This window comes from Neovison vison, chromosome 3 (assembly GCF_020171115.1).
Source record: "Neovison vison isolate M4711 chromosome 3, ASM_NN_V1, whole genome shotgun sequence".
Classification (NCBI taxonomy): Eukaryota; Metazoa; Chordata; class Mammalia; order Carnivora; family Mustelidae; genus Neogale; species Neogale vison.
Window position 1 is genome coordinate 219801166 of NC_058093.1, and position 143846 is coordinate 219945011.

The 143846-nt window shown below is 41.8% G+C and overlaps 2 protein-coding genes and 1 pseudogene across 8 annotated transcripts; 2 read left to right on the forward strand and 1 right to left on the reverse strand.

Moving 5' to 3' along the window:
• Positions 1–22753: 22753 nt before the first annotated feature.
• HSCB (HscB mitochondrial iron-sulfur cluster cochaperone) lies at positions 22754–40536 on the reverse strand. Of its 6 annotated transcripts, none has more exons than XM_044244004.1 (6): positions 40168–40536; positions 38610–38706; positions 38167–38256; positions 37417–37561; positions 33004–33051; positions 22754–22912 (listed from the first exon to the last, which is right to left on the reverse strand). In XM_044244004.1, exons 1-6 carry the CDS (start codon positions 40533–40535, stop codon positions 22821–22823), a joined length of 840 nt encoding a protein of 279 aa, XP_044099939.1. In that variant the 5' UTR covers position 40536; the 3' UTR covers positions 22754–22820. The 6 variants fall into 6 exon arrangements, with proteins under 6 accessions (XP_044099939.1, XP_044099944.1, XP_044099940.1 ...); XM_044244009.1 differs by lacking the exon at positions 40168–40536 and adding an exon at positions 40014–40038; XM_044244006.1 differs by lacking the exon at positions 22754–22912 and adding an exon at positions 30047–30525.
• A 5-nt stretch (positions 40537–40541) lies between these two features.
• On the forward strand, positions 40542–88489 carry CHEK2 (checkpoint kinase 2). 2 transcript variants are annotated; one of them, XM_044244002.1, is made up of 15 exons: positions 40542–40721; positions 43657–43981; positions 59169–59293; positions 59413–59560; positions 62744–62834; positions 69565–69673; positions 72220–72273; positions 75897–75958; positions 77723–77822; positions 79424–79510; positions 81088–81251; positions 81451–81566; positions 82587–82672; positions 87328–87408; positions 88240–88489. In XM_044244002.1, exons 2-15 carry the CDS (start codon positions 43663–43665, stop codon positions 88327–88329), a joined length of 1632 nt encoding a protein of 543 aa, XP_044099937.1. In that variant the 5' UTR covers positions 40542–40721; positions 43657–43662; the 3' UTR covers positions 88330–88489. The 2 variants fall into 2 exon arrangements, with proteins under 2 accessions (XP_044099937.1, XP_044099938.1); XM_044244003.1 differs by lacking the exon at positions 40542–40721 and adding an exon at positions 40888–41146.
• On the forward strand, positions 67221–67374 carry LOC122903759 (annotated as a pseudogene).
• Positions 88490–143846: the final 55357 nt, after the last annotated feature.

Below are 143846 nucleotides of genomic sequence, written 5' to 3' on the forward strand. Positions count from 1 at the left end.
AATAAAACCACTTTTTTGCACCAAAGAAATGTCAAGAATTCTTTCTTGGCCTTTGGCTCCAAACCCCAACACTTTCCTATAGCACCAAGCACTGGTCCTACCACTTTTTCCATCCCAGAGAATGACACTATCATCCAGTCTGGGTGCTCACACCAAAGTCAATGACCTTTAGCCAAGCCGCCCCCCCCCCCCCCCCCCCCCCGCAAAAGACACCTATAATGGAACAAAGATTTCTGGCTGTTTACAGTGAGGAAGTATCTCAGTAAGGAAGTATCTCAGTAAGGAGGTGTTAGAAAAAGCTTGTAATGGGATTTGGGACTGTCTTAGGTGATTTGGGGCAGGGTTCAAGAAGGCAGGGCTTTGTTCTGGAATTAATATTGTCAGGAAGTAGGGATAATTCTGTGACTGGGTAACTTAGTCGATCTTTTCTAGAAGGTAGGAAGAATGAAGGGAAGCTAAACCTGTAATTGGTAAAGAGGCGAAGTCCTTATTAGACAGGGGGATGTTTGGACAATTTTGTGGTTTGCACAATGTTCACATTTTCATCTGTGTTTAAACATGATTATGAAGAGGTCTTGTTTTTATCTTGATCCATCAAAGTCACTGTCTCAGGCCTTGTTTGAGGTTAATATTTTGTGGACTTGTTTAACAAGAAGACACCAAAGCTGGGGCGCCTGCTCAGTGGGTTAAAGCCTCTGCCTTCGGCTCAGGTCATGATCCCAGAGTCCTGAGATCGAGCCCCACGTAGAGCTTTCTGCTCAGTGGGGAGCCTGCTTCTGCCAGCTTCTCTGCCTACTTGTGATCTCTGTCTGTCAAATAAATAAATGAAATCTAAAAAAATAAAAATATTTTAAAAAAGACACCAAAGCTAATCTGATAGCTAGTACCAGGCTAGTTGTCAGAAGATGCTTTTCTCTTTCTAACCAAAAACCTAAGCATCATCATTAATGCTTCTTTTTTTTTTACCCCCATATTTAATCAATCAGCAAGTCCTATGTGCTTTACTTGTGAAATGCTTCCAGATTCTCTTGATCTTTCTCCCTTTTTTCATTGAACTCAGTATGGTTTAAGAAAAAAAAATGAAAGAACCTCTTTCGCCTAATGTAATATAGTGGATTTAAGATTTAAGTTTTAAGATTTAAGATTTAAGTTTTCTTAGTGGCATTTACAATCCAGTTTTGCCTCCAGAAGGCAACACCCTACTTACTTCAGCTGGGTATAAAAGATAGTCTCCTGGGTCATTTCTACAAAGGACCACCTTATTCTTCCCCTGAAAAAAATATCCTTCCAGATGATGTTATAGATAAATATAAATTTAAGTATATATTGATGAGGGGCGCCTGGGTGGCTCAATCATTAACTGTCTGCCTTCGGCTCAGATCATGATACCAGCATTCTGGGATCAAGCCCCACATTGGGCTCCCTGCTCAGCTGGGAGCCTGCTTCTCCCTCTAAAGCTCTCCTGTGGCTTGTGTTCCCTCTCTCGCTATCTCTTTCTGTCACAAATAAATAAAATCTTTAAAAAAATGATATAAATGTATGTTAATAAAAAGGGAGTGTCAGGGAGGAATAATTTTCCTCTGACCTTGAAGACCTTGAAGTCCCTCTAGCTTGATGAGGAAACAGAAGCCTGGCTGAGGACAAAGCGAAAGCTGAAACCCTGCAACTTTCCCCCACCCCCACTCCTGGGTGGGACATATGTAACATTCTTTAGGAATCTCCCACCTATCTTACTGTTAATACCTTGCTAATAAGGGAAAAATGACTTTGACAATGGCAAGACCTTTGGTATCCGGTATCTTGGAGGTTCTCTTTAGCATATGAAAGCTCTGTTGAAACCTCCCTTTTTCCTTACCTCCCCCAACCCCATAGTATATAACCTGCCACCCCTCACAACCTTGGGTCCTGTCCCCGTGCTTTAATAAACCACCATTTTGCACCAAAGATATCTCAAGAACTCTTTCTTGGTCATCAGCTCTGGACCTCACCCCACCAAAACTCACTTATATTGTAAAATTTCATCAGACTGAGAATCAAATTGACATGAGACAGATTAACAAGAGAAAATCAAATTTAATTTTGTGCATACAGGAAATCCACATAGACAAAAGAAATTCCAAACATAATCAACAAGAGGCTTACATGAGCTAAGGAGAGGGGTAGGAGTCAAAAATACAAAGAGGGGGACGCCTGGGTGGCTCAGTTGGTTGGACGATTGCCTTCGGCTCAGGTCATGATCCCGGGGTCCCGGGATCCAGTCCCGCATCCGGCTCCCAGCTCCACAGGGAGTCTGCTTCTCTCTCTGACCTTCTCCTCACTCATGCTCTCTCTCACTGTCTCTCTCTCAAATAAATAAATAAAGTCTTAAAATAAAATTAAAAAAAAAATACAAAGAGGAAGACCATTAACAGGAAAGTGAGAGTTGCTTTTATAAAACAAAGGTTGCATTATTTTGAATGTTAAGTTTCTTTGGTAAAGAGGAATCCCTGTTAATGGTTCAGTTCCTGGTAAAGCAGGCAGTTGAGGGGGTGGTAAGAGCTTTTCTTGAATCTGCTGGGTTTTAATTGTTTTTAACTCAAAATAATGTTCATGCAAAAGTGGCCTGTCTTGTGGCAGCCTGCCATCGGCCCTTACAGTTCTCATACTCTACATCATTCTGAAACTCCTCTCCACCTAATTATATTTGTTGAATGTCTCCCCAAATTCATTCTTTTTTTTTTTTTTTTAAGATTTTATTTATTTATTTGACAGAGGGAGCACACAAGTAGGCAAAGCAGCAGGCAGAGGGAGAGGGAGAAGCAGGCTCTCTGCTGAGCAGGAAGCCCAATGCAGGACTCGATCCCAGGACTCTGGGATCATGACCTGAGCCGAAGGCAGGCACTTAACCAACTGAGCCACCCAGGGGCCCCCAAATTCATTCTGTAGTTCACAATTCTGTACTAGGTTGTATATCTCTTATCAGGCAATGTACTAGAATTATTTATTTATTTAAATATTTTATTTATTTTGGGGGGAAGAGCAAACAAGCAAGCAAGAACAGAGGGGAGGGAAAGTTTGAGAGGGAGAAGCAGACTCCCCACTGACTAGGGAACCTGATGTGCGGTTCTATCCCAGAACGCTGGAATCATGACCTGAGCCAAAGGCAGACGCTTAACTAACTGAACCACCCAGGCACCCTAGAATAATTAAGTACTGTTTGCCCATGCTCTTTACCCAAATTCAGTTCCTCACTATAACACCGTGAATTGGATGGACCCATAAGAAAATTGAGGCTAGTTTTAGTCCCTAGTTCCATATTTATAACTGAAGGCGTTCAGTCCCAGGTCTGAGACACTAAATCTTGTCCTAAACTGCTAGGCTTTACTTTATCCCATTGAATTTCCTGGCAGAGGGTGCTTTGGAAGAATAAAGGAAAAGCCTTACTAGAGTTTGTCTGAGAGACTGACTTCTTTTGTTTTCAGACCCTGGAAGCAAAAGACTGAAGATTATTGTACATTGTCCCCTACAGAAACCTGAGAAGAGCAGGTGTAGAATCTAATGGTGGCCACCCAGAGCATCTCTTCTTTTCAGTAGGGTAGACCTGCCTCTAGGTAACTTCCAGTTATCCTTTCAGGCAGTTACTGGATCAGACATATAGACATTTTTTTTTTAAGATTTTTATTTATTTATTTGACAGAGAGAACACAAGCAGGGGCAGCGACAGGCAGAGGGAGAGGGAGAAGCAGGCTCCCTGCTGAGTGGAGAGCCCGACATGGCGCTCACTCCCAGGACCGTGGGATCATGACTGAGCCAAAAGCAGACACTCCAGCCACCCAGGCACCCCAGACCTTGAGACAATACCCTCCTGACCCTGTTTTCTTGATGACTAATCTTATCTGTTATATTTTTAGAAAAAACAATAATATTTTTGGTTCTAAAACTAACAGTCTAGGGCCATCTGTGTGGCTCAGATGGTTAAATGTCTACCTTTGGCTAGAGTCATGATCACAGGGTCCTGGGATCAAGCCCCACATCAGGCTTCTGGCTCAGTGGGGAGTCTGCTCCTTCTCCCTCTGCCTCTTCCCCTTTTGCCTCTCCCCCTGCTCATTCTCTTTCTCTCTCTCTCAAATGAATGAAATAAAATATTTAAGAAAAAAAAAAACTAACACAGTCTAGTAGAAAATAATTGGAGGTGGTTCTAAAATACACAGAAGAAAAAAAAAAGCCTTCATACCATCCCACAGGAAGGTCCATTATATGAATAGCCTTCTTAATGTTGTTTTGGAATGTTGGTGAGGTTCGAAGCCAACCGCCAAGAAAGAATTGTTGAGACCTCTTTGGTGCAAAAAAGGTGATATAATTAAAGCACAGAGACAGTACCCATGGGCAGAGCGGCTGCACTGGGCTTGTGAGGAATGGCTGACCATATACTTGGGCTTTGGGCACCTCCCCCCACCAGGATTTAGAGAGGTGTCCAAAAGAACTTTGAGATGCTAGAGAAGAAGCCTGGGATACTGCAGGCCTGACTATTGTCAAGCTAAGGTTGTTTTCTCTGGAGCAAAGGATTAACGTTAAGATAGATGGGAGTATCCTGGAAGAAAGTCACACGAACTCCACCCCGGGGTGGGGGGTGGGGTGGGTAGTTGCAAGGTGTCAGCGTGTCCTTTGTCCTCAGCTTGCCTTTTGCTCCCTCACCACTTCTAGTCTTTTTTTCTTACTTGTGTGGGTATATGTGTGCACGCAAGAGCTATCTTGTGCAATTACAGACCCCAATGGTTATTTCTCATTGCTCTTTCTTGAGGCTTTGACAACTAATTTCTATAAGGTAACCATATTGCAACTGCCAGTTCCGAAGAGCCACCATAGCAAGTGAATGCCTAGAAGGCCACACCTCATACCTTCTGTGTCCTTGATGGTGGGCTGAACATCCCAAACCCCAGCCGTGATCACTCCCTGTCTGCCTGTTCTCTTACATCCCTGTAAAACTCTAGGTGTCCGACTTGCAGGCAGAGGCCATTTATTAAGGCTTGAGTCAACCACCTCTACCAAAGTAAATTTATCTCTCCTTTCCCAACCCTTTTCTTTTGAGTGATCGGGCTTCACTTGTTACAAATTTATCGGAGTTGGTTTAGCAAAAGTGTTGGCAAACCCAACCAGGAGCTATGCTTTTGATTTGTCCAGCCCTTCTGGGATTCCCTGGGATGGAGCAGTCGGCTGGGCATTGCGCCAAGGCTCACTAGTTCATTTTCTGAGCTAGTGGCTATAATAGGTCATTTGGTAAATGTGCACATGTACATCTGTGTGCTAGTGTATACTGATGAGGGAGCAGGAGGCAAGCTGAGGGCAAAGCACAAGTTACCACCCAGCAACACCCCCTCCCTCAGGTGGAATCTGTGGATCATTCCTCAGGTACTCCTGGCTGCCCTAAAGCTAAGGGAAAGGAGAAACAAATGGTTACCTTATAGAAATTATGGTCCTGTAGACAGGATTCTCCCTCATTTTACAAAATGTCTTAGTGAGATATATATATTTTATATATATATATATATATATATATATATATATATATATGCGCCATATATACATGGCATTCTTATTAATAACCTAACTTCCAGAAGGAAACTCTCAGCTGAATGCTTTACTAGAGGGAGGAACAACCTTAACCTGACATGGCAAGGCCTCCAATATCTCTTAGCTTTTTCTCCCTAGCATACAGAAATTCTTTTAAAAACCTCCCTTTGGGGGCATCGGGGTGGTTCAGTAGGTTAAAGCCTCTGCCTTTGGCTCAGGTCATGATCTCAGGGTCCTGGAATCGAGCTCTGAGTCAGGCTCTCTGCTCAGCGGGGAACCTGCTTCCCTTCCTCTCTCTCTGCCTGCCTCTCTGCCTACTTGTGATCTCTGTCTGTCAAATGAATAAATAAAATCTTTGAAAACAAAAACAAAAACAAAAAATCCTCCCTTTTTCCTTACCCCCAGCTCCCAAGTATATAATCAGCCAGTGCAGCAGCCCTTTCTGCCCACGCGTCCTGTCCCCGTACTTTAATAAAACCATCATTTTGCGCCAAAGACGTCTCAAGAATTCTTTCTTGGCCATCAGTTCAGGACCTCACCCAACCAAACCTCACCTTATTCCAAAACATCACATAACACATACAGATCTCCACATTTTCTCATTTTACTCTTATAACTGGACCCCATGTATATGTATTTTTCTATATAAAGGTGATAAAACTAAAACTAAGAGAGGATAAGTAATTTGTCTACCTAATTAATCACCATCGGTTAATAGAATTTAGCAAGAGGGGGACCTGAGTTGCTCGCTCAGTTAAGCCTCTTCCTTCTGCTCACATCATGATCTCAGGGTCCTGGGATTGAGCCCCAAGGTGGGCTCCTTGTGCAGCGAGGAGTCTGCTTCTCCCTCTCCCTCTGTTCTGTCTCTCCCTCTCAAATAAATAAATCTTTTTTAAAAATTTTGTTTGACAGAGAGAAAGCAGGAGAGCACAGGCAAGGGGAGCAGCCGGCAGAGGGAGAGGGAGAAGCAGTTCCCCCACTGAGCAGGGAGCCCAGTGCAGGGCTTGATTCCAGGACTCCAAGATCATGAACTGAGCCAAAGGCAGACATTTAACCAACTGAGCCACCCAGGTGCCCCTCAAATAAATAAATAAATAAATAAGCAAGAAACAACCTTCTTAGGATATAAATACAAAAGTATTAACCTTCATCCCCTCTGGAAGAAAAGACGTAAACCAAAACATTGATGGCAATGACTCATGAGAGGTGGGGTTATCAGAACTTATACTCTAAGGCTGTAAATTTCAGGCTTTTGTTCTTTTCCAAGGAATACGTGATATTTTATAGTCAAAGGATAAGTGTTTTTGGTTCTTTTTTTTTTTTTTTTAATTTTATTTTGGGGGGCTCCTGGGTGGCCCAGCTGGTTAAGCATCTGTCTGGTCAGTTATTTGTGTTACCCCTCTGCCCCCACTGCCCACCAAATTCAAATGTTGAAATCCTAATCCCAATTGTATTGGTATTAGAAGGTGGAGCCTACGGGATTCATGAATAGGATTAACGCCTTTATGGAAGACTCAAGATAACTCCCTTGGCACTTACACCAGGTGAAGACACAGGGAAGCGAAGGCCCTCTTTGAAGGAGAAAATGGGTTGTGTGCAAACCAGTCATGGGAAATCATAAAAAATGGAATTGGGAGGTTTTGGCAGGAGCTCTCATGCCTTACCATTCACAGTCAATTACAGACCCAACAGGAATAGAGGGACTTGGGGTGCACTTGGCACTTTTTATTTTGAAGGTTGTTACCAGACACAGGTTCTGCTGGCACCTTACTCTCAGATTTCTCAGTCTCCAGAACCATGAGAAACAAGTCTCGGTTATTTATAGCATTTGTTATATAAAGCCTGACCAGACTAAGACACAGGGTTAAAGAAGATGAGAAGCAATTAACACTAGCTGCAAGCATTTCCTGACCACTAACTATAGCAGACACTGTGCTAAGTGTTCTACTGTTTGTCAGTTTCACCAAAACTCAATATTTTGGCGTCAGTAGCCCTCCTTTGCAGAATAAGAGGCTGAGATGTCTCAAGGTCTCAGTTACTATTGATGGTTTTAGATTTGTGTGATTCCAAAGCCAGGATCACAATCATGGCTTTCCACAGCAAATGGAAATATTCTTTGCTGCTGAGCGCCCCCAGAATGCATATTTGAGGGAAGATCCCTCTATGAGTCAGGGTTCTCCAGAAAAACAGAACCGATAAGATATATACATAAGAGGAAATCTATTATGGGAACTGAGTCACATGCTTATGGAGACTGAGAAGTCCCAAGTCACTTCTGTTTGTGAGCTGGAGAACCCTGAAAGCTGGTGATATAATTCAGCTGGGTCCTAAGGCATGTGAATTAGGGAGTTGATGGTGGAAATCTCCACTGAGTCTGAAAGCCTGAGAACCAGGAGCACGTTTTTGTTCACGGGCAGAAGATGGATATCACAGCTCGAGCAGAGCCAGTTCCCCCTTCCTCTGCCTTTTTGTTCAGTCTGGGTCCTCCCTGGATTGCATGATACCCACTCACTCTGGAGGGCCATCGGCTTTACTCAGGTCACCCATTCAAATGCTAATCTCTTCTGGAAACACCCTCGCAGACATATTCAGAAACAGTGTTTTAGCAGCTACCTGGGTTTAGTTTAGCCTAGTCAACTTGACACATAAAATGAACCATCACAATCCCTAAGGAATTAAATAACTTAAAAATGGCAGGACCCTCCCTTATCGAGGATGGGGTAAACACTGCACGGTCAGATGTTGCCACTAACATTCCAAACGTGTGGCACCTTCTCAGAAGCAGCATTTATTCATTAATGTTTAGATCATAAAAGTATGGAAATACTGTGGCTAGAGGTATGAAAAAACTGCATATGAAGATAATAAAGGGCTATAATATGTATATAGGAAATACTGTGTCAGGTCATGGGTGTTTTTCATGATTCTTTTCTTTTTTTTTTTTTTAAAGATTTTATTTATTTATTTGACAGAGAGAGATCACAAGTAGGCAGAGAGAGAGAGGGGAAAGCAGGCTCTCCGCTCAGCGGAGAGCCCGATGCGGGACTCAATCCCAGGACGCTGGGATCACGACCTGAGCCGAAGGCAGCGGCCTAACCCACTGAGCCACCCAGGCACCCCTCGTGATTCTTTTCTTTAAGATTTTATTTATTTATTTGTCACAATGAGAGAGAGGGAGAGCACAAGCCCGGAGAGTGGCAGGCAAAGAGAGAAGCAGGCTCCCTGCTGAGCAAGGAGCCTGATGTAGAACTCAATCACCATGACAGGAGCTGAAGGCAGGCCCTTAACTGACTGAACCACCCAGGCGTCCCTTTCATGATTATTTTATTTTATTTTACTTTCCTAAGATTTTATTTATTTGACAGAGGGAGAGAGATCACAAGTAGGCAAAGAGGCAGGCAGAGAGAGAGGAGGGGAAGCTGGCTCCCTGCTGAGCAGAGGACCCTGGGATCATGACCTGAGCTGAAGGCAGAAGCTCAACCCACTGAGCCACCCAGGCGCCCCTTCATGATTATTTTAAAGCAAATCCCAGAATCATATCTTATCTGTGAATGTTTTGGTGTTGATCTCTAACAAGTGCTTAAGAAAAAAAAAAAAAAACCACATGCTATTATCACACCTAACAAAATTAATAATTTTTTTAAAAGATTTTATTTATTGGGGCGCCTGGGTGGCTCAGTGGGTTAAGCCGCTGCCTTCGGCCCAGGTCATGATCCCAGGGTTCTGGGATCGAGTCCCGCATCAGGCTCTCCGCTCAGCGGAGAGCCTGCTTTCCTCTCTCTCTCTCTCTCTGCCTGCCTCTCTGCCTACTTGTGATCTCTCTCTGTCAAATAAATAAATAAAATCTTAAAAAAAAAAAAAAAAGATTTTATTTATTTATTTGTCAGAGAGAAAGATGAGAAAGCACAAGCAGTGGGAACAGCTGGCAGAGGGAGAAGCAGACTCCCTACTTAGCAAGGTGCCCAATGTGGGACTCCATCCCAGGACCTGGGATCATGACCTGAGCCAAAGGCAGACACTTAACTGACTAAGCCACCCAGGTGCCACCAAAATTAATAATTTTTTAAAATCACCTAATCAGTAATCACATTTTCCAAAATATCCCTAAAAGGGTTTTTTTTTTTAAATTATTATTTTTTTAAAAGATTTTATTTATTTGACAAAGAGAGATCACAAGTAGGCAGAGAGGCAGGCAGAGAGAGAGGAAGGGAAGCAGGCCCCCTGCTGAGCAGAAAACTCGATGCGGGACTCGATCCCAGGATCCTGGGATCATGACCTGAGCCGAAGGCAGCGGCTTAACCCACTGAGCCACCCAGGCGCCCCTTAAAAGGTTTTTTTATAGTTGATTTGATGGCATCATAATTCAGCAGTGCGTTATGTTTCCTTGTCTCTCCAGTCTCCTTTAGTCTAGGTCCCCTGTCTGCTTTTTTCTTTGTTAATTATTAGTTGACCAGCTGTGTCGTGTGGACATTGGCATGGTTGTGGTGAGCACTGGTAGTGGTGATGAGGCATCTACACGTGGCTTCTTAGGTCAACATCAACAAGGGAACCTAGAGCAGAAGAGAAGGGACGTGGCAGATACTATTAAACCTATGTGATAAGCACACTCCCAGCGTGTGGCAGCTTCCTCACCTAAGCAAGTAGGACTGTCCAAAACTGAGAATATCAGTATCTCCATGACCCCATAGTCTCCGTGATCTCTTTCTTGCTGGAATATCCTAGCTAGTCTCCCTACTCAACTCTTGCTCCTCCAGCTTGTTAACTATGGCACAGACAGAGGTTATTCGTCCAACATGCCATCCTGATGTGTTCCTCCCCTGCTCTAAAACCTTCCATGACTCCCTATTGGTCTTCATGGAGGCTTAGCCTCCTTACCAGACTCCAGTTCCTTCAGGATCCCTCCCCTTCCTACCTTCCAGCTTTATCTCTTCCCACTCCCCACCTGATGTCTGCATCCAGCAGTTTGGATTTTCTTCTGTTTTCTATTGAATTTCTCTCAGCTCTTCTCACTCACCTCCAAATTCTTGTGTACATTTGTGATTCTCTCTGGTAACACTTGCCATCTTTTGCATCCAAACAGACCTTTCTAGTATATTAAATGTTTGTGGTGCTTTTGGAGCCAGAAGAGGGAATGAAATGACACATGGTCTTATGTTAAACTCTTGAAGTACCTTATGGAATGTATTCTGCCAAGAGTAGGCTTGAAAACATGAAATTAGGGATTTTCACACAGCTCTTTGGGGTTAATGTCAATGAGAATGCCTACAAATTTCCTTGATTTCCTTGATGCCCATGACTGGGGCAGAACAAATAAGCAATCGGTCTGAGCAGTGAAGCACCTCCCTTGTTTCCACATTGTCCCAAGGAACAATGGGCTATTGTACACATTCTTAGTTATTCATTTAATTTGTTTTTCACAGTTCTCACATGTGTTTAAAAACAAACAAACAAACGGGGGGGGGGGGCGCCTGGGTGGCTCAGTTGGTTAAGCGTCTGCCTTTGGCTCAGGTCATGATCCCAGGGTCAGGGATGGAGCCCCACTTCCGGCTCCCTGCTCAGCGGGAAGCCTTCTTCTACCTCTCCCTCTGCCTGTGGCTCTGCCTACTTCTGCTCTCTCTCTCTTTTTGTCCAATAAATAAAAAAATCTTTAAAATACAAACAACAACAACAAAAAACCCCTTGGGTTTGTTAGTAAAGTTTTACCCAGAGATGTTTTGCCTGCATAACACTGTGATGTGGTCTACAATTTTCTTTGTATTATTTCTGCACGGTGTGATAGAACATGTGTTTTGGCTTTGGTCCACCGTAGGGCCGGTATGCCCCTCCCTTACCACATACACACTCCTGGGGTAGCAAGGAGATTTAATCAAAGGCAACTCCTTTGGGTGCCTGGCTGGCTCTGTCAGTAGAGCATGTGACTTACGATCTTGATCTCAGGGTCATGAGTTCAAGCCTCACATTGGGTGTCAAGCCCACTTAAAAAAAAAAAAAAAAGCAACTCCTACAAGTGCTTCAGCTATCTTTCACTCTTCTGAACGCTAGAGGTTTCTGCTCATTAACATAATTGACATTAGAATGAGTTTTTCCATTGATACTATGAGTGATGTTTAAAATGTATGGATTAAGCTTTGCACAGTGGCAGGCAGTTTTGTAGCCAATGAGGTTTATCTGAGGCATGATTATTGCTAATTAAAATGTATGGATTAAAAAAACTAAAAACTAAAAATAAATAAAAATAAAATATGTGGATTAACTAGAATTGGTTTAGAGGTGTCTTTACCCTGGCATTAGTAAAGTATAAAAATCTCATGAACCCTTCACCTTCCATACTCAAGACAGCATCCCAGATTTGATTCTTTTTTTTTTTTTTTTTAAGATTTTTAAAGTTTTTTTTAAAACATTTTATTTATTTTTTTGACAGAGAGACAGCAAGAGAGGGAACGCAAGCAAGAGGAGTGGCAGAGGGAGACGTCTCCATCTCAGGACTGTGGGATCATGACCTGAGCCAAAGTCAGACACTTAACCCACTGAGCCACCCAGGTGCACCTGGAAGGATGTTCTAAATTCTTGGACTCTCCTGAACAGTAAATGTGTCTTTGTTATTCTTGAGCATCTTGGATCACTCCTGAGTTTATGCTAATGAATGAGATTACTCCAGATGGGGGCTGGTCACTAGAAAGACCCAACTCTGTGATTAGAAAATGGGGACTTTGAGCCAGCCCAGCCACCAGCAAAGGGAGGGAGGCTGCAGATGGAATTTAACCACATGGCCAATATTCAATCAATGATATTACAAATAACCCCCGAAAACAACTTTGGACACTAAAGCTCAGTAGAGCTTCTTGGTTGGTGAACACACTGATGTGCCTGGGAGGGTGACATGCCCTAGGTTTCCATAGGGTGAGGTCTTAGAGAAGCTCTGTTTAGTATCCTCCCAGATCTTGTGCTATGTGTCTCTTAATTTGTATCCTTCATATAACTGTAGTCACAAATATAACTGTTTTGAGTTATGTGAACCATTCTAGTGAACTGTTGATTCTAAGAGGGGCCACGGGAACCTCTTGAATTCATAGCCTGTCTGTCATAAATATGGACGACCTGAGGACCCCACTTGAGGCTGACATCTGAAATAAGGGCAATCTTGTTGGACTTAAACCTGTGCCTTTAAGCCCACGAAGTTAGTGACAAACACCTTATAAGTAATAGATGCTTGCTACCTTGTTCTCGATCTCCTGCTCACTCACGGAACAGAAAAGCACTCTTTCTCTAGCTCATTGTGTTGGCCACCTCTCCATACATCCCATGCCTTTCTCACCTGCCACCCCGCTTCTGGGATCTGTAAGTAATAGATCCTGTGACTTGACTTCCTTTGTGTGTGTGTGCATTGAAACTGTGCGTTCAATCATGACAACCGCATGGTTTTCACTTCCCCAAACTGGGAGCTCAGATGTTGAGAAAGCTACTTACTGATCCTCTGTGGATGGTTTGTGTCCCCTCATTCACCAGGTCATAAATCTGCGTTTTCTTAATTTAGTACACTGGCTCTAGCTTCTCAACACATTTTCCAATCCCGAAACAATGTCATACAGACATGAGGATGATGTGTAGATCAATGGGATAGAATTAAGAATTCAGAAATATACCCATACATTTATGATCAACTGATTCTCAACAGGGATGCCAAGACAATTCAATAGGGGGAAAGAACAAACTTTTCAATAATGATGTCAGAGTAATTGGATAGCCACATGCAAAAGAATGAGGTTAGATCCCTGCCTAACACCATATACAAAAACAAACTCAAAATGGAGTATGGACATAAATGTAAGAGCTAAAAATATAAAACTCTTAGAAGAAAATGCAAGGGTAGTTATTTGTAACCTTGGGTTAGGTAATACTTTCTTAGCTGCAACACCAAAAACAGAGTAACAAAAAAGAAGGTAGGTAAATTGACCTCATCAACATTAAATACTTTTGTGGTTCAAAGGACATCATCAAGAAAGTGAGAAGATAACTCACAAAATAGGAGAAAATATTTCCAAGCTATCTATCCAATAAAGGAATTGTATTACCGGGGCTCCTGGGTGGCTCAGTGGGTTAAGCCGCTGCCTTCAGCTCAGGTCATGATCTCAGGGTCCTGGGATCGAGTCCCGCATCGGGCTCTCTGCTCAGCAGGGAGCCTGCTTCCTCCTCTCTCTCTCTGCCTGCCTCTCTGCCTACTTGTGATCTCTCTCTGTCAAATAAATAAATAAAATCTTTAAAAAAAAAAAAAAAAAAAGGAATTGTATTACCATAGCTGAAAAATTAACTCGATAATAAAAAGACAACCCAGTTTTTTTTTTTTTAAGATTTTATTTATTTATTTGACAGACAGAGATCACAAGTAGGCAGAGAGGCAGGCAGAGAGAGGAGGAAGCAGGCTCCCTGCCGAGCAGAGAGCCCAATGCGGGACTCGATCCCAGGACCCTGAGATCATGACCCGAGCTGAAGGCAGCAGCTTATCCCACTGAGCCACCCAGGCGCCCCAACAACCCAGTTTTTAAAAGGGTAAAGGATAAGAACAGACATTACTTCAGAAAAGATTGATAAATGGCTAGTAAATATGAGATAATATGTGCAACATCATGAGTCAGAAATGCAAATGAAGACTACAGTGATTAGTAGCAAATGAAGATACAGTGACACAGTCAGTTAAGCACCTGACTCTTGATTTGGGCACAGGTCAACATCTCTGGGTCCAGTACAGAGACTGGCCTCCTTCTCTTTCTCCCTCTCTATTTTCCCTGCCCCCATCACTTGCTCACACTCTCTCTCCCCCATCTCAAAAAAAAAAATGCAAAACTACAGTGAGATATCACTTTGCCACCTACTAGAACGGCTAAAATTAAAAAGACAGTATCAAGTGTTGCCAAGGATATGGAGAAATTGGAAACTTTATATACTGTGATAAGAATATCAGTAGTACAAGCACTTTTGAAAACAGTTTGGCAGTTTATCAACAGATTGAACATACAGGAACCATATGACCCAGCAATTCTACTCCTAGGCATAGATCCAAGAAATATGAAAATATATGTCCACACAGAAATGCGTACATACATACATTTATTTATTTATTTAAAGTTTTTTTTTTTTTTAAAGATTTTTATTTATTTATTTGTCAGATAAGAGAGAGAGCACAAGCAAGGGGAATAGCAGGCAGAGGGAGAAGCAGGCTTCTTGCTTCCTGGTATCTAGTCCCCTGATGTGAGACTAGATCCCAGGGCCCTGGAATCATGACCCAAGCTTCAGGCAGTTGCTTAATGGACCGGGCCACCCAGACGTCCCTAAAGATTTTATTTTATTTATTTATTTTTTTAAAGATTTTATTTATTTATTTGTCAGAGATAGTGAGCACAGGCAGACAGAGAGGCAGGCCGAGGCAGAGGGAGAAGCAGGCTCCCCGCCGAGCAAGGAGCCCGATGTGGGACTCCATCCCAGGACCCTGGGATCCCGACCCGAGCCGAAGGCAGCCACCCAACCAACTGAGCCACCCAGGCGTCCCCTTAAAGATTTTATTTTTAAGTAATCTCTACAACACCCAATGTGGGGCTCAAAGCTACAATCCTGAGATCAAAAGTCACATGCTTCACTGACTGAGCCAGCCATGTGCCTCCAAAATGTGTACCATTTATGCTAAAGGCAAGAAGCCAGTCACAAAAGACAAAAACATTGTATGGTTTTGTTTGTAAGAAATGTCCAGCCTAGCAAATCTACCTACAGGTTAATACAGGTTACAGGTTAATATTTGCCTAGGGCAAGAGGTGGGGAGGATAGAGAGTGACTCCTAAGGGCACAAGATTCCTTTTTGAGATGACAAAAATGTCCTAAAATTAGATCCTGGTGATGGTTGCATAGCTCTGTAAATAGGTTTAAAACCACTAAACTGTATACACTTCAGACAGATGAACTCTATGGTACATAAATTAAATCTCAATACAACTTGTAGAAAGCAAATCTGGTAGCAAGGTTACGGTAGAGCAGCTAACTTTGACCTGCCTAGTATTCTTGGTGGTTTCTGATACCTCCCAACAGGAACCCAATAGCCATGGATGGGCAAGGTGGCTTAGGTCCACGTGCGTACAAAACACCCAGCCTGCTAGTGGTGTATGCCATCCTTCTTTCTAACATATGCCGGCAGGTTCTAGTGGTATGTGCCATTTTTTTTTTCCTAATGCTGGAGGGGGGGTTGGTAATTATTGTGAATAAGAGATACATAGGGGTTATAGTGAGCTTTCCTCTACTTCTCTGAGAATTTGAAACTAAGGAAGCCAGACAGAATATAAAACATCATAATGATGAAAGCACACATATATAAAAACAGCAGAGAGAGTGAGCCAACACTTACATATAACTGGTAGTTAGGACCACATTTTCTTTCTTCCTTTTTTCTTATTGTGGTAAAATATACATTAAATGGGGCATCAGGCTGGCTCAGTCAGTAGAGCTTGGGACTCTTGATCTCAGGGTTATAAGTTTGAGCCCTATGTTGAGTATAGAGATTACTTAAAAATAATACATTAAAAAATATAATACATAGAACTTACCATTTTAACCATTTAAAAATATTTTATTTACTTAACAGAGAGAGAGCACATGTTGGGGGGGGAGGCGAAAGGGAGAAGCAGGCTCCCTGCTGAGCAACGAGCTGGACGCAGAGCTCAATCTCAGGACCCTGGGGTCATGGCCTGAGCCCAAGGCAGACGCTCACCCAACTGAGCCACCCATGTACTCCAGTGGCTCTTCAACCACATAGGGTTGGTGCCTTCAGCTCAGGTCGTGATCCCAGGGTACTGGGATAGAGACCCGCATTGGGGGCCCTGCTTGAGGGGATCCTGCTTCTCCCTCTCCTCCCACTCGTGCTCTCTCTTGCTCTCTCCCTTTCCAATAAATAAATAACATCTTAAAAAAAGAAAGAGAGAGAAAGAAAGAAAGAAAATCCACATATGAGTCCTGACTTCCCAAAAACTTAACTACTAATAACCAACTATTGACAGAGGCCTTACCAATAATACAAATAGTTGATTAACACATATTTTAATGCTGTACGTATTATACATGTGTTCTTACAGTCAAGTAAGCTAGAGAGAAGAAAATGTTATTAAGAAAATTATGAGGAAGGGCACCTGGGTGGCTCAGTGGGTTAAAGCCTCTGCTTTCGGCTCAGGTCATGATCCTGGGGTCCTGGGATCGAGTCCTGCATCAGGCTCTTTGCTCAGCAGGGAGCTTGCTTTTCTGTCTCTCTCTGCCTGCCTCTCTGCCTACGTGTGATCTCTGTCTGTCAAATAAATAAATAAAATCTTAAAAAAAAAAAAGAAAATCATGAGGAAGAGAAAATACATTACGGTACTGAACTATATCGAAAAATTTCTGTGTATAAGTGGACCCGCAGTCCTGAAACCTGTGTTGTTCAAGGTCAACTGTACTGCTCCTCCTGATCTGGCTATCTATCTCTCAAGCTCCTCTCTGGCCATCTCTCTCTCAAGCTCCTCTCTGGCCCAGGGCAAGAGGATTCTTCTTCACTTGCATGCCACATCTGTTTATCTACCTGAAAATGCCAAATGCCTACAGGAAGCATCCATAACTCTGCCCCTAACCCCGGGTTGAAGCCAAGGTCCCTTCCTCTCTGCTCCCATCTCCTTCCGTGCTTCTATTACTATTTGCTGAGTACAGTGGCCTTCTTTATATACTCATCACTCCTGATGTCCCATTTACATGTCCTCATCGTTGAGGGTGGTGCTATGGCCATTCATGTCTTACAGGCAAGAAGACCGAAACTCAGACACTAAACTGCTCAATGTCACACAGTGAGTTAGAGGAAGCACTAGATGGGAAGCCCAGTTCTGTCTGATTGTGTGAAAACTGGATGTCACAAATATAATTTGTAACCTGATTTCTTCTTTCCTTAGTCCACTGGGTGAGTGCTCCTTCCTTCCTTCCATTCCCTTCCTTCCTTCTTTCCTTCCTCTTTCTTTCTTTTGCTTTCGTTCTTTCTTTCTTTTGACACTTTACTCTCTCACCACCTCCTCTGCAAAGCCTATCCTGTTCCTTCCTTTACCCCAGCTGAGTTAGGTATCTTGCTTGGGGCTTCCATAGTCCTGACAGCCCCAGGGAAATATCCTTTTAAAATCTCAATTCTAACGTCTCTCTTGAAAAAAATCACGAGACTGTCAACACAGTCTCCATGGCAACAATAAGAGTCTAGTACTATCTCCTCCGTAGCTTGAGATGGGGCACCTACTCCATTTCCTTGAAGACCTCACCCCATCCCCATACATCACTCCTGCCCCCATCATCCATGTGCTGTTTCCTGTCTGAAGCCCTTAACCATTGGGAGTCTGATGATGTGTTTCTGATGATTCTTTTGCCCCTTGGACTTCTTGCCCCTTGCGACTCCTGGAAATGAAAAATGGTGTGTTGTAATTTTTCATCTGGCCACTTCTGATATATTCAACATGTCACATAAAGTGACAGAACCAAAGCAATTCTTAGTCAAAGTAAAGCTTTGCATCCAAGGCATTGGTCACCTGCTGTTGAACACACTAGGGGGCATGACTGCTATCTTGACTCAGAGCAAAACAGCATCTTCCTCTTGGCTTGGTGGCAGCCACACAGACAGGAAAAAGCCAGTCAGCAATGGAGGTGCCTTTCTCTCTAGGGGTAGATGATTGGTTGTATAATTCCCTCTGCTATAATGGGAATCCTGCCTTGGCTTCTGTGCAGGAAAAAGTTAACATGGCAGTCCTGAGTTTGCATATCCTTAGAAAAGCCCGAGAACAAGCTTAGCCCTTGACTGGGAATCTGGATTTGGGGAGAGTTTCCTTATTCCCAGAATTGATAAGACTGGCCCATCATGCCTAAATTGTTTGTAGGAACAATATAGTGTATGCTGAATACCTGTTTTCCTTCTGGGAGTCTGGAATTCTGGCACACGCTAGGGAGAGAATACGTGTGACCAGTGTCCAAGAACTAGTCTGGGCATCCTTTCACTGTAATACATCATATCATGAGTAGGAGTCAAGTGATATTTCCTAGAGAGTCACTGCATCTAGGTCTTGGGGACATCTGACACAGCTTCTGACTGTCCCGATTCTATTCCCGCTCTTCCCCGAAACCTTCTTACCTCGTTACTACACCTGGGAGTGATCCCTCCCTGTTCACAGTGAAACTGTATGTGCAGACCTTGGAAATAGGGACTTGCATCAAATCTGGCCTCTGTTTTGCAAGACGCAAGCCCTGGGAAATGGCCCCTAGTTACAAATTGTCTAATCTTCTTGACTGGGACTTAATTTGATAGGTTCAGCCTCCCTAAGAATGTAGGCTTAGTTGGACCTGGGTTTGAATCCTAGCTCTTGACTCTTATCTTCTGGGAGCTTGTTTCTTCATCTGTACAATGAAATTAAATTGGGTTTAATTTGATGGGTTCAGGCAAAGTAATACACATAGTAACTATGGGGCAAATGGGAACTTCTTTTTCCGGATTTTTTTTTTTTCATTTTTTAGGAAATCTGTGCACCCAGTGTGGAGCTCAAACTCACAACCCTGAGACCAGGACTCACAGGCTCCACCAACTGAGCCAGCCAGTCTCCCCAGCAAATGGGAACATTTATTATTATTTTGATGATTGGTATAAAATCCCTCTCCCCAAATAGACAGGAAGCTTCTAATTGCTCTCTACATCTCTCCCAGGGCTGAACTCTTGTTTACACAGAGTAGGGGCTGGAAACTCTGCTGAAAGGGTCATGTTTACTCTGCTGTGAAAGACATGACTTTGTTGCCAAAGTAAAAATAATATAAGTCATCATTATAATTTTTTTTAAAGATTTTATTTATTTATTTGACAGACAGAGATCATAAGTAGGCAGAAAGGCAGGGAGAGAGGGAGGAGGAAGCAGGCTCCCCACAGAGCAGAGAGCCGTATTCGGGGCTCAATCCCAGAACCCTGAGATCATGACCCTGAGATCATGACCCGAGCTGAAGGCAGAGGCTTTAACCCATTGAGCCACCCAGGTGCCCCCATCATTATAATTTTAAAAATCACATTTGAGTGCTTACTATGTGCTATGCATTGGACCAAGACTTTGCTTAATTGATTTCATTTAATCCTTCAATAACCCTGTAAAATACGTTCTGTTATCACCATGTTGAAGATGAGCGAATGAAGCTTAGCATAATTGTGGCCTCACACTCATAGGGGGCAGAGCTCGGATTCAAATCCAGGTGTATCACTCAGGTCAGGCCCACAGAATAAAATACAATGGACTGGGTGACTTCACAACAGCAGTCAATTTTCTTATGGTGTGGAGGCTGGAAATCCAAGATCAATATGCCAGCATGGTCAGTTTCTTTTCTTTTCTTTCTTTTCCTTCCTTCCTTTCTTTCTTTTTTCAATTATTTATTTATTTATTTATTTGTCAGAGAGAGAGAGAGAGAGAGACAGAGGGAGACAGAGAGAGCAAGAGCAGGGGGAGTGGCAGGCAGAGAAGCAGCCTCCCCACTGAGCAAGGAGCCTGAATTGGGGAAATCCCAGGACCCCAGAATCATGACCTGAGCTGAAGGCAGCCGCTCTGACCTACTGAGTCACCCAGGCACCCAAGGTCAGTTTCAGTTTTTGGTTAGAAGTCACTTCCTGGTTATCTCCTGTCCCCCAACCCCCGTGCATGAGTGTAGGGAGAAAGTGAGGGGGCTCCCTGGTATCTTTTCTCATAAGGACACAAATCCCGCCTGATGAGAGTCTTACCCTTATGACCTCGTTTAACCTTAATTAATTCCTTAAAAGGCACGACCTTCAAATATAGCTACACTGTGGGTTAGGGCTTCACCATATGAATTTTCCAGGTGGAGGCGGTGCACATCCAATCCGTAACAACGGATCTGTCTAACAAAAGAGTCTGCAAAGAAATAATCACAAATTAGTCAAAACCTCTTATTTGTTTTTGTTCTCTTAAAGATTTTTTTTTAGGGCGCCTGAGTGGCTCAGTGGGTTAAAGCCTCTGCCTTCAGCTCAGGTCATGATCCCAGGGTCCTGGGATCGAGCCCCGCATTGGGCTCTCTGCTCAGCAGGGAGCCTGCTTCCCCCTCTCTCTCTGCCTGCTTCTCTACCTGCTTGTCATCTCTGTCTGTCAAATAAATAAATAAAATCTTTTAAAAAAAAAAGTTTTTTTTTTAATTTATTTGAGAGAGAGAGAATGAGAGAACATGAGAGGGGTGAATTCAGGGGGAGAAGCAGACTCCATGATGAGCAGGGAGCCCAATGTGGGACTTGATTCCGGGACTCCAGGATCATGATCTGAGCAGAAGGAAGTCGCTTAACCAATTGAGGCATCCAGGCACCTCTGTTCCTTTTCTTGTCCCCCCCCTTTTTAAAAATGATTTTATTTATTTATTTGACAGAGTGCACAAGCAAGGGGAGGGGCAGGCAAAGGGAGAGGGAGAAGCCGGCTCCCCGCTGAGCAGGGAGCCCAATGTGGGGCTTGGTTCCAGGATATTGGGATCATGACCCAAGCCAAAGGCAGACACAACCTACTACCTCTTAGTTGTTCTGATAAATTTTTTCTATATTGGGAAGGATGCTGGGGTGGGGTGAGTGCTTAATTTGCTTCACTTGGTCAGAAGTTTTAATTCAGGGGCGCCTAGCTGGCTGGCTCATTCGGAGGACCATGCGACTCTTGATCATGAGTTCCAGCCCCATACTGGGTGTAATAAATAAATAAAATAAATAAACTTAAAAAACAAAACCAAAAACAAACCTTTAGTCCAAATAGGGCTGCCAACTTTCCAGAAGTCTAGGAGCCTACCTCCCCATAGGGCATTTCACGGGGAATACTTACAAAGGCTCCTGAATTTAGAAGTCCCACTGAACTTGGGCTTTACCCTAACAGGGAAAGAATTTGGAAGAGTGAAGGAAAAAAAGACAAAAAACAAAAGTAGTTACACTGACTCAGAGATAAAGTCTTTTTATTTATCCCATAAATCAGAACTAGGCCCCGTGGCCCCGTGGCCTTTCCAGCTGATGGCGATAGGTAGGGGAAACATTTCTTTGAAGTTCCTCCAAAAATGTTTATCTGATTTCTTTTAATGGTCAGATTGTTTTGGTCCCCACCATCTTTCTGTAGAATAAAGATAGTCTGCAGAAGTATTTCAGTTCTTACTGCTTTGCAGAGGCACCCAATTTAATCACGACATATTTGCTTGCATTGTAATTGTTCACTTGAAGACTCCCTGTGTGTTTTTAGACCAGGAACCCATTCTCCTTGTAAAATGTAAGAGGGCTGCTGATTATACTAATATTCCCAAATACCATGAAGCCAGACAGTTGCTGTGGTTAATTTGCCTTCAGAAGATCCATAAATCCTAAAATGATAACAAACTGAGTAGAACAGAATCAGAATTCACAAGATATAAATTCTTAGACAAGGCTGAGGGAGGACGCAAAGGGACTGCAGTAGTTTTAAGCTCTAGGAGTTGAACCTTAGTTCAGAGCTCTGATTTTTCCATTGTAAACAAGCAATGCTCTCCAAGCGTTGTTATTTCTTGAAATTTCTTTCTTTTTTTAAGCTTTTTTTTTTTTTTTTTTGTGTAATCTCTGTACCCATCTTGGCCCCACAGGATTAACTCTTGATAATTATCTACATTTTGAAATGCAGGCCTGAGAGATCCTTAGGCAGCTTTGCATGGTTACCAAACTGAATGCTCTGAAGATTAGACTAACAAGGGCACTAGTGAAGGGCCTGCCATTAGAAAGAAGATACGGTTCTAGGGCAGAGGTTGGGAATCCCTGGGTCAAATCTAGCTCACTGCCTGTTTTGTAAACAAAGTGCTACTATGACAGTCGAGCAGTTATTAAAGAGGCAGGACAGGCCACAAAGTCTAATCATTTACTATCTGGTCTTTGCAGCAAAGGTTAGCCAATCCTTTCTCCAGAGCCCTAGGTTGGCCCCATCCCCACTTCTTTTACTGGTCTAGATGGGGAGCATGCTGTATCAAGTATGACACAACTGACTGGCCAAGCTCCGGGTACTCTGTTTCCTCTCACGTGATAAACTCCCATCCCTTAATGCTTGAGCTACAGGTTTAACTAAAATGGTAAAATTAGTAAAAACTAAAATGGTGAATGCATCCCTAGTCTCAATGAACAGAAGCCAGGAAAGAAATATACAAGAACTTTATTTTTGAAACTTTTTAATTTTTTTTATTTTTTTTTATTTTTGAAACTTTTAAACTAGTAATCATTAGAAGGGAATCTTCTTTAACTTGATCTTTTCTTCTACATTTGAAAAGTATCTCATCTTTGTTAACATTTCCTTGGCTTTTTCCAAATCATCTGAAATAAACAGAGACATTAAGGTGAAGCTTCATTTCAAGCAAGAATAAAAATAACTCTGTTGACCAAGGTAGCCAGTCTGAGTCACAGTTTTAATATGAAAACTGTGAGATCTGTATTTGCATTTGTCGGTACATTTATCTATGTCTGGTACATATATATATTTCCCTATCTCCCGACGGTATTACCAAATTAATTTATAAAATCCCTTATAAGAGGGACGCCTGGGTGGCTCAGTTGGTTGGACGACTGCCTTCGGCTCAGGGCGTGATCCTGCAGTCCCGGGATCGAGTCCCACATCGGGCTCCCAGCTCCATGGGGAGTCTGCTTCTCCCTCTGACCTTCTCCTCGCTCATGCTCTCTCTCACTGTCTCTCTCTCTCAAATAAATAAATAAAATCTTTAAAAAAAAAAAAAATCCCTTATAAGAGTTGCATCCTTCCTGCGACCCAGCAATTGCACTAGTGGGTATTTACCCCAAAGATACAAATGTAGTGATCTGAAGGGGCACCTGCACCCAAATGTTTATAGTAGCAATGTCCACAGTAGCCAAACTATGGAAAGAGCCCAGATGTCCATTGACAGATGAATGGATAAAGAAGATATGGTGTGTGTATATATGTATACACACACACACACACACACACAGGAACATTATGTAGCCATCAAAAAAAATAATCTTGTCATTTGGAACAACATGGATGGAACTGGAGGGTATTATTCTAAGTGAAATAAGTCAATCATAAAGACAATTATTGTATGATCTCACTGATATGTGGTATTTAAAAAACAAGGCAGAGTACCATAGGGGAAGAAAGGAAAAAATGAAACAAAATGAAACCAGAGAGGGAGACAAACCATAAAACTCTTAATCTCAAGAAACAAACTGAGGGTTGCTGGAGCGGAAGGGGGTGGGAGGGATGGGGTGGCTGGGTGATGGACATTGGGGAGGATGTGTGCTATGGTGAGAGCTGTGAATTGTGTAAGACTGATGAATCACAGACCTGTACCCCTGAAAAAAATAATACACTATATGTTAATTACTTGAATTAAATAAGTAAAAATTTAAAAAAAGAAATAAGTTCTTACATAAATTTAGTCTTCCTAAAACTTCCAGAAATACAGGAATCAACTCAAATATTTTTCATTGTCACATAACTTGTATAAATCTTTGGTAAATAAGACTAGTTTGGCATTGTTGGTTTAATAAACTAGGTATGCTTCCAGAGTTGTTAACTTTAAATTATAATGCAAACATACATTTTATTTATTTATTATTTTAAAAGATTTTATTTCTTTATTTGACAGAGAGATAGAGATAGAGAGCCAGAGAGCACAAGAGGGGGAATGCAGAGGGAGAGGGAGAAGCAGGCTTCCTGCTGAGGGCAGTCCATCACAGGACACTGGGATCACAACCTGAGTCTGAGGCAGACACTTAAATGAGCTACCCAGGTGTGCCTATAGCTTTTTTTTTTTTTTAATGAACTTTATTTTTTAATTTTTTTTTTTTTTTTTTAATTTGACAGACAGAGATCACAAGCAGGCAGAGAGGCAGGCAGAGAGAGAGACAGGAGGAAGCAGGCTCCCTGCTGAGCAGAGAGCCGGATGCGGGACTCGATCCCAGGACCCTGAGATCATGACCTGAGCCGAAGGCAGTCGCTTAACCCACTGAGCCACCCAGGCGCCCCTATTTTTTAATTTTTAAAAAAGATTTTATTATTATTTTTAAAGATTTTATTTATTTATTTGACAGAGAGAGAGACCACCAAGTAGACAGAGAGGCAGGCAGAAAGAGAGAGGAAGAAGCAGGCTCCCCGCTGAGCAGAGAGCCCGACGTGGGGCTCGATCCCAGAACCCTGGGATCATGACCTGAGCCGAAGGCAGAGGCTTTAACCCACTGAGCCACCCAGGCGCCCCTTTATTATTATTTTTTAAGTGATCTCTAAACCCAACGTGCAGCTTGAATTCACAGCTCTGAGATCAATACTCATACACTCCACTCACTGAGCCAGCCTCACCTCTTGAACTTTAATCTCAATAGTGTACTGACAAAACCAGAGTTTGTTTTTCTCGGTAAAATTAAAAGTTTTGGGATGTCTGGGTGGCTCAGTCAGTTAAGCATTTGCCTTCGGCTCAAATCATGATCCCAGGATCCTGGGATCAAGTCCACATCAGGCTCCTAGCTCAGCGGGGAGCCTCTTCTGCCTGCTGCTTCCCCTCTCCTGGGTGGCTCAGTGGGTTAAGCCTCTGCCTTTGGCTCAGGTCATGATCTCAAGGTCCTGGGATTGAGCCCCGCATCGGGCTCTCTGCTCAGGGGGGAGCCTGCTTCCTTCCCTCCACCCCCTACCTGCCTCTCTGCCTACTTGTGATCTATCAAATAAATAAATAAAAATAAAATCTTTAAAAAAATGTTAAAAAAAATACAAGGTTTTTTTGATTATTGGTCTAGTCTTAATAAAAGACTGAGAGATTTTTCTTTACCTTTTAATCTGCCTAGGTAGCATATATTGTGTCTTATCAAAATAATTTCCTGTGCTTCATGTTGTCTTTATCATGTCCTTTGTTACTTAAGAGAACAAAGTCTTCTCACTATTCAGAGGTAAGGTTCTTTATTTTTCATTTGCCTTTGCCTTTGAATTTTTATCACCACTTTGGTTAAATGGATAACTAAGTATTGTTTTACAATGACCTGTGATCCCATGTAATTAAATATTTAAAGCATTTAACAATTTGGACAACTTCCCAAAATTGAATTCTAAATAAAGTCTTCCTGACCTCAAACTAACTGAATTTTCTGAGAGGATCACTGGAAAACCTCAAAGGATTTGTTTTCTCACCTTCTAAAAGGAGAGATGTTAAACTAATTAGGTTTATTTGATTATTATTCCCATTACATGGGAACCACTGTCAAAGAAGAGATATTTAACCTTCTCTAGGTTATATTTGTATGGGCAGAATGTTACTATTTTAGAAATTTTATAAAGTTCCTAGAAATTTGTCAATAGTCTCACTATAATATGTCCAGGTATAATATTTAGTTATTATGTTAAAATGTTCTATGTCACAGGGGCGCCTGGGTGGCTCAGTGGGTTAAGCCACTGCCTTCGGCTCAGGTCATGATCTCAGGGTCCTAGGATCAAGGCCCGCATCGGGCTCTCTGCTCAGCAGGGAGCCTGCTTCCTCCTCTCTCTCTGCCTGCCTCTCTGCCTGCCTCTCTGCCTGCTTGTGATCTCTCTCTGTCAAATAAATAAATAAAATCTTAAAAAAAAAAAAAAAGTTCTATGTCACAGAAGCAAGCAAATTTCCCTGTCGACTGTATTATTTTTATAACAAACTCTCATCAGATCTTTAACTGTGGTGGTTTTATAGATAGTTGTGGTTTTACACTGATGCTTTCCTAAAAGCTCTGGCAACAAGCTGTAAGCCAGATGGTGTCTTTAACAAAAGGGTACTGTCTCAGAGACCTGTACCAGGTACAGGCTTCTGATGGCATTGCTTCAATAACCTCGAGATCAAAACAATAAATTAAATTAGGATTTCCAAAACTCCAATGAAAAAGCCAATAGGTTCATGACTTAACAATCTAGTAAGTCGTGCTTTTTTTTTTTTTTAAAGATTGAATTTATTCAATCTTGTGATCTACTTGTGATCTCTGTCTGTCAAGTAAATAAATAAATAAATAAATAAATAAAATCTTTAAAAAAAAGTATATACACACACATATATATGTAAGTTTTTATTTAAATTCCAGTTAACATACAGTGTAATATTAGTTTCAGGTGTACAATTTAGTGATTCAACATTTCCACACATAACTCATGCTCATCACAGGCCCTCCTTAATACCCATCACCTGTTTAACCCATCTCCTTAGTTACTTCCCCTCTAGTAACCATCGGTTTGTTCTTTATTGTGAGACTCTATTTCTTGGTTGCCTCTCTTTTTTTTCCCCCTATGATTGTTTTGTTTGTTTTAAAAGATTTATGTGTTTATTTTATTTTATTTTTTTAAAGATTTTATTTATTTATTTGACAGAGAGGGAGATTACAAGTAGGCAGAGAGGCAGGCAGAGAGAGAGGAGGAAGCAGGCTCCCTGCTGTGCAGAGAGCCCGATGCGGGACTTGATCCCAGGACCTTGAGATCATGATCTGAGCCGAAGTCAGCGGCTTAACCCACTGAGCCACCCAGGCGCCCCTGTGTTTATTTTAGAGAGAGACTGAGAGAGAGCACAAGTGAGAGGGGCAGAGAGAGGGAGAGAAAATCCCAAGCCAACTCCACGCTGAGTGCCAAGCCCAAGGGGGCTCTATCTCATGACCCTGCAATTGTGATCTGAGCTGAAACCAAGAATTGGAAGCTTAACTGACTGCACCATTCAGGCAACCCCGTTTGTTTTCTTTCTTTTTTTTTAGAATTTTTACTTATTTGACAGAGAGAGAGAGACAGTGAGAGAGGAAATACAAGCAGGGGGAGTGGGAGAGAGAGAAGCAGGCTTCTTGCTGAGCAAGGAGCCCGATGCGGGGATTGATCCCAGACCCCAGGATCTGAGGACCTCGGACCCCATGACCTGAGCCAAAGGCAGACGCTTAATGACTGAGCCACGCAGGCGTCCCATGTTTGTTTTGTTTCTTAAATGCAAACTGGTGCAGCCACTCTGGAAAACATCTGGAGGTTCCTCAAAAAGTTAAAAATAGAACTACCTTAGGGCGCCTGGGTGGCTCAGTGGGTTAAGCCTCTGCCTTCAGCTCAGGTCATGATCTCAGGGTTCTGGGATCGAGTCCCACGTCGGGCTCTCTGCTCGGCAGGGAGCCTGCTTCCTCCTCTCTCTCTCTCTCTTCCTGCCTCTCTGCCTACTTGTGATCTGTCTGTCAAATAAATAAAATTTAAAAAATCTTAAAAAAAAAATAGAACTACCTTACAATTCAGCAATTGCACTACTAGGTATTTGCCCAAAGAATACAAAAATACTGATTTGAAGGAATACATGCACCCTGGTGTTTACAGCAGCATCATCTACATTAGCAAATTATGGAAAGAGCCCAAGTGTCCACTGACAGATGAATGGATAGAGAAGATGTGGTATATATATGTATACATACAATGGAATATTACTCAGCCATAAAAGAGAATGAAATCTTGCCACGTGCAATGATGTGGATGGAGCTAGAGTATAATACTAAGTGAAATAAGTTAGAGAAAGACAAGTGCCATATGACTTCACTCATAGGGAATTTAAGAAATATATTTTACTTGTGTAAACAAAATGAAAATATTTATCTTTTCTCCTTCCACAATTCCTCAAAAATACTCTAAAACTATTATTGAACATTCTTATTTTCATGGCAATGTAACTATTTGCATAGGCTCAGCAAGAAGCTGTCCTCTTTGTGATAGGACATGATTTAAAACATTGATTATATGACCAAGGCTTTGACTGGAATGTCACATTTGAAAATGATGTATAAAATCAGACAGAACAGACAATTTTAAGGAAGTAAGGTTGACTTCATGGGGCCAAAGCTTACAAAGCCCTTTCGGAAAAACAGGGTTGACACCTGGCTTATAGGGTTCTCAGCATTATAGGTGAATAAAGAAGGTTACTTCCCTGCAGGCCTAGGAAATTTAGGATGTTTGGGGGGAACCTCAAGAATAGAGGAATTCGGGACACCTGGGTGGCTCAGTTGGTTGAGCAGCTGCCTTTGGCTCAGGTCATGATCCCAGCATCCTGAGAGAGTCCCACATCGGGCTCCTTGCTCGGCAGGGAGCCTGCTTCTCCCTCTGCCTCTGCCTGCCTCTCTGTCTGCCTGTGCTCGCTCTCTCTCCCTCTCTCTCTGACAAATAAATAAATAAAATCTTAAAAAAAAAAAAAAAAAAGAGAATAGAGGAATTCACCCAAATCTGTAGGTATTACAGGTGACATCTGATGGCAAATTCTTCGTTTGACTTCCTAGCATTGAGATGCTTTTTTTTTTTTTCCCTTAAAGATTTTATTTATTTGGCGCCTGGGTGGCTCAGTGGGTTAAGCTGCTGCCTTCGGCTCAGGTCATGATCTCAGGGTCCTGGGATCGAGTCCCGCATCAGGCTCTCTGCTCAGCAGGGAGCCTGCTTCCTCCTCTCTCTCTCTGCCTGCCTCTCTGCCTACTTGTGATCTCTCTCTGTCAAATAAATAAATAAAATCTTAAAAAGAAAAAAGATTTTATTTATTTGACAGAGAGAGAGAGAGAGAGAGATCACAAGTAGGCACAGAGGCAGGCAGAGAGAGAGGGGAAAGCAGGCTCCCGGAAGAGAGCCCAATTCGGGGCTTGATCCCAGGACCCTGAGACCATGACCTGAGCCAAAGGCAGAGGCATAGCCCACTACGCCACCCAGGTGCCCCTTGTTTTTTTTTAAAAGTGGGCTCCCATGCCCAGTGCAAGGCTTGAACTCATGACCGTTAGATCAAGACCTGAGCTGAAATCAAGAGTGAGATGCTTAACTGACTGAACCACTCAGGCGCCCCTCATTGAGGGGCTTTTAAAGTTCAATCTGAGATTCCTTATAAAAACTTCCATAAAGAAAACTTAAGGGTGCCTGGGTGGCACAGTCGTTGGGCGGCTGCTTTCGGCTCAGGTCATGATCCCAGTGTCTTGTAACTGAGGCCCACACTGGGCTCCCTGTTCAGTGGGAAGCCTGCTTCTCCCTCTCCTGCTCTCCCTGCTTGTGTTCCCTCTCTGTCAAATAAGTCAGTAAAATCTTGAAAAAAAAAAGAAAACTTAAAAAGGTCTGTATTGTTGATTACTATTCTTGTTGCATTCATGTAAATAATTAGGCCAACTTTAATGCAACTAAAGTTATTTTGGTCACAAAACTATTCTTACCTTGATTACCTTTGATAGAAATTTTATGACAGTGGAAAAGTATACCACACCCAGAATCTAGTCTTGAGGTTTTATTATCTTCCTATAAACCAAGCCGGATCCTGCCATCTTAGACATTTTGTCAGCCTTCAGCAAATTCTTACTTCTAGTTTCCTTCAGCATCTGGCTACAACTCTCCAAGTGCTGTTTCCCATTTTCCTCCTCTCCTGAGAAAGAACGGTATGATCACTGAGATCTAAAACCTAATCCTTTTTGGGACTCAGGTTCTCTTGTGGTCACCCTTTCCTCTGGGATCTGAAAACACCTTGTAAGCTAAGCCCCGACAATTTGATATAAGCATCAAAGAACTCATCACTACAAATCATGTGCTGGCAACCTTTGTGCCTGGACTTGCTGCCACTTGGGCTACCCCAAAAGCCACCAGAAAACCTGTGTCTTCCATGCTCTGCCCTCAGAAATAGCCATGGCTGTGACACTGACGTCTATGCCATCACTACCAACATTCAGACTATAAAACAAGAAATCTATCAGATTGCCACTGCTGTCCTCACACCACCATGTAAAGATGCTTAAGGGGTCAGTGTCTTCTCAAGTGACTGCCTGGCCTCTGGACTCAGAAACTGGGTTTATAGTCTGTTCCCACCATTAGCCTTTGTTTTCTTTTTGTTTCCATAGAGATGCTCCTCATTAAATGCCTGATTGCTCACGTCATCCACCAAATATCCTCTTCTACCAAGTCTCAACAGATGGTTCAGCTCGTCCTTAATAAACAAAGGGCAATCAAATGAGAAATGGACTTAGATTGTTCAGAGGAAAGAAAAATGTCTCTTCTTCCTGTCTCTTACTGTTTGTTGCAGCTAACATCAGAAGGTAGGACTCCTGTCTCCCAGTGTCTGAGGGAGGGTAGAAGCCTAATTTTGATAAGCCCCAGTTAGCAAACCCAGATTTGGTTGGACCAAATCCCACCACCTTCCCTTTTTTATAATTTTCCAATTCCCAGACTCTACCGAGATCATGCTCATCCCACTCCCTACTCCTTCATTCTCCCTTTATTTTTTTTAAGATTTTATTTATTTATTTGAGAGAAAGAGGGTGAGGGGAAAAAGAGAGCATGAGCGGGGGGAGGGGCAGAGGAAGAGGGAGCAGCAGACTCCCTGATTCGGGGCTCAATCACAGAATCCTGGGATCATGACCTGACCTGAAGACAGAAACTTAACCAACTGAGCCAAGCAGGTGCTCTTCATTCTTTCTTTAAAATGCCTAGTAACCTCTGTATAAATCGGGAATTCAGTTCACACCAGACTCTTCCCTACTGCAATAGTTGTTACTGATTGAAATATACCCTTACCACTCTAAGTAGTACCTGGCTTTACCTTTACAGCCTAGAAGCATCTCTTCGAGTCCCTGCTGTTAATTCTTCAGGTATATTCTCAGAAGTGGAATTGTTAGCTCTTACAGTGATCCTGTTTTTAATTCCTTGAGTAAATACCATAGTGTTTTCCATAGTGGCTGCACTATTTTACATTCCCGCCAATAGTGCACAAGGGTTTCAGCTTTTCCAGACCCACAGCAATACTTGTTATTTTCTGAGTTTTCTACTACTAGCCACCCTAGTCGGTGTATGTTGTTGTGATTTTGATTTTCATTGGCCTAATGATTAGTAATGTTGCATATCTTTCCATGTGCTTATTGACCATTTGTATATCTTCACTGCATGTTCTATTTCTTTTATTTTTACTTTTTTAAATTTATTTACTTGACAGAGATCACAAGTAGGAGAGAGGCAGGCAGAGAGAGAGGAGGAAGCAGGCTCCCCACCAAGCAGACAGCCCGATGTGGGGCTTGATCCCAGGACCCTAGGATCATGACCTGAGCCAAAGGCAGAGGCTTTAAAGCACTGAGCCACCCAGGCGCCCCTGCATGTTCTATTTCTTAAGCTGGGTGGTGGCAACAAGGGTATTTCTTCTGTTTTTATTCCTTAAATTCTACTTAAATATTATTTATTCTTCTTAAAATCTACAAAAAAAAAAAAATCTACAAAAGTGTGGTAGGAGATGGGGGTGAACCCTGGTGGAACATGGAGTAGCCAGTGGCTTGGGTTCGTGGATTTCAGGCAGTCATATCAGGCTGTTAATCTGTATTTCCCTGACATCTTTTTAGAGGCCCTCCCTCTGCCTGTGTGTCAGAACAGACTTCTACAGCCCATGCAAGCTGGACAGCACACTGTGTAACCCTGTCCCCTCAGTACTAGCTGACTGGACTCGAGTGGACATCTGGCTCAAGCTGGACCAAGCACATCCCCCCTCTTGGGAATCTAGAGTTGGGTCCAGGGAACTCCAGTCAGATGGTCAAAGTCCTTGTACTTATTAGGTAATGGACCTAGGCGAACTAAGAAGTCACCCAGTGCGGGAGGCCACTTTGGAGCACTGTACACTAATGAGGAAGTGGATGGAACTGGTTTATAGTGAGAAGAGGATAGAATGAAACTGAGAAGCATCGAGTCCCGGTCCACAGCTTGGTTCCAGACTGCTTTCTGGCTCCTAGGCTTTGTCCCAGAAGAGCTCTTATCCCACTGTATACTATAATCCTCACAGGGACTTTTTCTTTGGATTTGGGGAGCTAGTCCTAATTCCTTATAATAACCTCCTTTTTATCTGGGCTAGCCTGAGTGGCCTTTTGCTTCCTGCAGTCAAATGATCCTTCAGCCAAAGGGCCAATTACTCCTGTATTTGAGGGGTGGCACAAGTCTGGGATGGAGAAAAAGACTGTTCTTACTTCAAAATAGCCAGAAATAGACTGAATCTCTTCCAGCTGAAGCCAGGAGCAATGGGACCAGGAAGTTTGGGCACAGCTCTGCCACGGGCTTCTCTTTCTGGGCTTTGCAGAGGAAAGGGGCGTGCAGGCTTTGCCAGATGTCAACTGTGCAGCCTTGCCCTCAGGATCTGCTTGTGTTGGCTTCAGCCTACATCCCGTACCTTAACTTCTCCTACTTGCTAACGGGAGACAGAAGTACTTTCATCTCCTCTTTCACTGGCATATCATGGTTTTTGGCACAACTTATTTCTCCAGCAAGGCTGTGAATCCTTGAAGGGAGAAATGTCCACTTGCCTATATTTTATAGCTCCCTATGTACTTATTATAGGATGAGTATATAACAGTTACTTATTCAATCGATGGTTACACCTCAGTGCTTACAGTTTCTTTCCATATTTAAGAAAGTCAAGAAATGAAGAAAGTACCTTGTTCAAAAGCTCTGCTCACATTGTCAGTCAGTTCTTTCTGTTTAGCTGAAAGAGAAAATCACTATCTTAATTTTTCTATTTATACAGACTTGAGATGTGAAGATAACACTTTTTTTAAAAAAATATTTTATTTATTTCTTTGTCAGAGAGAAAGCACAAGCAGACAAAGAGGCAGGCAGAGGCAGAGAGAGAAGCAAGCTCCCTGCTGGACAAGGAGCCCGATGCAGGGCTCGATCCCACGACCCCAGGATCATGACCTGAGCCTAAGGCAGTGGCTTAACTGACTGAGCCACCCAGGCATTCCTTGAAGATAACACTTTATAGCTGGTTTCAGCACAACACAATAGCGAGCTTAGGTGAGGCCTCATAAGCCCTGTGTCCACATGTCCCAAGATGGCAGCTCTGTTTTAATTTATTTGCTTTTATTTGAAAGAGAGAGAGAGAGAGAGGATGCACGCATGTGCCCAGGGGAGGAGCAGAGGGAGAGAGAGGGAATCTCAAAAAGGCTCCCTACTGAGTGCAAAGCCTGACTTCAGGCTCAGTCCTACAACCCTGAGATCATGACATGAGCTGAAACCAAGAGTCATGCACTCAACAGACTGAGCCACCCAGGCTCCCTGGCAGCTTCTGTTTAGGGCAGTGTTGTTTTTCTGCTCTGTAACGTCTGAGGGGGCAGTCACTAAGGCTTGTAAAATGGCTATACTATCATTTAAAAAAAAAAAAAAAAAAGATAAGGAAATGCTTTGATTATCTCCACCAAGCAGTATGAATTTTTTAGCTTATAGGTAGAAAATTAGCAAGCTGGGATTGCCTGTGGGCAGGGCATCAACAGTGTTTCAAATAACCACTTGCAACTTACACAGCCTTCCAGGAAAATGAAACATTTAGATCCTATTGTACCCTAAGAGAGAAGATGCCAGATAATGTAAAGGAGCAGCTACCTCGTGTTTCTGCTGTATCTTCATCAGGAAATGAAGAATTTTACTGTAAGTGTGTTTTCCAGATATAAAAAGTACCCATCACTTCTAGGTCGCTTGCTTTCAAAGCACTTTCAAATACATTATAACTCCATTGTAGGTGGAGGTGTTGGGAGATGTTGGGAGACGGCCCTGCTCATGTGGTTGGTTGAGTGGAGGAGCTGGGAGCAGACCCTATCTATAGACTCCTAGACAGTGGTGAGAAACTAGCAACATGGTGTTGACAAAACAACACTGGATGAGGAGTCTAGAGGCTCAGAAGTTCTGCCCAGATCTAACCAGCTCTATGCCTTGAATATTTGCTTACTTAAGGTCTTAGCACATGCCTATATGGGAGGAAACTGAGGAATTAATCTAAATGAAGGTCAGTGACCTGTCCAAAACCAGACATTCACTATGGGGCTAGAATAACCCCCACCAGTGACTGAGCACCTGCTAAGGGTCAGGCACTGTGTTATGTGTTTTACATGTTTTATTTGATTTAACTTAATCCTTGCAACAACCAGTACTAATGTTATCTCCATTTTACTGATGAGGAAACTGAGGCTCAGAGGGGTGAAGTCGTTTGCTCAAGGTCACATGCAAAGTCAATGGCAGTGTTGACACTGCACTCAAGACCCCCTCACAGCAGATCATGTTCCTCTGTCTTCCAAAGCTGTGCAGAGGATTTTTGACTGTGAACCTTGAGGTCTTCATCCAACACCACCCAGTCCTAAGGCTGTTGATACATCCCTAATTGATAGACTAACCCCCAAACCCCATTTTACTGATTTTAGCTTCCTTTTTCATTATTTACTCAGTTTATTTACTGAGCCCGCGTTATATACACCACGTACATGGGCTGAGCAGAAAGTCTCTGCTTCTATGGATTTTCAGTCTAAAGAGGGAGGGAGGTTAACATTGGTCAAATAATCTCATGTGAAACAGTAAGGTTATAACTGTGATTAGTCCTATAAGGGAGAGGTACCCACTGCCAAAATGTTATCAATAAAGAGGTTCTCTGAGGAAGTGATGACTGCCCCCAGTTCGGGTAGAGGAAGAGTTCACTAGAGGAAGGAGAAGAGGGTTTTAAGCAGAACAGCATGTGCAATGGCCCTAGGGTAGAAAGGTGCTTGGAAGAGATGAAGAACTAGAAATGGCCTGTGTGGCTAGAGTGGAGGTGCAAATGGGAGGAAGCAGAGTTCAGACTATACAGGGCCTTGTAAGCCATACTAAAGACTTTGGTCTTTAACTTGAGAGCCGTGAGAAGCCACTTAAAGTTTTTTTTTCCCAAGATTTTATTTATTTATTTGATAGACAGAGTAGACGGAGAGGCAGGCAGAGAGAGAGACAGAGGGAAGCAGGCTCCCTGCTGAGCAGAGAGCCCGATGCGGGGCTCGATCCCAGGACCCCGAGATCATGACCTGAGCCGAAGGCAGCGGCTTAACTCACTGAGCAACCCAGGCGCCCCGAAGCCACTTAAAGTTTTAAACCAACTTTAAAACTTAAAGGTTACCTAGGATAACCTAGGTAAAGATTAAAACCCAGGTAAAGATTAGATTTGGGTTTCAAAAGCTCTCATTAGTGACAGTGTAGGAATATATACGAAGGAAGGTATAGCTAGACCACCGTGGAGCTATTATAGCTGTCCAGGTGAGAAAGAACAGCAGCTTGGAACAGGGTGCTTGTGGTGCAGACAGACAGATTTAGGACACATTTAGAAGGTCAGCATTTCAGGATTTGGTGATGACTGCCTATGGGGGTAAGGGAGGACAAGTTTTTAAAAACACCCCCTCGGGGCGCCTGGGTGGCTCAGTGGTTTAAGCCTCTGCCTTCAGCTCAGGTCATGATCTCAGGGTCCTGGGATCGAGCCCCACATCGGGCTCTCTGCTCAGCGGGGAGCCTGCGTCCCCCTCTCTCTGCCTGCCTTCTGCCTACTTGTGATCGCTCTCTGTCTATCAAATAAATAGATAAAAAAATCTTTAAAAAAAAAAAGAAACACCCCCTCAGGGGCGCCTGGGTGGCTCAGTGGGTTAAGCATCTGCCTTCAGCTTGGGTCATGATCTCAGGGCCCTGGGACTGAGCCCCGCATCAGGCTCTCTGCTCAGCAGGGAACCTGCTTTCCTCCTCTCTCTCTGCCTGCCTCTGTCCCTACTTGTGATCTCTTTCTCTGTGTCAAATAAATAAAATATTTAAAAACAACAAAAAAAACACCTCCTCAGTGTGTTTTTTGGACTTGTGCAACTGGATGGTGTCATTCACTTAGAGAACATCAGCAGAGGAATAGGTTGTGGTTGTTTTGTTTTAGGAGGGAGGGGAGAGGCTCATGAATTCCATTTTGGACTCACTGTGTTGGAATATGTAAACTCCATGGAGACATGGACCATGTCTTTCTTGTTCACTGTGTCTGCACAATGCTTGCTACACAGTGGGCATGCCAAATATTTGTGAAAGTACATATGTGCATACAATTGGAGCAAGAATGTGGAACTTTTTCTATGTGCCATGGTTAATTTTATGTGTCATCTTGGTTGGGCCCAGCTGTTCAGTCAAATGCTAGTCTAGATACTGCTGTGAAGGTATTTTGTAGATGTGATTGACATCTATAACCAGCTCACTTTAAGTAAAGATTAGCTTGGATAACGTGGGCACAGAAGCCTGCTTGAGTTTCCAGCCTACTGGTCTGCCTGACATATTTTGGACTTGTTAGCCCTCACAATTCTGTGAGTCAATTCCTTAAAATAGGTTTCTCTCTCTCTCTCTCTACATATATACATGTATACTATTGGTCCGTTTCTCTGGAGAACCCTGACTGATATAGTGTGAAATAAAGCAGAAAACAAAGCAATATGCGATCAGAAGTCAGTTTTTCAATCTTTGCTCTGCAATGTGACCTTGGGCATTTCAATGAACTTCTAAGGCCTAATTATTCTTGTCAGAGACAATAATAACATCTAAATGATGTCATGGGTAGGAAGGAGAATTTCATTTTATTTTATTTATTTATTTATTTCTAAAAGATTTTATTTATTTATTTGACAGAGAGAGATCACAAGTAGGCAGGCAGGCAGGCAGAGAGAGAGAGAGAGAGAGGAAAGCAGGCTCTCCGCTCAGCAGAGAGCCCGATGCGGGACTGGATCCCAGGACCCTGGGATCGTGACCTGAGCTGAAGGCAGCGGCTTAACCCACTGAGCCACCCAGGCGCCCCAGGAAAGAGGATTTTAATCTGCAAAATATTATGATGTTCTTGGTTTAAGGCTGCCTTCTGGAAGGTTAGAGATGTTGCAAGTCTAACCTCCAGACAAAACTGGTTTCAGTATTACCAAGAAAAAAAAAAATACTCCCTGAATCATTATGATGACCTATATGTAGTCTTAATATTCATTTTTCATTTAACTTTGGACATGTACTCATAACAGCAATAAAATGCATTCAGTAGTATTTTATCTTTTACCTCTGACAATAGATTCAATCTCTTTCATGGCAGCTTCACTTTGAGCTTCTGCAAGTTTTTCATTGATTTCCATTATTTCCATGAGGAACTGCCTGTCCATTTCATAATCTGTCCCTTCAGGAATCTCTACTCCATGGAGCTTTAGCTATTGGGACATAAAGCAGAGAAAAGTAAGGTTGATTGAAGAGACTGTGGCTAAAGTCATAAATCCTACTTACAGAATGTAACAGAATACGATTCATTAAAAAACAAAACTTGAACTGTCTCAATAGTGAGAATGTGAAGGTAGGGTATGGGAAAGTTACCCTGAGACAGGAGTGCTGGGACAGGATTCCTTTCTGCTACCTGGAACTGTGTGACCCCGGGGAGTTGTTTCTCCACTTGGGAGACTGAATTAGGTATCTCTAAAGGCTCTATTAAATCCTAAAATTCTAAGGTGCTAAACTCTTCCCTCCCACACAAAAAATGCCAAAATTACTCTTTCCTGAACACTATCACCATCCAATCCCTGAAATTTACAGAAAGTGGTACCAAAAAAATGCACTTTGGCAAGTAAGATATACAAATACTCAGAGAAAACTATTCTCATTCAAGCTAATTATAAAAAAAAAAAAAAAAAGCTAATTATCTTTGGGTCCCTAGACTAGCTCAGGTGGCAAGCACTCTTCTGCTGAATACAGGGGAGCAGTTGTCCCTCAGCCCAATGGATACCATGTAGTCACACATAGAAGGATTGGGAAATCACCTTACAAGGTATAGTCCCCTGCTCAGGGGAGCCAGAAGGGTCTTATAGGCATCATTCACCAGGGTTGAATGCTTCTCTGAGAAGTCCTTTTCAGTCTGTTAGTGGAGATGAAGATAATCTCATTACCATCCAAATTAGCCACATTACATTCCCAAACTCTTTCATAAAATATGGATGGGCAGACAACTAAGGAAATCTCCTAGGTAGAACTGGTGTGGGATGATCTGTCTTCATTCTCAACCAGTGGGTTCTAATTCTTCTGGGAAGTCTGGTAAAAGTTGTGAGTGCAGGGCAGGTTCAGGGCCTAACTACTAGCTGGGGTAAGGCTGTCCCAGGGTGGAGCTGGTTGTTTAGCTCTGTCTCTCATAATCACATCACCACAAGGCCACTGCCACCCACCCTGTGTACACTAGTGTTTGGGTATGATTAGGGGTGGACAATAGGCTACCTGAGACCTCTGGCTGAAGAAATCAGGGTGGACAAGACGCTGTAGTTCCTGGTACCTAGTCTGGAGCTTTGCTGTGTCAACTCTGAAGGCACGGTTGCTGTAAGGAAATTGGGATATAAAATTCATGTACCAAATATTTATAGATTTGTGTACTATGGGCCTGGTTCCTCTTCTCACAGGGGTAAATGGAATAAACATGGAGAGAGAACTTCAAAAAGGTCTGTGAAGGAAAAGAAAATAGGGTCAGAGAAAATGGTAAGTGTCGTGGACAAAGAAATGACCTTTGAGCTGAGACCTAAATGATGATGAAAAATAAACAAAGATCAGAGAAAAAAAGTCATCAAGGGGCAGAGTGAACATGCAAAGTCTCTGAGGTGCGGACACGATTGGCACGCTTGCAGAACTTAAAGGATAGTGTCAGGGGAGCACATCATAAACGTGGAATGACTGGTAGGCACCAATCCCAGAGTTAAGGGGAAGGACCATTCCTGAATCCTACCCTGTATTTTGAAAGCCCAAGTCATCTTCGCCTCTCACTTTATTTTAACCGAGTTCCTTTTGCTTTCCATTCCCGGAGCCTTCCCCCTGTCTTAGCAGTTTGGCTCTGCTGAAATGTCAACACCTCTCCAAGCTCCTTGAGGTTCGGAGGAAAACAGGAAAAACAGCCACTTCTGACACTCTCCCTCCAGTTCTCATTTCTCCCTTAGACTCAGCCCACAGTATTAGGTTTTCCGGTGCTATTACACCCCACTCTGTTTTTCTTACTAGATTTATTTTATTATAAAAGGATGTAACTCAGGAACAACCGCATGGAAAACATGCATGGGTGAAAGGGCGGGGAAGCTTCCAAGCCTTCTCCAGGCACACTACTCTTCCATCTCCACGTGTTCACAAACCTGGAAGCTCCTTAACTCCCTTATTTTGGACAGCACCTCAGTACGCCTTTCTTAAAAGTCTCAACCCAGGGGCGCCTGGGTGGCTCAGTGGGCTGCCTTCAGCTCAGGTCATGATCCAGGGTCCTGGGATCGAGCCCCGCATCGGGCTCTCTGCTCGGCGGGGAGCCTTCTTCCTCCTCTCTCTCTCTCTCTGCCTGCCTCTCTGCCTACTTGTGACCTCTGTCAAAAAAAAAAAAAAAAAAAAGAAAAAGAAAAAAAAAGTCTCAACCCAACTTTAACCATTCTGATCCTATCCATCAACTCTAAGCAGCCCCTCTAGCACACTTCCCTCAGGTCCCGCCCCTCAGCTTCCCCTCTCAGGGCCCAGCCCTCAGGTTCCCCTCCACTGAAGCCTCCCTCCTCCAATTTCCCCTAAATTCCTTCCCCACCCCTCCACTCCTCCCTCCCTTCTCGTCCCCATTCCTCAAAGGCCCTATCCTCAGGCTCACCCCTCAATTTCCTCACTCACCCGCCGCAATGGCACCCTACGTGCTCCCAGGCCCCGCCCCTACGGCTCCGCCCACCGATCTAACCTAGGTCCCGCCTTCTCCTTTGCAACCCCTTAAATCGCCAGCCCGGCGTCTCTCTTGCCCCAGCGTGTTTCTCGAAACCGCCTCCCGTACCAGTCCAGGAGGCTGAAGTAATCTCGAGTGGGGTCAGGTGGCTGCAGCGCGCGGCACTGTGGACAGAAGAACCCGTCCCCACGCATGTGGCTCCCTGGGCCACCGCAGTTCCAACACTGGGGGGAACTGTTTCCCGCCAGAGACGCAGCACTGCAGCTTAGCGGTCTCCTTCCGAGGACCCCTGCCGGCCACAGGCCTCGGACCCGGAGCAAGGCGCCAGTTCTCCTGCCCCACATCTGGCCGCGGCCTATGTCGCCGCGGTCGCCTGTTCGGGGGTTGGAGAGAGAGCGGCCGACCCGACTAGTGCTGCTGATTGGCTGAGGAACTGACGGGGCGGGATCCTGGATTCCGAGTGTCCCGCTCCTCATTTTAAACTACAACTCCCAGCAAGCATTGAGGTTACGTGTGGACGGCCACATCCGCCGCTGTTCATTGGTCCGGCAGCGACGAAGGGTGTTCTGATTGGTTGAGGGTGGAGTTTGTATGTGCTTGGTTAGCGCCACGCTGCTGCCTGCAGCTGCTGTTGAGTGTTTGACCTCAGGTGGGCTCACGCGGTGAGTCATAGTGGGGAACTTCTCTTGGGTGTTTGGGGTTCGATTCCCGTCCCCAGGGTATTAATGCACGCTGAATCTCCAGAATTTTCTCTTTGTGTGGTTTTTGAGCTCGGTCGGGGGGGAGGAGAGGAATGCGTGGGTGACTGTCTTCCATTGTAGATGAACTTCGAAGTGAAGTTCACTTCCCCTGTTACTTACAAGCTGAAACTGGCCCAGACGTGCAGCGTAAGAAAGGACGAAGTTGTGTTCTTAAAAATGAGAGGGAAGTTGGTTTGTAAAGAGTTATTTAAATCTTAGTAATTATTACCATATTTTAGATTCAATTTCGGAAAAGACCTATCAAGAACCCAATCTTAGCAGCTAGGCGCTGCAGGAGCTGGAGACCCACTGACTTGTGTAGGAGGATGCCCAGCGAGTGTCCATAAGTATTGAGTGTGGGATGGGGTGGCGAGGAGAGGGTAGGAAGGCACCAGCCCATCTTGGGGCTCAGTTTCTGTATTTGAAAAAAAAAACTGTATTGCACTTGTAAATCCCTTCCCGGCTGTCGGATTCTTTGGGACTGGAATTCTGTTCTCCCAATGATCAGGCATTACTGGGGGAGGAGACTTAATGTATCATCTCATTTAATTATCAAGATCTGTCTATTCAGTGAGGTGATCTACCTGAAGGTCATGCAAGGATTTGACTCAGGCATCCGACTCCAGACTTGTTTACCTCTAATATTTCCATATACTTCCTCCTCCTCATAGCTGAGGCTTCTGTGGTTTCCGTCTGTCTACTGGACCCTTACCACAACCGGGGATAGCAGCCGCTTCTTGACTGTCTTTTGTCAGTTCTCAGGGTGGAGAAGTCTTGCTCAAAAGCTGTAAGAGGTTGCAGCCTTGATTGAGGCAGTAGTATTAGAGCTTTAGGTCCTGGAGTGGCACACTCAGTTCTGGGATCACTTTCGTGGTGTGGTTTAAGAAAAAGTCATCAGTATCTTTGTATCTGGAAAGCTATCTGAGTATGGCTATCTGGAGAGAAGAGAGAATGCTCCCCCCTTTAATAAAAAAGGAATCACACTAGGGATTTAAACTTAGGGATTGACAGTTACTTAGACTTGACTGTTATCAGAGTTTAAGTGTTCATCGAATTAACTCTAAAGTGAGGGTGGGAACCTGTTATGGTCCGCTGTGATGAGCTTGTTTTTGTAGGAATCTGTTGGGCTGAAAGGCCATTTAGGATGAAAGGTGAGCGCCGATCCTTACTCAGCATCACAAAAGGCTAGGTGGAGTTGTTTGTGGGAGACTTCTTTGTGTTACTGCTTCATTAATAGCCTGGCCCTCAGTTAGGAGTCAGGGAATCTAAAGTGAACAAACAGGATGTGGTCTTCACCGTCCTGGGGCAGGCTTGGGGGAGGAGGGGTATCTGTGACATTTAATGTAAATGGTCACTCCTGGCCTGGTGCAGTGAATTAGTTTATGTTTCTCTTTGGCTATCTTTTACCTGAAGCCATATGACCCTTCCTCTTCTTTATTGTTCCTAAACTTGAAATTTAAGTATAGTGTTGATTGTATTAATGAATACCTTTTAAGTTTCATTTCTAATTTTTATTTTTTTGAGATTTTATTTATGTATGTATTTGTTTGACAGAGAGAGAGCAAGCAGTGGGAGCAGCAGAGGGAGAGTGCTTGAGCCGAAGGCAGGTGCTTAACTGACCGAGCTACCCAAGTGCCCCTCATTTCTCATTTTTTTTTTTTTTAAAGATTTTGTTTATTTGACAGAGAGAGATCACAAGTAGATGGAGAGGCAGGCAGAGAGAGAGAGAGAGAGAGGGAAGCAGGCTCCCTGCCGAGCAGAGAGCCCGATGTGGGACTCGATCCCAGAACCCTGAGATCATGACCTGAGCCGAAGGCAGCGGCTTAACCCACTGAGCCACCCAGGCGCCCTCATTTCTCATTTTTATTTTTATTTTACTTACGTATTTATTTGACAGAGAGAAGGAGGGCACAAGGAGGGGTAGAAGCAGCCAGAGAGAGAGGGAGAAGCAGACTTGCCACTGAATAGGGAGCCTGACATGGGGCTCAATCCGAGGACCCCAGGATCATGACCCAAGCTGAAGGCAGGCACTTAACTGACCAAGCCACCCAAGTACCCCACATTTCTTTTTATTATATTTATTTATTTCTTTATTTATTAGACACAGAGAGAGAGATCACAAGCAAGCAGAGAGGCAGACAGAGAGAAGGGGAAGCAGGACCCCTGCTGAGCAGAGAGCCCGATGCGGGGCTTGATCCCAGGACCCTGAGATCATGACCCGAGCTGAAGGCAGAGGCTTAACCCACTGAGCCACCCAGGCGGCCCATACCCCACATTTCCAATTTTTAAAAATTAGATGAATGTAAGCTGTTGTAAAGTCTTCCTTACCACCCCCGACTTAGTTCATTTCTTTTAACTTATTTATAACCTTCAAATTATTTTTTGTCTTCTTTTCCCTGTGATTTGTGGCTGTCATACAAAAAACTGATCTAGTTTGAAATGATAGGATGAAAAGCTCAACCCAGAAGAGCTATAGATCAATCTAGTCTTAGAATTTTAACTTTTGCAGAACATGCTTGCTCTGGATTTTTTTTTTTCCTGATGTTAAATATGCCCATCCTTTACTTTTTTATTTTTATTTTTTAAAAGATAGAGAGAGATTGCCCTTGTGTGGGTGTGGGGAGAGTGGAAGGGCAGGAGAGGGAGAGAGACCATCCCAAGCAGGCTCCATACCCAGTGCAGATCCTGGACGTTGTAGGGCTGGATCTCATGACCCTGAGATTATGACCCGAGCTGAAATCAAGTGTCCGAGGCTTAACTGATAAGAGCCACCCAGGTGCCCTTGCCCATTCTTCCCTCTTGAACTTTTAGTCTTGTTTCTTGAAACTTACCTTATTATTGGACACTTACTTTTGAGGTCGTGATGTCTCGAGAGACGGAAGGGGAGTGTCAGCAGTCCCACGGCAGTGGCACCTGTTCCCAGTCCCAAGGTGGCTTCTCTCAGTCTCAAGGCATCTCCCAGACACACGGCGGCTCTTCACAGTCTCAAGGCACGTCCAGCTCCAGCAGCACGGCCCCCACATCTAGCCAGTCCTCTCACTCCAGCTCAGGAACGCTGAGCTCTTTGGACACAGTGTCTACCCAAGAACTCTGTTCTATTCCTGAGGACCAAGAGCCTGAGGAGCCTGTCCCTGCCCCTTGGGCTCGATTATGGGCCCTTCAGGATGGATTCCCCAATCTTGGTAAGACCTTTTGTTACATCATGTAAAATGTTAATTGTTCACAAAATTAGTTCGAGAAAGCTGTAGCAGAGAGCTCAAGGCACTTCTGGAATGATTCCGAAGTTTGAAGGTGATGAAAGATGGAACCAAGGAAGCAGTTTTGGGGGGAATTTACTTTTACTTGCTGTGGATCCCCCCTCATTTATCTTTCACAAATATTAACTGGGCATCTGTAATGTTGTCCATTGGAGCATCTGAAGAGAGCAGCAGGCCATTTCCCTAGCAAAATGCTGATTCATGCAAACTTGCAAACAGTAATGGACAAATCCACAGAAACCACCACTTAACCTCTGCTGTGGCAGCTTCAGAACATCCATTTTACAGTTTCAGAATAGGGAAGGCTGTTCGTTGACTGTTATTAACTCAAAATAGCCAGCCTTTTAATTTAAAATATGCTCATCCTCTATCACATTTTCTGATTCCAGCAGTAAGATTTCACTCTAGGTATGTTTGAAATAGCATTTTGATGTTAAAAAAGAATGACTAATATATTATTTGTACCTTATAACTCACTGTTTTATCTCCAACATTGATGACTTGAAAAAGAAACTGTCAAACGTAGAGAATAATAGAGGAATGTTCATAGGTATGACTTCAAATTTAGAAGTAAGTACTTGAAGCTGTTTTCTTTTACTCATGTAAGCCATAGTTTTAAGATCGGCTCACGGCTTATATGGTGAATGGGAAACATATGGTGAGAAAGGGTGAAGTGGGCTGGATCACTATGAAAAGTGAGATTATAAAAATCTGAAAATCCTGGTAGGGGGAATAGCATAAAGTGACTGCTGCTCAATAAATAGGATTTATTATCATTATTAGTTATTGATGCACACCTGTTTTCTTTTAAATGTTTTATAGGTTTACCCTGTTGATCCATTTTGAGTTGCTTTTTGTATATGGTATGAGGTGGAGGTCCAGATTCATTCTTTACATGTGACTATCCCAGTTGTGTGAGAATTTTCTTGAAAAGACTCTTCTATATATATATATTTTTAAGGTTTTATTTATTTGAGAAAGAGAGCATGAGAGACCGCATGAGGGAGAGGCAGGAGCAGACACCCTGCTGAGCAGGGACCCTGATACAGGGCTCAGTCCCAGGACCCCTGGGACCATGACCTGTGTCGAAGGCAGACACTTAACCTACTGAGCCACCCAGGTGCCCCTTGAAGAGACTATTCTTTACATGCTGAATGGTCTTGGCACCCTTGTCAAAATCATTTGGCCATAAATGTGAGGGTTTATTTCTGGACTTGCAGTTCCATTCTCTTGGTCTATGTGTCTGTCCTTTTATGCAAGCACCACAAAATCTTGATTGCTGTAGCTTTGTAGTGAGTTTTGAAATCCAGAGTGTGAGTCCTGATTTGTTCTTTTTCAAGATTGTTTTGACTATTCTGGGTCCCTTGTCCATATGAATTTTAAGATGAGCTTGTCATTTCCTGCAAAGAAGGCAGCTTGGATTGTATTAGGGTTTACATTGAATCTATCGATCATTTTGGGGAGTATTGACTTTTATTTATTTATTTATTTATTTATTTAAAGATTTTATTTATTTATTTGACAGAGAGAGATCACAAGCAGGCAGAGAGGCAGGCAGAGAGAGAGGAGGAAGCAGGCTCCCTGCTGAGCAGAGAGCCCGATGCGGGCCTCGATCCCAGGACCCTGAGATCATGACCTGAGCCGAAGGCAACGGCTTAACCCACTGAGCCACCCTATTTTTAAAGATTTTATTTGTTTATTATTCTAGAGAAAGTGAGCAAGGGCGGGGGTGGGGAGCAGTAGAGGCAGAAGGACAAGCAGACTCTGCCCTGAGTACAGAGCTGGATGTGGGGCTGGATCCCATGACCCTGAGATCATGACCTGAGCTGAAACCAAGAGTACGATGCCCAACTGACTGAGACACCCAGACACCCCTGAGTATTGACATCTTTTTTTTTTTAAGATTTTATTTATTGATTGATTTTAAAGATTTTATTTATTTATTTGACAGAGAGAGAGAGATCACAAGTAGGCAGAGAGGCAGGCAGAGAGAGGGGGAAGCAGGCTCACTGCTGAGCAGAGAGCCCAATGTGGGGCTTGATCCCAGGACCCTGAGATCATGACCTGAGCCGAAGGCAGCGGCTTAACCCACTGAGCCACCCAGGCACCCTGACATCTTAATAATACCAAGTCTTGGGGCACCTGGTTGGCTCAGTGAGTTAAGCCTCTGCCTTCAGCTCAGGTCTCAGGATCCTGGGATCCTGGGAACCTGGGATCGAGCCCCTCATTGGGCTCTCTGGCGGGAAACCTGCTTACCCCCTCTCTGCCTGCATCTCTACTTGCTTGTGATCTCTCGCTCTCTCTCTCTCTCTCTCTGTCAAATACATAAATGTTTAAAAAAAATTAATTCTAAGTTTTCTGATCTGTGAACATGGGATGTCTTTCTGTTTATTTAGGTATTCTTTGATTTCTTTCAGTGGTGTTTTGTCATTTTCAGTATGTAAGTCTTGCATTTTAAAAAATGTACTCCTGGGGGCGCCTGGGTGGCTCAGTGGGTTAAGCGTCTGCCTTCAGCTCAGGTCATGATCCCAGGGTCTGGGATAGAGCCCTGCATCAGGGCTCCTGCTCAGTGGGGAGCCTGCTTCTCCCCCTCCCTCTGCCTGCCACTTCCCCTGTTTGTGTTCTTCCTCTCTCTCTCTCTGTCAAATCAATAAATAAAATATTAAAAAAAAAAAATGTACTCCTGGGGCGCCCAGGTGGCTCAGTGAGTTAAGCCTCTGCCTTCGGCTCTGGTCATGATGCCAAGATCCTGGGATCAAGCCCCGCATTGGGCTCTCTGCTCAGCAGGGAACCTTCTTCTTCTTCTCTGCCTGCTTCTCTGCCTACTTCTGCCTACTTGTGATTTCTCTCTCTGTCAAATAAATAAATAAATAAATAAAATAATTAAAAAATATATTCCTGGGGTGCCTGCCTGGCTCCACCAGTAGAGCTTGCGACTTTTGTTTTTGGGGTTGTAGGTTTGAGCCCCGCATTGGATGTAGCGATTACTTAAAATCTTAAAAAAAATGTACTCTTAAGTATTCTTTAAATGTTTACTTAGTATTTAAAGTTTTATTTATTTAAGTAGTCTCTGTATTCCACATGGGGCTTGAACTCAGGACCCCCTAATCAAGAGTTGCACTCTCTTCTGACTGAGCCAAACAGGCTCACCATGTTTACTTATTTTTGTTGTGGAAATATCTATATAATGAAAAGTTTTGACATTAAGTTTAGTGTCTTTAACTACATTTATAAAATGTCGTGCAACTATCACCATTATGTATTTATAAAATTTTTTCTCTGGTAATAGTCCTCTCCCTGCTCCCCCAAGCTTTATTTACATGTAATCAACATGAGACATTGTATAAATTTAAGGTATATAGTATGTTAATTTGGTACAGTTATATATTGCAAAATGATTACTACCATTAGTATTAACTAATACTCTCATCACATCGCATAATTACCATTTCTTTTTTGTGGTGAAAATATTTAAGAGGTGCCTGGGTGGCTCAGTCAGTTAAGTATCTGCCTTTGGTTCAGTTCATTATCCTAGGGTTCTGGGCTCAAGCCCCACATTGGGCTCCTTGCTTAGCGGGGAGTCTGCTTTTCTCTTTCCTTGTGCTTGCCACTCCCCCTGCTTGTGCTCTCTCTCTCTCGAGCAAATAAATAAAAATAAAACCTTTAAAAAAAAAGTATTTAAAAAAAACAATTTAAGATCTATGTTCTTAGCAACTTTGAAGTATATGATATAGTATTACTAACTGTAGTCACCACACTGTTAAGTTAAATCACCAGAACTTACTATCTTGTACTTAGAAGTTTGTTCCCTATAACAAACATCTCCCCATTTTCCCACTCTCAAGTCCCTGATAACCAGCACTTTCTATTTATATGAGTTCAGGTTTTTCATTTTTTTTTTTAAAGACTCTTATTTATTTGCTAGAGAGAATGAGAGTGAGAGAGAGCGAACAAGCAGAGTGGCAGGCAGAGGGAATTGACTCCCTAGCAGGGAGCCTGATGTGGGACTCAATACCAGGACCCTGGGATCATGACCTGAGCCAAAGGCAGACGCTTAACTGACTGAGCCACTCAGGCATCCCAAGTTTAGATTTTTTAGATTCCCCATATAAGACATATAAGTGAGATTGTACAGTATTTGTCTTTTTTGACTTATTTCATTTACAGTGCCTTCAGAGTCCATCTATGTTGTTGCAAATGACAGGATTTCATACCTTTTTAATAGCTGAATAATATTCCAGTACGTATGTGTGCATTTGTGTGTGCCATATACCATATTTTCTTTGTCCATTGACATTTGGACATTTAGGTTGCTTCTAGGTGTTGGCTGTTGTAAACAGTTATGCAGTGAACGTGGGGGTACATACATCTTTTCATAAATACCCGGAAGTGGAATTGCTGAATCATATGGCAGTTCTGTTTTTAATTTTTGGAGGAATCTCCATTCTTCTTTCCATAATGGCTGCACCAATTTACATTCCTGCCCGCGATGCACCAGGGTACCTTTTAATCCACTTCCTGGCCAACACAGCAAACTTCTTGTCTTTTATTTTTTAAAAAAATTTTATTTATTTTTTTGAGAGAGAGAGAGAGAAAATATGAATGGGGGAGAGGCAGAGGGAAGAGCAGAATCCCTGCCGAGCAGGGAGCCCATGTGTGGCTCAGTTGTGTGATATGACCTGAACTGAAGGCAGACGCTTAACCAGCTGAGCTACCCAGACACTCCTTAGCATAATATTTCAAAAGTTCATTCAGTTTAGGGGTGTGGGTGGCTCTGTTGTTAAGCATCTGCCTTTGGCTTAGGTCATGATCCCGGAGTCCTGGGATCAAGCCCAGCATCAGGTTCCCTGCTCAGCGGGAAGCCTGCTTCTTCCTCTCCCACTCTTCCTGCTTGTGTTCCTACTCTTGCTGTCTCTATCAAGTGTATAAATAAAACCTTAAAAAAAAAGTTCATTCATTTTTATTATATATCAATTTTATTTCTTTCTTGGTTAGATAATATTTCATTGCATGTATATATCACATTTTGTTTATCCATTCTGTTGATGGACATTTTGGATGATTTCTTTGTTTTGGCTGCTGTGAATAATGCTGCTGTGAATATTCATATACAACTCTCTGCTTGAGTACCTGTTTTCAGTTTTTTTGTTTATATCTAGGAATGGAATTGCTGGAGAATATGGTAATTCTGTTTAATTTTTTGTGTTTTTTGTTTTTTAAAAATTTTTATTTATTTACTTTTTAAAGTTATTGTGGTTTTTGTTTTGTTTTGTTTTGTTTTTTAAATTTACCTGACAGAGAGAGATAGCAAGTGCACAAGTAGGCAGAGCAACAGGCAGAAGGAGAGGGAGAAGCAGGCTCCTCACCTAGCCTGGAGCCTGACAGTTTCAGGTGTACAATAGAGTGTTCAGTTATACTATACCTTAGCCAGTACTTAGCAAGATAAATGTACTCTTTTTTTTTAAAATTTTTTGAAGAATTTTTTAAAGGTTTTACTTACTCGTTTAACGGAAAGGGAGAGTATAAGCAGGAGGAGCAGCAGGCAAAGTGGGAGGGAAAAGCACGCTCTCTGCTGAGCCAGGAGCCGGATATGGGACTTGATCCCAGGACCCTGGGATCATGGCCTGAGCCGAAGGCCTCCATCCACTTAATGAACTGAGCCACCCATGCGTCCCAATAAATGTACTCTTAATCCTCATCACATATTTCTACTCATCCCCCCACCCCCCACTTCTCCTCTGTTCTATAGTGAAGAGTCTGTTTTTGGTTTGTTTGTTTTTTTCGTTGTTGGGATGCCTCCAGCTTTGCTTTTATTTTTCAAGACGGCTTTGGCTCCTCCAGGTCTTTTGTGGTTCAGTGCAACTTTTAGGATTGTTCTAGCTCTGGGAAGACTGCTGTTGGTATTTTGATAGGGATTGCATTAAATGTGTAGATTGCTTTGGGTAGTACAGACATTTTAACTATTTGTCCTTCTAGTTCATGAGTATGGAATATCTTTCCATTTCTTTGTATCATCTTCATTTTCTTTCATCAGTGTTCCATAGTTTTCAGTGTACAGGTCTTTAATCTCTTTGGTTAGGTTTTTTTTTTTTTTTTTTTAAAGATTTTATTTATTTATTTGACAGAGAGAGATCACAAGTAGGCAGAGAGGCAGGCAGAGAGAGAGGAGGAAGCAGGCTCCCCGCCAAGCAGAGAGCCCGATGCGGGCCTCGATCCCAGGACCCTGAGATCATGAGCTGAGCCGAAGGCAGCGGCTTAACCACTGAGCCACCCAGGCGCCCTCTTTGGTTAGGTTTTAATCCTAGGTATCTTATTGTTTTTTTGCCGCAGTTGTGAACGGTGTTGATTCCTTAATTTCTCTTTCTGCTGCTTCAGTTTTGGTGTATAGAAATGTAGCAGATATGGGGCGCCTGGGTGGCTCAGTGGGTTAAAGCCTCTGCCTTCAGCTCGGGGAGCCTGCTTCCCTGTCTCTCTGCCTGCTTGTGATCTCTTTCTCTGTCAAATAAATAAATAAAATCTTAAAAAAAAAAGTTTAAAAAAAAAAGAAATGTAGCAGATACAAGATATGTCAATCTTGTATCCTGTTGCTATTTAATTTGGTTTTCAGTATTAGTACTTTTTTCCTGAGTCTTTTTGGATTTTCTATGTATAGTATCATATCACCTGGAAATAGTAAACGTTTTACTTCTTCCCTTGCCAGTTTAAATGCCTTTTATTTCTTTTTGCTGTCTGATTGCTGAGGCTTGGGCTTCCAGTGCTATGTTGAATGGAAGTGATGAGAGTGGACATCTCTGCCGTGTTCCTGACTGTAGGGAAAAAGCTCTCGGCTTTTGTCCATTTAGGATGGTAGTAGCTGTGGGTTTTCATATATGGCCTTTTATTATGTTGAGATATGTTCCCTCTAAACCTACTTTGTTGAGGTTTTTTTTATCATGAATGGATGCTGTACTTTTTCACATGCTTTTTCTGCATCTACTGAAATGATCATATGGTTCTTATCATTTCTTTTATTAATGTGATATATTATTTTGCTTGATTTGCCAATATCGAGCAACCCTTGCATCCCAGGAATAAATCCCACTTGATTGTAGTGAATGATTATTTTAATGTGTTGTTGGATTCAGTTTTCTGTATTTTGTTGAGGATTTTTACATCTATGTTCATCAGGGGTATTGGCCTATAGTTCTCTTTCTGTGGTGTTTTTGTGTGGTTTTGGTATCATGGGAATGTTGGCCTCATAGAATGAATTTAGAGGCTTTCCTTTCTTTTCAGTTTTTTGAAAAAGTTTGAGAAGAACAGATATTAATCCTTTAAATGTTTGGTAGAAGTTGGCCTGTAAAGCTATCTCATCTTGGACTTTTCTTTGTTGGGGAGGTTTTTTTTTTTTTTTTTTTTTTTAAAGATTTTATTTATTTATTTGACAGACAGAGATCACAAGTAGGCAGAGAGGCAGGCAGAGAGAGAGAGGAGGAAGCAGGCTCCCTGCTAAGCAGAGAGCCCCATGCGGGGCTCGATCCCAGGACCCTGGGATCATGACCTGAGCTAAAGGCAGAGGCTTTACCCCACTGAGCAACCCAGGCACCCCTGTTGGGGAGTTTTTTTTATTATTGAATCAGTTTCTCCACTGGCTGTTGGTCTGTTCAAACTTTTTATTTCTTCTTGCTTCAGTTTTGGTAATTTATATGTTTCTCTGAATTTATCCATTTCTTCTCAGTTGTCCATTTTGTTGATATACAGTTTTTCATAATATTTCTTATAATTATATTTCCATGGTGTTTGTTGTTATTTCTCTTCTCTCATTTATGATTTTATTTATTTGCATCTTTTTTCTTCTTTTTGGTAAGTCTGGTTAGAGGTTTACGAATTTTATTTCATTTTTCTTTTTCTTTTTTTAAGAGAGGGACGGGGTGGGGAGGGGTGGAGGGAGAGGGAGAGAGAGAATCTTTTTTTTTTTTTTTTTTAAGATTTTATTTATTTATTTGACAGCGAGAGATCACAAGCAGGCAGAGAGGCAGGCAGAGAGAGAGGAAGGGAAGCAGGCTCCCTGTCGAGCAGGGAGCCCGACGCGGGACTCGATCCCAGGACCCCGAGATCATGACCCGAGCCGAAGGCAGCTGCTCAACCCACTGAGCCACCCAGGCGCCCCGAGAGAGAGAATCTTAAGCAGGTTCCACACCCAGTGTGGAACCCACTCCATGCATGATCTCACAACCCTGAGATCATGACCTCAGGCTAAATCAAGAGTGGGACGCTTAACCAACTGAGCGACCCAGGTGTCCCATTTTTTAAGTTTAGTTTTTCAAATAACCAGCTCCTGGTTTCCTTGATCTGTTCTGTTGTTTTTTAGTTTCTTTCTTTCTTTTTTTTTTTTTTTAAGATTTCATCCATTCATTTGACATAGAAGGACACAGAGAGGAAACACAAGCAAGGGGAGTGGGGGAGGGAGAAGCAAGCCTTCCACCAAGCAGGGAGCCCCACCATGACCTGAGCTGAAGGCAGATGCCCAATGACTGAGCCACCCAAGTGCCCCTGTTTTATAGTTTTTATGTCATTTATTTCTACTCTTACCTTTAATTGTTTTCCTTTCTTCTGCTGGCCTTAGGCCTCATTTGTTTTTCTTTTTCTAACTCCTTCAGGTGTAAGATTGTATTGTTCGAGATTTTTCTTGCTTCTTGAGGCAGGCCTCAAGTATATTGTTACATACTTCCCTCTTAGGATTGCTTTTGCTGTGTAGGATGGAATGTTCTGAGTATATCTGTTAGATCCATGTAGTCCAGTGAGTCATTCAAACCTATTCTTTGGGGTGCCTGGGTGGCTCAGTAAGTTAAGTGTCTGCCTTCTGCTCAGGTCATGATAGCAGGGTTCTGGATGGAGCCCTGCACTGGGCTCCTTGCTCAATGGGGAGCCTGCTTCTCCCTCTGCTTGCCACTTCCCCTGATTGTGCTGTCTCTTTCTCTCTCTCTCTCTCTCTGACAAACAAATAAAATCTTAAAAAAAGAAAAAAAGCTATTCTTGTTGATTTTTTTCATTCTTTCTTTTTTTTAAGATTTTATTTATTCATTTGACAAATAGAGACCACAAGTAGGCAGAGAGGCAGGCAGAGAGTGGGGGCGGGTAGCAGGCTCCCTGCTGAGCAGAGAGCCCGATGCAGGTCTCAATCCCAGGACCCTGAGATCATGACCTGAGCTGAAGGCAGAGGCTTAACCCACTGAGTCACCCAGACACCCCTCTTGATTTTTTGTTTGGAATGATCTATTCATAGATGTAAATGTGTACTGTTAAGTATTAATATTGATTGCTTCCTTTATGTTTGTTTTTAGTGCTTTATATATTTGGGTGCTCCCAGGTTCAGTGTATAAATATTTAAAATTGTTATATCTTCTTGTTGGATTGTTCCCTTTATGATTAACCAGCGTCCTTCTTTGTTTCTTATTATAGTCTTTGTATTTTTTTTTTTAAAGATTTTATTTATTTATTTGACAGAGAGAGATTACAAGTAGGCAGAGAGGCAGGCAGAGAGAGAGAGGAGGAAGCAGGCTCCCCGCTGAGCAGAGAGCCCGATGCGGGACTCGATCCCAGGACCCTGAGATCATGACCTGAGCCGAAGGCAGCGGCTTAACCCACTGAGCCACCCAGGCGCCCCTATAGTCTTTGTTTTAAAGTATTTTGTCTGAGCATCGCTATCCTGGCTATCTTTTCATTTCCATTTGCATGATAAATCTTTATCCCTTCACTTAAAAAATCTACTTTATTTATTTATTTAAAGATTTTACTTATTTAACAGAGAGAGAGAGAAAGAGAGCACAAGTAGGGGGAGCAGCAGGCAGAGGGAGAGGAAGAAGCAGACTCCCTCCTGAATGGGGAGCCCAATGTGGGACATGATCTCAGGACCCAGCAATCATGACCTGAACCGAAGGCAGACGCTTAACCGACTGAGCCATCCAGGCACCTATTGATTTACTTATTTATTTGAGAGGGAGAGAGAGAGCCTACAGGCAAGTGGAGGGTGGGGGAGGGGAGCAGTCTGGGAGGGAGAGGAAGAGGGAAAGAATCCCCAAGCAGATTCCACCCTGAGCTTGGGGCAGCACGGGGCTCTATCTCAGAATCCTCAGATCATGACCTGAGCCAAGAGCTGGATGCTCAGCTGACTGAGTCCCTGAGCGTCCCTCCATCCATTTACTTTCAATCTGCATGTGTCTTGAGGTCTGAAATGAGTTTGTTGTCGGCAGAATATAGATGGGTCTTCTTTTTTATCCATTTTATCGCACAGTGTCTTTTGATTGTTAACTCCATTTGCATTCTAAGTAATTACTGGTAGGTACGTACTTAATTGCCATTTTGTTACTTGTTTTAGGCTTTGTTTTTCTTTTTCTAGCTCCTTAAGGTGTAAGGTTATATTGTTTATCTGAGATTTTTCTGCTTCTTGAGGGTAAGCTTGTATTATATACTTTGCTCTTTTTATTGTTTTATGGGTTTTTTTGTGGTAGTTTTTGTAGTTCTGTTCTTTTTTTTTTTTCTCTTCTTGTGGATTGCTTGCTGTCTTTAGAAACAAAATGAATTCTTATGTCTTTGTTATTTGGATATCTATTCCTGGTTTTTGATTGATGGAGACAAACGCACAACCCTCAGGTTTGTATATAACATCTTACTTACCTAGCAGTCTTTGTAAAATTGATGGTTGCTGAAGTTTGATCTTAATGGATACCCATTAAGTTTGATCCCATTTTTTTTAGTCTTCTTCCCACCACATTTTAGGTGTATGGTGTCATACCTCTACATCCTTTTATTTTATGGGTCCCTTGACTGATTTTTATAGATCCACTTAATTTAACTGCTTTTGTGCTTCCCACTTTTCTTACTGCTGTTCCATGGAAGTCTCTATGCCTAATATTTTAAAGATTTTGTTTATTTATTTGACAGACCAATATCAGAAGCAGGCAGAGAGAGAGAGGGAAGCAGGCTCCCCACCTAGCAGAGAGCCTCATGTGGGGCTTGATCCCAGGACCTTGGGATCATGACCTGAACCGAAGGCAGAGGCTTAACCCAACTGAGCCACCCAGGCGCCCCATGCTTAATATTTTAAGGAGCTACTAAACTGGTTTCCACAGCATCTGCACAATTCTGTATTTCCACCAAGATGTATGAAGGTTCCAATTTCTCCATGACTTAAATATGTCTTTTTAATTATAGTCATCCTGGTAGGTGTTAAATAGTTCACTGTGGTTTTTATTTGCGTTTTTCTGATGGCTAATGATAATAGAGCTCCGTTTTATGTGTTTAGTGACCATTTTTGTATCTTCTTTATTTATTTTATTTTATTTTTAAAGATTTTATTTATTTATTTGACAGACAGAGAGACACAAGTAGGCAGAGAGGCAGGCAAAGAGAGGAGGGGAAGCAAGCTCTCTGCTGAGTAGAGGGCCGATGCAGGGCTTGATCCCATGACCCTGAGATCATGACCTGGGCCGAAGGCAGAGGCTTAACCCACTGAGCCACCTAGGTGCCCCAGTATCTTCTTCAAATAAATGTCTGTTTAGAGCCTTTGATATTTTTTAGTTGGATTTTTTTTAAAAAAATATTTTATTTATTTATTTGACAGAGAGAGAGAGAGAGATCACAAGTAGGTAGAGAGGCAGGCAGAGAGAGAGGGGGGAAGCAGGCTCCCCGCTGAGCAGAGAGCCCAATGTGGGGCTCGATCCCAGGACCTGAGATCATGACCCGAGCCGAAGGCAGAGGCTTAACCCACTGAGCCACCCAGGTGCCCCTCAGATACATGTTTTGCAAATATTACTTCCATTCTTTGAGTTCTTTTTCACTTTTTTCTTTTTAAGATTTTATTTATTTATTTGAGAGAGGGGGAGCATGAGCAAAAAGTGGGGTAGGGGCAGAGGGAAAGGGAGAAACAGAATCCCTGCTGGGCACAGAGCCCAATTCAGGGCTGGATCCTAGGACCATGAGATCATGACCTGAGCTGAAGGCCAAGGCTTAACCCACTGAGCAACTAAGGAGCCCCTCTTTTTCACTTTCTTGATTATGTTGTTCGATACAGTAATTTTAAACTTTAATTATGTCCGATTTCTCTATTTTTTCTTTTGTCACTTGTGTTTTTATTTTTTTTTTTTAAAGATTTGATTTATTTATTTGAGAGAGAGAGAGAGAAAGCACGAGCAGAGGGGAGGAGGAGAAGGAGAGGGAGAAACAGAATCCCCGCTGAGCAGGAAGTCCTACTTGGGACTTGATGCCAGGACCCTGGAATCATGACCTGAGCGGAAGGCAGACACTTCGCTGACTGAGCCACCCAGGCACACTTGTCACTTGCGCTTTTAGTGTTCTATCTAAGAAAACATTGTTTAATCCAAGATGGCAAAGCATCATTACTGTTCTTTTTCCTTAGAGTTTTATAGTTCTGGTTCCCATTACTGTAAGCGTTTGATTCTGTTTGAGTTGATTTTTGTATGTGGCATGAGGTAAGGATTTTAACTTGATTTTTTTTTTTTTTAAGATTTTATGTATTTATTTGACAGAGAGAAATCACAAGTAGATGGAGAGGCAGGCAGAGAGAGAGAGAGGGAAGCAGACTCCCTGCTGAGCAGAGAGCCCGATGCGGGACTCGATCCCAGGACCCTGAGATCATGACCTGAGCCGAAGGCAGTGGCTTAACCCACTGAGCCACCCAGGCGTCCCTGATTTTTGTTTGTTTTTAAAGATTTATTTATTTGAGAGACTGCGAGACAGAGCACAAGTGCGGAGGGAGGGGCAGAGGGAGAGGAAGAAGCAGGCTCCCCCTGAACAGGGAGCCTGATGCAGGGCTCAGTCCCCAGACCCTGGGATTGTGACCTAGAGCCAAAGGCAGATGCCCAACCAATTGAGCCACCCAGGCACCTCTCAACTCTGTTGTTTTGAATGTGGATATCTACTGGTCCTACTGCCTTTTATTGGAAAGACTGTTCTTTTGCCAGTGAATTGTCTTGGCACCCTTTTTGGAAATGAGTTGACTGTAAATATGATTTCTTTTTGGTCTCCTCATTCTTCTCCTTTCATCTATATGTCTGTCCTTACACAGTACCGCACTGCCTTGATGGTAACCTCTGCCTGCCACTATGCCTGTTGCTCTGCCTACTTATGCTTGCTATCTCTCTGTCAAATAAGTAAGTAAAATATATATATATATATATATATTTTTTAAAGATTGTATTTATTTATTTGAGAGAGAGCACAAGCCAAGGGGAAAGGCAGAAGGAGAAGCAGACTTCTGCTGAGCAGGGGGCCCGATGCAGGGCTCGATCCCAGGACCCCGGGACCCTGACCTGAGCCGAATGCAGAGGCCCAAACAACTGAGCCACCCAGGCACCCCTTTTTCTGTTTATTTGTTGTTTTTATTTTTTTAAGATTTTATTTATTTATTTGACAGAGATTACAAGTAGGCAGAGAGGCAGGCAGAGAGAGAGGGAAGCAGGCTTCCTGCTGAGCAGAGAGCCCGATGTGGGGTTCGATCCCAGGACCCTGGGATCATGACCTGAGCCGAAGGCAGAGGCTTTACGACTGAGCCACCCAGGCTCCCCAGGGAGATAGAATCTGAAGCTGATTCCATGCTGGGCCTGGAAACCTGACGTGGGGCTCAGTCTCACAACCTGAAGACCAGGACCCATGCTGAAGAGTCGGAGGCCCAACTGACTGTGCCATTCAGGCACTCCCTCTTTGATTTTGTTAATATGATGGTTGGAACATGAAATCTTAATGTATTACTTTTTTTAAGATTTTATTTATTTAGTTGAGAGAGAGAGAGAGCACAAACAGGTGAGAGAGGCAGTGGGAGAGAGAAAAGCAGACCCTCGCTGAGCACAGAGCCCAACATGGGGCTCAATCCCAACACCCTAGGATCATGACCTGAGCTGAAGGCAGATGCTTAACTGATCGAGTCACCCAGGTGGCTGTATTATTTTTTAAAGTTCATAATTTTTTAAATGTATACATGTTTTTGCATTTCTTTTATTTCTTTTCTTTTTTTTTAGGATTTTATTTTTAGGTAATGTTAACACCCGTCGTGGGGCTTGAACTCACACCTCTGAGTTCAAGAGTTGCATGCTCTACCAGCTGAGCCAGCTGGGCACCTCTTGTTTTTAAAAATTTCTTGAGTTGAGTTTCCTTGTCCGTTTTTTCTTATGTTTGAGCTATTTGTATTTCTTTCTCTTATAAATTGTCTCTTCCTGTCCTTTATCCAGTTTTTACCGGATTGTCTTTTTTTAAATTTGTATTAACTTAACCCATATTACAGAAAGTACTACTTTGTGATATGAGTTGCTAATATTTTGCCTGGTCTGTCTTTCTGTCAATATTTACTTGCCCACTAGATTCATGTTCTGGGTGCTGAGCTATGTAACACAGGAGACCCAAGGCTGGCCTTCTGGAGTTTGTTCTAATGGGGGAATGCAGGGAGACTATATATAAATAATCAAGATAACTTCCGGGTATGGCCCATTCTCGGTGGGCAAGAAAACAGGATGTCATTGTAATGGGTGACGGAGGTAGGAGTCTGCTTATATGGAAAGCTGAATGGAAGATGATAATTTGAGCCCAGACACAAAGGCAAGATGGCTGTTCAAGTTGCTGGGAACAGAGAAAGCAAAGGGCACCAGGGGGGTTGAACCCAGCATATTTGGGGCAGTGGAAGGCACCAGTGGGCCTGGGTAGGATGGTCAAGCAGAGCAGTACAAGGTGATGGTGGGAGGGAAGGAGGGGCCAGGTCCTGAGCATCTGTCCTGCCATGGGAAAGAGTGCACATTTTACACTAAGTATGATGGGAAGCCTCAAGAGGGTAGTAGGTAGGAAGTTATTAGATTATAAGTTTTTTCAAATCATTAGTAATTGCTTGAGAACTTTTAATGACTGCTTATTGTTTCATAGTTATGTATAAACCACAATTTATTAAACTTGTTGGAAAATCGTTTTTTTTCCCCCCCTTTGTTTTTACTCCTATAAAATTCTGATAGATAGCTCTAAGCTTGATTGCTTTCTTAGGTTCTTTTTCTACAATTAGAGTTTATGAGCAATTTTTAAAGGTGTTCGGGGCATGAAATTCCACAGCACTCCGGTGTGTACTTTTGTGTTACAGAGTGTGTTAATGACAACTACTGGTTTGGGAGAGATAGAAGCTGTGAATACTGCTTTGACGAGCCACTGCTGAAAAGAACAGATAAATACCGGACTTACAGCAAGAAGCACTTTCGGATTTTCAGAGTAGGTGACAATGTGTTCTTGTATTTGGGAGAACCGGTAATGTTGTCACCATGCTGAGATATCTTAGCACTGTAACTCCCCACTGTTAAAACTTTGAAATAAAATGTTCTCTATTTTAGGAAATGGGTCCTAAAAACTCTTACATCGCATACATAGAAGATCACAGTGGGAATGGAACCTTTGTAAATAGAGAGCTGGTAGGGAAAGGAAGACGCCTTCCTTTGAATAACAATTCTGAAATTGCACTTTCAGTGTGGAGTAATAAAGGTAACATTACTCTCTTCTGGTTACTGGATCTTTTTTTCCTCTCCTGTAAAGGGAAAATTGATGTTGTGCCCTTCGCAGAGTAAGGTTTGGATAAATAAAGTAAGAAGGTTAGTAGTATTCAGGATCCAGTGCAGCCCTAGGGGCATTTTTAAACGAACGAAAAATTTCTACCAAGGTAGATTTTGTAAAGTTTGATTGGTTGGGTTAGTTTTGTGTTTAAGGCTGTTTGCTGTCAGTGGAAGTATACTCCTTAAGATGGTTCTTCGTTAATCGATGCAGTTTATAGCCCATCAGTCTTCGGGGTCGATGAGTTATTTTAGGCCATGAATTCTTCTCCCTCCCTCCGTTCTTCTCTTCCTTTGTCATTTTTCCCTTTCATTCCTTAATTGCTGCAAGTATCAGTTGAACTTCATGGGCCTGCCAGGCGTTAGGGATTTTGGGGCAGAATCTCATTTTAAAGCTTCTCCCTTAAATACCACGTGGTTATCCCAAAGTGTTCATGTTTATTGTCATCATCGGGCAACATTTTATAAGCAGCCACTGCTAAAACTTTACCAAAATCACAAGCAAACCAAACAGTTGTCATTCACCACAGAATAGTTAAATGTAATCTTCTTTTTCTACAATTAGAGTTTATGAGCAATTTTTAAAGGTGATTCTAAATCCTTGGACAGGAGGAATATACTCTTGTTTCTTGGATTGAAAAGAAAAAAAAAACCAAAACAGAACTTTACAAATCCACGTGAGAGTTGATTGGGAAGGATGTCTATGTGTGGGTGTAAGGCCTTAAAAATACAGATGCCCCCAGGTGCTGTCTGAAATCTCTTGGTCCAGGAGTCCCGGGGATATAAAAAATCTTGCTTAGCTGATTCTCATACAGTCTCTAGACTGGCATCTGGGAAGGATGGCTGTCCTGGGCATCCTAAAGCACGTTTTATGATAGTTTTCCCTGTTGCTGTTCTGTTTTCTATCTGATGATTATAGTCAGGGCAGCTGTGCAGGTTATTGCTGTTTGAGAGCCCCTGGTAGAGAGGACAACCAGGTGCTGAGATTTGGTCTGTCTGACAAGCTCTGTGCCACCTTTTCCTGGTTAGTCTATCCAAGGAGCACCTTTTCTGCTTTGAAGAGAGGTGTTATATGGGCTAAAGGTGGCCAGAGTTGAAATAGATCAGGTCACTCTGCAGGTTGCATTCAGTTTATTGGCATTTTATTAGGCATTCGCTGTTTGTACTTGAACGTGAAAATCCAGATTGCTTGGAGAAGGTGGACCGTCTGGCCATACTGATCCTGTAACCCCATACCTGGAGCATTTGCCAGTGCTCAGTAGAACCTGCCTTTTATCAGATGCATGATATGTTTGCCCATGCAAGTCCTCACTGCTTCATGTTGTCTTACACTCAACCCAGCCCTCACTGTGTGTATGAGACCTTGGCCTCTGTGGGCAACTGAGTTTGCAGCTCTTGAAGTAGACCTTGACATCTGTGAGAAATAGCTCTCCAGAACTGCTCAAATTTCCAGATTCTTAGATGCCACTGGAACATCTAGGTTCATAAATATCTACAAGCGTAGAGAAATAGTTGTATCTTGATCCACTGGCAGATTTCTTTTACTGCATGGGTGTCTGTCTCATGTGGACCGGCCTGGAATGAAGCACACTCAGGTGGCTCAGATTTGTGCCAGAGACTGGAACTCTAGGTTACTCCAGGGAGGTCGAAACCTGTTTCCTGAAATAAGAGAAACTCAAGGGTTTCAACAAATTTCCCTCTTTAAGAGGATACAGGCAGTTGGCAAATTTACCACTGATTTTGTAGAATTGAAATGTTGGTAATTGATTGCAGCCTTGGCCCACATGGATGGTTAAATTTTTTTTTTTTTAAAAGATTTTTATTTATTTATTTGACAGAGAGAGATCACAAGTAGGCAGAGAGGCAGGCAGAGAGAGAGGAGGAAGCAGGCTCCCCGCCGAGCAGAGAGCCCGATACGGGACTCGATCCCAGGACCCTGAGATCATGACCTGAGCCAAAGGCAGTGGCTTAACCCACTGAGCCACCCAGGCGCCCCTGGATGGTTAAATTTTTAAATGACTGGGGTTATTTTTTCTTTCTTTTGTTTTTGTTTTTTGGTTTTTTTGTTTTGTTTTTTTGGATACAGCACAGATAATGGAGAAATAAGGGGATTTTGGGGAAAATGCTATTTATTTAACTTTCAAAGTAGGTTGAAGATGATTTGCACTTTAAAATGCCAGACCTTGGGGTGCCTGGGTACCTCAGTGGGTTAAAGCCTTTGCCTTCGGCTCAGGTCAGGATTCCAGTGTCCTGGGATTGAGCCCTGCATTGGGCTCTCTGCTCGGTGGGGAGCCTGCTTCCTCCTCTCTCTCTGCCTCTCTGTCTACTTGTGATCTGTCTGTCAAGTAAATAAATAAAATCTTAAAAAAAAAAAATGCCAGACCTGGGGCACCTGGGTGGCTCAGTGGGTTAAAGCCTCTGCCTTTGGCTCAGGTCATGATCTCAGAGTCCTGGGATCAAGCCCTGCATCAGGCTCTCTGCTCAGCAGGGAGCTTGCTTTCCCCTCTCTCTCTGCCTACGTGTCATTTCTCTCTCTCTGTCAAATAAATAAATAAAATCTTAAAAAAAAAAAAGCCAGACCTGTAGAGGAATATAAATGGCAAAGAGAAGAGAATACTTATCCTTTAGTATGGTGACCTATGGTCTAATTTTACTAGGGTGTTTATTGGCCTAGAAGATTTTTTTCTGGGCTCAGACTAATTGCTCTTCAGTTCAGTTGCTGGTCTGCATAGCTATTTTTTTTTCTGGCTCAGGCAGGGACTAATCTTTCATGGGTATTTTACATTACTTATAATTGATAAATAATTCGAGGCAAAGGAATGAGACTAGCATGTATGTATGGATTTCCTGCATGTATGTATAGAGAGGTGATACTGTGTATTTTTATGGAAGAATGAGATTTGACTGTCATTTTCCATGGATTTCATAATATGCAGATGAAATATAATTTCATAATATTACAAAATTACTATTATCCTGGGTAAATAATTCCTTTAGAGTTACGTGTTAAATATGATTAAAAATAATTGTCTCATATTACATGTGTTTACTTAATTTTAGGACTTTTTATCTTGATTGAGTGAATTAATGAGACTTATTTCTGCCCTTTTTCCCTTAGTTTTTGTATTTTTTGATCTGACTGTAGATGATCAATCAATTTATCCTAAGGAATTAAGAGACCAATACATCATGTCAAAAACTCTCGGAAGGTAAATTTTTTTTTGTTATTATGGAAATTGCCTTTCATTTTTTTCTAAATATTTGTCATTGATTAGTTTTTTATTCTTGGTTTTATAACATTCATTAAGTTTATATTTGTAGGAAACTTGTTTGTGATAGGTGTGTTATTGATTTAATAAATTAATTTTTTTAAAGATTTTATTTATTTATTTGACACAGAGAGATCACAAGTAGGCAGAGAGGCAGGCAGAGAGAGAAGGGGAAGCAGGCTCCCTGCTGAGCAGAGAGCCCGATGTGGGGCTCAATCCCAGGACCCTGAGATCACGACCTGAGCTGAAGGCAGAGGTTTAACCCACTGAGCCACCCAGGCTCCCCTGATTTGATAAAGAAATTTAGGGGCGCCTGGGTGGCTCAGTGGGTTAAGCCGCTGCCTTTGGCTCAGGTCATGATCTCAGGGTCCTGGGATTGAGTCCCGCATCGGTCTCTCTGCTCAGCAGGGAGCCTGCTTCCTCCTCTCTTTCTGTCTGCCTGCCTCTCTGCCTACTTGTGATCTCTCTCTGTCAAATAAATAAATAAAAAAAAAAAAAAAAAAAAAAAAAAAAAAAAAGAAATTTAAAGAAGTTTTTATACCATACAATTCACCCATATGAAGTATATAATTTAATGTTTTTTAATATATTCACAGAGTTGTGAAACCTTTACTACAATCAGTTTTAGAACATTTTTTTTGAACATTTTTTTTTTTTTTAAAGATTTTATTTATTTATTCAACAGAGAGAGATCACAAGTAGGCAGAGAGGCAGGCAGAGTGAGAGAGAGAGAGAGAGAGGAGGAAGCAGGCTTCCCGCCAGGGAGAGAGCCCGATGTGGGGCTCGATCCCAGGACCCTGGGATCATGACCTGTGCCGAAGGCAGAGATTTTAACCCTCTGAGCCACCCAGGCGCCCCAGTTTTAGAACATTTTTATTACCCTCCATAAAAGAAGAATTTACTGCATTTATGCCCTCTTCAGAATCTGTGAAATCTTGAGAAGTGAAATGAAACTGACCAATCAGGGCAAAGTTCTCAAAATATTTGGTTTCAGAACCCCTTACACTCTTCCTTCCTTCCTTCCTTAAAAGATCGTATTATTTGAGAGAGAGAGAGAGCAGGAGCAGGGGAGGGGCAGAATGAGTGGGAGAAGCAGACATTCCACTGAGTGGGGAGCCCTACGCAGGGCTCAATTACAGGACCCTGAGATCATGACCTGAGCTGGTCAGACATTCAATGACTGAGCCACCCAGTCGCTCTAGGATCCCTTATGCTCTTAAAAATTACTGAGGATGTCAAGGAGCTTTTGTTCACATGGCTTAAATCTGTTGATACTAACTGTATTAGAAATTCAAATGCAGACATTAATGATACTAATTAATGCATTAAAAAACTCAACTACATTAAGATAAATAATGTTTTTGGTTGCCTGCGTGGCTCAGTTGGTTAAAGTGTCCAACTCTTGATTTCGGCCCAGGTCATGATCTCAGGGTCGTGGGATTGAGCCCCCCCGACCGACCATTCAGGCTCCCCATTCATTGGGGAGTCTGCTTAGGGTTCTCTCTCCCTGCCCTACCCACTCACACTCTCTCTCTCAGATACATAAAAAAATCTTTAAAAAAGGGATAATGTTTTTAGTGCAAAATAATTTTTTAAAAAGACATATATTTACGAGAGAGAGAGAGAGAGAGAGAGAGAGAGAGAGAGGTGTAGCATGCATCGGCAGGGCAAGCAGAAGAGGAAGAAGCAGGCTCCCCATTGAGCAGGGAGCCGGATGTGGGGCTCAAACCCAGGACCCCAGGATCATGAACTGAGCTGAAGGCAGTCATTTAATCGACTGAGCCAACCAGGGGCCCTGCAGAATAATTGTTTAAATAAAGATTAGTGAAAAGAGAGACATCATTTCACATTTTTACAAACGTCTTTGATACCTGGTTTACTAGAAAATGGCTAGATCCTGATACTGCTTCTTTGTTCAGTCCATTATATCACATGTTGTATAGCCTCTGGAAAACTGTGCGCTCCTGAGAGAATGAGAATGAAAAAGACAAATAATGTCTTAGTATTATTCTGCAAGTAGTTTAGGCTTTGTGGACATCCTGCAAGCATCTTGAGGTCCCTTAGGGGTTGCTTAATCCTACTTTGAGAACCACTTCCTTAGGTTTTTTTTTTTTTTTTTCCTTTTAAGATTTTATTTATTTATTTGACAGAGAGACAGTGGAAGAGGGAACACAAGTACGGGGAGTGGGAGAGGGAGAAGCAGGCTCCCTACTGAGCAGGGATTCTGGCTTGGGGATTGATCCCAGGACCCTGGGACCACGACTCAAGTCGAAGGTAGATGCCTAAAGACTGAGCCACCCAGGCGCCCCACTTCCTTAGGTTTTTTTTTTTTTTTCCAATTTATTTATTTTCAGAAAAACCGTATTCATTATTTTTTCACCACACCCAGTGCTCCATGCAAGCCGTGCCCTCTATAATACCCACCACCTGGTACCCCAACCTCCCACCCCCCCCACTTCCTTATTTTTTTTTTTTTTTAAAGATTTTATTTATTTATTTGAGAGAGAGAGACAGTGAGAGAGAGCACGAGCGAGGAGAAGGTCAGAGAGCGAAGCAGACTCCCCATGGAGCTGGGAGCCTGATGTGGGACTCAATCCCGGGACTCCAGGATCACGCCCTGAGCCGAAGGCAGTCGTCCAACCAACTGAGCCACCCAGGCGTCCCTAGGTTTTTAAGTTTTATTTATTTAAGTAATCTGTATGCCCAGTAAGGGGCTCGAACTCATGACCCCAAGATCAAGAGTCACATGCACTCTCAATTGAGCCAGCCTGGCGCCCTGAGAACCACTTCCTTAGGGACACCTTTACCACATTGCATCATGTCCTTCAATCTCCCACCCCTCCCCGACCCCAGAAGCCTTTTTTTTTTTTTTTAACATTTTTGGAAACATGAAAGTAGAAGTTAATAGAAGGAAATAATCACCTATATTCCTGCCAGATAGAATCAAACATAGTGTATGTACTCTTTATGACCATCTGTGGGAGATATTTTAGTTTGTAGATGTTAAATTCAGTACCTCACTATGTTTTTGTATTTGCATTGGTGCTTGGAAATTTACAGTGAAATTTGTGCCCATCCTTAAGAAATATATGTGACTTTTTTTTTTTCCTAAGGGAAAATCCTCTAGCTTTTAGCAGGTGGCAGAATCTTAACTCACATGAGTCAGAAAAGAAAAGAACTTTACTGACTCTTATAACAGGGGCACAACTGATTTCAGGTATGACTGGATCAGGTGGCCTTTAGGGCTTTGTTTCTTTTTTTTTTTTTTTTAAATTTTATTTATTTATTTGACAGAGAGAGATCACAAGCCGACGGAGAGGCAGGCAGAGAGGGAGATAGAGGGAAGCAGGCTCCCTGCCGAGCAGAGAGCCCAATGTGGGACTCGATCCCAGGACCCTGAGATCATGACCTAAGCCAAAGGCAGCGGCTTAACCCACTGAGCCACCCAGGCGCCCCCTAGGGCTTTGTTTCTTATCTTTGAGTTCTGATTATCTGTGTGGCTTTACCTGTGGCTGGATGTAAGGGCTCCTAACAGTGTTGCCAGGGCTCTGGTGCCTTCACTTGATTCAGCTACTATAGATTTGCTTTCTCTTTGTGGCAGGAAAGATGGCTTCCTGGAGCCCCATTCGTATTTTCTTCCTTCTAGAAGCCACTGTAGGCAAAACTGTTTCTCTCCCAATATCCGCATTTGAGTCCAGGGAGAACCTTGACTGGCTCAATTTTGGTTACAGGTCCATCCTAGGTTACTGTTAGAGATCACCCACCTGAGCTGCATAGACTCAGGAAAGACTTCCCAGGCAAAAGGTGACTTGATCACCTTTTGGGCAATGTTTTGGACAGATGTTAAAAAATAGGGACGCCTGGGTGGCTCAGTTGGTTAAGCAGCTGCCTTCGGCTCAGGTCATGATCCCAGCGTCCTGGGATCAAGTCCCGCATGGGGCTCCTTGCTTGGCGGGGAGCCTGCTTCTCCCTCTGCCTTTGCCTGCCTCTCTGTCTGCCTGTGCTCGCTCTCTCTCCCTCTCTCTGACAAATAAATAAAATCTTAAAATAATACTTATATGGACTGTTACCTCACACTATCTGCAAAAATGAAAAGGAAAAAATGAGGGGCTCTTCAGTGGCTCAGTCAGTTAAGTGTCTGCTTTCGGCTTAGGTTAAGATCCCGGAGTCCCAGGAATGAACCCTGCATCAGGCTCCCTGCTCAGCAGGGAGTCTGCTTTTTCCTCAGACCCTTCCCTCTCCCATACTCTCTCTCTTACTCTCAAATAAATAAATAAAATATTAAAAAAAAAAAGGAACAATCTAAATGTAGGAAATAGAAGTATTAGCTTTGCGCAGTGGCAGTATTGTAGCCAATGAGGTTTATCCGAGGCGCGATTATTGTTAATTGAAAGAAATAGAAGTATTAAACTATAAGAAGAAAACAGGGATAACTCTTCATGATCTTAGATTTGGTGTTGGTTTCTTAAATATGGTACCAGAAGCATAAAAAAAATGATAAAGGAAGAAAAAATGGATAAATTAGACTTCATCAAATGTAAAAGCTTCAGTGCATCCACATACTGTAAAGGGAGTGAAACAGCCATGGAGAGAAAAACACTTGCAAGTCAGTATGTCTAATAAGGATCTAGTATTCAGAATAAAGAACAACGAAAGTTAGAACTATCCAGTTTAGAAATGGGCAAAGGATTTAAATAGACTTCTTGAAAGAAGGTATACAAATGACCAACCACCACTTGACAAGATGCTCAGCATCCTTGTCATTAGGGAAATGCAAATGAGAACCATAGATACTAGTTTGCAGCCAGGAGTATGGCATAGTAGAGAAATGGAAAGTAACAAGTGTTTGTTAGGATGCAGAGAAATTGGAAACTCCATGTACTACTGATGGGAATGTAAAATGGTGTAGCCACTGTGGGAAATAATTGATTGGTTTATCAAAAAGTGAGGCATAGAATTACCATATGATCCAGCAATTCCCCCTTGCAGGTTATATAACCCGCCCCAGTTGAAAACAGGTGTTCAAAAAATAACTTAGGCATGGATATTCAGTTCTGCTCGATTCACAATAGCCAAATGGTGGAAACAACCCAAATGTCCATCAACAAATGAATAGCTCAACAAACTGTGATATATCCATACAATGGAATATTCTGTATATTTTTAAATTATTTTTAAAAAGATTTTATTTACTTATTTGTCGGAGAGAGCATAAGCAGGGGAGCAGCAGGCAGAGGGAGAAGCAGGCTCCCTGTTCTGTAAGGAGCCCAATGTGGGATTTGATGCCAGGACCCTGGGATCATGAACTGAGCTGATGAAGGCAGACACTTAACTGAATGAGCCACCCAGGCATCCCACAACGGAATATTATTTAGCTATAAAATGGAGCGAATTACTGATGCATCCTACAGCATGGCTGAACCTTGAGAACATGCTAAGTGAAAGAAGCCAGACACAAAGGGCCACATGTCAAATGATTTCATTGAGATGGGATGTTCAGAACAGGCAAATCCATTGAGACAAAGTAGATCCGTGGTTGCCAGTGGCTGGTTGCAGCATAGAATGGGGTGGGGCTTCCATTTGGGCTGATGAAAAAATCCTGCAGCTAGACAGGGGTGATGGTTGCATGACAGGAGGATGTACTTATACTTAATGCCACTGAATTGCACATTTTAAAATGATTACGGGGGCGCCTGGGTGACTCAGTGGGTTAAGCCTCTGCCTTTGGCTTGGGTCATGGTCTCAGGGTCCTGGGATGGAGCCCCGCGTCAGGCTCTCTGCTCAGCGGGGAGCCTGTTTCTCCGTTTCTGCCTGCCTGCCTCTCTGCCTACTTGTGATCACTCTGTGTCAAATAAATAAATAGAATCTTAAAAAAAAAAAAATGATAACAGTGGTAGATTTTGTTAGGAAAAAAAAATGTCTTGGCAAACCCATCATCCCATTCCAGAGTCATAGTAATTACAGTCTACTTCGGGCATGTAATGAGGGATTGATATTTGAGTGGCCGTTACCTTCACTTGACCCAAGCTTTGGAGAACAGAGCCCACTGGGTTATCTGTATTTTAGGTGGTATATTGGGTATCATTCCTCCTCTATTACAGTGTCCCAATTAATTGTAAATCTTTGAGAGTTTGCTACAAGCAGGTTAGTTGCATAGATACTTCTTTCTGTGTTTTAGGCATTGTGATTTTATTTAGGGTGAAATTCCTGGCATTGACTGCTTATATAGTTCGTTTGAATAAGAAAGACGATATTGGTCAAAGTAATTCCTTTGCAGATGCTGTTTGCTATAACTTGTGTCAGTCAAACTCATTTTTGTCTAGGACTTTGTTCGACTTGATGTGTCTCTGAATCTAGGATAAGTAATTTCTCTATTTGTTCTTAGTGTCTTTCTGAGAATTTCACACACTGGGGTGCCAGTAAGACTTAAGTCTGTATCTCTCAGCTCAAAAAGTGGAATTTGGAGCTGACTCAGTGCTATTGGATGGTCCACATTCACTTATGCCCTTGACATTTTAACCTTGGTGAGGTTTCACTGTGTTGTCTGAAAATAGGGACAGTGGCAAGGTTGTGTGTGGATGGTATTTAACTTGGTGAGGCCAGCTCAGGAATGATGGGTCTCCTGATTAAAATCATTCTGATAATCGATCATTTTGTGTTTCTCATGCAGTGGTGCCTGTGGTGAGGTGAAGCTAGCTTTTGAGAGGAAAACATGTAAAAAAGTAGCCATAAAAATCATCAGCAAAAGGAAGTTCGCTATTGGTTCTGAGAGAGAGGCTGTAAGTACCTGTTTGTGGATGCTCAGCTGTTTTTAACACTTAATGTCCCCCAAATAATTTTAGAGTGGTGATGTTCAATGTCAGGAAGAAGTCACTGTTCACATATGTGAATTTGTATTAAACAACACTGAAGAATTTTGAGTATTGGGGCCCCTGGGTGGCTCAGTCAGTGAAGCATCTGATTCTTGATTTTGGCTTAGGTCATGGTCTCAGGGTTGTGAGGTCAAGCCTTCTGTTGCATCTGCACTGTGTGTAGAGCCTGCTTAAGATTCTCTCTCTGTCCTTTTGTCCTCCCCCATTAAAAAAAGTGTGTGTGTGTGTGTGTGTGTGTGTGTGTGTGTGTGTGTGTGTATATATATATGTAAAACTAACCTGGAAATGTACTTATCAATAGCTTGGTTCCAAAAATACTTCATTGTACATAATAATATACCTAGTAGGAAGTGTTGTTACAAGTTGCTACAAGTTTTTACAGTACATGAAAAGGAATTGTTGGGTGGTGGGGTGGGAAACCCAGCCTTATCCCCCCCCACTTTAACTCTACAACTGTTCCCAGTATTCTTTCTCCTTGTAGTCCTTTTTCATAAAATTTGCATTTTTAGATGGTTGAAATCATATTGTATACATCATTTTGTATTCTGGTTTTCCACATAAATGTTAATGCATAAAATTTCCCTTAGTAGATGCCTTGTTGTTTTTTTGTTTTGTTTTGTTTTAAAGGTTTTATTTATGTATTTGACACAGAGAGAGAGATCACAAGTAGGCAGAGAGAGAGGGGGAAGCAGGCTCCCCGCTGAGCAGAGAGCCTGATGCGGGGCTCGATCCCAGAACCCTGAGATCATGACCCGAGCTGAAGGCAGAGGCTTAACCCACTGAGCCACCCAGGTGCCCCATCTTGTTGTTTTTTTTTTAAGATTTATATTTATTTATTTGACACAGAGAGAGAGAGGGAGAGAGAAAGCACACAGGCAGAGGGAGCTGTAGGAGAGGGAGAAGCAGGCTTCCTACTGAGCACAGAGCCCAAGAGATGGGCTCGATCCCAGGACCGTGTGGGATCATGACCTGAGCTGAAGGCAGCTGCTTAATTGACTGAGCATGTGCCATGCTTTTTGATGATTGAGTCTCTTTTTTCTGAACGGTATTATAATTTATTCACCCATTGTTCTGTTTAATCATTTGGAATAATTTCTAGTTCTTTGCCCTTCCCAATAACGAAACAGTGAATATCTTAGCATCTGCAGATTTTTAAAAATCTTAATTAAATTATTTAATTAAAATTATTCATTTTATCCCATTTTCCCTAATACATGTTTACTGCATTGGTGAAATGGTGAAATGTATTGGTCTTTCAACACATGACCCTACAAAGTAATGTAAAGTGAGGTCTCTAATCACATTTTCTTTTGTGGCCAGCTGTTTCTGGCCATTATACTTTCAACATTCTTTCAAGATCGATCCCCCATCCTCCACCCGCGCCCCAAGGACAACGCCATTCTCATATGGCAAGAGCAATTTCCTTTCTGTGTTCACTTTGTGGTAGATCCTTTTCCCCTGTGATTCTGGGTTTGTTTTCCATTTTGAGGGGGAAGAAAACACCTACCAGATTCTTAATGACTTGGAGCAAACTTACACTTCTTAATTTCATCTTTCAAATCAGCTTGGGCTCTTTAAGACCTCTCTATCATCAGAGTATGCCCTGACTTGGTAATGAGTTTAACAGCTTACAGGAAGAGGCAGGCTTTTAAAATTAAACATCTGGGTTTCTTAGCTGAAGTCCATTTTACATAAATATGTAATTCTATATCCTCCTTGCTTGGGAGGGTGTAGCCCCTGAGGCTGAGTGAGTCGATTCATCCTTTTGGAATTGCAGTGGAGAGCAACTCCAGTCCCCTGGTGCTTCCTCTCCTTGCTGCCTCAGTAAATATGTCAGCCTGCAGCAAATTGGAATCTGTGTCTGCTCCGTTATTAGAAATTTGGCTTGGCGTTTTCCTTTTACAATTTAATTGAATACCTCTTGTCTGTGGTTTATTTATTGTATCATTTTTATGAGTATAAACAATTCCACCGCCAGAGAGACAGAGCTTACAACCAATATTACATTGTCTGTTAACCAACTGGAATTCCAATAAAAACTTAAAAAAAAAGAGAGAGAGACAGAGCTCACCAGGTAAGTGTGAGAACTTGTGAGAACTGGAGCGAGTGGCTTCCTTTCTGTGTGCCTCAGTTACTCCATTTGTGAAATGAGGATAATTATAGAACCCAGTTTACTTCGGGAGTATGAGACTTCTCTAAGATGATTCTTTCAAAAAAAGAGGTTGACATTGGGCCTGGTCATTTACTGAATGCTATTTGCCAAGCACTTTGCAGACTGTTTTTTAGGTGAGCGATTTAATTCTCTGACCCCAACCCTTGAATTATCTGTATGAGTAAGGCTGGGTGTGTGGAATTCAGGCAGCTTTTACCCAAATAACTTGTAACTAAATATTTTCTAAATATTGACTATTACTATTATTAACAAACTTTGATTTTTTTTTAATTGATCAAAGGATCCAGCTCTCAATGTTGAAACAGAAATAGAAATTTTGAAAAAACTAAATCATGTAAGTATTGCTATAAAATATGACCCATACTTAAATCTACTTCTCTTAAAATATGGGAGGAGTACAAAGTATTTCAGTTTAATAAAGCTAGTATGAACTTGGGTTCCTTAATTGTGTGTGGGTACACATTCGTGGGGGGTATGTATTTAGCTGGAAAGAGCTTTAGCCTGAAATTTTGAGAGGACAATACTGTATAAAGATTTCATGATTAAATAATGTGATACTTCCACTGAGTGAGTTTTGACCAACACCTACATTTCCCAAGTATTTCATCTTATAGGGATTTGATCAACTGATTATGTTTGGGAAGACGATGCTAATTTGGTAAATTTAGTTTAATTATACCTGAAGTTTCAGTACCTCTGAATTATACCTTGAAAGTGCTGATTTCCATTTATCTCAGTGGGTATAAATAGTTCCTATCTTTTGTGTAGTGATGAGCTTGTCTCACTGGAAAGAGAGTCTTTTAAGAAGTGAGAAGAGAACTTTAGACTGATCCATATTCCTTTTTATTGTTTTTTTCTGTTTCTTCATTAATTCATGAGCCCCCATGAAGTCATGAGCTAGTTTGGCACTGGAATTGAAACTTGCAATTAGACCTCCAGGCTGTCCAGCTAAGGATGATCTTATTTTAATTCTTTTTTTTTTTTTTTTGGAATGGGGCTAGGGGCAGAGGGGAGAGGGTAAGAGATAATTTAAGCAGGCTCCATGCCCAGAGAGGAGCCTGATGCTGGCATTTGATCCACAACCCTAAGATCATGACCTGAGCCAAAATCAAGAGTTGTATGCTTAACCAACTGAGCCACCCAGATGCGTGAATCTTAACTCTGGTTCTTAACCTCTAAGCAATGAAAAGATTTCTTCTTTCTCCACCTCCTCAAATGCCTCAAACAGTAAATAGAAATTAAGAACAGAATCACCGCCATCACCACAATAGTTGAATAGGTGGGTCTTGAAAGCCAGAGAATCTGAGTAGCCAGCATCCTGGCTTTGCTTTCTTCTAATTCCCTTGCATCTTCCTCCTCTTCCCCTGAATTAGCCTTTTTTTCCCCAAGGGATCTGGAATCTCTCGTTCAAGAGAGGAGTCCTCTAATCTTCTGGGGTGGGGTTACTTCAAACATACCCCAAACATACCCATAAGATAAACACTTCAAATCCTCAGGGGATTTTTCCTGATGTCAGAGGATCCCCAAACATAACATTTACGCAGATCCAATGTCCACTGCAGTCGAGAGGAATTTAGAACCCTTGAGAAAGATTTCTGGAGATAATTTCTTGGCAATTTACAAGGGTATGTGGAAAGCTCTTGGAAATTGAATATAGGCTCATGAGTGCATTTGGGGGATAATGGGTAGAGCCTGATAGCCCAGCAGAGCCTAGTGCTTGGAGCCAGGCATTGATCCAGTCAGTCATCAGACACTGTGCCAGCCTGTCTTCTAAGACCTGGGTGGTGCTGAGCACAGATGGATTTGGCTGTCCCCCCTCTCCTGTGGTTTCAGCCTAGTGGGGGAGATAGACCTGGGTTCCTAGTCCCATCTTTCTTACCTCCTGGCTCTCAGGTGGTCATTTCACTTTTCATAGTCTCTGTTTGCTCATCTGTGCAATGGAGACAGTAAGGATACAAACCATAAAGGTCAGTTGGGAATTCAATGAGATTTACTCGCCAAGCTTTCTGTGTGGAGAGCATGCTTGGGGAGTGACAGCAATCTGTCACTCCATAAACTGTTCCGTGTATGATCTAAGTGGAGGGTTTAGGGTAGTAGCTCTGGTTTAGGAGAGACGCCTTCAGCTACAGTGCTGCAGTGCATGAATGACCCTAGAGGTGGTGGCGCCTACAGGCTTGGACTGCCAGGCACCTCCTCGTGCTCTACCAGCTCCCAGCCCCATCTGTTCCCAGGTGGGCCCTGGCCCTGCCGGGTGAAGCCAGGCAGAACCAAGCAGCTCTCATTCGTTCCTCTGATCTCCTGGTTCTTTTCCACATGTGTCTTCTGCTTCTATATTTCACTAAGATGATCACATGCATAGAATCTAGAGAGTCAAATCTTGCTCAAAGGTTTATACACAGACTGTAGCTCTGCAGCCCCCTAATCCTCCCCTACAAACATTTTAGAACTCTTTCATCTGTTTTTTTTTTTTAAACCAGTGTATCCATATTTCTACATGATAGGCATAAAGTGCTGTTTCTTGATGTATCAATTTGAGATAGCCTGTTGCCTTTCTGTTAAGGTATATGAGAATTTCAGTTTTCCTTTCTTCTCTGTTTCTCTTAATATAACACTATAATACATATCCAGTGTCTTCATTATTGTGACAATTAACAAATGGTCCTACAGGGCGCCTGGGTGGCTCAGTGGGTTAAGCCGCTGCCTTCGGCTCAGGTCATGATCTCAGGATCCTGGGATCGAGTCCCGCATTGGGCTCTCTGCTCAGCAGGGAGCCTGCTTCCTCCTCTCTCTCTCTCTGCCTGCCTCTCTGCCTGCTTGTGATCTCTCTCTGTCAAATAAATCAATAAAAATCTTTAAAAAAAAAACAAATGGTCCTACAGAGCAAGGATATGCTATGATCATAGGTAAGGAGTGGTGGAGCCAGTCTGTTCTCAGCCTCACTCCCATGGTTGTGTATGCTATGACCAAAATGGGGCTGGCAGGGGCGCCTGGGTGGCTCAGTTGGTTAAGGGTCTGCCTTTGGCTCAGGTCATGATCCCGGAGTCCTGAGATGGAGTCCCTGCATCGGGCTCCCTGCTCCTCGGGGAACCTGCTTCTTTCTCTGCCTGTTGCTCCCGCTGCCTGTGCTCGCTCACTCGCTCGCTGCCTGTGCTCGCTCACTCGCTCGCTCGCTCTGTCAAATAAATAAATAAAATCTTCAAACAAAATGGGGCTGGCATAGTCTACCCTCAGTGGGTGGTGTTTTGTTTGTATTAATCTGGGCAGCATATGAATGTCTCCTGTGTGCCAGCTGCTCTCTGAGTGTTGGTCCTAGAAAGATAAATAAGACTCGGGTGAGCAGAGGAAGACTCAACCCATGAAGTGCCTGATGGAAGGAGACCCATGGTGGGTATTAGTTTCCTTTTTCTGCCCTCCTGGAGCTCACAGTCTGGTGAGATAGACATTGAAGATGGGTGTCAGGCATGCAGATGAGAACCAATGCAAGGAACTGTGGGTGCATTCCAAGGGTGACATTAGCCTAGGCTGACCTGAGGCTGGATACCCAGAGGGCTGGATCACCAGGCAGGAGGGTGGTGAGCCGAGTGTGACATTGGGAATCTTGGGCAGGCAGGGTGTTTCATGGTCCAGAGAGGAGGAAGCACGCCAGTGTTTGGTACTTTGGGTTCCTTAGGTGTCCTTCAGTACCTGGGTTCTGGGACAGTCAGCAGGGATGTTGGAAAGACACTGGCCTGCCTGCCTTGGTGTCATCCTTGTGTGTGAAACATGACCTGTCCCTCCCCAGCTTGGTGGGTTGGGGGATTTATTGCACATTCTCACTGAAGAGCCAGCTCAGTGCTGTGCTGCCTTTTCTGCAATACGGACTTCAGTGTCTTGAGGCAGGGGACCAAATGCCTGAGTCCTGCTCCTGTGGTTTCCCTCTTGGGAGCTTCTTACTACTTTTCCTCTATTCTCTCTTAGCCTTGTATCATCAAGATTAAAGACTTTTTTGATGCTGAAGATTATTACATTGTCTTGGAATTGTAAGTAATAAACCTTTCTATTTGTTTCTGTTTCATTGCTTATAAGCCACCAAAGAATTGAAGGCTGGCGTGCTTTTTTCCCATCCTGGGAACCCTCGTTGTATGTATGTGGTCGTGGGGCTTACAATGTGTGCTTGTGGGGTCAGTGTTGATTCTAAAATCCCTCCAGTGTTTCCAGAAGCACGTGGCTTAGAAGTTCCCAGGCCCTGAGTTGGAGGCCTGAGTTTGTGGATACTACTCTGCAGGTGACTGCCTGTGAATGAGTTTACTTCATGTCTCTGAGTCTTTAACTTGTGTCGAGAAGGTGGGTATGATGATACCCCATGCACAGAGTCATAAAGATGGAATCCCATGAGGGATGGAAAGTGCCCAGCAGAGCCTATGGCACACATAGTTGCTCAGACACACGTGCATATTAATTACCCTGAAACACCTGCCCGGGTAGATCCTTCTGCTTGGGATCAAAGTCCTGGGTGACATGGTGACACCTGATTTTTTTGTTGCTGGTTTACTTGGTGGTCTGTTTCAGTAACCACAAAGTCCTGTCTTCTGTGGTGTGAGCAAAATAATTTCTGTCCTTGCAAGAGGCTTGTCTTAAGACTCATTCCTGCCTAAATACATGGTGTTTCTGGGAGCGGCTCTTGTGGCAGACGGGCGAGGCTTTGCTCCTGAGTGGCACATAGTGGCTAAGCAGGTTGACCACTAAGATTTTAGAATAAACAGCCTCAGTCATAGCACTAGGAGAAGACTGGGTGACCCTTGGGATGCTTAACAGAATATCTGTTGCTGTCTGACCGGACCTACTTAAAACAGTTTAATAATGGGGTGCCCGGGTGGCTCAGATGGTTAAATTCTGCCTTCAACTCAGGTCATGATCCCAGGGTCCTGGGGTCCAGCCCTGCATTGGGCTCCCTGCTTGGTGCGAAGCCTGTTTTCCCTCTCCCACTCCCCCTGCTTGTGTTCTTGCTCTCGCTGTTTCTCTTTGTCAAGTAAATAAGTCTTTAAGAAACAAAACCAGTTTGATATATTTTAATATAACAGTCACCGAGACTGATGAAGCACTTAGTCTGAGCCAGTTCCTGCTCTGAGCATTTCGCGTGAATTGACTCCTTTACCCTTCGTGATAGTCATCCAGGTGACTTCACAAGTTACTGCAGGGTTCCTATGTTTAGCCTCCCTTTACAGAGAAGGAAACTGAAGTTCAGAGGGATTGAATAACCCCACCAAGCAGCCACATTGTGCAGCTGCCTTACCTATATTAATTATCTCTTAATTTTTTCAACAGCCATCAAGTTAAAGGTTGGGTGGGGGGTGGTTATCCCTGTTTTTTTAAGAGGCAGAAACAAGCTCAGAGAGGTGATATAACTTGCCCAAAGTCCCACAGCGGGGAAGTGAGGGAACTGGGGTTCAGCCCCCGCTGGCCTGATTGCTCCAGCCACAGAATCCCCTGGGGCCTGTGATAAAAATGCAAACTCATGGGCTCCACCTGGGGCCCAGTGAGTCAGATTCTTAAAACCTCCCAAGTGTGTCCAGTGCCCTCTGCCCACTCCTTCCATCTTTCCTCATTCCTTCCTTTCTAGCGGGGACCTCTTTACGGTAGAGAGACTTAACGAGCTCACTGCTTTTCTTCCAAACTGGAGTCCTTAAGAGTGAGTAACAAAGGCAGCTCTTTGCTTGTCTGAAAGAATCTTGTTGGTGTTACTATGTTAATCCAAGGGAGTCTGCCTCCAGGAGGGAACCCCCTGCTTTGCTTGTGTCTTCCAGGATGGAAGGGGGCGAGCTCTTCGACAGGGTGGTGGGAAATAAGCGCCTGAAAGAAGCTACGTGCAAACTCTATTTTTACCAGATGCTCCTGGCTGTCCAGGTAAGCGAAGCCCTTGGATCTTTTGACACCCTGCTCGTGGGTGAATTACTCCCGAAGTCAGGCAGAAAGCAAGGGATGGTGCGTAAAACCCGGGGTACAGAGTCTGCCTGTGCTTGTGTTGTTCTGTTCTTGGCAAAAACACCTCCCCCTTTTTTTAAAAAAAAGATTTTATTTATTTATTTGACAGAGGCACAGCGAGAGAGGGAACACAAGCAGTGCGGTTGGGAGAGGGAGAAGCAGGCTTCCTGCTGAGCAGGGGCCCTATGCGGGGCTCCATCCCAGGACCCCGGGATCATGACCCAAGCCGAAGGCAAATGCAAGGGGAGTTAGAGAAATAAACAGGGCCCCACATGTCTTCTCTTTAACTTGGAGCAGTATCCGGAGGGCACTGATCTCTCCTTGGGCCTGAACCTTGTAGAAAACCTCTTAACCTGCTGGGAGCTTGGGGGGTAGCAGGCAGGTGGGAGAGTAAGGGTGGGAAGGTGGCATGGTCGTGACAGATGGATACCCCCCCACTCCAGTTCCAGGTGGCCCCCTTAGGTGCCTGTGAGCCGTAGCAGCAGGTGGGTGGGCATATGCTCCGCCTGCTCTAGTCTGTGGAGATGTTGGGTGAAGGAGTAGCTGGTGGTACCCTCCCTGCTTCTGAACATCACGTTTTTAAACCAAATTCAGCTGTGGCGATTGCCTGGCGAGACTTCTTCCCTTGAAGACCTACTCCACGAAGGAAACCTGAGTGTTTGGAAGCAGTTCTCCTATGGAGTGGGGGTTGAGGGAGATTTCCCTGCGGCTGGTTCACTTGGGTTTGCCCTCCCTGGGGGCTTTGACAGGTCTTTCTCCTGTTGAGGGTGTTTTGGAAGAGTTTTTGTTCCAGGCCCGGGTGTGTGTGTGGCGGGTGGGGGGGGGGTACATTCAGATGAATTGAAGTCCGTTAGCCCCTAACCAGTACTTTACTGTCTTAATAATTGATTCTCTCCCTTCTGTCATACCAAGAACATTAAGAAGTGTTGAGTGCAGATCCGTGGGTGGGGGAGTTTTTTCCCTAAAGAAATGACTTGGTGTATTAAAATGGTGACCACAGAGACAACATCAACGTTCTATTTCAGACATAGAGATTTGAAGATGAACTCAATTTTTGTGTTGAGGAATATGTGAACTCTGGGTATTTAAACAGATAATTTATAGTTAGGTGCTTTACAGAGGCCTTTAAAAACTATCCTCAGGAAAAGAATAACCAAATACATTATTATAATTTTTTAAAACTCTTTTTGGAAAGATTTTATTTATTTACTTGACAAACAGAGATCAAAAGTAGGCAGAGAGGCAGGCAAAGAGAGAGGGGAAAGCAGGCTCCCTGCTGAGCAGAGAGTCCGAAGCGGAGCTGGATCCCAGGACCCTGAGATCATGACCTGAGCCAAATAAAGGCAGAGGCTTAACCCACTGAGCCACCCAGGCGGCCCTGGGGGAATATGGTTTTGAATAGCCTGGCTTATGGTTTCACCCAGCTGTAAGGGGTGTGTGTGTGTGTGTGTCTGTATCTGTGTCTGTCTTTACTCACTTACCTACTCCATAAATCCAAGGGTCATGCCTCCCTTTCTGTGTAGTACCTTCACGAAAATGGTATTATACATCGGGACTTAAAGCCAGAGAATGTTCTGCTCTCATCTCAAAAAGAGGACTGTCTTATAAAGGTAAGAAATTTATGTTCTGTTTGTGGCCACTCTAGTAGGTTTCTGTCCCCAAACTTATAAAATTCGTCAAGTAAAAAGTGGGAGCATGAAAAGGTAGAGAATTTGACCTTTCCAGTATTAGCGGTTTTTTAGTGATCAGATAGTATTGCTCCAATCCAGATTTTATATTATTTTATTTTTTATTATTTTTTTAAAAGATTTTATTTATTTATTTGAGAGAGAATGAGTGAGAGAGAGCATGAGAGAGGAGAAGGTCAGAGGGTCAGAGGGAGAAGCAGACTCCCCAAGGAGCTGGGAGCCCGATGCGGGACTTGATCCTGGAAGTCCGGGATTATGACCTGAGCCAAAGGCAGTCACTCAACCAACTGAGCCACCCAGGTGCCCCCCCCCTTTTAAAAAAGATTTTATTTATTTATTTATTTGACAGACAGAGATCACAAGTAGGCAGAGAGGCAGGCAGAGAGAGAAGGAGAAGCAGGCTCCCCGCTGAGCAGAGCGCCCAACGCTGGGCTCGATCCCAGGACCCTGGGATCATGACCCAAGCCGAAGGCAGAGGCTTTAATCCACTGAGCCACCCAGGCACCCTATTTTATTTTTTGTTAAAGATTTTATTTATTTATTTGACAGACAGAGATCACAGGTAGGCAGAGAAAGAGGAAGAACCAGGCCCCCTGCTGGGGAGAATCTGACATGGGGCTCAACCCCAGGACTCTGGGATCATGACCCCAGCTAAAGGCAGAGGCCTTAACCCACTGAACCACCCAGGCGCCCCCAATCCAGGTTTTAATGAGCATTTATTGTCCTCTACTTTATACAAGCAATTTTTGTTTAAAGGGGAAGGAGGGATCTAGATGGATGAGAGAATCCCATCCCCTATCTACTGCTGCTTTTCTAAGGCAGTGTGCTTCCCAAGCCTGGCTTCACTATAGAATCTTCTGTTGATTTAAAAAAAAAAAAAAAAAATCATGATACCCAGCCTGCATCTCAGAATTTTTCTTCCAAGCTCCTCAAGTATTTGAGTGTTGAGATTGTTTGAGAAACTAGGATCTAAGAAAAACCATGGATAACTAATTAGATCCCTAGAGTCTGGGTTAGATAAGGATTATAAACCTTTTTGTAAGGCACAGAGAACCACAGGTAAGTTGGAGAAGAAACCTTGAGCTTCCTTGGCTTGGGATTTTTAATTTAAGCAAAATGAATTTTTTTTTTTTTAATTTTATTTACTTATTTGACAGTGAGATCACAAGCAGGCGGGGGGGGGGGGGGAGGGGGCGGAGAGGAAGCAGGCTCCCTGCTGAGCAGATGTGGGGCTCAATCCGAGGACCCTGAGATCATGACCTGAGATCATGACCTGAGCCATAGGCAGAGGGCAGAGGCTTTAACCCGTTGAGCCACCCAGGCGGCCCAAGCAAAATGAAATTTAACTTGCTGTGTTAAAGATTCCAGTTTAATAGGCACGAGCCGAATAGGATGGGAACTGATCTCGCCTACATTGCCTTTTAGGACTGGCAAGACTATGTTAGTCTTTTTATTTTATGACACCATTAAAAATGATTCCCTTTTGTCCTTAATTTTAGATTACTGATTTTGGGCAGTCTAAGATCTTGGGGGAGACCTCTCTCATGAGAACATTATGTGGTACTCCTACTTACCTGGCTCCTGAGGTTCTTAATTCCTTTGGGACTGCTGGATATAACCGGGCTGTGGATTGCTGGAGTTTAGGAGTGATTCTTTTTATTTGGTAAGAAAAGTTTCATTGCTTCAGAGTCTGGTTGGAGGTAACTAGGTGAAGTCAGAAACGTGTCCAGATAGAGAGCTTTTGAATTGGGTGACTTTTTTTTTTTTGACCATTTATTTAAAGAAAAATCTAATCTGTATGTCTAAATGCCACTGAGGATATAATTTGATTTCTTTATCTTTCTCTCTCTGCCAATATTAAGCCTTAGTGGATATCCACCTTTCTCTGAGCATAAGACTCAAGTGTCTTTGAAGGATCAGATCACCAGTGGAAAATTCAATTTCATTCCTGAAGTCTGGGCAGAGGTCTCAGAAAAGGGTATGGATATGAAAGGGTTAAGAATTTGTGGTTTGCCAAGATGTGTGTGTGCTGTGGTGGAAATTTCTTTTCATATTCTGTTAGGTTCCTCCTGTTAATTCTTAATTTCTGTTATTTGTTTTACACCTTTTGAGGGGCAAAGGAAGTTGAGAACAGAGCCTCCAGACAAGGCTGACTGAGGCTCATATTTTATTTGGGTCTGCTACCCCTAGCTGTGTGACCTTAGGCAAGTTACTTAATGTCTCTGAGTTACCTTTTCCTTTATATGTAAAGCGAGTACAGAAGACCCCTCCCTTAAAGGGTTTTAGTGAGGATAGGTGTAACCTAAGCAAGTGGCTGGCACCTAGTAAGTGTACAAAATAATAACTAACTTTTCAGTTAGAAAGTCTGCTTGGAGTGAGCAAGTAAGAGCTAAAGTAATTTCTTTGTGTTTTAGAATTTAAAAGTGTAACTTTGTACTTCTCAAAAGGAAAAGTAGGAAAGGAAAACTAAATGTCAGGCTATGTAACATAGACGGTTCTGTTAAATCTTAGAATGTTGAAGGAGTAATATTGTTGCAATATAAAAGCCAGCCTCTACTTGCTTGCTGTCAAGCTTTGTTTCTGCCAAGCCTGCAGTTCCAAGGAGGCTATTGAGGGCTGAGAAACTCTCACTGTCAAGTTGGGAGAGTTGGCTGAACATCCTAAGCACCCTAGAACTAGGTAGAAGTTCAGATTTAATTAGTTTGAACTTGAGTCCAGCAATGAATGGGGGGAACAGGGAGAGTTGAGGAGGTGGTGATGTGTGAACAAGGAGAGACGGGGGGCATTATATTCATTCCTGGTGTTCTGAATACAGAGTGAGAAGGACTGGGGCGTGGGGGTGGGGGGCCTTGGACACCACACCTGCTGACTTGCAGTGACATCAGCCCCTCCCTCTCTTTGGATGTTGGCCTGTGATTCTGGCACACTTTAATTTTGCTGATTTAATGTATCTTCCCTTTCCACTAAGATTTAATATTTGATTATCTTACTGCTTTAGCTCTGGACCTTGTCAAAAAGTTGTTGATAGTGGATCCAAAGGTGCGTTTTACGACAGAAGAAGCTTTAAGACACCCGTGGCTTCAGGTGGGTATGGGACAGCATTAGCTAGCATGAACTATGTGGGGACCTGAAGGATAAAGGAAGAAGTTGGAAATGTTCGCTTTGTTGAGACTGTTTAATGCACCTTCCGTGTCTAGGGTATGTTTCTGTGTGTATATGGGTCATGAGCATAGGCGTGTCTTTGGGTACAACCTTTTCAACTTAACTTGTGGCTTCTGGAAGGCCAGGACAGCTCACTGGCCTTTCCTAGTCCCACTTGGGTTCCCCAAGTCTGCAGTTTGGCGGTGGCACCTTGAGAAGTGTTTCTAGCTCAGAACCTCCACTGCCACTCCCACCTGTGCCAGCCTCTTCCCTCACACAGGTGGGATGGGCTTCCTCCCAGCTGTCCTTGTCCTTAAGTCGGGGAGCAGGAGGAAGTGGAGGAGGGCAGCTTCTCTGGGGGGAAGGGGTGCTCTTTCTTAAGCCTAAGTGGGCATACAGGGTCCCACTTATCCCTGGTGAGTGAACAGGCCATGAGCGCGGGCTGTTACTGCACCTTTCCAGTCTGTATTATCTCTGTGTCCTTGTTGTGGCGGTTACTGGATTATACTGTGACCTCATTCTAGCTGTCAGACTTAGAAGTCCTTTGTGGTTTTGGTGGACTGATCTTTGGTTTTAGAACTAGATATAGCATGGGGCAGGTTTTCTGACGGATGTCAGGCCTTCTGTGAAATGCAGTTCCACTCAGTACGCCGTACCCCTTTTTGTTGATTTCCTTTTGGTCTGTTTCCTGTGGGGATGGGGAACTTAACCAGCTAGCTTGAGCTCGGGGCTCAAGTACTCTGGGGATTACTGGTCCAGAAACTCTTCCGGGCCATCCAGTCTCAGGACTGTGCTTGTGGGGCTCTGGGAAGACTGTCCCTATTCTTTCATTCTTCCAGCTCTCCATATCTAACGGTTTTGCTCAGGCCAGCTCAGGTTGAGAACAACAAATCCTTGGAAGAAAAAAAAAAGTAGATGCATTTGTTTGGGCTATTGCCCTGGAAACAGCGGTCTTCCCCCAGAAGAAATCTGTCGGATGATTTAGCACTTAGTAGACCACACAGATTTGAAACAGCAGGACCCTGGAGAAAAGGAATTTGGAAACAAGGGTGCCTTTGCATGTGGGGATTTAATTTTGATGAAAAAGAAAAACATGCCTCTTGGCTCTTTTGATGTGCCCTAATAGGGAAACTTTTGGGGCCAGATGTGGAGGTGCAGGAGTTGTGCTGGTCTTGTTGTGGGGGGTTGGGGGGGTAGGATGTAGCTTGCCAGTTAGGCCAGGGAACTGAGTTTGTAGCTGCCCACAGCTTACGAACGTGCCTAACCTATTTTTCTTGTTCTGTTTGTCTCAAAAGAAAACTGTTACTAACAACTGAGGAAAAGGTGAAGTTCGGGGCTCCCCAGGGGTCTCACTGGAAAACTGCTGTCCACATTTTGTTTTTGTTGCAGAAGGTGGAGGGAACACAGAGTGAGGACAGGAATGCAGACGCTGGCCGGCATTACTTATCTGCTAGTGATAGCTTAGGTTTTATTTTGGGAAATTTCAGTGATTTTGAAGAAGCCAAATGGCTTTGTGGGTCTGGCCCTGGACTGAGTGTTTGGAATGTGAATTCCAGTCTGTCTTGCTCTTAACTGTCTTTGGTTTGGGGAACATCCTTTATGTGATCCCATGACACCCCATAACATCCACTCTTTGGCACTTCATACTCAGTTTCTGAAATGGAGAACTCCTTCCGGCTTGCCTTTGAGGCATTTTACAATATAAATTTTTGAATAGATTGTAGACATCTCCAAGGAAGGTGTTTGCAGATGCACATTGTTACCTGTGGTATATAATGAGTGCCTTTTCCATATTATTGCTACTAATTGTTAATTTATTATTATTATTTTTAAAGATTTTATTTATTTGACAGAGAGAGAGAAAGGGAACACAAACAGGGTGAATAGGAGTGGGAGAAGCAGGCTCCCCGCTGAGCAGGGAGCCCAATGCGGGACTTGATCCCGGGACCCTGGGATCGTGACCCAAGCTGAAGGCAGACGCTTAATGCCTGAGCCACCCAGGTGCCCCAATTTTTTTTTTTTTTTAAGATTTTATTTATTTATTTGACAGAGAGAAAGCACAAGTAGGCAGAGGTAGAGAGAAAAGAGAGAGAGAGAGAGAGGCAGGCTCCCTGCTGAACACAGAGCCTGATGTGGGGCTCGATCCCAGGACCCTGAGACCATGACCTGAGCTGAAGGCAGAGGCTTAACCCACTGAGCCACCCAGGTGCCTCCCCCCCATTTTTTTTTTTTTTAAGATTTTTTTTTTTGAGAGAGAGAGAGCAAGCGTACACGAGTAGGGGGAGGATCAGCCAGAGAGGGACAAGCAGACTCATGGAGTCTGATGCCAAGCTTGATCTCACGACCCTGAGATCATGACCTGAGCTGAAATCAAGAGTCAGACGCTATACTGACTGAGCCACCGAGCTGCCCTGATGATTTGTGTTAAATGTAGGCCTAAATAGGCTTGTGGGCAGTTCTGGCTATACAACAGAGCTGCCGTCCAGTGTGTTGCTGTGTGGGTTTATTCTTTGTGTTCATTCTTTCAAGGACAGTTAATGAGCTCATGTGTCAACACGTAGGTACTGGGGATGCAACGAAGAGAAAGATAAGTTCTTGCCTTGGGGAGCGGACAGTCTGGGTGGAGGCCAACCCCGACCATAGTCATCACAGCACAGTGGAATACATGTGGCAGTAGGGGTAGGTGTAGAGCATGAGGGGGGACCCTCCGAGAGAGACAGGGCCATGGTCCATTGGGTTTCAGGTACTCATGGGTTCACACAGTATGAAGAGGTTCTAAAGGCTGAGTGGTCTGGGGTTGACATGGGTGTATTTAGTTTGCTAGAGCTGCTATAACAAAATACGCAGATGGGGTGGCTTAAACAACAGAAGTTTATTTCCTCACAGTTCTGGAGGCTAGAAGTCCTGATTTCAAGGTGTTCGCACACATTTGGTTTCTCTTGTGGCATCTGTCCTTGCCTTGCAGATGGCTGTCTTCTCCCTGTCCTCATATGGCCTTTTCTCTGTGCTCACATCCCTGGCGTCTCTTTCTCTTCTTGTGAGGAACACCAACCATACTAGATTGGAACCCCACCCTAATAGCCTCATTTTAACTTAATTGCCCCTTCAAAGGCCCTGTCTCCAGATGGTCACTGGGGGTTACCATTTCAACATTTGAATGTAGGGGGCAGAGGTGGGGTGGACATAGTTTAGTCACCACGGGTGTACCTCATTTTCAGTCCCTCTAGATGGAGGCCCCTGGGCGTTTTACAGTGCCTGGCACCTAAGTCTGCTCAGGAAGTATTTGTTCACTGAATGAATGACAGCGGTGGGTGAGGGGGATGGGTAGGATGGCAAGGAGGGCATTCCTGGTGGGGGCTGTGAGCGGGAATAGGGGGAAAGAGGGGAAGGAATTTTGAGAGTGGCATGGAGTAGGAAGTAAGATCCTATTGGAGATTGTGGAGCAGAATCCAGATGAAGGTGGTGCTCTCAGAATGGGCAGTGGGGGCGCTACCCAGAGTGCCTCAGTAAACAGTGTGTTGGAAGCAGGTGATTCAGCCGCTAGATACAGAACAGGTGAGTTCATTCTTGAGCACTGTAATTTTTCTGTACGTATCCAGGTGCTGAATGTTGGAGGCCTTCACTCCTATGTCCTCTGCCCCTACCTACTGAGGTGCTCTTGGCTTAGTGGGAGGAACGGGAGGGGGTTGGATGGGAAGGTTCATGGGGCCTTGGAATCAGGCTGCTGTGGGTCTGTCTTGTGCCCGTGCTACTTTTGAGGGGCTGAGCTGGGCTTCTAGCTGGCCCCATCCTAGTCATGGATGTTTCACCTTTCTGAAGATGGGGAGAGTTGCACCAGGTTACTTTTCAGGATTCCCAGACACAGATCCTTAAACCCTATTAGAAGTAACACTCTCGGAGGTGGGAATTACCCTCATAGACATCTGGGCAGGAGTTCTGTGTGTGCACATGCATCTTCCACTCCCCCTTCTTCCTCTAGCAACACAAAGCACCTGTAATGCTGTGGTCTGTTCATCTGTCCTCCTTTCTCTTTAGCTCTGGAATATTGTGGGCTTTAAAATTGTGACTTGTGTAGTATTTGCTTGGGAGAATTTTCTGGGGTGCTGGGTTGCTTTGTTAGGGAGGCCCCAGTACATGGTCTTATTCCAGGCACCTCCTGGAAAGGTTTGGGGAATTTTATAGGGTGTGCTCTCAGACCCTATAAAGGGTCAGGACTGAGTCAGTCCGAGCCTCTGACTTCCTGATTGCCCATTCTCAGGATCTGGGATGCTGGTTCTGAAAGTCTTTCAACTGCTAATGTCTGTGGTTCTCCCTGACCCAGTGAGAGCCCTGAGGCATGTGGATGTGATTCAGCCGGTGTCCACTGAGTCTGGACTCTGATTAGACTCCTCTGGGAAGGCAGAGCCATGGAGTGCATGGCCCATTAACTTCTGGAGCCTCAGCAAGAGTGTGCCTTTTAGTGGACAGACTGGGTGTCCTTACCAACTTTCCTCTTTCCCGGGCCAACCTAGCCCTGTCTTTTTAGGAGCTTTCTTTCCTTCAGACACAGTCTACTGAGGGTTTTTTTTTTTTTTTCTTTTCTTTTCATTTCTTCACAGGATGAGGACATGAAGAAAAAATTTCAGAATTTGCTTTTTGAAGAAAATAAGTCGGTGTCTCTACCCCAAGCCCCAGCCCAGGTATTTCCAGATGATGGTTGTTAAATGTAGGCTCAGTTTTAAAGAAAGAGCTCATGAGCAAGACTGATGAGCTCAGAAGGTCTCTTTAGTAGCAGTTGCTTAATATATTTTTGGAATAATGTAGTAGATACTTTGTTTCCGCTCCATCTGCCCTAGTGCCCTTAGAAGACTTAATAAGGACGAGTGAGTTGAATGCGTTAAAGAAACACAGCCAGAGATTGTCTCTCAAGAGGTCTCCTGCAAGGCAAATTGGAAGACTCTATTAGAAGTTCAAATTGAAACTTGTTGGAAATTTAAAATCTGAGCAAGTGGTTGATTATTGAGTATAATTTTATTCCTCCAAGGTTCTTTGTTAGGATTAGTTAATATCTGCTCATTCGATTCTGCCTTCTTTTGGTGAATTATACTCCCCTTCCCACTGTCCCCTTGAAATTTTATAAATGGGGAAACAAAGACATAAAAAAGATGATCTTTCCACAAAAGAGCAAGATCTGGGGCTCCCAGGAAGAGGTATTGTAGTCCCTTTGAACTTCATAATTTCGAAGGAGATGCCAAGGAGAAGGGAAGGTGTTCATGCTGCGTCCTTTCAGTATAACTTAAGTGGTCTGAAGCCACAAAGGAGAGAAATGTCCTTGAATAAATATGTCTGAGTCTGGGCACATTTGGTGGGGATTCAGATGTCAAGGGGGAATGACTCCTAATTCTTGGCACTAGAAGCTTCATGTGAAATGCTCCAGGTTTACTGGCAGCACAGTGGAACACTTTGATAATCTTAGAGCCAGTGGTTTTCTTTGAACATTTCTTTGAACATTTCTTCCTTTTTACTTCCAGCCGTCCACGAGTCGAAAGCGGCTTCTTGAAGGGGAAGCAGAGGATGCTGACACCACAAAGCGTCTGGCTGTTTGTGCTGCTGTGTCGTGAACACTGGTTGGACATGAAAGGAACCTGCCTTCTTGAACCCTGCTGCCATTTTCTTTAAATCTATTTTTTTGTTTTGTTTTGTTTTTTTAATAGTGTATTGTAATTGTGGGGAAGGTTGCTTTTTCATGATCATCAATACACAATCCCAAACCTCGTGGAACCTGGGCTTTGTGCTTTTTGCTTGATGATGGGCTCTTTGGTGGCATGCCTTTTTTGTGTATTTGCAGTTTCGTGCTTTTTGTCTGGCACTCCACGTTGGCTGGAACCAGGTGGGTAGACCTAGTCTCAGCCTGGGCAAACTGCATTTGAAAGACCCTTTAGAAAGCTGCAGGTTGGGGTGGAGTTTGTAGAGCCTGGCTGGTCACCAAAGTCCTTATGAGATGAGAGGTACCTTGGTACCGTATATCACAGACCAGTTTTAAATTCTCATCCTCACCTGCATAAAGATACAGGTCCATCGTTGCTGAAATCGTTGGACCAAAAAAGTTGTCAAATACGAAATTTTCCTGTTTTTTGTTTTTTTTTTTAAAGATTTTATTTATTTCTTTGACACAGAGAGAGAGATCACAAGTAGGCAGAGCAGCACAGAGAGAGCGATGGGGAAGCAGGCTCCCTGCTGAGCAGAGAGCCTGATGCGGGGCTCGATCCCAGGACCCTGGGATTATGACCTGAGCTGAAGGCAGAAGCTTAACCCACTGAGCCACCCAGGTGCCCCGAAATTTTCCTGGTTTTAAGAAGGCTCCATGGTGGGGCACCTGGGTGGCTCAGTTGGTTAGGCCACTGCCTTTGGCTCAGGTCATGATCTTGGGGTTCTGGGATTGAGTCCCGCATCGGGCTCTCTGCTCAGCGGGGAGCCTGCTTCCCTCTCTCTCTCTCTCTCTGCCTGCCTCTCTGCCTGCTTGTGATCTCTGTCAAATAAATAAATAAAATCTTTAAAAAAAAAAAAAAAAGAAGGCTCCATGGTGCATCGACTTTTTTTATTTGTAACAGCCAGTAGAGTACTATAACTAAGCACTGTAAATACTCTTACAGCAAATACAATAAAAGAGTTAAAAGAGAGAAGACAACAAGTGCCTCATGTCAGTTCAGGTCACTTCTGTCCTGTCAAAGGAGTTATGGATGACTCTCAGGTTTCAAAGCTGTTTGGATTTTGGAAATGCAAATGAGGCATGTGGGCATTTCTTGTTGAGCCAACAGTGACCAAGGAGACCCTGTATAAAGCCCTTCCCTTGGCTGGTCTTGTCCAGTTCTCACAGTAATGCTGTGGTATAAGACCTCTGACTGCCCTGCTGTTGTAGGTGAAGAGCCCAGGAGGAAGTAGTAAGTTGACTTGGTCAGTGTCACACAGTAAGTGGCAGAGGTAGCACCCAACCCAGGTCTTTCTGACTTTTAGTATTTCTCATCTTCTCAGGTTCATACACAGTCAGACTCAGGATTACTGACTCACATTGACAAAACTCACAAGGGACCGATATTTAAATCCTGAATGCGATGTGTTCAGTTATTATAAGAGGGTACAGCCCCACAATATGTATAAGTTGGGACACCTTGGTGGCAAGGAACAGAAGCTCATTCAGATTACTTCATGAGAAAGGGGATTTGTTTCAAGGTTACAGATGTCGGGGCCTGGCATCCATCTGGAGCCCAGGCAGTTATAATGCTTGGTTCCTCTTGTCTCTTTCTGACCCACTGATTTTGCTTTTTTTTTTTATCTTTGGCTGGCTGATAGTGGGCCACATTGTAGCTAACTGGTCTTGCCATGGGTTGAATGCCTTGGTTCTGATGCCACTGATGAGCCAACCAGGGCCTTGGACACACAGCTGTTGCCGTGGGCAGTTGGGTGGTGGTTGGCAATTTCCATTAGAAGGGTGTGCAAGCATTCTGAGGCTTGGCTGGCCTGATGTGTGTGGTGGGGGGTTGGAGGGGCTAGATTGGGATTTAAGTGGTTTGCATATTTAAAAGAGTGAGGTGGAGGTTGCCAAGTTAGATGGGTTTTTAGCTCATTTGAATATTTAATGTGAAGGCTGTGGTTTCTTAGGGCATTTTTCCCTTCTTGGGGCAGAGCCAGCCAGCCCTTCTCTGTTTCCAGAGCACTTTATGTTTGCTCCCTCTGATTATTCCGACCATAGTGGGCGGACTAATGGCTCCCAAAGATGACTTCATCCTCATCCCCAGAATATGAATACGTTCCTTTACGTGGCAAAAGAGACTTTGCAGATATGATTGGGTTAAGGATCCCGATATAGGAAAATTATCCTGTCTTTTCTGGGTGGGTCCCAGAATGTTTCTGGGGCGGGTATGTCATCAATGTTTTCTGAGAGGGACATACACAGAAGGAGTTAGAGTTAGAAGAGAATGGAGTGAGCTGCTTTGAAGAGGGAGGAAGGGACCACAAGCCAAGGGATACAGGTGGCCATGAGAAGCTGAAAAAAGACAAGGAAATGGATTCTCCCCACAGAGTCTCTCTTGAAGGGACCAGTCCTTTACACCTTGACTTTCACTAGTGGAAATGATTTCAGACATCTGAACTATAAAATTATATAAGAACAAATTTATGTTAAGCCACCCAGTTTGTGGTAATTTGTTATGGAGGCCATAGGAAACTAACATACTCATCAATAAGATGTCACTGCTTATTTGGAGCCACCCAGCATCCACTTCTTCCTGACCTCACTCCAGTTTTCTTTTGAGGCAATTCTTTTTCCTTATCCCATGAAGTTAAGGGGGAAATGGTAAAACTAAATGTCTGCCTGCCCTCTCAACTATGGAAGCGAAAGGGGGGTACCAAGGGGTTCCTTCCTTGGTGGAGCTCTTCCCATTGGCTTCCTACCTGGAGGTGGGCCCAGGACTTTGAAACACAAGCAAATGGAACTGGGATGGCAATATTGGTGGTAAAAACAATATTGTGCCAATCTGAGCTCTCTGCGCTTCCTGACTTTGGCTTTGAAATTGCTGAACTTTTATGTCCTTATCTATAAAGTGGGTGCAGTAAGAATAACCAGCCTCATATGGTGTTTGTGAGGATTGAATGGGGGAAGGTCATTTAAAGTGCCTGGCATGGGATAAGGGATCTACCAGTGCTGGCTTCCATCCTTAAAGGTGGGAGGACCACAAAAGTAGCTGGAGGGAGCCATGGAAAATTCTTGAGCAGGGATGTAATATAATCTGTTCAGTTTCTGGGGGGCATGGGCACACACAAGATGGGTGGATAATTGAGATGCCTTTGACTTAACATTTGGGAAATGCCAGGACTGGGTGGATGGTGGGAGCAGAGGTGAGGGGGTATTTCCCAGTGCCTGAAGTAACTGCCACTCCCTTCTGCAGAAACAGGCATGTTGTTCCATGGTTGACCTGCTGCATGCCTGGATAATGGTGCAGTGGGCACCTTTTATTTGTGCCTGTCCTCAGCTGATGCTTCTTGTAGATGACTGCATCGTTATTTTTCTGGGGAATATATCTCTCTCTCCTCCCACTCACCCTGGACCCCATGCCCTTCCTAGAGGTGCTCAGTATAGCCAGGATTGGCCAATTTTGCTGTGATTGGCTCAAGTAGGGACTTAAATAATTGCAATGAAAGTCAGCCCTGAGACTGGCTGGAATTATTGGCAAACAGCTCCTTTTTTCCTGGTCAGATAGGAGCTGGGTGCCGTGTAGGATGCTGGAGAGTGCTGCATGAGAAGTCATCAGAAAGGGAAGTGGAGGTGAAAAAGACCAAGCTACAAGTCACTGAGCACCTGGATCCAGCTATGCCTAAAGTGAGCTACCGTCCTGAGACTTTTCAATTTGTTCTTTTTTTTACTCCAGGTTGAATTATTGTTATTGTCAGTAGTACCTGGAAAAGGTCGAATTAATAAATTCAAACAGTTACAAACTCTGAGAAACCCTTGGAGATTGTTTTCTTTTTTTTTTCTAGTAGGGAAGAACGTTTGCTGCTGCTGTTTTTCTGCCAGCTTCAGGGTTTTCAGAGAGGTTTGGGGCAGAGAATGGAAAGCGAAGATGTGGGAAGTAACAGTCCTTCCAGCCCCAAGGTTGAGCGAACCCTCCCAGCTAATTATACCACAGAGTTTGGGAGTAGAGCCCCTTTCATTAAACTTTTAGGAGTCTTGGAAGGAAAGGGCCAGAATTATATAGCGTAGCCTGGAAAGCATGATGCTGCCAGGCGTGCTCAAGGGACATGCATCTCTGAAGGCTCACCTCAACCCTGTGAGGTATTTCTGCCTCTCTCCCGTTTGCTAACTTAGAAATCAAGGCACTCTGCTTTGGTCAAGTGTCCTGTTAAAGGTTTCCCAGTTTGCGAGAGGTGAAGGCCAGACTCGAACTGAGATTTCCCCTCTTTAGAGCCCTTGGTATTAGCCAGTACAGAAAACTTGTTTGGTCTTGTCACTGATACTCAGTGAGTACTCAGTGAGCACTAGGAGCTGTGCTGACACCATCCGGATCGTTTCCTTGGGTCCTCCCAACATCCCTTAGTTATTGGCCTTCCTGATTAAGGAGGGACAGGCTCCCAGAGACCTGACCTTAATCACGCAAAGGTTAGTGGAGATGTGGTACTCGAACTCAGGTTCTCCACTGAGTCTGGCTGTGCCAGGGACATGGGCATTCACTGTGCGACTCACTCCTGCGCACGTGCTTGCACACTTTCCTCACGGGGATCTCATCACCTTAGCAGCGTTCTTCCCCCTGCACTTATTGGGGGTAATTATCTCCTGGGTTAGACTTTCGCCGCAAGGCTGGAATGACCTGTGAAGAATATGAGGCAACGCGGGGAAGGTGCCAGGGGTCTGCCCGGGGGTCGTCCGCAGTGCGGCAGGCGGCGGCGCCAAGTCCAGAACGGCGAGCGCTCCAGTTAGGCCGGACGGGTGCGGAGGGGGTGGGCGCAACGCCGGGAACAGCGGCCGACTCCGGAGGGCGCGAGGCGGGGCGCGCGGGGAAGGGGCGCGGCGAGTGCGCGCTTGCGCGGTTGGGGGGACCCGCGGAGGCGCGCGGGGCGCTGGTGCGGCGAGTGCGCGCGTGCGCGGTTGTGGGGGGGTTGCTGTGGGTTGCCGCGGCGGCGCGCGGTACGGCGGGAACATGGCGCGCGGGGCCGGCGCGCGCGCCTAGCTGGCGGGACCGTTAGCTCGAGGCGGACGCGGCCCGGGCCCCGCGGGGATGGAGCAGTCGCCGCCGCCGGCGCCCGAGCCAACCACGGGGGCGACCCCGGCACGGAATCGTAGGCGGCGGGAGGCAGAGTCGCCGCCGGCGCCGGCGCCGGTGAGTGCGTGAGGGGCGCGGGCCGGGAGACTTTCTTTGTGAAACTCCGTCGGTGCGAGCCGGGCCGGGCCTCGGCGGCTGACGAGCGTCCGCGAGACGGAACCCGCCTCACAGTCCGGGTTCGAGCTGTCCCGCCTCGCGCCACTCAGCGGCGGGATTCGGTCTGCCGCCTGGCCGGCTCGGTTTCGGATAGAGTGTGTGTACGCGCGCGTGCGCGTGGGTGGGGGGGCGGTATACAGTTGGCGCCTAATACGCACCATGTCTCAGCTGTTGCCTTCGCCTCCGCGGGGCGGCGCCTCCCCCGCTCTGGACCCACGGGAGAGGTAGATGGCAGCCTCTTGGAGACAGGTGTCAGTACTGCCGTGAGAGACTCAGGTGCAGACAGCCCCAGGTGGAATCAAAAGGAGTAATCTGTCGGTCCATGGAAGGAATCAAGTCTGACTTTGGCTCAGCACAGAGTGATTTTGGAATGCTTGACATCCACCCCAACTTCGCAGTGTCTTTGGGGTATCGGTCAAGGTGAAGGATGCTGAGCAAAATGGACTTTGGAGGTGTGGCTCTCAGAGGATGAGATGGGATGGCCCTGAGGATTTGGCTCCCAAAACTGCCCAGGCATAGGAATAATCTGTAGCTCTATAAAAAATACTGGCGTCACAGTTCTTCCCAGGGCCACAGACTGACTCTCAAAGGCAGAGGAACAGATTTTGAATTTTTAACAAACTCTCAAGTTGTTATGATCAGGCAGATTCGAAAGGCACGATTTTAGAGTAAGGTTCCAGCGATGGGGGACCTGTTCTGTTTATAGCTTACCATGGCATCCTGGTAGCAGGCGCAGGGCTTGGCACATGGTAGATGGTCATTCAGTATTTGTAAGAAGACTGAATAACTTAGAGGGTTTCCAAAATAGAAGCTCTTGAGACATTTTCAGGAGCTTTTGAGATTAGTATCTCTGTCGGATTTACTGTAAAATGTGATTTTTCTTGGTCCCAGCTTTACTTCTGTGACTGTGACTGTTTATATTGCCATGTTTTCAGTATGTTCTAGGCAAAATCAGAGTACACATTGCTTAGTATAAACCATCAACTATGTATACCCCAAGTAGGTTAAAATTAGTTCTAAAACAAAACCTGAATAAAAAATGCATGCTTCTTTCTCTTCATCATTTGGGAACACTAGACTTATAGGATTTTGTTCCTTTGAGGCAGGTAAATATTTATGTTTTATCAAAGCAAATCTGAATTACTGTTTATTCAGAAAAGTTGGCAATTTTCTTAGACTCGAGTATTTGTAGTTTTTATGTAACATTTTGAAATTAAGATTTATGTTTAGCTCAGGGTCAGTGCTAAAATAGAATTGTTTGAAAGTTATTTGATATTTCAGGGGCTGTTTTTTCATGTTTTTTTGAATTTCAGTAATTGATTTCATTTCTCTTCTTTTGACTGGAAAAAATGTAAATGTATAGAAATACAAGACTTTAGAAGTTGGGATTGGATCTGAAGAAAAATGGAAGAATTAGATGTTTTATTAGGTGTGTCATTTTTGCAGTTTATATGGATATTTTTTGTGGATTTTTAAAAAATTCTTTTTATTGGGATACAATTGATATATAACATTAGTTTCAGGTCTAGGACATAATGACTTTGTTTTTGTATGTATCGCAAAATGATCACTGCAGTAAGTCTAGTTAACATCTCTCATCATGCATAGTTACGATTTCTTATGATGAAAACTTTCAAGATCTACTCTTAACAGCTTTCAAATATACCATTCAGTATTAACTATAGTCACAATGCAGTATGTTACATTTCCATCGCTGTCTTTTTTTAAGTGTCTTAAAAAAGAAAACAAAACCTAGTTTTGTTCACCTACCATAAAATCAACTGTTTCAGTGTACAATTTCATGGTTTATAGTGAATACTTACTATATGTCCAACATTACCATTATCTGCTTTTAGAGCATTTTCAATCATATTTCAAAGAAATAACATATTAGCATTACACATTAGCATTCTATAAATGTTCACCTTTATCCCAGCTGCTGGCAATGCCTACTTTGTCTCTACAAACTTTACTATTCTGGACATTTCACGTGTTGTTATTTTACAGTATGTAGTTTGGCTTCTTTCACTTAGCTCAGTGATTTTGTAAGGCTCATCCATGTTGTAGCATGTATAAGGACTTCATTCCTTTTTATTACTGGGTAATAGTCTATTGAATGGATATACCACAATTTGTTTATCCATTTTTAAGAAAGTATTTATTTATTTATTTGAGAGAGAGAGAAAGAGAGATGGAGTAGGAGCAGGGGGAGGGGCAGAGGGACAAGAAGAAGCCTCTCTCCCCTCACCGCTGAGTGAGGAGTCCAACACAGGGCTTAACCCTGGGACCCTGAGATCATAACCTGAGCTGCAGTCAGATGCTTAACCGACTGAGCCGCCCAGGTGCCACTTGTGTATCCATTTATTTCCTGATAGACATATAGGTTTTTTCCCCCACTTTTTGGTTATTATGAATAATGCTTCTAGAACATTTATGTATAAGTTTTAGTATGGACATATGTTTTAATTTTCTTGGGCATATCCTAATTGTTGGGTCATATGGTAACTTTTTTAATCTTTTGTGGAGCTGACAGATTGTTCCTAAGGTACTACATTGTTTTACATGCCTATAAACAAAGTATGAGGGTTCCAGTTTCTCTACATCCTTGCCAATACTTTTTTTTTAAGTTATTGTCTTTTTTTTTTAACTTTAGCCATCCTAGTAGGTATAAAATGTTATCTCATTGCAATTTTGATTTACATTTTCCTGATGACAAATGATGTTGGGGATATTTTTGGTGGTTATTGGCCATTTGTGTATCTTCTTTGGGGAAATGTGTATTAAAATCATTTGCCTGTATTTTAGGTCCATTTTTTAACTGGGTTATCTGTCTTATATTGAGTTGCAGGAGTTATTTAAAATATTCTGGATACTAAAACCTAGTCAGATATATGATTTACAACTAATTTCTCCTCTGTCATATCTTTTGAAACTTTTTTGTTAATGTTCTTTGTTGCAAAAAAAAAAAAAAGTTTTGTGATGATGTCCTGTTTATCTGTTTTTTCTTTTGTTGTTCATGTTTTTGGTGTCATGGCTAAGAATCCATTGTGAAGTCCAAAGTCATAAAGATTTATCCCTATGCTTTCTTTTAAGAATTTTCTGTTTTTAGCCCTTATATTTTAGGTTGTTGATCCATTTTGAGTTAATTTTTATATGTGGTGTATGTTATGACCCAATTCATTCTTTTGCATGTGATAATCCAGTTGTCCCAGCAGTATATATTGAAAGGATTGTTTGTGTCCCATTGCATGGTCTTTGTACCCTCTTGAAACCCAGCTGACTATATGTTAGGTTTTATTTTTGGACTCTTAATTCTATCCTCTTGTCTATCCTTATGCCAGTACTACTGTATTTGATTATAGTAGCTCTGTAATAGGTTTTGAAATTAAAATATAAGTCCTGTTTTTTTTTTCAAGGTGTTTTTGCTTTTTTCAGTCCCTTACATATGGATTTTAGGATCAAATTTTAAGTTTTTGCCAAAAATTAGCTGGGATTTTTATAGAGAGTGTGTTTAATCTGTCCTTTCAGTGGTGTTTGGAGTTTTCAGGTCCAAGGTTGCACTTCTTTCAAAAATTTATTCCTAAGTATCTTATTTTATGTGATGCTATTCTACAAGGAACTGTTTTTAAAAATTTCATATTGCCATTATTTATCACTAGTTCATTGCTAGTATGTGGAAGAAATATAGTTGAGTTTTGGATGAATCTTTTAATCTCATTTAGTGGTAATCTGTTCAAGTTTCTAGGTTTTGGCTCTGCTACTTACTAGGTATATGAGTTTTGACAATTCTTTTTTTTTTTTTTTAAGATTTTATTTATTTATTTGACAGACAGAGATCACAAGTAGACAGAGAGGCAGGCAGAGAGAGAGAGGAGGAAGCAGGCTCCCTGCTGAGCAGAGAGCCCGATGCGGGACTCGATCCCAGGACCCTGAGATCATGACCTGAGCTGAAGGCAGCGGCTTAACCCACTGAGCCACCCAGATGCCCGAGTTTTGACAATTCTTAACTGTTATGCATCTCAGTGTTCTTTTATGTATAATGGGACAGTAATATCCATCCCAAAGAATTGTTAAAGAAAATATTGATAGATGTTAAGAACAATGCCTTACATGTGGTAGGGATTTGATATTTGTTGTTTCTCTTCTTTTACTAAATAACTCCATTTAAAAGCAGACCAAAAAATAAAAAGCAAACAAAACACTAAATCCAAACAAACAAAACCAAAAAACCCCACAAACAAACAAACCTTAAAGCAGAGACAAATCCACCCTCCCTCAAACCCAAAACCCACAAAGAAAAGCCACAAGCAAAAACCTCAAACCTCTTCCTGTCTCCATTACTTTTCTGTGATCTAAGACATCCCTGTGAGAGCTTGAGAAACAGTGAAAGTCTCTTACACCACACGATTTTATTGTAAAAACCCACTAAATCCAGGTTACTGTATAAGGCATTTGACAGTGCATTCATAAGTATTACTAAAAATAATAAAACTGTGGGGGTGCCTGAATGGCTCACTCAGTTAAGCATCTGACTCTTGATTTTGGCTCAGGTCATGATCTCAGGTCCTGAGATCGAGCCCCGTGTTAGGTTCCACACTCAATGTGGAGTCTGCTAGAGACTGTCTCTCTCCCTCTGCTGTGCTCCCCGTCAAATAAATAAATAAAAAAAAATAATGTAACTCAAAGCTCTTTGTTTTTACCCCATAATTCTTATTAATGTGCTGTTCTTTTATTAATTAGCTAAAAGCACAAGCAATAATTTTCCATTAAATTTGCTAGTTATAATTCTTACTTATTTTGAATGATTGCTTTTTAAAAAAACTCTGTTAGAGCCAAAACCTGATGTTTAAGCTTAATATTTTACTCTTATTGTGGTGTTTCTTTAGTAGCCAGAGTAGATTGCTGTTTTATATGGGAAGAAACCAGATACTCAGTATAATCCAAATTTGTACTTGGAATATAACGTATTCATTGAATGTATATTCACTGTGATCCAAGGAAAATAATTGTTTACCTTGTAAATATTATTTTGACATTAAAAGCTTACCTTTGAACTCACAAATATAATTAGTTTTGTAACCCACAATCCCACAGATTGATAACTCACTGATAGGTCTATAAGAAAATTTTAAATCAAAGTTGATCTTTGTTTAAAAAACCCCTTTTAGGGGCGCCTGGGTGGCTCAGTGGGTTGAAGCCTCTGCCTTCGGCTCGGGTCGTGATCCCAGGGTCCTGGGATCGAGCCCCACATCGGGCTCTCTGCTCCACAGGGAGCCTACTTCCTCCTCTCTCTCTGTTTGCCTCTCTGCCTAGTTTCTCTCTGTCAAATAAATTTTTAAAAAAATTATAAAAAAAAATAAAAATAAAAAACCCCTTTTAGGGGTGCTAGGTGCCTCATTTGGTTAAGCGTCTGCCTTGTGGTCAGGTCTTGATCCTAGGATCCTGGGATCAAGCCCTGCCTCAGGCTCCTTGCTCAATGAGGAGCCTGCTTCTCCCTCTGCCTGCCATTCCCTCTACCTGCTGGTGCTCTAGAGAGAGAGCTCTCTGACAAATAGATAAAATCTTAAAACAAACAAACAAACACCCTTTTATTATGAAAACTGCACATACACATTTTATTTAAAAAACCAGGGGCGCCTGGGTGGCTCAGTGGGTTAAGCCTCTGCCTTCGGCTCAGGTCATGATCCCAGGGTCCTGGGATCTAGCCCCACATCAGGCTCTCTGCTGAGTGGGGAGCCTGCTTCCTCCTCTCTCCGACTGCCCCTATGCCTACTTGTAATCTCTGTCTGTCAAATAAATAAATAAAATCTTAAAAAAAAAAACCCACCCCATTATCAATATGGGGATGACTACTATTAATACCTTAATACATATCTTCCTGGAACTTCTTCTGGGCATCTTTTTATCTAACAATACTTACTTTTTATCTAACAATACTTTTTTCTAACAATACATATACAGATGTACACAGGTATTTTAACTAAGACAAGATAAAAATGCACAAAATGTCTTTAAAAATTGTCTTTATTTAGATATCATTTGCATACAATAAAATTTACAGATTTTATTTTTTATTTTTATTTTTAAAGATTTATTTATTTATTTATTTGACAGAGAGAGATCACAGTAGGCAGAGAGGCTGGCGGGGGGGAAATTATTCATTATTTATTTATATTAATCATTATATTAATTATTAAATAATTTATTATTAATGAATAATAAATAGTAAAATTTATTTTTATTATAATTACTAAATAATTATATTATTTATAATATATAAATATATAATATAACATATTATATTATATTATATATTATTATTTTAGAGAAAGAGGTAGCATATGAGTAGTGGGGAGGGGCAGAGGGAAAGGGAGAAGCAAACTCCTTGCTGAGGGGCAGTGCTATGTGGGGCTTGATCCCAGAACCCTGAGATCATGATCTGAGCTGAAGGCAGATGCTTAATCAACTAAGCCACCTAGGCACCTCTGTCTCAAAATATTCTTTAAAGCTATATGTAAAAAAAAAATTAAAGCTCTGTGTCAAAATCAGTATCTAATCCAGGATCAGGTCTTAATTAATGTCATGTAAGTCTCTTAATCTTGCCTGGTTCCCTTTTTCATGATACTGACTCATTGGAGAGCCCAAAACAGTTGTCCTGAAGAATATCCTATATTCTAGATTTGTCAGGTGGCTTTCATGTGGTATCATCATTTATCTTGTTCCTGTGTTTCCTATAAACTAGGAGCTATATAAAAAGACCCCACAAGGACACCTGGGTGACCATTATCTGCCTTTGGCTCAGGTCATGGTCCCAGGGTCATGATCCCAGAGCCTGAATGGGACTGCCTGCTCAATGAGAAGCCTGCTTCTCCCTCTCCTACTCCCCCTACTTGTGTTCCCTCTCTTGCTGTGCCTCTCTGTCAAATAAATAAATAAAATCTTAAAAAAGAAGACTTAATGGATACAAGTTAATATTTTGACTAGATTATACATTGGTAATGTCTACTTAATGCTGTAATATAAAGTTTGTTTTATTATTAGTATTTTCTTACTGTTATTTCCTATCTTCTATATACTGTATTCTTACTAGTCCTTTTTACTAAGGATCAAAAGTGGTATTGGGAGAGTAATAAGGCAGTAACAGTAACTAGAGAGTAGAACAGAAAAAGGGGGATGGGGCGCCTGGGTGGCTCAGCCGGTTGAGCCTCTGCCTTCGGCTCAGGTCATTATCCCAGGGTCCTGTGATCGAGCCCCGCATTGGGCTCTCTGCTCCGCGGGGAGCCTGCTTCCTCCTGTCTCTCTCTCTCTGCCTGCCTCTCTGCCTACCTGTGATCTCTGTCAAATAAATAAATAAAATCTTTAAAAAAAAGAAAAAAAAAGAAAAAGGGGGACGGAAGTAGGTTTGATAGTATAGCTCTAATTGTCCTCATTGTGACCACTACCAAAAATCCCTTTTTTATTTTGTGGCTATATTACCTCTAAAGGAGGGTATTTCTGTCTGAAGAACATTTATTATTATTATTATTATTTTTTTAATTAAGTAAGCTCTCTGCCCAGTATGGGACTTCAACGCACGACCCTGAGATCAAGCGTCACATGCACTACTGACTGTGTCAGCCAGGTGCCCCTGACTGGCATTATTTTTAATGATTAATAGTGTAAAGGTAACTTACAGCAACTTGAAATATGATTTGTTGAGATTCTAGTTGACAAATAATTGATGATTTATGATGAGGATGTGTACTATTTTGTGGATAAAGAACAGAATTGCTAAGAAATAGTAGGTGATCTAAGTAACACAGCAAACCTGACTTTGTGTTGTTATTTTGCAAGAGAAAAAAATAGGTTAGTTCTGACTGTTGAGTAAGGGAAGGTGTATTATTTTATGTGGCTTTCCATTCTATTATTATACATTTGGCATTTCCATGCTATCATTGGCTAAGTTTGCCATAGTGGAAGTTCAAAAATTGCCATGTAATGTTTCAACTTCTATAGACTTGGGTCAGCAATTGGTGGAAAAATTTGTTTTTAGTAGTCACTGCACTTATAGAATTGCATAAAGAGTATCACTTTGATGAAGATGAAGATTACTAAGATTATTGTTCTAGTGTTGGTAGTCATCATAAAAGAAAAATCAAATTAAACTTGATAGTATATTTTGCCAAATCATGCATATAGAAAGTCATTAGTGCTCATTTTTAGATCACACACAAGAAAAAAATAGTTTTTGAAAGATGAAAAGGGGAAAGTAATGATAGAATAGACTAAAAGAAAAATAAGTATTGGAATGTAATCAGCCAAGTAAGTAAAAAGTGAGGGGTGCCTGGGTGGCTCAGTGGGTTAAAGCCTCTGCCTTCGGCTCAGGTCATGATCCCAGGATCCTGGGATCGAGCCCAGCATCAGGCTCACTGCCCGGCTTGGAGCCTGCTTTCTCCTTTCTCTCTGCCTGCCTCTCTGCCTACTTGTGATCTCTGCCTGTCAAATAAATAAATAAAATCTTTCAAAAAAAAAAAAAAGTAAAAAGTGAAAATGGGAGGAGAGAAGAGGGTAATGGTTAGATTTAAAAGGTAGACATTTTTAAAAATATTGTTGGGGGATGCCTGGGGGGCTTAGTTGGTTAAGCCGCTGCCTTCAGCTAGGGTCATGATTCCAGGATCCTGGGATCGAGTCCCATGTGTGGCTCCTTGCTCAGCAGGGAGCCTGCTTCTTTCTCTGCCTCTGCCTGCTTGTGCTTTCTCCCTCTGACAAATAAATACATAAAATCTTAAAAAAAATATATTCTTGGGATCTCTGTGTAACTGGATCACTTTTCTTTTGTGATTGAACTCTTAAGCATCAAGTAAAGCTGGAATGGATGCAGTTCTTTGGGGTTGCAGGTACTTTTTGGTTATTTTGTTTTAGCGGTTGGACTGAACAGTTTAAGAAATTTAATTTTGAAATAAGAATAAGTCTAGTTTTTTGTTTTTGTTTTTTAAGAATAAGTCTGGTTTTGATATCCCATGTTCATGGACCAGAAGACTTAACATTATTAAGATGGCAGTATTTCCCTAAGTGGTGTACAGATCAAGTGGATTCCCTATAAAAATCACACCTGCCTTTTTTGCAGAAATCTACAGGCTGATTCTAAAATCCATGTGGAAGTATAGCATACCCAGAATAGCCAAAGACAATCTTGAAAAAGAACAACAAATTTAGAGGACTTATACTTCTAATTAAAAAATTGTTTTAAAAATTAATTTATTTTGAGGAAGAGAGAGTGCACACACATGTGAGTAGGGAAGAAGAGCAAAGGGAAAGGGAAAGAGAGTCTTATGTAGATTCTGTGCTGAGCACAGAGCCTGATGCGGGGCTCGATCCCATGACCCAGAGATCATGATGTGAGCTGAAACCAATAGACAGCAGCCCAGCCTATTGCACTACCCAGGCACCCACACATCCCAGTTTTAAAATCTAAAAAACTACAGTAATCATGTAGGGGTCCTACTGGCATAAGAATAACATAGATAATAGAATTGAGAGTCCAGAAATAAACCCTCATTTTTATGGTCAGTTGATTCTCAACAATGGTGTGAAGACCATTTGGTGCAGGAAAGATGCTGTTCTCAAAAAATGGTCCTGGACAACTAGATTTCCACACGCTAAAGAACGAATTTCAACCCTCATCTCTCACCATACACAAAAATGAACTCAGAGGGGCGCCTGGGTGGCTCAGTGGGTTAAGCCTCTGCCTTCAGCTCGGGTCATGATCTCAGGGTCCTGGATCGAGCCCCGAATCGGGCTTTCTGCTCCGTGGGGAGCCTGCTTCCCCTCTTCTCTCTGCCTGCCTCTCTGCCTACTTGTGATCTCTCTGTCAAATAAATAAAATCTTAAAAAAAAAAAATGAACTCAGAATGTGTCAAAGACCCAAACATAAGAGCAAGAACAATAAAACACTTATTAGAAAACATAGGAGTAAACCTTTGTGACTTTGGGTTAGGCAGTGATTTTTATTTAATTAATTTATTTAAACATTTTATTCATCGAAGAACAAGAGAGAGAGACATGGAGCAGGGAGAGGGGCAGAAGCAAACTCCCCATTGAGCAGGGAGCCTGATGTGGGGCTTGAACTCATTACCCAGAAATCTAGAGTTACATGTTCTACCTAATGGGCCAGCGAGATGCCCCATAGGTAGGTATTTCTTAAATATAATACCCAAAACACAACAAGAGAAAAAGTAGATAAATTGGACTTAATTAAAATATTGTGTGTTAAAGGACAGCATCAAGAAAGTGAAAAGAGAGGACGCCTGGGTGGCTCAGTTGGTTGGGCGGCTGCCTCGGCTCAGGTCATGATCCCAGCGTCCTGGGATTGAGTCCCGCATTGGGCTCCTTGCTTGGCGGGGAGCCTGCTTCTCCCTCTGCCTCTGCCTGCCACTCTGCCTGTGCTTGCTCTCGCTTCTCTCTCTATGACAAATAAATAAATAAAATCTTAAAAAAAAAAAAAAAAAAGAAAGTGAAAAGAGGTCTTCCACAGGAGGCCTGCATGCTGCCGTTAGAACCATTGCCTATTTTTAGTGATTCCTGAGAATTCCAGCACATTTGTGAGTACTCAACACCAGTATCAATGGGCAGTGGAAAATAGCCTTTGCCATCATTGCAGTTAAGGGTGTGGGGCAAAGATACATGATGTTGAGGAAAGCAGACATTGCCCTCACCATGGGATCAGGAGATTTCCCTGAGGATGAGGTGGAATGTGTGATTACCATTATGCAGAATCCATACCAGTTTAAGATCCCAGACTAGTTCTGAAATTTACAAAATGAAGGGGCACCTAAGTAACTCAGCCGTTAAAACTTGGACTCTTGATTTCAGCTTCGGTCATGATCTCAGGGTCCTGAGATCAAGCCCCCCTGTTGGACTCCATGCTCAGTGGGGTGCCTGCTTGAGATTCTCTTTCTCCCTCTCACTATCCCCCTCACCCCACTCATACTCTTTTTCTCAAATAAATAATTTTTTCATTTTTTAATTAAAATTAAAAAAAAATTTAAATTAACATATAATGTATTTTTAGCCCCAGGGGTATAAATAATTTTTTAAAAGATTTTATTTATTTGTCAGAGAGGTAGAGAGAGAGACAGTGTGAGCACACAAGCAGGGGAAGCAACAGGCAGAGGGAGCCCCATGTGGACTCGATCCCCAGACCCTGGGGTTATGACGCGAGTCGAAGACAGACACTCAACCGACTGAGCCACCCAGGTGTTCCATAAGATAAAATATCTTTAAAAAACCCTCCAAAACCCCAAATTATGTGAAGGATAGAAAATACAGCTAGGTTCTGGCCAGTGGTCTGGACAGCAAACTTCACGAAGACTTAGGATGAAGAAGATTCGAGCCCACAGAGGGCTGTGTCACTTCTGGGGGCTCCGTGTCCCATGCCAGCACAGCAAGACCACGAGCCACTGTGACTGCCCTGTGGGTATGTCCAAGAAGAAATCTGTAGGCCTTATCTGTTAATAAATAGTTTATACAGTATGGCTTTCTTGTTTAAAAAAAAAAAAAGTGAAGAAATCCCACATAATGGAAGAAAATATTCGCATATCATGAATTGATAATGGAGTTGTGTCAAGATATATAAAGAACTCTTACAACTCATGATAAAAAAAAAAAACCTAATTAAAAAATGGACAAGGTTGGGCACCTGGGTGGCTCAGTGGGTTAAGCCGCTAGCGGCCTTCGACTCAGGTCATGATCTCAGGATCCTGGGATTGAGTCCCACATTGGGCTCTCTGCTCAGCAGGGAGCCTGCTTCCTCCTCTTTCTCTGCCTGCCTCTCTGCCTACTTGTGATCTCTCTCTGTCAAATAAATAAATAAAATCTTAAAAAAAAAATGGACAAGGTGTTTGAATAGACATTTCTCAAAGAATATGTACAAATTACCAATAAATGCATGAAAAGGTAGTAGTCATCTGGAACATGCAAATGAAAACCACAGTGAAATAACCACCTTCACACCTACTAGAATGGCTTAAAAGTAAAAGAGATAACAAGTGTTGGTGAGGATGTAGAGAAATTGCTGGTAAGAATGTAAAATGGTACAGCCATTTAGGAAGACACTTTGACCTTTCTTCAGAATGCTGAACATGGAGCTGCCTGCCAGATGGCACAGTAATTCTACTCTGATGTATATATCCAAGAGAAATGAAAGCATTTGTCCACACAAAAACTTGTACATGAATGCTCATAGCAGCATTATTCATAATAGCTCCAATGTGGTAACAACCCATAAATGTATCAACTAACTGTTGAATGGATAAACAAAATGTGGTATATTCATATAGTGGAATATTATTCAGCCATTCAAAAAGAAGTATTAACTTATGATACAATATAGATGAGCCTTGAAAGCATTTTGAGTGAAAGAAGCCAGTCACAAAAGATCACATATTGTATGACTCCATTTATGTGAAGTATTCAGGATAGGCAAATCCAGTAAATGGAATAGTATTTGCTAGGGACTTGGGGAGGTGGAGTAGGGAATGACTGTTAATGGGTATGGGGCTTCTTTTGGGAGTGATGGAAATATTAGAATTGTAATGTTTATAAAACTCTGTAAATAAATTAAAAAATACTGAGCTGCCCATTTGAAAAGGATGAATTTTATGCTATGTGAAATATATCTCCCTATAAGTATTTAAAAAATCAAGTAGTGGGGCACCTGTGTGGCTCAGTGGGTTGAGCCTCTGCCTTCGGCTCAGGTCATGATCTCGGGATCCTGGGATCGGGCCCCACATCGGGTTCTCTGCTCGGCGGGGAGCCTGCTTCCCCCTCTCTCTCTGCCTGCCTCTCTGCCTACTTGTGATCTCTGTCTGTCAAATAAACATAATCTTAAAAAAAAAATCAAGTAGAAAATCAAATAAAAAGGGGTGCCTGTCTGGCTCAGTTGGTGGAGCATGTAACTCTTGATCTCGGGGTCATGAGTTCAGGCCCCACATTGGGCATTGAAGCCTTCTTGAAAAAAAGAAAAGAAAAAATATTTAATGTTTTAAAATGCTATTAAGATATTTTCACAAAAGAAAGAAAAACATATTCTCCTACAGTCTTTATTTGCCCTTCTCCCATTTTTGTTTTCACTGATACATGGTCGAATAAGCAGGATTATACCTTTCACCTAAAATGGAGTGACAAGCCAGATCTGAAAGTAATAGTTAAAATAGAGTGTCTAGGGCACCTGGGTGGCTCAATGGGTTAAGCTGCTGCCTTCGGCTCAGGTCATGATCTCAGGGTCCTGGGATCGAGTCCCATATCGGGCTCTGCTCAGCAGGGAGCCTGCTTCCTCCTCTCTCTGTCTGCCTCTCTGCCTACTTGTGATCTCTCTCTGTCAAATAAATAAATAAAATCTTTAAAAAAAATAAAATAAAATAGAGTGTCTATGTATAGATAATTTCAGGTGTATGGAAAAATAGATTGAATCCCATATATTTTATCATTATTTTGATTTAATTTATTAATACTTTGTAATAATTAGATAGATTTTGAGAAATACTTGAGATTTGTAGAATCTGTCTTTACAGTATCTAAAATAAAATGTTCACCAAGCATTTATGTAGAGAACACCTGAAATTAAGAGGGATAAGAAAGTTTCTGTGAATTAAATGTCACATGAACATTTGGGGATGTATGAACTTTATATATTTCTTTATGTATGTCTGAACTTCCTTTGTAATAATCAGGCCTGTGACATTTTTAAGTGTAAGTGTAAGCGTTTTTAATGCAAGGACGTTGACCTTCATATGCTTATAAGATTACTGAGCTAAGTTGTAGAACAGAGGAAACTGTCAACTCCATAAGACTTTCCCAGTGACCTGTCCTCTGAGACTAGAAGCTTAGTTTCCTGATACTTTGTTAGTGTAATTTGATGTTGAGGATTATATATTTAATAAGGCTAAGCTCTTGGATTGGGATAGTACCTTTTATTTTGTAATTAACCATTACACATCTGGGTATGTTCCCTCAGGAATTTGCATGTTACTAATGTGATTTTGGAATTCAGGGACCTTTATTGGACATTTGGCCTTGTGAGTATGTTGTTCCTTATCGGTAGGAAAAGTGTATTACAGCAGATTGCACAATTTCCTGAGACAGTGCTAAAAACACTGCCACAATTCCTTTTGTCTTACATGTAATGTTTTTGTACTGAGTGCTGTTTTGGATCCTTATGGTTTAAGCTTTTGTATTAACAGGATTTTTGAAAGTTGTCCTGTCAAATAATGCTCTTATTAAATTCAGGATCTTTCTAATCTCCATAAAGATTTATGAAAACCATTTATAAAAATTGTTCTGGAAATTGGCCATAAATTCCAATTATATTAAAAAAATAAAATTTCTTAGGCATATTTGGAAAAACCATGTAAATTGTAGAGTAGTTGTATGGAGGGCAGTGTTCCTTCCATGGTATAGGGTCTGTTGGTTTCAGATTATTATAGCTAATGTATTATGTTTACTAACTGCCATAATGTCATTATGTTTAATGTCATAATGTCATTATGTTTAACAAGCCTTTGGCTCAGATCGAAGTCTTTTTTGTATCTTACCTAATTTAGTTCTCATAGCTACCTCATGAAGTAGGTACTTTTGTTATTCCCGTTTTACACAAGAGCAGACTGAGGTACAGTGAGGTTAAGTAACTTGATCAAGATCACATGGCTAGGAAGTTGAATTATTCTGGACTTAATTTGAGTTAGCAGTCTTGCTCTAGAGTCTATGTTCTTAAACATTGTACTAGTTGGGTCTTTGATTTAAATGATCATTAAGCAAATAGTGATCAATTATAACTATATTTTGCTACTGAATGTTAGATTTATTGCAAAACAGTAATGTAGCCAATTCTCTTGAATATCTTGTTAAAACCTAGTTTTACTGTGAGGTTTAAGGTTATGTTGGTGCAGTATTCTGGAATTTAAGTCTTTATAATGATAGAACAAAAAGAGTATTTGATACTACGTTTATTCTTGAATTATATTATCTAGTAACTTTTTATCAGTCAAAAGTTAAAATTAACTACAATGTAAATGGTTTAATTTTTAAGTATTTGAAGTTACAAAATTGTAACTAAACTACAGTACCTGACATAAATGTTACTTGAATGAAGTATGGGAATTAAACCAGATAATGAAGAAAAGTATTAAATGAATTGAGGCTATATAAAAACAATGGTTTTTAGAATAGTAAAGGAATGATTCTAGTTTCATATGTATTTCTGAAATAAAAAGAATTGTAAAATAAAATCACAGCTTTTTGTTTGTTTGTTTTATTAGGTTGTCTCTATTTATTGTTGGTAGGAAAGATCCTCATGAGTTAAAACAGTGCCTACTTTCTCCAGAAGTATGCTGAGGGAGGGGGTCCTAGAGTGCCCCAGATGGTTTATAACAACAGTGCTTTGGGGCGCCTGGGTGGCTCAGTGGGTTAAGCCGCTGCCTTCGGCTCAGGTCATGATCTCAGGGTCCTGGGATCGAGTCCCACATCGGGCTCTCTGCTCAGCAGGGAGCCTGCTTCCCTCTCTCTCTCTCTGCCTGCCTCTCCGTCTACTTGTGATTTCTCTCTGTCAAATAAATAAATAAAAAATCTTAAAAAAAAAAAAAAAAACAGTGCTTTGACCAAGAGCTGCTGGACACATTCCCTCGGGGAAAAGGCAATTGCCTCCCCCCATTCCCTGGGGGGAAAAAAACCTCCTCCTCACACAGGGCCATCTCAGTGGGGTGGGTGGCCATCAGTCCTTGGTGGAGAATAAGTGGAGAGAGAACAGAGAGGAGTGGAGGATGAGAAGATAGACTGGTAATGACTACATGCAAGAATGGGCCCATGATCCCCCAGCCCTGGGGCGATGTGTGAAAGTCTAAATGAGGGGTCAGACTATTCAATGTGTTAAACAACCAGCAGTAAATCACTGCTTTATCTTCCTTTTTTTACTTAAGGAGGAAATCAGTCTTTATAATGCAAATTAAAAGTTGTTAAATAAAGACAAAACATAATAATATTGTAAATCATTTATTAATTCAGAATTTTAGCCTAAGGCTAGGTTTGTGAAACAAACATATAATTTCCTGAAATAAGTTTTTTTGTTGTTAAAAAATAGATTCCCGAGGGGCGCCTGGGTGGCTCAGTTGTTGGGCATCTGCCTTCAGCTTGGGTCATGATCCCAGGATCCTGGGATGGAGCCCAGCAATGGGCTCCCTGCTCAGTGGGGAGCCTGCTTCTCCCTCTCCCACTCCCTCTGCTTGTGTTTCCTCTCTCATTGTGTCTCTCTATGTCAAATGAATAAATAAAATCTAAAAAAAAAAATACATTCTAGAAATTCTTCATTGTAGTATTCTTCATTTGAATTTCCTGTGTGGCTAAAATATGGGTATTTACTTAATAAATATTAATTTTTGGGCTTATTATTCTTGAAATAGAGTTGAAACAGTTGAATGGAGACATTTTACACTGCTATATATATATATATATTTTATTTTATTTTTTTCCAATTTATTTATTTTCAGAAAAACAGTATTCATTATTTTTTCACCACACCCAGTGCTCCACACAAGCCGTGCCCTCTATAATACCCACCACCTGGTACCCCAACCTCCCACCCCCCTGCCACTTCAAACCCCTCAGATTGTTTTTCAGAGTCCATAGTCTCTCGTGGTTCACCTTCCCTTCCAATTTACCCAAAAGCACATACCCTCCCCAATGTCCATAACCCTATCCCCCTTCTCCCAACCCCCTCCCCCCAGCAACCCACAGTTTGTTTCGTGAGATTAAGAGTCACTTATGGTTTGTCTCCCTCCCTATCCCATCTTGTTTCATGGATTCTTCTCCTATCCACTTAAGCCCCCATGTTGCATCACCACTTCCTCATATCAGGGAGATCATATGAGAGTTGTCTTTCTCCGCTTGACTTATTTCGCTAAGCATGATACGCTCTAGTTCCATCCATGTTGTCACAAAGGGCAAGATTTCGTTTCTTTTGATGGCTGCATAGTATTCCATTGTGTATATATACCACATCTTCTTTATCCATTCATCTGTTGATGGACATCTAGGTTCTTTCCATAGTTTGGCTATTGTGGACATTGCTGCTATAAACATTCGGGTGCACGTGCCCCTTTGGATCACTACGTTTGTATCTTTAGGGTAAATACCCAGTAGTGCAATTGCTGGGTCATAGGGCAGTTCTATTTTCAACATTTTGAGGAACCTCCATGCTGTTTTCCAGAGTGGTTGCACCAGCTTGCATTCCCACCAACATACACTGCTATATTTTAAGTCATGTCTATTTGTGAACTCAAAGCTACTTAGCATTTTTAAATAAAAAGAGTTCTTTTTATCCTTTATGAGGTGGGTAAACAGGGTAGCAGGTAAGTAGACATATGATTACTCTTCTACTCTGAAGTTCATATTTATTTCTTGTTGAAGTTGGAAGAGCTGAAATTAATTCATGTGTTTACAGTTAAAATTGTTTTGAGTGTGCTTGTTTTCCTACCATTGTCACAGTATTTTGATTGATTTTACAGAGGGAGTTGTGAAGTTTGTATTGATTTGGCTAAAATTAAAAAAAAAACCACTTTAAAAAATTTATTTATTAGAGAACTTAAGTCCATGAGCATGGGGAGGGGCAAAGGGAGAGGAAGCCAAGCAGACTCCCCACTGAATGAGAAACCCAACATAGGGCTCAATTCCAGGGCCCAGAGATCACCACCTGAGCTGAAACTAAGTTGGACACCCAACCTACGAAGCCTCCCAGGCGCCCCAAATTTTGTTTCTTGTGTAGTATTATATTACTTTTTATACATAGTGACTTTAGATGCAGCAGTATTTTAACATTGTCTTTTTGTAATCCTGAATATGCAGTCCTGACACTAAAAACACATATAATTATGTTTAACAGTGCTGTAAGAAAGGAAATATTTTATTCGATTTATATTTATACAGAGTTTGTATGTAGGACATGTATTTAGTTTTTTAAAAATTTTATTGATTTGAGAGAGAGGGAGCACAAACAGAGGGAGTGGCAGAGGGACAGATTCCTCACTCAGTGGGGAACCTGATGCACGGCTCAATCCGGGCACCCCTGAGATCATGCTCTGAGCTGAAATCAGATGCTTGGGTGCCTGGGTGGCTCAGTGGGTTAAGCCGCTGCCTTCGGCTCAGGTCATGATCTCAGGGTCCTGGGATCGAGTCCCGCATCAGGCTCTTTGCTCAGCAGGGAGCCTGCTTCCCTCTACTTCTCTCTCTGCCTGCCTATCTGTCTACTTGTGATCTCTCTCTGTCAAATTAAAAAAAAAAAATCTGAAGTCAGATGCTTAACTCATTGAGCCACCCAGCTGCCTGACATGTGTTTATTTAGTTTTAAAGATCAGGAGCCCTTTATTTTATATTCTCACCCCAGATATTTGTGAGCTTCAGTCTATAGAAATAATAATTTATACATATCTCCTATGAATTAACTTACTTCTGGTTTCTGAGTGTGACAATAGTGAAGGTAGTAGTTTTATTTTGCAGTATGTAAGATTATTTCATTGTTTAATTTTCTGCCCATTTTATCCCTCATTGGTTGGGGTACCAGGAGTTTGTTGTCAGGTTGGATGTTCTTAGCAGTCTTGAACAATACTCTATATGTGAGAAAAATGATATATTCTATCTAGTTACAAATCCCGATATGAACTTTGAAGGAACATAGAAGCAAGTTGTGTTCAAGGAGTGTTGTATTTCAAAGGCTGCCTTATATTTAGAGAAAGTTGAGTATCATGGCACTGTAGCATATGTAGTGTATCAAAAGTGTAGGATCTGTATCTTATTGTCCTGTCTATAAAGTGAGAATATTACCATTGCCTACTTCACAGGGCTCTTGTAAGGATTAATGACTTAATACATATATGCTATTTAAAACAGCTCCAGACATATAGTAAATGCTAAATAAATGTTAGATTGGGATTTGTTGTTTTATTACTATCGTTATTGCTCCCCAGGTAGCAGGACATCATTTAGTGTTGGACACAGATTGATACAGATTTTTTTTTGACTTTATTTATTTATTTGAGAGAGAGCCAAGGCGAGAAGAGATCACAGAGGGAGAGGGAGAGGGAGAAGCAGATTCACCGCTGAGCAGAGAGCCCAAAGCAGGGCTCCCTTCTAAGGCTTGAGGCAAAGGCAGACGCTTAACTGACTGAGCCACCCAGCTGCCCCACATGGATACTGATTTTGATCCCCTGCACAAAGTTGTAGATTATTTTAAACAGTGTATGTGTTATCTTAGAACAGAAGGTATTTTGCCAGTCATCTTTTAGCTCCAAATCTGTCTTGTTTATTCTGGTTTGTTATCCTGGGGGCTGGGACTCTGCAAGCCACATTTCTATCCAGTCTGCTGCACCCTCTGCTGCAAGATTGGTGGCAGTAAAGGGCTGGAGGGGTAGGGAGGGACTTGCTCTTTTTTTCTTTGCTTCCTGTAGCCTTCCTCTCTGCTGTTTCCATGAGTACCACCCTAACAACCCTTCTTCATCCTGGCTGCAGCAGTACTTCCTATGGTACTTGCTGGATTCTGTTTGCAATTTTTCTAACACTTTAGAGGACCGATTTCATCAGGCTTTCTTCAGAGACCACTAATACAAGCCCGCTAACGCCGCCCCTTCTTAAAGGTCTGGGTCCCAGGTCCATGGATTCTCTCCTCGGAAGTCAGAGACATCAGTACCAGCTGAACATACCTTCTCAGAAGTCTGACTTTAAGTGTTTGGGCCCCTTCTAAACTTTGTTAGCCAAACCTTGGACTTGATAGGTGCTTTCAGCAGTTGCTACCTCTGTGATCCCTAGAGTTCTCCTTTTTGCCCCTTCAGCTATTTACCTAGAAACTTCATACTCCTTAACAACTCGCAATATTAACTTCTGTCTGTCCAAAGAACAAGTATGATTCCTTTCTTCTGACTGATCCTGACTGATACAGATAGAGGTGGTAAGGACTAGTAACCAACATGGATTTGCTTAAGAACTTGTCATTACCATTTTTTTTAAAAGATTTTATTTATTTGAGAGAACAAGCATGAGCAGGGATGGAGAGGTGAGGGAGGAGCAGAGGGAGAAGGAGACTCCCTGCTGAACAGGGAGCCCGATGATGCTGGCTGGATCCCAGGACCCTAAGATCAACACAGGGCTCTATTTTAAAAATCTGGTTCGGGTAGGGATGCCTGGGTGGTTCATTTGGTTAAGTATCTGGCTTCAGCTCAGGTCATGATCCTGGGATCCTGGGATGGAGCCTGCTTCTCCCTGTGCCTGCTGCTTCTCCTGTTTGTGTGCTCTCTCTTTCTCTCTCTCTGGCAAGTGAGTAAATAAAATACTTTAAAGAAATAAAAAATAAAAGTAAATAAATCTGGTCTTGTAATAATACTGTTTCTTGGATGAAGGCATGAAAGTTTCACAAATATGAGATGGGTAGATACCATACTGAAAAAATTAGGATTCAGAGGTAGTGATATACCAGACAATAAGATGAAACTGTGAAGGTATACTGTGATCTTGAGGGCAGGGACTGTAAGGTTTTATAGGCGAGATAAACACGACACTAGGTGAGGTAGGTGCAAGGCAAGATTTATTAAAGGCACTCTCCGGCGAAGTTTCAGGGCTCAGGATAAGGGGAGCCAGGAAAGTCCCACCGGGAGGAGGTGGGCACCCTCGGGTGAGGTTTCTCAACTCTGGAAAGGGGAGTGGGGGAAGTTGCACTGGGAGGGAGTTGGTGGGGGTCTTTTATTGGGCCAAGGTAGGGCATGGGCTCACATCCAATTTGGTGATGGGAAGGTATGGGGTGAGGGCTCCTGATACTCCTGTTTCCTGCATAGGTATCAAGTTACCTATGGAGCCGTGACCTGGGCATACACCCTTTTGGCGGGAGAGTCTAGGGTTAAGGAAGCCGGGGAGGGGGCTAGAAGATGGCGGCCCCCGCGGTCATTTCTGTTGTTCCTCCTGCACTCCCAGAACCGCCCACCCAACATTGACCATGTCTACTTCCTTTTTTATGTCCAGTCCTTACCACAGAGTATGTGTGCAATGAGTGAATATGTTGATAAATCAAGACAAATTTAATTATAGGTGAGGTTTTCCATTTAGGCTCAAAAACATGAAAAAAACGTTATTTATCAAACATTTATGGGAAGAAGCTTTGGGTTGTCTGTAAGCCCGACATGAACTGTCTTCAATCACTAAGAAGCTAATGAATGCAGTTTTAGTGTTCATTAGGGAAAATGGGAGTGTTATAGTCTTAGAAAGCTGGTGTTGGTTCTCCTCCATTCTGAGTTTGAGAATATCATTTCCCACTCCTCACCTGAAGACTTACTGGCCCACTGGGGATGGTTAAAGTGACAAATTTGTGATAACTTCTTTTCTTAAAGGTTCAGCACACAACCGTCTTAAACCACACATGCTATAGACGCACATAAAAGATGTGAGAGTTGTGTATAATATCTGAAGGCAGAACACTTAATGTGTTTCAGGGCAGAAAACTCAGACCAAGTAAGTTATCAGGAGGCAGATTTAGGTTAATGAAAGTGTAACCAAGCCAATATGAGTTTGCTCGTTGGTGAGTCACAGAAATTCTATCAGGTGAGTTGTCATACAAAAGAGTTTATTTGCAGCAAATAAATAGCTTCCAAAGCCATGATTCCCAGAATGAGAGAGAGAGAGAGAGAGAATGAGTACCTTTTGTTTAGAATTAGATACGGAAGCCTTGTCATCGTATATAGAGACAGGAATAAGGTCACACATGTGCCATAATAAGTAAACATGCCTGTTCCTACATTGTATGTTATGTAAATGAGGCTTGTGCTCCTCCTCAGACAGAGATTTTAGTATTGTGATGAGGTGAGGGTAATGGCCATTCATTCCGGGGGTCACTCCACAGTCCCTCTGGGAACAGGTGAATGTGAGGGCTTTAGCTCAACCAGTCTGGTGGTCTGTGCTGGTGGGAGGTCTTGTCAGGGCAGTTGCTGTCACCTGAGAGATAGTTTTGGGTTTCATTTGCCTAAGTTAAGAGATAAGCCAAAAAGAAGAGCTTAAGGAAAAATGTTAAGACAAAGATTTAGTGAGCACAAGCACTTGGGCAGTAAAGGTCAGTTCTTGGGATCTCGCTGGTGACAAAAAACCTTTCCAGACAGCAAACAATAGGAAGTTATATTTTCTGTTGAGTGCTTGGTATATAGGGTTTTCTTTGGTGTACCCTGAGAGCATATTTATTCAATAGGGATCAAATGGGCAAATGGTAAAGATACAGTCAGTTTCCTTTTTGCAGTATTGAGATGCTTAACCTGGTGTCTCATCTAATTGAAGGACCATCCTGCTGGCTGCCAGCGTTTTCCGAAGAAATATTTGTCTGTTTTGGTCCTAGAACAAAAAATAATCTCAATGTTTTGCAATTAAATCTTGGCTAAGAAGATTTTGATCTGAAAAATTTTGGAACAGACATCTACATAAACTATAAAACAAAATCTCACTAAGGTTTCTATAAACTTCTAGTTCTGTGTAACATAAATTCCTTTTGAATTTTCCAGGTCAGATTACTATGAAGTATTCCTTTAAATAACTAAATAAATCTAGATTATTGAGGTTTTTTTTATATTTTGAAAGATGTCTGGCAAAAACAATAGAGGATTTGATATTAAGACTGTAAAGTTTTTGGGCGCCTGGGTGGCTCAGTGGGTTAAGCCGCTGCCTTTGGCTCAGGTCATTATCTCAGGATCCTGGGATTGAGTCCCGCATCGGGCTCTCTGCTCAGCGGGGAGCCTGCTTCCTCCCCTCTCTCTCTCTGCCTGCCTCTCTGCCTACTTGTGATCTCTGTCAAATAAATAAATAAAATCTTTAAAAAAAAAAAAAGACTGTAAAGTTTTTTCGGCGAGATAAACACAACACCAGGCAAAGTGGGTGGAAGGCAAGATTTATTAAAAACACTCTCCAGTGAAGTTTCAGGGCTCAAGAGAAGGGGTGCCAGGAAAGTTGCACCGGAAGGAGGTGGGCACCCTGGGGCGAGGTTCCGCGACTCTGGAAAGCAGAGTGGCAGAAGTCGCGCCCAAGGCAGGGAAGAGGGGGCTTTTAAGGGGTCTTGGGGGGTTGCTCAGGGGTCTTTTGGCAAGTTTCCCTTATTTGGATATTTTGCCTGCTTGTCCGGGTTCCCATTGGTCCACTGGACCCCAGGGTGGGGGTCTCAGCTTCCTGCTTGTTGTCAGGGTCCCATTGGTCCAGGGAGCCTGGGGCGGGAGGGTCTCAGATTCCTGCTTGGGCCTTTGTTCTCCAGTCCTGGCTCAGGTCTTGTGGCAGGAACTTTCGCCATCTTGGGCCTTTGTTCTCCTGTCCGAGTTCAGGTTTTGTGGCGGGAACTTTCGCCATTTTAAGTATCTCTTTCTGCCAGCCCAACAAAGACATTTCAGGTGGGGACGCCTGGGTGGCTCAGTTGGTTAAGCAGCTGCCTTCGACTCAGGTCATGATCCCAGCATCCTGGGATTGAGTCCCACATTGGGCTTCGTGCTCAGCAGGGAGCCTGCTTCTCCCTCTGCTTCTGCCTGCCATTCTGTCTGCCTGTGTTCGCTCGCTCTCCCTGATAAATAAATAAAATCTTAAAAAAAAAAAAAAAGACATTTCACGTAACAGTTAGATAGCAGACTTGATTAACCAGAATAGCTTTTTACTCTCTGTAGCCAGGAAACTTCTACCAGATCATTGCTTCCTACTCTTTTGTGGACTCCAATTAGAAGAGGGCTTGAGCTCCCTCCATTTTGACCTCAAACTTTCTAATTGATAAGTTCTTTCCAGTTTATCTCTTAACTCCGGAGAAAGACCCTGAGGGCAAAGCATCCCCTGAGGGGAATGGAAACCAACCCCAAGCAATCAGGGAAGCCCTGAGCCAGCAAGACCCTGCCTGATTGACTCCATGACAATGATCACCTGGACCTTCACTGTCTCCCTGCACAGACCCACCAACCTTTGTCCATTTTCCTTCTATAAACCTGGAAGTATTTTAGGCACTTTGGAGATAGTCTTTGAGATGCTAGTACCGTCTTGCTGGTGTTGTCCTCACTGAAATAAATTCTTTCCTTATTTTACCACAACTCTTTGCTCTGCCTTTTGTCAGCAGCAGGTGTCCAAACCTGGTCCGTTTGGGATCCCTGGAGCCAGATGCTTCCGCACCCCTGCTGTATAAGGGAGGTCCATGGGCTGGATAACATGTATGCCAAGAATTACACATAGAAGAACTAAAAAAATAACTTGTTTACACATACTTTTATTTTTTCCATATTTGTTCAGATACTGTTAGGATTCATAAAATACACATGTATTTAAAGGAAACACTGAATTCAGAGTAGCCTTTGCTATTTGTATTTTTTCAATTAGCTGTCTTAAAATGTACAATTAAGAAATCAGAAAAAGGTTTTTGATGCTTAAAAGGAGTTCAGGGACTAGGAAATATTGGCAGTGATTGATTTAGATCAGAGGTTGGCAAACTTTTTCTATAAAGGGTTTGATAGTAAATATTTTAGGCTTTATGGGCAGTGCAGTCTTTGTTCTAACTACTAAGTTTTGCCGTTCTAACAAAAACAGCCTTAGACAGTGTTTTAATAAATGGGTGTGGCTGTGTTCCAGTAATACTTTATTTCCATAGACAGGCAGCTGAAGTTTGCTGAGCCCTGATCTAGACCTTGTTAAAGTGATTTCAAATTCTGAAAATTAACTTTAAAAAGATGGAGGTAAGAAGAGGGGTTACAGCTTAATCAGAACACTAGTCATGTTGATGAGAACAAAGTCAAAAGAAATGTAGATAAAATTAAGTTTCCTTACAATTTGTGACCCACTGACATACCTGAGAAGGTAGAGTATGAATTCCTCAAGGAATTCACAACTGCTTTAATATTAATGCTTTGCCAAAAAACAACTCTAGTTTAACAACAGGTAAGTCTTTTTTAACATATGAACATCCCTTTAGAAACTTCCTTTATCTCTACCCAACCCCACTTTAAAGTATATAATTGGGGCGCCTGAAGTAGCTCAGTGAGTTGAGAGTCTAACTCTGGTTCTCAACTCAGGTTTCGCTTTCAGGGTCCTGAATTTGAGCTCTATGTTGGGCTCTGCCCTGGGCATGGAGCCTACTAAATAAATAAATAAATAATCGCTCCTCATAATCATAGAGCAGCTCTTTCTGCCCATGGGTCCTGTCACTGAGCTTTTTTTTTTTTTTTTTAAATATTTTATTTATTTGACAGAGAATAAGCAATGGGAGTGCCAGGTAGAGGGAGAGAGAGAAGCAGGCTCCCCGCTGAGCAAGAAGCTACCCTTGCTCAGGAGTGTTCCCCCCCACCCCAACATGTTTTAGTAAAAACACCTTTTTTGCATAAGAACGTCTCAAGAATTCTTTATTGGCCATTTGTTTCTGGCTCACATCACATCAAGGTGATTAAGTACCTTTCCGGCCAGCCATGATCCTTACATTGGTTTAAGCTACACGCTTTGTAAAAGTACTGGTGACTGTGAAGTTTAGGGTCTTATCCTTCTGTACTTTGCGCTAGGTTTCGTTATCCTCTGATTGATGCTGAATACACGGAGAATTATATTTTTATTAATTATGCATTCTAGGTTCTCGATTGACTGTTTATTTGTAGCACCCCTTCCTTCAAATTACCTCATGGCAGGCTACTTTTGATCATATTTATTTCAATAAAAGATCGTTCCTTTTCCTTGATTCTAGTGTACTTCACTTCGGGACTGTCTGGAAAAATTGTGGAAAATTTGAAATGGATTTGAAAAAACATTAGTGGGTGTCTTCAGTGGAAAACTGGGTTGTCTGGAATATGCTGTACCCTTCTGGCTTATTTGATTCTATGAAGTTTGCACCTTTCATTGTCTTTGAAGTACTTTATATCTCTGTTCACTGCTGGTAATCCCAATTATTCTTGTTCATAGATACGCAAATGATTATCTCCAGGTGGAGGGACAGTCAATTTCACATTCCTCCTCCCCTGAAAAGGCCAGTTGGTATCTATTTAGAAATTCATTTTAGCATTTCTGATTGCCAGTACATGTGGGATATTTTGAATTCTCCTCTGAACTGATTGTAATATTTTATTGGGTCGCTCATTAATTAATGAGTTCAGTATTCTTTGATGTGTGTTCATTCCATATTTGTATGGGAATCATGATTTTATCTTTACAAAAATGGATGTTGTACCAGGAACAAGGTCATTTAGTGTTTTTTTATGCATTAGTTCATCTCTCACAAAATGCCTATCAAAAAAGAACATAAAAATATCACCAAGTTCAGAGATAAGTTATACCCTCAGGAATTTTTATTGTCATAATTGCTGAAAAATGCTCTTAAAATTTAATGGCATGACGTAAATTACTTGTGCTTACATGTTAAATGTGTAAGTTGCATGTATTTGTGACTTGGTTGAGTTTGAATTTTTAGTAATTAATTTTGACCTGTGTATTTTGATTACCTGTTGTTAGGAGTAAACAAGCTAAACTATTTTTCTATATTAGTCTTAAAAGAAGGGAGTTGGTTGTTAACCTAATAAAATGGTATCTACTTATTTATAATCTCAAGCAAATAGAAGAGTGTAGAAGCACAGAGTTATGAATATCAGATTGATGTTTGTTAAAATTCAACTGGGTAGATATGAAGATGTAATTAGCTTTATTTAATGATTCTTGAATGGAGCGGCATTCCATTAATCTAGTAGAAAGGAGCTCTGGGGAGCTGTACAGAATGGAGGGATTTATAGGCAGAAGGGGGCAGAAAAAGGAAGTTTCTAACAAAAAGTGACTTGTTTCAGGCAAGATCACCTTCCTTTGGGGGAAGGGTGGCGGTCTGTCATGCAAATTACCTCACTACTGCTACTCAGGTAATTCTAGATTGAGTTGTTAAAGGTTACATCCCTGAGAGAGGCTGGAACTGCAATTAGGTTGGATATTAATTCTTGGTTTGCTGTCATGGGGCAAGAGAACTCCACTTTGGGCCCGTTGTTCCTATTTTTTTTTTTTTTTAAACAATTCATCCCTTTTGATCAGACTCTCACATTAACTAAGAGATAAACATTTAAAGATTAAAATTTTTTTTTTTTTACTTATTTGAGAGAGAGAGGAGCGCACACATACAAGAGGGGGGTGCAGAGGGAGAAGCAGACTCCCTGCTGAGCAGGGAGCCCCATGCAGGACTCCATCCCAGGACCCTGGGATCATGACCTGTGCTGAAGGCAGACGTTTAACCAACTGAGCCACCCAGGTGCCCCATGATAAAAATTAAAAGCTTTAAAGTCACTCCCACCTATTCTGAAGTTCTTGCAGTTTTTGTTGATCTCTTGTGTGGTATTCATAGGTAATTACATTTTTTTGTTTAGTTTCTGTGATATTCACAAGACACAACTTAGTTTAATATTTTTAAAAGTTGGTCATTCTCTTTGTTCCTTTACTGATATTCCATTCTTAGGGAGATCAGTTGCTTCGTGGTAAGTGTCAGCAAATGTGCATTTAAAGCCTCTGAGAGAATATAGTATGCTTGGGAGACTCTGATGACTATGATAAACAGGATAATTCCCAATGTCTGGAGTTTATTTCAAGCCATGGTCCCTGAGACCCAAACCAATCAAAATCAGGTAAGTCAAAGGAAGACCCCATGGAAGGAGTCACCTTTTTTTTTTTCCTAAATTTTATTTACTTATTTGACAGACAGAGATCACAAGTAGGCAGAGAGGCAGGCACAGAGGCAGGCAGAGAGAGAGGAGGGGAAGCAGGCTTCCACTGAGGAGAGTGTCTGACTCTGGGGCTCAATCCCAGGACCCTGGGATCATGACCTGAGCTGAAGGCAGAGACTTTAACCCACTGAGCCACCCAGGCGCCCCAGAAGGAGTCACCTTTTTAAGTCACGTGGCTTGCTCAGTGATCCTATGTAACTGAATTTCAACTTCCCCATGGGTGTTAATCCAGGTACAGCAGGTGGTGTTGGCTAAGGAAGTAGGGCCCTGCCAAAAGAAGCAAATCTTGAATCATGACTGCCTCCTGGTAATTCCCATTTGAAACTGGCTCAGTACTGCAAAGGTGACAGCCATGGAGGCCAGTAAAATTTTAAGGGTCTGTGGACCACACAGGCGTTATTTCTGGTTATCCTTGCCTATGTCTCTTTCTTTGTGTAGAATATGGACACAGAGTTCCCCAAGTTTGGGTTTTTGTTGTGTTTTGTTTTGGAGAGGGAGAGAAAGAATCCCAGGTAGCCCCGCCCCCCCGCTCCGCCCCCCTGCCCAGGGCAGAGCTGATTTGGGGCTGAATCTCCTGACTGATGAAATCTTGACCTGAGCTGAGATCAAGAGTCAGATGCTCAACTGAGGCAACCCAAGTTTGGGGTTGTTAACCAGAGACAGGGAATCAGACCAGGGGTTCTCTAGCATCATGGATAGATCGGAGTTTTTTGTTTTTGCTTTTTAAAAAATTTTACTCATCTATCTGACAGAGCACAAGTAGGGGGAGCAGTTTAGGAAGAGGGAGAAGCATGCTCTCCACTGAGCTGAACAGGGACCCTGACCCGGGGGCTCGATTCCAGGACCGTGGAACCATGACCTGAGCCCAAGGCTGGTGCTTCGTGTTTATTTTTTAAATTTTTTTCTTTTTAGGATTTTATTTATTTATTTGATAGACAGAGATCACAAGTAGGCAGAGAGGCAGGGAGAGAGAGAGGGGGAAGCAGGCTCCCCACTGAGCAGAGAGCCCGATGCGGGGCTCGATCCCAGGACTCCGGGATCATGACCTGAGCCGAAGGCAGAGGCTTTAACCCACTGAGCCACCCAGGCGCCCCGGGGTTCATGTTTAAAGTATGTGGTTTTGATATGGCATTTTGGGAGCAGTTTACCTTGATGTCAGCTTCTACTCTTTTTCATTAGTTTGATTTTGAGGACTCAAAATCCAAAATCTATATATCCAGCTGGTATATAGGACAAGATAGAAGTCAGGTGGAGTCTTACTCAGCTGTGAGATATATAGCCAAGATTCAAGTTTCTGAAGATTGGCTGCCCGCTGGATAGTGAGGAAGACCTGGTTGTAGACCCTCCCAAGAATATTCAAGGGGAGTCTTTGTTCTTGGGGAGTCTAAATTAGAAGGGTGGAAGAAATTGGAAGTGTTTGTTTGGAGAACTGTAGCCAGATATTTGAGGAAACTAGAATTCAGGATCCAGTTCAGTTACAGGTATATAATGAAACCTCGAAGGCAGTTGACAGGATTCGAGGCTAATATAGACAAAGGTACACAAACATAATTTTTCCCTCTATAATTACCCCCACTTTTTATAGAAGATAATCATGGTAAAATTAATTTGTTTGCATCACACATGACCTGATTAGTTACTTAAGTGGAGCAAGAATAGTAATGGACCATATAAGCTCTTTTTAAGGCTGTTCTGCTGAAACTTTTTATCTCAGGTTGGACTTTTAAAAGCTTCTGAGTCCAGGAAGCCAAGCCAAGGACTCACCATCAGATTTTATCTGCAGTACCATTCCAGGCAAAGTCTTGGCTGTAGTTTCATTTTTGTCCCATTATATGGATAACAGACTTTTATTGAACCTTTCTAAAGAACTATATTGCTATGAAAATACTCAAGAGCTTCTGAATTCTAGAGGGATCAGATAGGGACAAAAAGTAAATTTTTTATCTTTGTTTACAAAGGTCTACTTTACCAAATTGTGAGTCATAGGTAGCTTAAGAGAAAAGGTTAATTTAAATATGGGGGGAAAACCCCAAAACAGCAATGTTTCAGGCAAAAAGTCATAAAAAATCATTATATTCCTCCTTAGTTAATTCAGTCCCAAGTAGTTAATACTTGTTTTGTTTGAATCCAGTTCAGTTTTGTGATCTTAAAACTGTCAGAAACCTATACTTGTGAAAGTCCTTTCCATGAATCTTCTTGAAGATGAAACACTTTTGCAGCAACTCTCTTACAAAAACATCTGAGTAAAACAATTACTCTGTAAATGATAAAGATTTAAAATGCCCATTGTTAAAGACCAGATGAGAGTTCATAAGGGATTCGACAAGGAAAGTTGGTTATTTCAGTGACGTACAACATTTAAAAATAACTGGAATTATGGCTGATAACATTATATATCAGATTTCTTTTTTTAAAAAAACATTTTATTTGTTTATTTGACAGAAAGAGAGAGAGAGAAATCACAAGTAGGTAGAGAGGCAGGCAGAGAGAGAGGGGGGAAGCAGGCTCCCTGCTGAGCAGAGAGCCCGATGCGGGGCTTGATCCTAGGACCCTGAGATCATGACCTGAGCCGAAGGCAGAGGCTTAACCCACTGAGCCACCCAGGTGCCCCATATATCAGATTTCTAAAAGTTTCATATGATTTCTAGCATACTTACAAGGTATATGTATACAAATACAACATAAAGAAGGCTTAGGATTACTTCTTATTTGATAATGCTTCTCATGTAATATCAAATAGCCCTAATTATTTTAATGTTTCCCTTTTTAAAGATTTAATTAATTTATTTGAAAGAGAGAGTGAAGAAGGCTAGAGGGAGAGGGACAGGCAGACTCCGCCCTCATTGTAGAGGTCCATGTGGGGGCCTCATCTCACCACCCTGAAATTCTAACCCAACCTGAAATCAAAGATCCGACACTTAACTGACTGAATCACCCAGGAGCCTCTAACGTTCCTTTTTTTTTTTTTTTAGAAGAAGAGAGAATAAATATTTTCAGATGTTCCAGAGACCCTCTGAAAAATCCCAAACTTAAAATGACTTCATTTAGGATTTGATTTGGAGAAGTTTGTCAAAAATATCAAAGGTCCTAAAATACTTGGTGAAATAGGTCATTATGAAACAACACCCAGTTTTCCATTTAACCATAGTGACAATAAAAGATTTTGCATGCGAAAAAAAAAAAAACAAAACTAACCAACCAAAACGAAAACCTTAGCTCTTTTATTATTTTTTTTATTTTTTATTTTTTTAAAAGGATTTATTTATTTGACAGAGAAAGATCACAAGTAGGCAGAGAGGCAGGCAGAGAGAGAGAGGAGGAAGCTCGGCAGAGAGCCCGATGTGGGACTCGATCCCAGGACCCTGGGATCATGACCTGAGCTGAAGGCAGAGGCTTCACAAACTCCTAACAACCAAAAACAAAGAGAAAATGTTAAAACAGTGGAGGGGGGAAAGACATATTAATTATCCTCAAAGCTTTAAGCTTAACACAAATGATAAAAGATGAAATAGCAGCTAACCAAAATTCTATACCCAGAGAACCCACTGAGCCACCCAGGCACCCCAAAGCCCTGAATTTTTAATGAAAATAGAGAAGTAAACAATTATTAACTGTCTCTTATATTAACATTCTGTGGATTGGCAAACTTATAAATACTTTTTATAATTTCTAGAAACTTATGTTTTCTCATGCTGACTTTTTCAATATGACATAAAACATGTTTATTAATAGACCTTCATTTATTATCTCCTGTATTTTGTGTTTTATATACACATATCTTAAACTTCAACAAGTCATTGTAGTTATAATAGTAATTATTATTCCTTTCTTACTACATTTCCAGGTTTCTATCTAAGATCATTTTCCTTCAATATTTCTTTTAGTATTTCTTTTTGTGTAGGCCTGTTGTTGATGAATTCTCTGTTTTGGTTTGTTTGTACAAGTATTTAACATATCCTTTTAAAAAGTGAAATATAATTTACATATCATAAAATTCACCATTTAAAAGTGTATAATTCAGGGTGCCTGGGTGGCTCAGTTGGTTAAGTGGCTGCCTTCAGCTTAGGTTATGATCCCAGGATCCTGGGATCGAGTCCCGCATCAGGCTCCCTGTTCAGCAGAGAGCCTGCTTCTCTCTCTCCCTCTGCCTGCCGCTCTGCCTACTTGTGCTCTCTCTCTGTCAAATAAATAAATAAAATCTGAAAAGAAAAAAAAAAGTGTATAATTCAGTGTTTTGTTTTTTTTTTTAAATAAATTCACAACCATCAGCACTAATTCCAGAACATTTCTGTCACCTTCAAACAAAGCCCCATATTCATTGGGTCACCCATTTTTCCCTACCTCTAACACTGTAGCAACCACTGTTTGCTTTCTATCTCAATGGGTGTGACTTTTATGGATATTTAACATAAATGAAATCCTACAAGATGTGGCCTTTTGTGTCTGGCTTCTTTCCCTTAACATAGTGTTTTAAAGATTCATCCGTGTTCTTATGTACATCAATATATTATTCCTTTTTCTTGTTCCATTTTTGGCTATGCCACATTTTGTGTATTCATTCATCAGTTGATAGACATTTGGGTTGTTTCCATTTTATGGCTTTTATAAATAATGCTGTTATTAACATTTGTGTACAAGTTGTTGTGTGGATGTGCCAAACCTGTTTGCCACAACTTTACCATTTAAAATTCTACCAGCAATGTATGCTGGTTCCTGTTTTGAGTTCATTTTTGAATAATATTTTCTCTGGGTATAGAATTTTGGTTAGCTGCTATTTCATCTTTTATCATTTGTGTTAAGCTTAAAGCTTTGAGGATAATTAATATGTCTTTCCCCCCTCCACTGTTTTAACATTTTCTCTTTGTTTTTGGTTGTTAGGAGTTTGTGACGTGTGTAGGTCTAGTTTGTTTTGTGATATTGTGGGGTTGGATGAAGTTCTTTTTTTTTTTTTTTTTTTTGATAAAGTTCTTAAAGCAGTTGGTTCAATATTCTATGAGTTGATGATATCAGTTTTAGAAAATTCTTAGTCACGGGGTATTCAAATACTGCTTCTACTTTCTTCTCTTTCTTCTGGGATTTCAGTTATATGTGTGTTAGACTTCTTGGGCATGTTTCTTATTGTGTCTCTTATATACCTACTTTCTTCCCTCGACACTTTCTTTTTGGGTATATTTCATTTTTTTTTTAAAGATTTTATTTATTTATTTGGTAGACAGAGATCTCAAGTAGGCAGAGAGGCAGGCGGTGGGTATGGGGAGGGAAGCAGGCTCCCTGCTGAGCAGAGAGCCTGATGCAGGGCTCTATCCCAGGACCCTGAGATCATGACCTGAGCCGAAGGCAGAGACTTAACCCACTGAACCACCCAGGCGCCCCCTAGTATATTTTATTTTGGGTAATTTCTATGGACTTTTCCTCCAGTTTATCAATCCTGCCATTTGTTATGTCACATTTCATATACCCATCTACAAAGTTGTTAATTTGAGGTGATATATAGTTTAGTTTTGGAGTGTACATTGAATTATTTATTATATGGCCAATTTTCCAGTGAAATTTTGTCCTGTCTTTTAAAAAGTTTTTATTAAGATTTTACTTAGTTATTTGAGAGAGAGAGAGAGAGAACCTGAGCAGGGGAAGGGGCAGAGGGAGAGAACCTCAAACAGACTCTGAGTGGAGCACAGAGCCCAGTGTAGGGCTTGATCTCCTGCCCCAGATTTCACAACCTGAGCCGAAATCAGGAGTCAGATGTTCAACTGACTGAGCCACCCAGGCACCCCATTATCTATTTTGTTTTTAAAATACGCAACTTATGTGTACCCTCTGCTTAGGCCTATAGGACGTTTGTGTAAATTAAAAAATGGTCCTACTCTCTAGGTATAAGAATAGCTTGGTGAATGGAGAGTGACTTTGTAAGGTTTAGGAAGTGGTAGCCGCAGGGCGACTGGGTGACTCGGTCTTACGTCTGCTGTGGGCTCAGGTGGTGATCTTGGAGTTCAGGAGTCCTGGGGTGGAGATTCGCCTCAGGCTCCCTGTTCTGCAGAGAGTCTGCTTCTTCCTCTGCCTCTCACCCTGCATGTGTTCTCTTGCTCTCTCTCAAATAAATTAAAAAAAAAAAAAAAGTTTGGAAAGTGGTAGTCCCCTTCCTCTAGGTTATGTAGCTCTGGGCCAGGGTACAAAGGTTGGCTTGTTCTCTCCCTTTTGTCTTCTCAGCCAGGCACACTTAGAAAGTGAAGAGATTTGGGACCCCTAGGTGGCTTAGTCCGTTAAGTGAAGGTCATGGATCCCAGGGTCCTGGAATTGAGCCCCCCATCGGGCTCCTTGCTCAGTGGGGAGTTTGCTTTTTCCTTTGCCTGCCACTCCCCCTGCTTGTGCTCTCTGTCTCTCTCTCTGACAAATAAATACCTTTTTTTTTTTTTAAGAAAATTTTTAAGGTTTTATTTATTCATTTAACAGAGAGGGAGAGTACAAGCAGGGAGAGCAGCAGGCAGACTGGGAGGGAGAGGCAAGCTCTCTGCTGAGCCAGGAGTCGGAGGTGGGATCCCAGGGTCCTGGGATCACGACCTGAGCTGAAGGTAGCTGAAGGAACTGAGCCACCCAGGCATCCCTAAATAAAATCTAAAAAAAAAAAAAAAAAAAAAATGGTGAACAGATTCTACAACTGTGTATGTGTGCCCTGATACATTAAAGTAAAGTATGCTCTGTTTTCATAGTTTTTTTTTCATATTTTGAAAAAAATAGGGAATATACGCATATAGTAAAATATCAGTACAAAATGGAAATGTTGGTTACTTTCCTACTCCTACCTTCCAGTTTTCAAACAACTCTCTTTTGAGGCAGTTATTCTACTGGTCTATGTATTGTTTCTGGCATAATTAATCTATATAAATACATTTAAGCATGTAAGTGTGTGTACATGTATGCATTATTTCCTTTCCCCTTTTTCAGTGGAAGATAACATACTCTATATCTCTTCTACAACTTGATTTTTTCTATCTTTCCATATCAGTATATAAAATCTGCCTCATTCTTTTGGCTGGATTTGTAGTGTCGATTATATTGGTCTATGAAAATTAATTGATATGTTTTCCTGTTGTCTGACATTTGATTATTTCTAACCTCATGTTAATACAAATGATGATGTTATGAATATTCTTGTATATGAGACTTTGTTTACATAGGTAAGTGTATCTGAAGGATACTTTACCTGAAGTGGGAAAATTTCTAGAATTCAAAGGATATGTACCTTTTACATTTTTGCAGCTATTCCTTAGTTGTTCTATATAGAAATATCATTTTCTAGTTCCATCAAAAATTTATGAATGTAACTTTTTCCTTATCCCCTTACTATGAAATTACATTTATCTTACTATGATAATTTTCTTCCATTAGTATGAGAGAAGAAAAATAATATCTTATGATTTAATTTTCTTTCAAAATAACTAATATAGGGCACCTGGCTGGCTCAGTGTGTAGAGCTGCAGCTCTTGCTCTCAGGCTTGGGAGTTCAAGCCCCAGGTTGGGCAGAGAGCTTACTTAAAAAAAAAACCAAACAAACTGAAGTCACACATTAAAAAATATGCTTAAGGGGTGCCTGGGTGGCTCAGTGGGTTAAAGCCTCTGCTTTCGGCTCAGGTCATGATCCCAGGGTCCTGGGAAAGAGTCCAGCATCGGGCTTTCTGCTCAGCAGGAAGCCTGCTTCCCTTCCTCTCTCTCTGCCTGCCTCTCTGCCTACTTGTGATCTGTCAAATAAAAAAATAAAATCTTTAAAAAAATATGCTTAAAAGTCATATGGATTTCCTTTTTTTAAATAAAAAATTTAAAGATTTTATTTATTTGACACAGAGAGAGAGACTGAGAGAGGGAATATAAGCAGGGGGAGTGGGAGAGGGATAAGCAGGGAGCCCGATGTGGGGCTTGATCCTAGGACTCTGGGATCATGACCTGAGCCAAAGGCAGATGCCCAATGACTGAGCCACCCATGCGCCCCTGGATTTCCTTTCTTATGATCTGTGTGTGCATATCTCTTGCGCACTGTTCTATGTCTATTGGATTGTTTTTTTCTTATTTATTTGTAGATTTTTATATAGTAAGAAAATTAGCCTGTTACTATGTGTTGCAAAGAGTTTTTAAATCTGATTTGTCAGTTCATCTTTTCCCCTTTTTTAAATCTATTTTTTCTGTGTAGATATTTAAAATGTTTATGTTGTCAAATTTATCTTTATGTCTTTAGGGTTTGTGTTGTACTTAGAAAGGACTTCCTCAGTTTATATGATGAAAAATTCTTCTGTGTTTCATTTTAGTAATTTCATTATTTAATAAACATTTGATTCCTTGATTCACATACAATTTTTTAATATAAAGGATAAAAAGTATTTCTCTATCATTTGAATAATCAAAATTTATAACTGGTCTGGAAAAATTATGGTTTGGTAATTGTATATGGCTGAATATTTTGAGCCTATTTCATCTGTATGTTATTGCCACTACCATTTCAAGATGAGTTTGTCAGAGGTCAGAGAAAAAGATCAATGATGTTAATATATATTGACATCCATAAACTGTAAATATGTGAAATATATGAGGAAAGAAAGAATATCATAGGCAGTTTATCTAATTAAGTAGTAATTCCAAATTTCATTGTATTTTAAAAAAATCTCTGCAGGTTAAATTCCTGAATTTAATATGTCCAGTTATTCCAAGTACTATAAATATATATATAAAATCTGAAAAATACACGCAAGAGTCTTTTGTTTTCTCTGTTATGCCGAGTTTTATCAGTAGCTGAGAAGATAAACAGGGACTAGGTAAATTATATTCCTTTTTTTTTTTTTTTTTTTTAAAGATTTTATTTATTTATTTGAGAGAGAGAGACAGTGAGAGAGAGCACGAGCGAGGAGAAGGTCAGAGAGCGAAGCAGACTCCCCATGGAGCTGGGAGCCTGATGCGGGACTCGATCCCGGGACTCCAGGATCACGCCCTGAGCCGAAGGCAGTCGTCCAACCAACTGAGCCACCCAGGTGTCCCTATATTCCTTTTTTTTAACTACACAAAATGCTATTTATTAGCCTCCTAAGGACCACATTGTACCTAGCTTAGTAGGAACAGGCATATTTTGGCAAATTAGAAGCTTCTGAACACTTACTGGAGTGCTTTTTTCTTTTAAATTTATGTGCACTTGGTGGTGATGATGATGTTAGAATTCTCTAGTATTTATAATCTTTCTGTACTAGGACTTTTCCATGGTATTTTACTTAGCTCTTACAGACTTTATTTAATAGTTTACATCAGAGAGTTTTTTTTTTTTTAAAGATTTTATTTATTTATTTGAGAGAGAAACAGAATAAATAGGGAAGAGGGAGAAGCTTGAGCAGGGAGCCTGAAGTGGGACTTGATCCCAGGACCCTGGGATTATGACCCGAGTTGAAGTCAGATGCTTCCTCGACTGAGTCACCCAGGCCACCCCTCCCCCATTTTAAAGTAAGCTCTATGCCCAACATGGGGCTTGAACTCATGATCCTGAGATCAAGAGTTTTGCATGCTCTGCTGACTGAGCAGCTAGGTGCCCCAGTACATACCAGAGTTTTAAGCAGTTTCTTGTCTGTCAAGATACTCTACCAAAAAGACCCTCTGATCTTGTATGTATGGTTTCTCCCCTCTTAGATTCACAGTGTACAAAATAAAAGCTCTGAGAGCTCTTCCACTAAAGCAGAAACTCATTTAACTTTGTTTATCCAAGTATTTTGAGGACCTAAGAGGTCTTAGAGGAACATATTTTGGGAAATGTTACTGTATATGGAGATAATAGAATGCAGGATCATCTATCTATCTATCTATCTGTCTATCGAGAGCATGAGTGGGGGGCGGATAGGGGAAGGGCAGAAGGAGAGGGAGAAGCAGACTCCCTGTGAGTGTGGAGCCTGACGGGGGGCTCTGTTCTAAGATCCCGAGATCACGAACTGAGCTGAAGTCAAATGCTTAATTGAGTCACCCAGGCACCCCAGGACCCTTCTTTTTTTAATTTGATTCTTATCTATATTGGCACTGAACCAAAATTTATTACTCTGACAAGCAGGAAATGCTGTGATAGTAGGAGCATGTCTTTTCGCTTTTAGGTTACATTTGAATCTAACCATTTTACTTTTTAAGGCTGTTATTTGTATTTTTATGTCATACCCTTGAGTTTTCCAATACAAGATTGGTTTCCGTAACTTTTGGCTAGTACTGCCTGTATTTGGAGTCGTGATGAGTGTATTTTTCAAAATGGAATCAGTTTTGTACATAGTATCTCATACTTTGGCTTAATGATGTAGGTAAAATAATTAAAAATCAAGATTCTTTAGGAAAATCCTTATTACTTGCTAAATGTTGCACTAGTCCATTCATTTTCAGGCAGTATGTTTCATGATCATAGTTCAAAACAGCAACAAACTAATTACAATACATTTTTAGTTAACCACTTTGAGTATCAGGAAGTTGAGGAACATAAGGACACTGATGGGTACCTGGGTGACTCAGATCGTTGGGTGTCTGCCTTCGGCTCAGGTCATGTTCTCTTGAGTCCTGGGATCTGGCCCCGTGTTGCACTCCTCTCTACTTCTCCTTCTCCCTCTGCCTGCTGCTCCCCCGCTTGTGCTCTCTCTCTTAAAAATGAACAACAATAATAAAAAGAACTGGACACTGATATTTGAAATTTCTAGGATATTTTAATGTTTCAAACTATCCTCGGAGTCTAGGATGTGATATCCCTGTAAACAGGAAAAATAATGGTGGCTTATGTAGGAGATCAGCTCTGCCTTTCTTCCCTCCTTTCTGTGGAATTTGTCCTTTTTAAAACTTATATCTCTATGGGAGTCCATTATTTGTCTAAGTATTGGTGTATTACATTATGGGATCTCTTCTCTTTTGAATGGAGGAACTGGATTTTGTCTTAAAGACATGGGGAGGCAGATTATTATTATTATTATTTTTAAAGATTTTATTTATTTATTTGACAGAGAGAGATTACAAGTAGGCAGAGAGGCAGGCAGAGAGAGAGAGGAGGAAGCAGGCTCCCTGCTGAGCAGAGAGCCCGATGCGGGACTCGATCCCAGGACCCTGAGATCATGACCTGAGCCAAAGACAGCGGCTTAACCCACTGAGCCACCCAGGCGCCTGGGGAGGCAGATTATACTTTCACACTTTTTGTTTCGATTTTATTCATGACAAGCCTCATTAGAATTAGAATCTGTGTGGGGGCACCTGGGTGGCTCAGTGGGTTAAGCTGCTGCCTTCGGCTCAGGTCATGATCTCAGGGTCCTGGGATTGAGTCCCGCATCGGGCTTTCTGCTCAGCAGGGAGCCTGCTTCCCTCTATCTCTCTCTCTGCCTGCCTCTCTGTCTACTTGTGATCTCTCTCTGTCAAATAAATAAATAAAATCTTTAAAAAGAAAAAAAAAAAGAATTAGAATCTGTGTGGATACTGCTATCTGAAGTTTCTTTCTTTCTTTTTTTTTTTTTAAAGATTTAATTTATTTATTTGTCAGAGAGAGAGGGAGAGAGAGCGAGCACAGGCAGACAGAGAGGCAGGCAGAGGCAGAGGGAGAAGCAGGCTCCCTGCCAAGCAAGGAGCCCGATGTGGGACTCGATCCCAGGACGCTGGGATCACGACCTGAGCCTAAGGCAGCCACTTAACCAACTGAGCCACCCAGGCGTCCCTGAAGCTTCTTTTCTTGGGACCCTGATACATTTCATGATTTTACTGTTTTTTTTTTTTTTTTTAAAGATTTTATTTATTTATCAGAGGGAGAGAGCGAGCACAGGCAGACAGAATGGCAGGCAGAGGCAGAGGGAGAAGCAGGCTCCCTGCTGAGCAAGGAGCCCAATGCGGGACTCGATCCCAGGACGCTGAGATCATGACCTGAGCCGAAGGCAGCTGCTTAACCAACTGAGCCACCCAGGCGTCCCTGATTTTACTGTTTTAAAAATGAGTAACTTTTTTTTTTTTTTTTAAAGATTTTATTTATTTATTTAACAGACAGAGATCACAAGTAGGCAGAGAGGCAGGCAGAGAGAGAGGAAGGAAAGCAGGCTCCCCGCTGAGCAGAAAGCCCGATGCGGTGCTCAATCCCAGAATGCTGGGATCATGACCCGAGCCAAAAGCAGAGGTTTTAACCCACTGAGCCACCCAGGTGCCCCTAAGAATGAGTAACATTTGACTCATTCACTCTTTTTGGTTTTAAGGTCACTGTTACTAAGTCATAGAAAGTGACTTGATGATTTGGAAAAATTCAACATAAAAAACAGGTCTTAAATTGCCAAGATACAGTTTACAGCAGATTTTTTTTTTTCTTCTTGATTTCCAAAAACTGGCATTTGTCTTCGAAATTCCATGGTAACAGCCAAATTGCTAAATCTGCCAGTCTGAAAAGATTCTTTGATACATTACAGTTTGTGGTTTTTTTTGTTTTGTTTTGTTTTAAAGTAGACTCCGTGCCCAGCGCAGAACCCAATGCAGGGTTTGAACTTTTTATCACCCTGAGATCAAGATCTGAGCTGAGATCAAGAGTCAAATGCTTAACTGACTGAACTACCCAGGTGCTTCTAAAATTGATGTTTTAAAAGTTTTGTTGTTGTTGTTTTTGTTTTTTGCAGTTTAAAACTAGGGCGCCTGGGTGGCTCAGTTAAGCGTGTGCCTTCAGCTCAGGTCATGATCCCTGGGTGCTGGGATCCAATGCTATATCAGCCTTCCTGCACAGCAGGGTGTCTGCTTCTCCCTCTCTCTATCGCTCCCCCTCCTTGTGCTCTCTCTCTCTTCCAAATAAATAAAATCTTTGATACAAAAAATTTAAAACTTAGGCTCATTGCATAACATTTGGATACAAGAAAATTTTAAGAAAATAAAAATAACCCACAGTTTTATATTCAGAGATAACTTAGCATAGTTAATATTTTAATCTTGTTTCTTTCATTTTTTAAGTGCAGCCCTCTTAATATGGTTGAGATCATATTTTCTATTTGACATATTTATATTCTTTCCCTTAATAAAACTTTTCATATGTATGTATGTAATCATATGTATGTAATCACCCAATATGGGTCTCGAACTCAGGACACTGAGATCAAGAGTCTCATGCTCTACTGACTGAGCTAGTCAGTTGTCCTCCCTTAGTATTAACTGTAAATTGCCAAGGGAAAGCCAGATTTTCTTTTGCATTCATTCACTCTATCAAAAAAATTTAAATATATATGTTTATAACCGTATGTATATATAAAAACATATGCATATAGATAAGTATGTATCCAAGTTACTATGCTGACTGCTTCTTGGAAAGTTTATTGTCTTTCAGGGTACCAAAGTTTTCCACGTAAAGCAGACCGTGAAGAATGTCCCTGTTCTCTTGAAGTTCAGAGAAGGATACTCTCTGGATTATCTGACAAAGTTTCTTTGTTTGTAGATTCCTCTCTTTGGTGCTAAGACTATTGGTCGGAGAAGTCCTGATGGACCAGTGTTGAGCAAAGCTGAATTTGTCGAGAAGGTTCGTCAGAGTAACCAGGCCTGTCATGACGGAGATTTTCACACAGCTATTGTTCTATACAATGAAGCCTTGACTGTTGACCCTCAGAACTGCATCTTATACAGCAATAGATCTGCAGCCTATATGAAAATCCAGCAGTATGACAAGGCACTGGATGATGCAATCAAAGCTCGACTTCTCAATCCCAAATGGCCAAAGGTAGAAATTTCATTTACTTTTGCAGAATCTTTTTTGTGCTGATTTCTTATTTTAATGTAACATTTTATTGAATTTGCAGTTATTAATCTTTTAATAGTCTGTATATCTGCAAAGTGTAGAATGGCCTCATTGAGCTGTACACTAGTGAATGGCTTCCCTTTTTAATGCTTGGGAACTGTGCTGTCCATGTTCAAGTTTAATTCTTTAACTTTATGTTTGAAATTTAAAATCTTTTTCACTTAGCTCCTTGATAGGATACATTTAAGTCATTTGTATAGGTTTTGACATCTTCTTTTTGCACAGATGTTTCAGATGGAGATGGTTTGTTTCTTTCAACTTAAGATAATTAATTTTATTATTCCCTGTCAATGACTGCTGGTATTTTGCAGCATTACCAACTGACAGGTGGTATTTAATCAGAGAAACTTGTTTTTTTTAAATATATCATTTTAATTATCTATGTTTCCTTGAACAGTTTAAGGTTTGAATTATCTTTGTTTTGTACATGCTTTGTTTTCAGTGTGCCTATTCACCATCTAACCCCCGGTCTGTTTTAGATTTCTTAAGATGTACTAAAATGTTTGAGATTTTTTTTTTTAAAGATTTTATTTATTTATCAGAGAGAGAGAGGGAGAGAGAGCGAGCACAGGCAGACAGAATGGCAGGCAGAGGCAGAGGGAGAAGCAGGTTCCCTGCTGAGCAAGGAGCCCGATGTGGGACTCTATCCCAGGACGCTGGGATCATGACCTGAGCCGAAGGCAGCTGCTTAACCAACTGAGCCACCCAGGCGTCCCGAGATTTTTTTTTTTATTGAATCATAAAAGCATTTGATACCATTCTTGACTTTCTATTATGTTAACAAAAGTTAATGGATATTTGCTAGAGATTTAAAAAATATCCTTTCTCTCTTATTAATGTCATAGTTATATTAACTTATACTTAAACTCTGGTAGGTACTTTTGGCTTCATTCAGAGGAATTTCCAGTGTTGCTGCTGCCTCATGAATTGTTTAGTATTTTGTAATTCCCTAAAGAAGTTCTATAATTATTGTAGATTAAACAAAATCTGTTTAAAAAAAATTGTTATATGACAATTTGGGAGTTAGAATGCCGTTACCAAAGGACAGACCCAGGTTCGAATTCCTTCTCTTTTGTTAATGACAGTACGGCTTTTGGTAAATTTCTTAACCTCTCTAGGGTTACAAAAAATAGACTAATAATACTTTACTTGTAAGGCTACTTGAGAGTCAGAGATATTTTGTTACTTGTTCATAATAGATGTTTGGTGGATAATAGCTATGATTGTGACATTTTTATTAAGGGTATATAGATTAGTAAATTATTCTAGCAAGGCTTGGCTTGTTTCTTCTCTTTTCTTCCTTTTTCTTTTAAAGCCTGTGTTGAGGGTGCCTGGGTGGTTCAGTTGGTTGAGCAACTGTCTTCAGCTCTTGATTTCTGGAGTCCAGGGACCAAGTCCCACTTCAGGCTTTCGGTTCTGCGAGGAGTCTGCTTCTCCCTCTGACCTTCTCCCCTCTCATATTCTCTCTCTCTTTAAAAAAATAAAATAAAATAAAGCCTTTGTTGATGCAATGAGCCTGATAAATAGCTTAATTTTCAAATTAAGTATCTCCATTCCTTCCTTTTCTGGATCTACTTATTTTATGTTCTTCTTAGATTTGTGAACACTTAATAAAAAATATTTATTTCAGATAGAGTGAGTGAGAACAGTGGGGAGAGGCAGAGGAATAGAAGCCTTTTTTTTTTTTTTTAAGATTTTATTTATTTATTCGACAGAGAGAGAAATCACGAGTAGGCAGAGAGGCAGGCGGAGAGAGAGGGGGATGCAGCCTCTCCGCCGAGCAGAGAGCCTGACGCGGGACTTAATCGCAGGACCCTGAGATCATGACATGAGCTGAAGGCAGAGGCTTAACACACTGAGCCACCCAGGTGCCCACCTTTTTTTTTTTAAGGTTTTATTTTTTTATTTGACAGGTAGCAAGAGAAGGAACACAGCAGAGGGAGTGGGAGAGGGAGAAGCAGGCTCCCCGCTGAGCAGGGAGCTCCATTCGGGGCTTGATGTGGGGCTTGAGCCCAGGACTCTGGGATCATGACCTGAGCCCAATGATGATTAGATGCCTAATGACTGAGGCACCCAGGCACCCCAAGGGATAGAATTTAAGCAGACTCCTGATGTGGGCCTTGATCCCATGACTCTGAGGTCACGACCTGAGCTGAAACCAAGAGTTTGACACTTAACCAACTGCCACCCAGGCACTCCCTATTTGTGAACACTTTTGGACTTTTATCTTTTTCCTTTTTCTGTCATTCCACTCTCTTTTGTCAACTTCTTGTGACTTAACACACAAAAAATTGGCTTTAAAAGATGCACTTTTATTATTATAGATGAGAAATCAGCCTTTTAAGGTAACTTCTACGAAGTTTAAGTCTCTGATTTTTTTTTCTTTTATGATAAGTGAAGTTGTATATTTACAGTTGCATTAATATTTTAGCTCCATATTTGACTTCAAGCAAACTTAACTTTGGGATATCTAGAATTATATAAAATATAAATTAGTTTTTATTATTGAGATTATAAACAGGCTTTCATAACAATGTGATTCATAATAAAATCAATTTATAAAGAAATTTCCATTGCTACATACATTTTTTTTCATTTCAAAAAATCTTGATTTTAGGGGCTCCTGGGTGGCTCAGTGGGTTAAAGCCTCTGCCTTCCGCTCAGGTCATGATCTCAGGGTCCTGGGATTGAGGCCTACATTGGGCTCTCTGTTGAGCAGGGAGCCTGTTTCCTCCTCTCTCTCTGCCTACCTCTCTGCTTATTTGTGATCTCTGTCTGTTAAATTAAAAAAAAAAAATCTTAAAAAAAAAATCTTGATTTTATACTTATTTTTCTAGGAATATATTCACTGTGTAAAAGAAGGTTCACTTGTACTCTTTTGTCCTAAAGATATGTCTTGAAATTTTATCGTTTCATTTTTCTTTTTCTTTTGACTTTTAAAATTTTCAGTATAATCCTTTTGCCTTCCTGAAGTATTTCTCTGAAATGTATTACCTAGTTTGATGAGGGAAAGCATAAATTCCAGGTTTTTTTTTAAAGATTTTATTTATTTATTTGACAGACAGAGATCACAAGTAGGCAGAGAGGCAGTCAGAGAGAGGAGGAAGCAGGCTCTCTGCTGAGCAGAGAGCCCGATATGGGGCTCGATCCCAGGACCTGGGGATCATGACCTGAGCTGAAGGCAGAGGCTTTAACCCACTGAGCCACCTAGGCGCCCCTAAATTCCATTTTTTTAATGTATATATCCAAGGACTCCAGAGATGATAGAGAGTCTTTGATTTATGTCTACTTTGGCTGAATAAAAAAGGATTTTGGTTTGATATGGGCTGCAAAAGAGGTATGAATAAAGCACTATGACAGCCTCCCAAAAAGAATAAGCCCAGTCTTAGTACTAAATTATGATACTTAACCCTGTCTCTTGGCTGTTGTCTGTTTATTTTCATTCTTTTTGTGTCCTGTTTAAGAAATATTTATCTTACTCAGGGTTATAAAGTTTTTCTTAGTTTTTCTTCTAGAATTTTTAGTTTTTTGTCCTTAGGTCTATGATTCATTCAGGGTATGGTATGAGATAGAGGTGAAGACTTATTATTATTTTTTTTTTTCAGTATAGATAACCATGTTCCAGCAACATTTTTTGAAAAGACTATCCTTTCCCCATTGAATTATCTTTGGTACCTTTGCCACAAATCATTTGATCATAAAAGTATGGGGGTATTATTGGTCTCTATTTTGTTCCATTGTCCTATTTATCTATCTGTCCTATGGCCTAACCATAGCCTTGATTACTGTAGCTATTGTATGTCTTTACATCATGTGTTAGGAGTCTTCCATCTTTGTTTTTCTTTTTCTAGGTTGTTTTTGTTATTCTCTCTGTATTTTCATATAAGTTATGAAATCAGCTTATCAATTTCTTCAAAAAGCCTATTGGGAAATTAATGTGATTGCATTGAACTTTTAGAACAATTTTGAGAGGATTGCCATTTTTTTTGTTTTTATTTTTAATTTTTTTAATTTTTAAAACAAAAAAAATTTTTTTTGAGAATTGCCATTGTAACATTGCTCAGTCTTCTAATCCACGAACGTGGTATATCTCTCCATTTACTTTGTCCTTTTTCATTTTCTTTTGCAAATTTTATAGTTTTCAGCATTCACTTCTTGTACAATTAAAACAATTTATTCCTAAGTATTTTGCTTTAAAAAAAAAGATTTTATTTACTTATTTTAGAGAGCACGTGCTTATGCACGTATGTGCCTGCAGTGGTGGAAGGGTAGAAGGGAAGGGACAGAGAAGGAGGGAGAGGGATAAGTGGACTGACGCAGCGCTCCATCTCATGACACAAGTTCATGACCTGAGCCAAAACCAAGTGTTAGATGGTTAAACTACTGAGTCACCCAGGTGCCCTGTAAGTATTTTGCTTTCTGATGCTATTATAAATTGATTTAAAACTTTTTATTTTCTATTTTCTCATTGCTAGTCTATAGCCACTGAGGTGCCCTATTGTTAAGAGTGTTTGCATCTATCTTTATGCAGTACATTGATCTGTGTTTTCATTTTTGGTGATGACTTTGTCTGGTTTTAGTATCAGAGTGATACTGGCCATATACAATGAGTTGTGAAGTCTTCTCTCTTCTTTTACTTTCTGGGAGAGTTTATGTTGATGGGGGCATTTGGGTGGCTCAGTTACTTAAGCGTATGCCTTCTGCTCAGGTCATGATCCCACAGTCCTGGGATGCCTGGCATTGGGTTCCCTGCTCAGCAGAGGCGTCTGTTTCTCCTTCTCCCTCTGCCCCACCTCCCTTGCTTGTGCTCTCTCTCTCTCATTCATTCTCTCTCTCTCAAATAAATAAAGTCTTTAAAAAAATAGTGTTTATGTTGGATTGGTATTGTTTCTTCCTTAAGTATTTGGTAGAATTCACCAAGCAACCATCTTCACATGGATTTTTCTTTGTGGAAAAGTTTTAATTATGAATTCAATTTCTTTGATTGATAGAAGACCATTCAAATTTTCTAATTCTAATTAGATTAGTTTGATATTTTGTTTCTTTCAGTACACTTTTTTTAATTTTTAAAGATTTTATTTATTTATTTGACAGACAGATATCACAAGTAGGCAGAGAGTGGGAAGTAAGCTTGCTGCTGAGCTTAGAACCTGATGTAGGACTTGATCTCAGGACCCTGAGGTCATTACCTGAGCTGAAGGCAGAGGCCTAACCCACTAAGGTATGAACAAAGCACTGAGCCACCAGGCACCCCTCTTTCAGTAAATTTTTACATTTAATTTGGGTTGCAAGGTTATTGGTATCAAGTTGTTAATAACATTCCCTTATTATCCTTTCACTTTTTGTGGGATATTTAGTAATGTCCTTTCTTTCACTCCTGATATTGTTAATTTGTGTCTTTTCTCTTTTGTTTCATTAGTCTGCTTAGAAATTTATCAGTTTTATTCATCTTTCCAATCAATATTAATTTCATTGATTTTCAGTATTATTGTACATTTTCTCTTTCATTAATTTCTACTCTTTATTATTATTTCCTTCTTTCTAATAATTTTACATTTAATTTGCTCTCTCTCTTTTTATTTCTTTCTTAAATGGGAACTTAGGCCATTGATTTTAAACATTTCTTCTTTTTTATACACATAGCACTTAAAGCTAAAATATTCTCTCCTAGCACTGCTTTTGCTGTATCCTACAAATTTTGACATTATATTTTGTCATTCTATTCAGAAATATTAGAATATTTAAGAAATATTAGAAATGTTTAATACCTTTTTAGTTTCCTTGGGAGTGCTACTTTTTTTTTTTAAAGATTATTTATTTATTTATTTGAGAGAGAGAGACAGTGAGACAGAGCATGAGCGAGGAGAAGGTCAGAGAGCGAAGCAGACTCCGCGAAGCAGACTCCCCATGGAGCTGGGAGCCTGATGTGGGACTCGATCCCGGGACTCCAGGATCACGCCCTGAGCCGAAGGCAGTCGTCCAACCAACTGCGCCACCCAGGCGTCCCATGGGAGTGCTACTTTGATCCCTGGGTTATTTAGAAGTTTATTGCTTAAGCTTCTAATATTTCTTATTTTAAAAGTTATCTCATTTTTGATATCTAATTTAAACCTTTTGTGGTAGATGACTACATTTGGTATGATATTAATTTTTAAAAATTTACTGGGGCTTGTTTTATGACTCATTGAATATTTTATCCTGTTGAACCTGCCATGAGTGCTTGGAAAGGGTATGTATTCTGCAATTGTTAGCCGTGCTTCTAGAGATATCAGTTTGCCCAAGGTGACTGACTCTGTTGTTCATGTCTTCTATGTCTTTGATACTTTTTGTTTTTTTGTCTTATTATTCCATCAGTTTTTGAAATAAAGAGGTTAAAATCCACAATTAAGATTTTGAATTTGGCTCATTCTTTAATATCGTCAATTTTTGCTTCATGTTTTTTAAAGCTCTAATATTAACATATACCCTTTAATTATTATTCTGTCTTCCTTATTTATTGATCCTTTTATCATTATGCAAAGTCCTTTTTTATCTGTGTGGTAATTATTTTCCTAAAATCTATTTTGTTTGAAACTAATATAGCCATTCCAACTTTCTTTTACTTAGTCTTTGCATTATATATCTTATTACACCCATATATTTTCAATTTCCCTGGCCCTTTACATTTAATATTTATCTCTTTAAGATAGTATATAATTGCTTTTTGCCTTTTAAATAAATTTTTCACTCTCTGCCTTTTAATCGGAATCTTTGTCCATTACCATTTAGTGTAATTATTGATGCTGTTGATTTTTTTTTCTGTACCATTTTTTTCTTTGTATTCTCTGTTTTTCTTCCTCTGTTACTCATTTCCTATCATCTATTTTTTTTAAAGTGGTTTTTTTTAAACTACATTTTGAGTTGATTTGTTTTTTTCTCTTGAGAATTTTCATTTTCATTTGTTTTTGATTGTTGTTGATGTTGTTTGGCAGGTTTTTATCTTGGTTAAAATAGTATTGCATACTTTGTTTCTTGAATTGCAGCTCTAGTTTCAGTGCAGTTATTTTGTCCTTACTTGAACTGCTTTAAATTTGTTCTGTATACATATAACTTGAGGGTTAACTATAGATGTAGGTAGACAGATTTGAGTATCTTTTTTCTGGTTCTTTTCTTGCTGGGATTGCTTTCCTCCATGCCCAAAGTCAATAGTTTCCTGTGTTTCAGTATTTTGATTTCTCCAGCCAGAAAGGCAGTGTTCCTGTCACCCTGCTCACCAATCTGATTGGGAATTCACCTCACAACTCTCTTCCTCCAGGAATCTGTCTGATTTCTCTCCACTCTCCAGTGCTTTCAGGTAGGCTCTTTTTGATTATATCTAATATATATATATGTGTATATATATCTAGTTCTATCTTTTTGTATTATATCTGTATCTAGATTTTATAGTTGTTTTCTCTGTGGGAATGGGTTCACTAGGATCTTGCTTAGTAGTTAGTGGAAGCAGAAGTGATAGCAGAAGCACCAGTGATATAAGGTTACTCATGTTTAGTGGATCCCCAACAACGTCATCTTGCCTCCTTAGATCAAGTGGATTTCTTAATGTTTTGAGTTCTCTTTTTTGGGTCATTTTTCTCAGTTCCTGGTCTCATTCATTTATAATATTTAGCTCCATTTCCTTGTTCATTCTTTGAATTGGTTAGTAACTCTTCTGCATTCTTTCTTGAATTATTCCATATATATCTTATGCAGTTTATTTCCACAGTCAGTATTAAAGTCTAGGTTGTTACAGTTTCAGCCTTATTATGTCGTGAATTTTTTTACTGTAACAGTGTTCTCATTAAAAACTTCCTGTTGTTTTATGTTTCCAAGTGACCTGATATTCAAGATTCTGCACAAGTGGTCTCATTTGCCTCTTTATTTCTTGCTATTGTGCTGACAAACCTGCTTTTGTTGGTTGATCCAGTGTTTTCTTCTTTCTTCTTCCTTCCTTTTTATGCCAAGCTCTGTGCCTGGAGTTTCTTCCCTTGCTCTATTATTTGGTAAAGTAGGTCTAGTTCAGTTCTCACTTTCCCTGGAAGCTACATTGAGCTTCTGTGAATATAACGTTATCTATTGCTAATTTCAATTATTATTTATATTGTTATATAGACATGTTACTTGAATTTTATCTCAGTCTTAAACTAGCTTGAAAATTCCTTGCAAGTTTGTCTTCTCTTTATTTTAGAGCCTAGACCTTGCTGGACACCTTAAATTTTTAAACTTTTTCTTAAGAATTTTTTTAAAACCTTAATGTCTAAATCAATGAGAAAATTAAGAGACGTAACTGTGCATTTCTTATTGAAGACTTCTAAGGATGCAGATATCACAGACCATAAACTTATTGCTTGAACAGTTTAGAAGTTTTTGCTTGAAATTAGCCAAATTCTGCAATAACTTTAGTCCACTTTCTTTTTAAGAATTTTATTTATTTGAAAGAGAGACAGAGAGAGTGAGAGAGAGAGCACAAAAGCATGAGGGGCAAAGGAAGAAGCAGACTCTGCTGAGCAGGGAGCCCGGGACAGGGCTTGACTTGGGACTCCGGGATCATAACCTGGGCTGACAGTTGCTTAACTGGCTGAGCCACCCAGACACCCATGATTAGTTCCCTTTTTAATCACTTTTGGAAG

Excerpts from the sequence above, each read along its gene's own strand:
- CHEK2 (XM_044244002.1), top strand. The coding sequence starts at position 43,663 with ATGTCTCGAGAGACGGAAGGGGAGTGTCAGCAGTCCCACGGCAGTGGC. Across the intron at positions 59,561-62,743 it reads TTCAGTGTGGAGTAATAAAG|TTTTTGTATTTTTTGATCTG; the intron begins GTAACATTACTC and ends TTTTTCCCTTAG. Across the intron at positions 62,835-69,564 it reads ATGTCAAAAACTCTCGGAAG|TGGTGCCTGTGGTGAGGTGA; the intron begins GTAAATTTTTTT and ends TTTCTCATGCAG.
- HSCB (XM_044244004.1), bottom strand. The coding sequence starts at position 40,535 with ATGAGGAGCGGGACACTCGGAATCCAGGATCCCGCCCCGTCAGTTCCT. Across the intron at positions 38,257-38,609 it reads TCTTCAGCCAGAGGTCTCAG|ACTGAAAAGGACTTCTCAGA; the intron begins GTAGCCTATTGT and ends CTCCACTAACAG. Across the intron at positions 22,913-33,003 it reads GAGCAGAGCTTTTGAACAAG|ATGATTTGGAAAAAGCCAAG; the intron begins GTACTTTCTTCA and ends TGTTTATTTCAG.